Here is a 139,183-nt window from a genome sequence, read left to right as displayed (position 1 = left end):
TATAATCTTCACCGAGAGCTCTGAACCATACATCCGTTTCACATGCTCAAATAACTCAAAATAAATTAAATAAAGAGCTGTGATCATCAGGTTATTCTTTGTGCCAAAGAAAGAATTAGCATCCAGGGACAGCACAGAAGTTAACCACAAGAACAGCACTTTGCTGCAAAGCTCAAAGCACTGCCCTAATTGCATTCCAGATGAAAACAATATCCCTTTGGGGACCAAGCACACGGAGCAGCAGGATGCACCTGGAGCACCTGCTCCTGCAGTGAGTTCAGGAGTTCTCTTGCAGTGATGTACTGCAGAGACTGCACTCCAGCCATTAAAGAGAACCCCAGCTGTGCTCCAGTGGGGCTAACAGGTCTCCCCACCAAATAACTGAGTGTTTCTGTTTCCACACTGTCTGCTGAAAGTGAAACAAGCACATGGAATGGCAGAAATATCCTTTAACTTATGGCACAGCAGGCAGCAAAGTTTTCAACAGGACAGACTCACATTTTGCCTCTTCTATCAAGGCCTCCCTCTTATCATGTCATCACTACTCCCTTTTCAGACATTTTTCTCTTACAATGCTAACAGTCCTCTGTTTCACTTTAGCCTTTATTAGCTTTGGGGTTCTTTTGGATTTAACATTCCTTCTTTGTTCAGCACAGATGTGTGTCCAAAGAACTGCTATCCTTTGCATTTAAAATACACATAGAAGTGTTTTAGGTGGAGATAATCAGTTTCAGCAGTAATAACAGCCACGTCCAAGAGACTGCCCTTTTTTAAGATCCAAGCCCCGGTTTCTGTTTCTGACACAAGATTCTCATGCTGGATAAGCCTGGTTAGTCAAGAAGAGGGGGGAGGAATAATCACTGTTCCCCATCTGGAAATCCTGAGCACCGTCCCATTGTTCTTACAAGCAGACTGACCAAGCAATCACCTTTCCTACCCTGTGGGACATGCAAATCATTTTCTCAGTCAGCTGAGCCAAAATACTCTTGTCAAGACAGGAAAGAGAAAATTAAATTTTTTTTCTAAATGGCATTCTACAGCAAGAAGCCTTTTTCAAACCAAGAGTGATCAAGAGAGAAACAACAAGAGAAAACAACACAGAAAGAGCACAGGTACCTTCCTGATGTCTGTTTTGGCCTGCAGACCCCAGCCCCGTGCCAGCGTGCGGAAGATCTGCACCTCAGGGTACTGGCGCTTGGAGAAGCACTGGTTCTGGCAGCGCTCCCCAGCAGGGCACACCAGGGGGTGGCACTCGTAGAGCAGCATGCGGTTGATGCACTCCGAGTCCAGGCCGCAGGGGTTCTCGTCCGTGGGTTTGCAGTTGCAGCGCGGGATCTCCGACAGGTCTGCAGTGAAGATCTGCACCTTCCCCACCGGCCGGTTCACCTTCAATGCACACGAGGGACATGAGCTCTTGGGAGCTACAGGTTACCCTGACAGGCACTTCTGTACTCCACCCTTGCCTACGAGCTGCAGTGACTGAGTGACAGCGAGGGGCAGAAGGACACAAGTACAGGCACAGCTGTACTTCGGGAAATGTTATTTTGAGAGGCAGAAGGTTGGAGGAAAGAGCTCGGGAGGATGCAGGTTCCCCGCTAGCATCACCTGGTGCAGTGTGTATTCTGTGACCTGGAAAGGTGAGAGGCTGCAGGTGTCCCCCTCCCATCATCACTGAGCCCACATCTAGCTCAGGTGGCCAGCCCAGTGCTCTTGCTGGGCACACAGCATCCCTGTGATCAGCACCAAACCACTTTCTGCATCAAACTGCACCTTTTCCAGTCCGAGTGTCAGGTGCTTTTCCTCAGCTTTCCCTTACTGCCCTGCTTTTTGAATGTCACCTTCGAGCTGGTTTGTGCTCTCAGCTGTCACACCTGTGACAGAAGGCCTACCATGCAGTTACCTCCCTACCCAACTGTCCTGCGGATGTAAATGGAAGCCAAACCAGACAAGGCTGGGGTTGGAAGGCCCAAGGAGCTTAGAGTTAAGCCAAGGAGCTCTCTAAAAACCGCTCCAGGAGGAAGCAGAGTGCAGCACCAGGTGGAGAAGCGACTGGCGTGTCTGTGGCATGAGCTGGGTCCTTGGGGTTTGGTTAAAGGCAGCAAATGCTGAAAAGCAGGCAACAGAGAGTCAGGACTTTGGAGAGAGACACTGAAGAAAAGCTCCTTGTTGCTCTTTCCCTGAGTGAACCATTGTCTCACTTTCCTCTCCCAGAACATGAAAGGAAGGGATTTTAGCAAAACTATTCCAGCCCCCGTATAAGTTACCTAGTCCCACCCACAGAGTTTCTACACTGACAGCCTGTCTAAGGCTGGCCCAGTCCTGATCCCCCTTTGTTTAAACACAAATCCTGCAGAAACCCCTCATTAATCACTTCAACACAATCTCTCCCACCTTCCTCCTAGAACTGTGCCCCACCTCCAGCCTTCCTTGTCACTCTGGTTCTCCTCTGCTGCTTCTCGTTTCTTATCCAGACTCATTAAGAGTGGCAAGACTCACAGGACTGGGTCCATCCACTACTGGTACTGCTCTAGCACTGCACTGTACACCACATATGCCCAGCACACACCTGCCCATTCTCTGAGGCACTGCTGGGAAAAAACCAAAACAGGGCAATGTCTGGACTCATCACAAGCCTGATGTGATGAAGGATCCCAAGTACGTTTTGCAGCAGCCTCATGTGGGCGTTCCTTGGGATGGACTCGAGGTGCTGATCTCCTTAGAAGGAGTGGACACAAACAGCTTCAGCCATTCCATCCCGAAGCCCTGTCCAGTTCACCATCTGCTCCTGCAAACTGCTTTGCTTTCAGAGAGACAAACAGCTTGCACCCAGACCTCAGAAGAGCTGCCATGACTAATGACCACAACCGTCATTATTTATATAAAAGGGTATTTCAAAGGCTCTAAACTGCTTCCAAAGTTCCTTCATGTTGTGGCCAGAGAGGCCTAAAAATAGCTATAATGAGAAACTACTTCCTCCACTGAAGCTGCCAGGCCCATACTGCTGCCACACCATTCAGTTGTGCTCTTTACACCACACAGTAACTCATGCAGGATCTACCTGTCCACCTAAAAATCCTAGCTAGATACAAAAAGTGCCAGAAATCAGTTAAGCTTTCATATTTTGCCACATAAAAAGGGAGGGAGCAGACAGAAGCAGCAAAAGAAGAACATAGTCCCTGAGTCAATGGGTTTCTGGTCAGCTGGGATCCACTTCTCAGATACAGGCACATGCTTGGCCTCAGCTCTCCTCTCAAGTCACCTCCATCCTGTAGCTATAGATGCTCCAATTCTAACTCAATAATAACGATACTATTAAACAGCCCTTAATGGCCCTTTGAATAGCTCCCCAAAACTGAGGAAAAGGGCTGATATTGCAGCCTGTACACGTGCTTGAGTATTTCTGTTCAGCCACCAACTGATACAGAAAGAGATATAAAACAATAGCAGATGATAGAGCATACTGTGGGTTACCACACCCTCCACACAGCCTTGCTGCACTGCACCCCGACCACCTCCTGTCGTGGTTTGTCCCCCCTGCCATCAGCAGCATGGAGCATTTGACCCATACTGAGCACTACCAGCCCTCTCCCCTGAGTTCTCAAGGTACAGAGACACTTCCTTCGGACCACACAATTGACACAGACAGCACAGACATGACCAGATTTGTTCCAGCAAACTAGAGCACCTGTTACTGCAGCCCAGCTTGCTGAGGATGGAGAGAGGATCAAAGGAACCTTCAAGAACAGCCAGACACCCAAACATCAGAAATGTTTCTGTATACCTGTAAATCACCTGCACCAGAGCTCAAGACTTCTCTTCCGCACCTGCCCCCCACCACCTCCCCTCACCTTGATGTGTTTGTAGGGAGGAGGTTTCTTGTCATTCTTTTTGTCTTCCTGAAGTTGTCTCAGTTCTTTCTGTGCTTTCAACTCTTCAAATCTCACAGCAGCTTCCTGAAGAGCTAAGTGAGAGAACAGGCTCTGTTATGAGGAACTCCCTCTGCTCACACAGATCTGGGCAGCCACTGTCCACCCAGTGTTCACAAGGTTCAACAGAGGAAGGTGAGGAAAAGGCCAATGCAGCAGGGAAGTGCAGAAATTACAGTCAAGGGCCTGCTCATGGGTGATGAAGCATCCCATCTGTTGGCTATCTTTGCCTGCCCTCTTGGGCAGAGATGCCAGCAGCTACATCCACAACTCTCAAGTACAATTTTATATCAAGATAATGACTGTATTGCACAGAGGGAAGCTAACACAGCAGCACCTCACTTGAATTTTGAGATGTTATGTCAGAGCTGGACAAGGATTTGAGATCTGCACACCCTTCTCCCTCTCTGGGAGTCAAACAAACACTCTGAGCATGCTGATGATAATAATACATGCTGATGATGATACATAAGCAGCAGCTCATTCTAGACCTTTAATTTCACTTCAGTTATAAGAAGTGCTACATGAATGACACTTTTCCAAAGAGGAAGGAAGAAGGTAAGACCATGTACTTCCCTGGATGAAGACAAGTTACCTTTTTTGTATATGCCATCCACGCCCTTCCCCATCTTGTCTTTGCTGCTGACATCACCTTCCATGTAAGGGAACACACGAGCCTGGTGGGTCCACAGGTAGTCCTTGGAGCCAAAGAACAGCACAGGGAACTCACCGATGTCATGTTTCATTTTCTGGATGTTGACAGGAATTGTCCTAGGATGGCAAATCTCAGCTGGCCACCACCTGCAACACAAGAAGGGGCAGATGAAATCTCTGGCTTCCCCACTTCCAGACATCTCAAAAGTATGCAACTGCATGAAGACATAGCAAAAAGTGTGTGAGGGCTTACCAGCAAGGCTGGTGGGGAGAAAAGAGGCTACTGGAGGAGGAAAGCTCATGTTTTATGAGCAATGTGCATGCAAAAAATGCAGAGGCATGCTGCAATGAACCCTGCAGAGAGGAGCAGCTCCTCACCTCCATCACCATGAGCACTGCATGAAGAAGGAATGGGGACAAGTCTGTTCTATCTTCACCTACCTGTAGCGCCCAACTTTCACCCAGACTACTTCTTTGTAGTGTGGCTTTTTGCCTGCCTTGCAATCATTACAATACCAGCTTCCCTCTGGCATCTCAATGTTTAGACACTCACGGTGAAACGCAGCCGGGCACGACTCGCAGCATAAAAGGCTGCCCCCTGCAAAGAGAAAGAGGAGAAATTTATCAGTGACTGTGCAGAAGCTCTGCACTCCCCATTTTCAGACCTGGAAAAAGGGAACGATGGTCTCCTGCAAGCCCTTTTCAAAGGTATAAAAAGGACCCTTCTAGGAATTCAAAAAAGGTCCCAGCCTGAAGCTGGACTTAAATGTGGAAAGCTAGGGAGGCAGTCTGTTCTCTGCAGTTCCCACTGGGAATGGGAAAAGCTTCTGCCCTCTGTAATGAATTCTGGGCAGGGGCAGAATTCCCCGGGGGCCAGGGGACCTCACCTTCCGAGCAGACAAAGCACCAGCTGACGTTGACGTGCTCGTGGTTGCGGCAGCCCCGGCGCGCGGTGAAGTGGTTGGGGCAGATGATGCTGTTGGAGGCCAGGACCACGGAGCCGGCGGCCAGGCAGAAGTCGTTGGAGTGATACGCGACCGGGCACCGCACGCAGCGCATCAGGCGACCTGGCACCAACAGCCACACAGTCAGCCTCTGCAGGATCACCGCTCCTTCCTGCTAAAACTACTCATACCTAAGCTCAAAATGAGCTCCGGAGAAGGAAGCTGACCTTTAATTTTTATAGGCCACCCATGATATACTCACTTGATTTCTATTAAGTTATTTAATATAACTAAATATATATAAAATTATAAAATCTGTAATACCTATACCATAGATTAAATTGCATTATTTAGAAGTGAAAAATCTCCTGCATGCTGTGCAGAAACAGTTCAAGAGTTCACAGACTGGGACTGCTTCCTATCATACACAAATAATTACTAAATCAGCTCCGACAGTAATTACAGACGGGGTGTTCCAAGTGCTTAGCTGCACATAATGAAATCAATCCATGTAGCTTCTGAAAACACAAGCACTTGCCTCTTGTTTATCAGATTTTACCCTGAAATTCCAGAACTTCCAGGCAATTCTGACTTCCCTACAGGCCTAGTTTATGCGAGGTTTTTGAGAGCCCGTTTTCAGTTCCTCACAGCAGACTATAAACAGGAAGAAGAGGTGGGAGAAGAGGGGTAAACGTGACCATTGAGAAGCAGCAGCCAGTCAACAAATGTTCAGTGGGGAAGTGGCTGGCTGTGGGCTGCGGGCTTTTGGCCTTGGTGTTGTTTTCTACACCAAATACTGATAAATGGGGGCAAAAAAGCCAACTTTGACACAAACTCTGAGGATAAAAATAGAGCCAGTCTTATTGTCACCCATCTTAAGATACCAAGGATTAAAGAAAGGCAGCCTTAGAAGCAAATATACACAGCAATCACAAAAGTTTTAAGTTTGATCATGTGAGATAAAGGTCAAGGTATTGCTGCAAACAGCTCAAACAAATGTTTGCCTAGGAAGCTTAGCCCAAGGGTGTCTCCACTACAAGATGAGAGTTTACATAGAAAAAAATGGATTAGTAGAACAATATCATAGTTTGCCCTGTGCTGCTCTTGATGCTGCTGTGTTGACAGCCCGTGCTGCTAAGCAAGGCACCATCTGCAGCACTGGCACAGTGAGGAGCAGGTGGGAGAAACACAAGCGTGTCTGTACAGCTCCAGAGATTTACTCAAAAACCCACTGAGGCCTGAGGCAAGGCTGGGCGTGCAGGAATCTGAGCCTTGGGACAGCCTGAGAACATTCCAGCTGCCATGGCTGACCATGGGGAGTGCTGCTGAGCCTCACACTCTGACACCACCCCTTCCACTCCCCTGGGAGCAGCTACTCCTCAGCAAACACAGCCAGTGCTGTGGCAAGGACACAAAGGCAACAGTGCAAAGAACTGGTGAACCTGGTGGACATGAAACAAAGGAAAACCAGGTGACTGCACCCCCCAGACCACCCTGGAAGACTCGGGTACCTTTAGAGGCAGAGATGTTTGCTGGGTTAGCAGCATGGCAGGTCATGCAGATGTGCAGGGAGCAGCGGAAGCCCTTGTTCTGCATGACTGTGGGCGGGTATTTCTGTATGCAGGCTTCGTGGTAATACTTCCCACAGAGGGGCAGCAAGCACCGCTTCACATCCTCCCCACAGCTCTTGCACACAAAGCAGGTATGGACCCCTGCAGAAAGAGCAACACACTGGTCACAAAGACGGGCTAAATGAGGGCCTGATGCTGTCACCAGGCTGCCTAATAGCACAGAACAACCTCCCAGCCTGATGCACCCAGCCCAGAGCACAGCTCTCTGCACTAGGCTGGTTTGGCCTGAAGCTGCAGTAGAACTCCACATCAAAATAAATATTATTATAGCTGGGACTTCAGGCCACGGAAAAAGGGAAATAAAAAAAATCATTAACCCTACTTTGAGATTTCCTCCTTTCCAGCCTGAAAAAGACTTCTCCTCCCCACTAGACCCTTTTCCATAGTCCCAGGTAAGAATTCGTCTCTTTCCCAGCAGATCATGGACATTCACTTCTTTGTACATCAAGTCTGAATCAACAGTAAGGCTGGTAAATATTTGAAGTCATTATTAGTGGCTTCAAATCAACAAAGAGTAGGTTTAGATTAAACATTAGGAAAAATTAGGGTGGTGAAGCCCTAGCACAGGTTGCCCAGAGAAACTGTGGATTCCTCATATCTGGATGTGTTCAAGCCCAGGTTGGACAGGGCTTGGATCAACCTGGTCTAGTGGGAGGCGCTCCTGCCCGTGGCAGGGGGGTGGAATTTGATGATCTTTAAGGTCCCTTCTAACCCAAATCACCGTGTGATTCTAATTAGAAAGTCATTATCAGATATCAAACCAATAATCTGAGGACCGAGAGCTACTCAGCAGCCCTGCAGCAGGCACATCACTCCAGTCAAGGCAGCACCAGGTAAGCCCACAGAAGCTGCCCTACCTGTGGAACACTCATTGCAGATGAATTTGCCCTTTGGCATCTCGGAGAGCCCAAGGCACTGCAGGTGGAAAGCACCACAGCACTGCGCCTCACACAGCAACAACTCCCCTGGCTTCTCACAGATCTGTGGGAAAGAAACACAGTATCAGCTTGAGCAATTTTCCTCCCAGCAGCATCCCACACAGCAGCAACCCCCGAGCCAGCCGGAACAGCCGGCAGAGACCCCCCCGGGGAAAAATGCTACATTTTCCTTGAGTCAGTTAATTCAGGTAGTTTGTGTATAACTACTGTTATTTACCAGTCAACTCCCTGATACCCTACATTTGGTAAAATGTATCTTATGCTGGTCACTTCTCCCTAACCTCTGTGAACTTTAAGAGGAAGAAATGCTAGTGCAGGAGAAATGCTTGATACAAGCATTACAAGAACACAAAAAGCTGATTAATTGTACAATAAGCACTTGCAGGCTACCTGGGCTTATTTGGGGCACCAATGTGTCCCAGAACTTACACAAAAATACTTTACAGTGGGATAGTTTCAAAGAGATTTCTTCAGGAACACTACCTGACAGACATTCTCCTTGAGAGCTGCTCCTCCTCCACGCTCCCCCTGTATCTTTTTGGACGAAGGCACTCCATGGTCATTCTCTGACCCCTCCTCATGACCCTCTTTGGGGCTTGCAGCAGTCCCATGAACCGATGTCTCCCCCTTTAAAGAGAAAACTAGAATTAGGACTGTCAGTAGCACTTAGCCTGACTTGGAAACTACAAATTCAGTCACTTAATGGGTTTGGCAGGTATTACCCACCCTGGAGAGAACACCCCATTACCATTCCTCCAAAAGATTTACAAGAGGGGAAAGGAAAGAACTCTTAGTTTACTAGATGATTAAAAATACACAACACAATTATCTTCCTGTGCATAACCCCTCTCTGAGCAAGGAGTGAGCCCTGAATGGAAACAAATCAGGTAGAAAAAGTCAGATGCACCCCAGTATCTACTTGCACTAGAAATACAAATGAAAAACCTCAATCTTCATAGCACCAGTCTCTACACTCATTTCAGCTTGTTCTAATCCATGTAAAATAGAGACACAAAGGTACTCAAGGCCTGTGCTGGTATGAAGTCAGCCAACCCCAAAAGGAGCAGAACAGCAAGGCATCCACACCCCATCCTGACAGAGGTGTGGAGTCCCCCACTGTCCTGTATGAGCATACAACACTGCCTGTAACATCCACTGGTGAAAAACCATCCTGGGGAGAGGATGGCTTTCAAATGATAAAGGCCCAACCACACACTCACAGGCCAAGTCAAGGATCCTGCCACAAGGCTTCCCAGTGTCCATGGGACCTGCTCAGGCAGTTAGGAGACAGAATAGCAGGTATCCTAGAGACATTCGTTTCTAGCACAAAATACAGCTGCCCTGCAGCTACACCCAGCAGCAGTGCCACAGATTTTGTCAGGACAGGCAACTGAGGGCTAGGAAACACCATCCAGCCCACTGAGGAGGTCTAGGGAACACTTCAGTAGCCTCAGCAGCCCCAGCTGTCACTCCAGAGTAGGTACAATTTAAGGACAGTAATACTGGACTAAAATGATGCCTTTAGCCACGTGCTTTGAGCCAGAACATTTTAAGGACTCTGCTACTTTTAAATAAGCCAGCTCACTGCAGGTAGCTGAGTGATCTCAGTGCACAGCTGCCAGCTCCTCCCTGGGTCACTAAGCTGTAGCCATTGTATACCCAGGCACAAATAGTACACCTGAGAGACCTTGTGAGAATTCAAACTGCTGGCAGAAGCAGCAGCCATCACTCCCACAACTCCAGGTGCAAGCCTGTCCGGCTAATAATCACGAGAGGGAGCTTTGCACCACTTTCTGTATGGGAAAGTCTGAGCTGTGGTGCTACTAATGCTTGTAAGATGGATTGAATGTCTTTTGAACACATTCTTAATCTGGGCAAAAAAAGGACAAAGGACATAAAGATCTTCTAAAGTTTAAAGCTGGAAGAACCTGGAGCTAGTATTCTGCTCAGATAATGATGCTTTCTTTGCCTGGAACTATTGGTTTTTTCCCTATTCCCTGAATGTAGCAGTATGACTTTATTTGGGGACACTTTAAAGCCGTGTGCCGTCTGCAGAGCAATGATGCACAGATGCAGTGAGGGTACTGAAGTACACATTACAAAGATGAATGGTATAAACTGACTTTACTAAGAGAAAAAAAAAAGGAAAAAAGCAAAGTCCCAACTACAGACTACTGCCAGTCCAACATACCTTACCGAGTACAGCCTGTTCTAACACTGCTCCCAGAACTGCCCAGGGAAGGGATGTCAGAGCTAGACAGGATGAGCAAGGCCCATCCTTTGTGAACATGGAAAAAAGCATTACCACTCAAGGATCTGCCACTGGTTCCCCTCCTTCCTCTGCCCAGCACAAGCACTGCAACACTCCATACCTCCTGCAGAAAGAAAGGCTCATCCCAGGTCTTCTTCCAGAACTATCCTAACTGCTGTGTCTGGCACAATCCCAAAGCCTGACCTGTTCTTTGGCACAGCCTGACCTTGGCTCACAACCCTGACAACCATTTTAACAGCATTTTCCATCCCATTCTGTCAGTCTCTTACTGCCCTGATGTTGTAAATTTGCACTCCTGGCTCCACAAACACGCAAGGTCAGAGAAAGGTGCTTAGCTCAGCCCAGGCTGACAAGCTTTCCTCTGCCCTCTTTTCCTTGGAAGGCAGCTGGATCCAAGGCTCCACTGGGCTGTATCATCAAACCATGTATTTTTTCTAGCAAAGTGGAGTTCCTTGCCCAGTGTGTGCAGTCACTGAGGGACCAGAAAGGTCTGAATTTCACACAAAAGCACAACTGCATCTCCACAGCATCCCAATACTCACCTAAGCCAGGGGATGAACACCCACCACAGCAGCTAAAGAGACACAACTACATAGAAAGGGAGGTTGGCAAAGATGCCAAAACTGACCTTTTTTTTGGCATAGTTTACACCCTACCTGACTTCTGATACTCAATACAAATGTCTACATCTAGAGGCAGCTAAGGCTGGGTTCCCTCTGCAGTGAGTAGTGAGTACAGGATTCAGAGCCATGCTCTAGATCTTAGCTGCTCTGAGCTGCTTCTCTTTTCACAGAGAATTTGCTGTCTCTTAGTGGGTAGAGCAGACAATGTTAACTGCCCCTGCCCAGAACTGGCAAAGGTATTTGTACAGGCTGATTTAAAACAATAGTCCAGCTGAGCACACTTCAAAAAGAACACTAACACCAGCACAGGAAAGCTTACATGGACCAAGGGTATTACCCCAGTTCATTAACCTTATCACAAATGCCCTTTGCAAAATGCAACAGGATGGCTGGAACTGCTTAAAGTGGTGTGAGGTTTGTGTTCTCCTGTAAACTGTGTTACAACAACAAATATAACAATATCGATCTATAATTGGCTCCTGAAATACATACTGACTATCCTGCCTGCTGCTGAACCTGGGCCACTGGAAGTGAGAGGCGATGGCGAGAGGCCCAGAGGTGTCCTGCCTCTCCCAGGAAGTCTTGCTTCCCCTACACTTGCTGATAACTGGCTCATTCCTAAAAGGCAAAATATGCTTGTCAGAGATATTTGTACACTGACCTGTTAATATGTAGCAGAGGGAATTGCCCCAATTATCCCTTTCTGCTGAATGGCAGAATGCAATCAGAGGCTCTTGTAAGCAGTCACAGACATCCCACCCAGCCCCTCCAACGGGGTTCTTGGCTCATCCTGGTGTTCAAGTGCAAGCAGAAGGGGCTGAAGTCCACTCTAGAGCTTGTGCTTCAAACTGGTTTGTAAAAGGGCAGGAGTCCCACCCCCAGAGATGACCTTTTACAGCAGTTCGATTTTCTGAGCAAGATGCCAGGTAAATCCTGGTACCATGAATTCAGAAGAGCCTCTCTCACAGAGAATTAGCTAAGTAGCAGTTTGAAAACAGAGCCTGAGTTAAGCATCATTATAAAATAGCTGCAAGATCAAGGCAGTACCTTCAGCCTAACCCCAGCTCATGCAGCTGGGACAAATTCTCAAATGACAGGCCAAAAGATGTCTCTGGCTTAGGCTCTGCCAAGTACCCTGGGAAGTAGCAAACAGGTTATAGGGATGAGAGCATGAAGATCCAACAGTACCTCAGAGTGTGGGGTCTCCCCCAGCCCCTCCTCATTCTTCTCCTTCTTGGAATGGACTGCAGCAGAGGTATGGCGCTGCCTCTTCCGCTTTCGCTGTTTCTCCAAGAGCTTTTCAGAAGCTGGGATGCAACAGGAAAACCATTCAAGGAAAATGCATAAGTAATTTCCTTGGTGCAGGTGACACCATCAAGTTCTGCAGCCTGACAGCTTCAGGCTGGGTGCTATATTCTTTGAGGGCCTAAGGGCCGGGGCAATACCATCCTCCAGGCACTCAGCCCTCTGCCCTGCAGCCATCACAGAAACACCAACTCATACTGCTTTAAGCAACTTTTGCTGGGCTGCTGAGCCCAGAGCACCCAGCACTTACACACACACACAGTTCCACAGGGACTGATTGAAATATCATAACAGTCTGCCCTGCTATTCCTGCCTTCACTTACCTTCTCCCAGGTCCTGGAAGTGGGCTGGTGAGTAGAGCTCAGAGCTGTCACTCTCTGAAGGGCCAGTACCCTACAAACACATAGGAGAGAGTCAAGTCACCAGATGAAAGCAGAGGCACACACTCCTCAGCTGTGAAACCTTTTGGAATGACTGCAACACCTAATTTACCATCCAGATAATGAATTCATCAGTCATTAGAGATTTTACAAGAAAATATTTGGTTTGTGCATGTGATAAATCACACATGTAAAAGTCTGTCTGTGGGAAGGGAGGAATGTGGAGTCTGATGTGTCTTGTGCTCATCAGCACCATTCATGCTTCCTATGCTCTCCTAACAAGGCTGCTAATACTCTGTAAGGAGCTGGGAAAAGACATTCTCTTCTGAGTTTACACTTTTACAGACCTTAAGACTGAAATACACTGGCTTCTACATTACTGCAATGGAGATAAATGTACTAAGACTGTGCCTCACAGGAAAAGAAAAAGGAAAGAAGTGTTATTAGTCAACTTTAGGAATAGTGGCAACAAGTTCTGTGCAGGCACATGATCTGAAATAAATACAAGTTGCATTTTTCCAAACCATGTCACTGAATACTGAGTATTCAGTGGAGAAGAGCAGCATTTTCTTTAAAAATCTGAACCAAACAAGGTATCCTTCATGTCATTCACCTTAAGCCTCCATCCTGCTTCAAGCTCTGCACTTATATGCATTCACCTGCTCACTTGGGAAGGTAACAAAGAAAACACTGCTCAGAGGAAATCTGATGGAAAAGGATAAAGCCTTAGTTCAAGTTCAAGCTACATTGTAACATGATAGAAAGCCTCTGTGCAGAACAATTCTGCTTATACCTTACCAGACAGCATCCAGATGACTCCTTTTCCATATAAATAAATTTTAAAAAGGAGATTTTAAACCAAAACTACCCAATCCCCATTACAAGTGAAGAGGTGTGGGGGAGGGTGGATTATTTCATCATAACACAGCAACCAGCACCTTTAGGAAGGGTGGACCTTTGCTCATGGGCTGCAGCCAACAAAAAACCACATCCCATTGCATTGTGTCTTGTTTAGCAGGATCTGCTGTCTGGGCCTGCTTTCTATCCAGATTTCAAAAGAGCTGGAAGGGAAGTACCTTCTTTTGGGGAGTCCATTCTTCCTTCTTTGGCATAAAGGCAGTGTCCAAGTCATTGGATTCCAAGAGCTTTTTAGTGGGCTTCCTTTGACGCTTGCTTTCGAAGTTTCCTGTAATGAAACCCTTCACATCAGATAAACAGGGGTTTTCTTGTCCTCCATCAGATTAAGACCATTAAGTAAATATCAGCCAACAGGTTCAAAATAATCTGCTTCACCCTGTCTTTGAGATCATAAGCTCCTAGGGCAGAGATGCCAATTACCTGCTTCTGTACTACTTCAATAAAAACAGACCTCAGTCTGTCATGACTTCAGGCTCACCTCAATATGTAATATAAAAATCCACCCACAGAAAAGAGGCTGTGAACTCACTGCCAGCAGGTAACACATGCTGGCAGCACAATTCACATCATAATTTCCCAAACACTTTGATCTGCATAAGCCAGTCCTACCACTGACACAGCCCTGCCTACACTCCAACACCCCTCACACCAGCATTCATGCTGCTGTAGTAAACAGGCTAAAGATCACAATCCTGGTTAAAACTACTTGAGAAAAGATACCCCAGCAAAACTATTTCCTACTCAAGCTTCATCCTGGCCCTCAAGTTGCTAGACCTGGGCTCCTTCACTAATTTTGGCAACAGTATAAACTTAGAACCAGGAAATGCTAATGCTGAGTGCAGACACTTTGCAGACACAGCCTGTTACCCATCCCACCCCATTCATCCGCTGGCTTCGACAGTCTCAGCTGTGCCCTTTGACACCTCTGTAGGCACAGCTCATCCATCACACTCCTAACCCTCAAGACAAGCTTTTGGCCATTCTGTGTGCTTCAGCAAAAGGTATGGGGAAATGACTGAAAAGAGCTACACAACCTCTGCAGACTGGATGTTTGCTCCCACTGCTGCAGCCTGCTGCGTTCTCCTGCATCTCCAGTCTTGGGTTTACATCTTCAGTTTTTCCTCCTTTAATCCTCTCCAACTTCCCACTTCCTTGGGACACCCACAAGTCTCCAGAGGCAATCCTTCTTCCCTCACACAGGACGGGCTAACTGACCTCCCACTGACCAAAAATCTGCTGGCTTGGTTTATTTTTTTTTGACTACAAGCCCTTTAGGAACAGCATTCCCTCCAAGCTAGCACAGCCAGAACACCACATCTTTAACTCTGGACACGTCTTTAGATGCTATCAGAGAATAAACATACTGAAAGGAGACTCTGAGACTGACACTGTTGGAAAGGGGAAAAGGCCCCTCAGACCGCACTCCTTCTCCACCGTGCCTTACTGAAGACCAAGACCCTGGCTTGCTGCTCACACAAGTCCCCCAAAATTTTTACAGATGCTTAGAACCAATTAAGTGGGAAGTTCTTCCAGTGGGAATTTTGTGCTATAGCTCCCTGAGCTCTCTAGGAGAGCAAAAGATCACTAAGCAATGAAGCTTAGACTTTGTGCATCACCTTCAGCACAGCAATGTCCATCCAAAGGGGTTTACAGCAACAAGAGACTGTCAAGCTAAAGGAATCTCACTGTTTGGAAGCACAGACAGCAAGGGCTCAGAGAAGGAGTTGTAGTCTCCTTCATATGGAAGAAAGAGGCATTCTGTGCAGAGATCTAAGGAGGGCCACCACAGTCTACGGAAAGCCAACAGTACCAGGTCACTGGACACCCTTGCACCTGCCCTCTCTCCCTTCTCAGCACAGTAGAGTCAGTGAGTGAAGAAGGCAAGAACAAACAGTGGCAACAGCCACTGACCTTTTCATGCTGCCCCAAGAATAATTTTTCACTGAACTTGAGTTACTTTCACTGACAAAGGCAGCATCACACAACCTGCCACTTACCTGATTTCAGGAATCCCTCTTCTGCATCTGGAGAAGCAGAAACTTCAGAAACATCCGAGGAAGACAGAACCACCACCTCTGGAAAATCTGAAGATCCTCCTTGAGCTTGACTAGGGGGATCAGTGGAGTGGGATCCTAGTTCCGAGAAGGAACACTCTGCTTCAAGGACGGGAGGGGACTCTTTGGTTGAAGATGGAGTTGAAACCAAAGAACTTGGCCCCCGCTGGGTATCTCTGTCAGGACTGCATTGTGCAGGAACTCCTCCTTCACATTCAGACCTCGCCACAGAATTCACCTGGCATGGTGAAATATGTTGGTGAAAACATTAATTCTGCATGGCACTGCACACAGCAAGAACACTCAACCACAAAGAACATAAACACACACAGACCAGAACCCAGAAGAAATAACCACGAAAAGCACATTGGCCTTCACCCACCTTTTGTAATTGCTCCTGGCCCTTCTTTGATTTTTTCTTGGGTGCAAACAAGTGATCATATTCTTCTGCATATTCCAGAAGCCGTTTACTCGGCTTTCTGAGGCGCTTCCTCTCTGAATGTGCTAAGAAAAAGGAAAGCAGCTTTAAGACTGTGTTTATGAGATGATCACAACACATCTGTGGAAAATAGCTGTTCCTGCCTTCTCTTCCAGAGGTTCCATGTGATAACTCTCTCTCTGAGACAGCCCAAAGAATTTTTGAGTTTCCTATTTTCCAAAATCCCAACTTAGCGGGGTGGATTTTAAGGACTTCAAGCAGTTCAGGAAAGAAATCAAAACACATCAGACTGAGAGGCTCCTGAAATTTCACCGGACATGTCCTTACAAGCTACATCTAACTTGCCTGCAGTACTTCTACCAGAACCAAAGGTCATTAGCAACTCGTTACTCTTCTGCTGTTTACTCAAACTCTTTTGGTTTTAGTGCAGGAGCACAGGAAAACACTGTTTTCCCATAACACAGTTCAGTCACTAGTTTCACTAGGAACACATAAGCTTAATTCCTTCCCTTTCCCTCCTCCCTGGCATTTTTTTATACACTACAAATTCCCCATCTGCTACTGTGAGCCCATTTATTGCTTTGTTTGTTCCACAATGAGATCAGGGAGCCAGTGACTGCGGCACTTCTTGTCTCTGCACAGTGTGGTGGCATTGCAAGGTAAAAGGTGTTTCCTCACCACAACCCCAACCACCCGTGCCACACCACCTCGACACGCCAACGCAAGGCAAGCTCCAAAAAACTGAACCATAACACTGTAACAGCTCTTCTCAGCAAGCTGCAAAAGCAAGGTGATGCACAGTTATGTCTTTTTCTCACTTCTCAGAACACCTCTGAATATATCTGACTTTTCTCCTTTTTCGCATTCAAAATCATTAAATAATACTGCCCAAAGATTTCCCCTAGTCAGGAAAACACCTGCGGTCTCCTGGAAGTTTAGGAACAAACAATAAATATTCTCTTTGCTTCATTTCATTTGTAGGAGGTGGCTTTTTCTTCTTTAAAACGGAAGCATTTTATAACAAAGCATTTCAATGCAACGCTTCAGAACAGGGATGTTGGACAAGATTGCTACATTTTATTGTGGCTTTGTGGTTAAACAAGCATGAAAATGTCAAACTTGGCCAAAAGAGAAGAAAGAAACAACTTTCTCAAACACAGCTATTTTCAGCCTCTATTAACACTCTGCACAGGTGTCTGAGTGAAACACACATTTCAGCACATAAGCAGTTATGGGATGAATATCCTCTCCAGGCAACTATTTAGAGCCCCAAAGCCGTGCAGCAGAGTACATAGCACTGTGCCAGAAGGGCTGGCTTAACTGCTTTTTGTTCCCAAAATAAATCCCATACAAGAATCCCAAATGCAGATTGACAGTGGCAAATCACAGACCTGATGAAACTATCATTTATAAAATTGGTTTACATCAGCCAATTCCACCAATCTTCACGTCTGCCTTATTTGCTCTAAACCACTGTACAAGGTTTGTGGCAAAATTATGCCCAATGCTGCCATTTAACTATGATGAAGACTTTATGCAGTTAGAGCTTAGTGGAAATGGCACAGTTGTGACTGCAATCTGTTCTGGTCTCTTACAATGAAGCTGCCTGCTGTGGGCAAGGATTGCTCACATCTCAAAGCACTGCATCAGTCCAGTTTCCAGCATCAGTTTCTCTACTTTCTAGGCCTTGCCCAACATAAAGGAATGGTCTCAACACACCACTACAGGTTTACTCAGTCCCACCAGCACTGGGGATGTTACAGCAGCCCTGCCAGTGGCACTGGTGCCTCCCCACAGCACATCTGTACAAATGGGGTGGATGTGCACAGAGCTCACATGCTGCTTAGGGCAGGGGAATTAGTTTACACTGAAGTTGTTCATCTGGCACTTTTGCCAGCAAACCCAGACCCTGACTGCTGCTGCTGCATCCCTGTACACTCCTCATACTGTTGCCACCTCGCCCAGAGCCCACTGCCTTTCTCTACCCCACTACCCCAACTTTACTGCCTCTCAGCACCTCCTCTTCCCTGGCTCGCTCTGCACACCTTCATCTTCACCTTACAGCATCACTGCAGGGATGCTTCAACTGCCAAACCACCCTGAAGCTGTAAGAACCTGCCTGGATCTCAGTGTGAAGAAGAACCCACAGAACGTGCATCCTCTCACCTGCTCTATAGAGACTTCAGTCCTCAAAAGCACTTAGACCCAGCCAGAGTCAGTGAGTGATTAAGCTGGTCATGACTTAAAACCAGAACTTTTACCCCAGGTGTTACACCCTATAGGCTTGTTTTCTGTGCCTGCTACAACTTGCCTTGGGCAGGTCCCACAACCACCAAGCCAGGAGCTGCCTTTGCCACAATTGAAACAGAAGTGCAGGCTGTCTCCAGCAACCACAAAAAGCAAAATACACATATCAAAATCTGCACTGAAAGAACACATAAGTGACAAAATGCACACAGGCTCAAAATTATGATGAGTTGTATTATTTTATGATATCATAATTAGATTAGAGCAATTTATTGTGGTGAAACCTATGCAAAATCCTGATTTTATTAGTTTTATTAAGGTGTGTTTCCCCAGATTCCCTGCAGAAGTCAGAGGATGGTACATGTTGAATATGGTTCTGCTGGCCCTATTCTTCCACTCACCCATTTATTTCTTCCTTTGGCTTTAACCAAATGTCCCCACCTCTGTGGGAGAGGCAGGGCTCTCTTGCCTTTTGGTCCTCAGAAGCCTCCTCCTTCCTAGATCATTTCCCTTCCAATGCTGCTGCCTTACTTCTGTCTGCCATATTCCAGACCCACCTCCAGCTCAGCCTCCCTCTCTTCTGTTCTCTCTTTTACCCATCAGGCAGCCACACCAAAACTGTAAATTAGGAAATCTGTGCAGCTCCACAAGTCACTATGAGCAGCTAATAGAATTCCACATTAAAACCCAAAAAACTCCCAACACATCCTCTTGAGGAAATCCTACAGAACAAACCAAAGACAAACTATGTCAAACAGCACTATGAAAGATAAAAAACAGAGCAGCCACTGAGGGTCAGTTTCCTGGAACTTTCTAGCACTGACCTACCCCACTACAACCAAACTTGTGGCTCTAATGAAGACATTAAGAAGGTGTAAGTTAAAAAAAAAATTGAAGGCTTCTTATTTTACCTTTCACTGCAGAGGAACTAAAGATTTTTAACGTGTGCAAAACTTTCTGACCAATAACTAGAGTACAAACTCATAATTGCTCTGTCTCCTTTGTCCTCCATGCTTACAGAGAACTCAAACCAAGGTCCCACACTTTCTTCTGCTCAGACGTAGATATCTTCACATTGTCAGACAGCCACAAGTTCTGTAACTTATCCTTTAAATGAAAAAGTGTAAAATGTACAAATACTCTGGCGCAAGTCCAGCTCCCTTACCTTGTGCAGAGAATTCAGACTGGGGAGCAAAGTTGCCAAGCTCTGTTTCTGAGTCCATCACACTGGTGTTTGGCTTACCACATACATTCAAACGTTTATCAACTAAGTCTAAACGATTCTCAAAGTCCTGAACTGCCAAGTCTCCCTCAAGCACCTTTGAATGAGGGGAATGCCTACGTCCCAAGCACTCATTTCCCTTCAGTGAAAAGCCACGAGAATTCAGGCCAAAGGCACTCTCCAAGTTTCCTTGTTCCCTAGATCTACTGATGTGCTTATTAGATCTAGCACTGCTTTGGTTAAAACGCTGCCATCGCTTTTTGGGTGCTACGTGATTGGTATCATTAGACTCATCACCAAGAGAGCTCTCACTATTTGCCTCTGAATCCAAGTCTGGACTCTCCCCATTTTCAGCAGAATTGCAGCTCTCTTTATTTCTACCAGCTTCAGGTCTCCTTCCAATACGACCTAAATTGTCATCAGATAAACAGGCAGAGTCTTCATCAGTTGAATGCTCTGTTAAATCAATACACTCTTTCCTCTCAGTATCTTCTGCCTCATTCCCTAGAGGACTGGTAACCGAACTGTGCCCACGGAATGAATGTTCTCCTGAATCTCTGGGTAACCGACTTAGCAACTTACTTGGCCCTCCTGGTTTTAAGTCCTTTCTGTTTGAAACTGTTTTATCTCCAAGCTTTGATGACTGCTTAGATTTTGAACAGTTGCGTTTGGACATGCAATTTGTGCCGTTTGTCCCAGAAACAGCAGCACTCGCAGGCTCCCTTTTACCAGTACCAATCCCTGTCACCTTGGTTGGAGGACCGCGTGAAAATGAGGAGTTGCTTATAGCAGAGTTTGGAGTTACTGTTTCCTGGACACAATCTCCATTTTTTTCTATTTTATATGGGGGACCTACGATAGACAAAGACTTGAGACCACTTGCAGAATTGCTTCCAGAACCATCACCTGTGCTGGTATTTCGAAATGGGACTATATTTTGACCAGTCATTAGTTGCTGCTCTTTTGTCTTACTGTCATGCATATCCTTCAACATCATTAACAAGGTGCTGAATTTGTAATCTGGTTCAATAGGCAATCGACCATGACCAGAAGCAGAGGAGAAAAGCAAAGGTACTGTGGCCTTTGGAGTGCCAGAGTCACTGGCATCATCATTTATGGAGCGATACGACAGTTCCTTCAGCTCCGACAGAACGTGCTTCACCACGGCTGTTTCGATTTCAGCAGAATCCCTGGGTTTCTCATGCATGTTGTTTAATAGTTTCTGACCATCAACTTTTCCACTTCTCTGAAGAGAATCTCTTGAAAGGCCAGAGAAACCTTTGGTATCTGAAGAACAGTGATTGACACCACCCTCCTCTTCTGCAAGAGAAGGCTCCAACCCAGCAACCTTTTCTTTATGTTTACATTTTATACTTCTGCTTCCGGGTAATTTCACGCTTTTCGGTTTCAAGATTGCTTGATTTGTAACAGCAGGCCAGGAGCTGTCCTTGGAAACACTTTGGGGGGTAGTGTGCTTGTTTGCTAGGGAAAGATTGTAATTTCTCACATCTGAAGAGCACTCCAGAGGTGTCAATGACATCTCAGCATCAGACAAACCTACTTCAAGGTCCCCATCCACAAATTCAGCATCAAGTCTGTTGGTTACTGAACCTCCCAGAGCTTTGCGATCTCTGTGCGACTTCTTCCTGGCCCTTCTGCTGCTCTTCTGAGAAAGATACATGGAAAGTTTAATGTTTCCACTTGATGTCATAGCAAAGTCCTTCTCCACTTTATCTGAAGGATCACTAACTTCAAGAGCACTAGAGGCTCTCTCTAAACTTTGGTCCATGGTATCTACATCACTGTTCCCACCATCAGAGAGGGAAGAGGATGAATCTGATTCAGTTTGTTTTTTCTCAACACCAGCATCAGATGCAGAATAGTGTATTTGTAACTTGGAACTGCACAAAATGCCCAGGGAGCTCTTCTCTCTCTCAAAAGATGGGCTGGAAAACAAATCTCCTTGGAGGGTGTTTTTCAGAGCGTCACTTTTACGACTCTCATAGTCTGGTTTTAGAGGTGTCTTTTCAAAACGTCTTTCTCCAAAGGAGGACAGCAAATGGTTTTCCCTGGTACTACTGGATGCTGTCAGGCTGTTGGCAATCCGGCGAAGCTCATGAGACGCGTGTTTCTCTGGTAGGTCCCCAACAATCACGTTTCTAACTACGCTCTCTGGTGTTTTGTCTTTGATTTCTTCCCTCGATGCTTCCCCTCTCGTGCCGCTCTTTTTTACTCTAGTCCTTTTTCTGCTTTCAGAGGTTGTTTTCACCTGTGGCTTGATGTGCAATTTTCCTTTTTCACTGGCCAAGTGCCTGGAGTCAAAAGCCAAGGATTTTAAGCAGCCGTTCAGTTGCGTGTCCCTTTCTGCTCCAGGGCCATTGGTGTAGTATTCCAGCTGCACGTCCTTCTCGCTGTCCGGCTCACTGGAGTTCTGGCTGCACTTCTGATCCTCTGGCCCCCCAAGAAGAATGTCTTCTGCCTGTCCAACACTGACTTCCCATTTAGCCCTAAATCTCTGAGGAACCTTAAAAGTTGGAGACAAAAAAAAAAAACAAAACAAAACAAAATTTGAGTAGGTACTCAAAGAAATAAAAGCAAGGAGCACAAGGCACAGAACACAGAGACATTCCTGCATTTTGCATCTTTAAGACAATTCCCTGGGACCAAGTCTGGCAGACACAGGAAGTACTGCTCCTGGGTAAGCACCCTACATTCCAGCTGAGCTCTGTGCATTCCCAGAACAGTAAAAAGGTGCCTGGCAAGTAAAGGTCTCCTAAGAATCAGATGTCTTGGCATGCCAACACACCCCGAACACAAGAGCCTGTAAAGGGCAATGCATATGGTATGGATCCCTGGCACAGAAATGCAAAGCTACAGCCAGCAAGTCTCACAAGGCAAATGCAGCATTGTTATCCTCAAAGTATCTGAGTAGACCTGTTTGCTGTCCTCATTGTTGATTCTTCCTGCATCCCCTGAATTCAGAGCACGATCTGCCCTCTCCATCAACTCACCTCGGGACTAACATGAGCTTCACACACATCTAAGATGTGCTCTATCAAGTTCACAATGCTCATTCCTGAGAAGTCTCCCAGTTTAACTCTGTATCTGTAGAAAAACCAGAAAGCTCTCTGCATACTTAACAGGAACCTCTGCTAATACTCAAAATCGACAAGAAACTCGTTTCTTATCTGCATGTGTAGTTTCTGGCTGCACAACAGCAAACCAAAAGCTTCACAACTGCTCTTAAAATCAAAACCAATTCCAAGGCAGGAGGAACAACTCACATTGAGGACACTTTTCTTCTAAAGAAAAACCCAAACCAACAAAGTCTCATCTCAGATGCTCAAGAAGTTTCACAAAGCCTGATAGCAATCCAGCCAAATACTCTCTGCTTTGCAATAATTTTGGCTTCCAGGGGTGCAAACCTGGACATTTATGTCAGTAACAAACATCTGATTCCCTCTACTGCAGGCATGCTGGTAATCCATTTACATATAGAATGAGATTTCAGCCATGCAGCACTTCTAGGACCAGAGAAGTTACTTGGGAGCGTGTTACTAGTTGTTGAGAGCACAAGGAGAGAAGTCCTTAAAGAAAATACTGAACATGCCCTTGGAAAAGAAAAACCAAATAAGGCCACTGTCCCCAGGGACTCACATCTGCAAGACCAGATTCAATTGATGGCTCTGCACTAACATAGGTTATTAAGCTTTAGAGTAGGAGAAAAAGAAAAACCAGATACCATTGCCTAGTATAACTATTTGCTCTCTTACAGTAACACAGTAGCTTCTGCAGTTCTTCACTTCAGCTATTCTAACGAGTTAATTTCTGCAGTCACCTTCCTAAAGACATAGACCAGACCCCTGTGTCACATTACATTAACTGGCTACAACTGCTCAGGGCTGTTATGTTTGGAAACGGAGATGGTGCGATGAGCCACAAAACTCATTCCCACAGGCTCACTGACAAAGCATTTTCCAAGTCAAATTGTAAGTCCTAACAGGTTTTTATAAAGAGAATTACTGAAGCAGTGCTAAAAACCCCACTGCTTTATCTCAGCCAGTGATCTAGTGAAGCATGCAACTCCACCTCTGAATCAGATCAGCCAAAGGAGGCTGCCAGAGAGCACAGAAGTTTTTCAGCAGTGCTGCAATCCACAGCAGGAGAGAGCTGTGCTGCTAAACAGATCCCACACCAACAGAGCCCAGATTCCTCTGCCTTCCAGAGCTGTCCAGGGCAATAGAAGCAGCAGGCCACACCCCAGCATAGAAGAGAGCCTGGAAACTCCTGGCAGTTTATAAACTATGCCGCTGTAAGGACACAAAGAATCCCTTCCCTGGCTGACTTGCTGCAGTCTCCCAGAAGCTATCAAAGTACAAATTCAGGCATAAAGGAATATTTTGTACTGTGCAGATTCAAAGAAATAAAAACATATTACACAAAACAGCTCTTTCACCTTGTGTTTGTATCCTTTTTCCTTTTGCTTTCCTCTTTTCCGGAGAACAGGCAGCTCTTCAAACTGATGTCTCCCTTCAAAGAGGACAACAGCTTTCCCAGGAACCCAGGTTTTCTCTGAAGGTTCTCCTAAGGCATCCACATAGTACTCTCGGTATGGTCTCCCACCGGAAACTATTTCAAGAAATTTAAAAGAATTACCCCTTGTATGTAACAGAACAAAGACACAAAAAAGACACAGAAAACAGTAACTATTTGAGAGGTAATTTTCAATTACATTTTGCTTAACAACATTGCCACACAAATGCTAGTTCTGGGGATTTCTACTCACAACTAAGGCAGACCCCTTTGTTTGCTACTGTCTATATTTATATGCTACATTGCTACTCTATTTTTAAATTGTTTGGGCTTTTTTTTTTTTAACAAACAATTGATTAGCATGCCTATGACTGGTCATCTTCCTACAGCAAAGATTGCTTGCAAAAAAAAGAAAGTAAAAATATCTAAATATTTTTTCCTTGAGAGACACAACACACCAGGCAGAACATTTTTTTCTGCTACTCCCTGATTAATGATTAAACAGTCCAGAACACTTGACCGTTGGGAAAACACAACAGTGCTGGGAACACCCAGAACTGACATCCTTCTGGATAGGATCTACTCACACAGGTTGAGCCTCTGCCATCCCAATACATCCCATCCTGTTTGATGCTTTAATACCAAACAAAGTCTTATTTAGGACATAAAACATGAACAGCAGCATTTAAGCAAACACATGCACACACACTAAAAAGATTAGGTGCAACATGACAAAACATTAGTTGCAATGAGGGTCTCCATACTTCAGGCACAAGAGGTGCAAAGAAAGAGACTAAATTCAATCATAGGGGCATATGGAAAGATTCTTTAAAGGTACTTTTTATGCAAGAAAGCTGAACACACAAGATACAAGTAAGAACTGAATCACTACTGTGTGGAAAAGGACAGGTCACAAGCATTGGAACAGAGCAAACAACGCTTGAAAACAAGGGATACAAACTTCTCCCTGCAGTTTGCTGCAATGTATTAACCTTCTTCCAGAAACACCTTCACCCTCTGAACAGGCAGATTACACTTCCAGCCCATTTGGTTTGTGCTACCTCTTCCAGGGTGCCAGCACAGCGTGGCAGCCTGGCCTTAAGTGATGTTGAAATTGAGATTCTAACCAAGACCACTGAGAGGATGATGAACAATGACCAGAACAACATCAAACCAAGTGCAAAGATCACAGGCTGCATCCTCCCCATTCACGGTTCTAGGACTTAAGCCACTCAGCCTATATCCTCCAGCTCCAAAAATCTTCCAAGCCAAGAGCTTGCTGAAAAAAGCTTAACTGCCTTTAACTAAACACCATTCCTCAAATCCCAAGAGAAGAGCTTTCAGCATAAGAGACAAGGTTGAAGCAACCTGCCTTGTTTTGAAGGGCTTGTTCCCTTGGCAACAGGAGAGGCAAGGCAGTAGGACTGTGCTTCCTACAGTGCACACAGAGCCCAGCTCCTCCTGCCCAAAGGGCCAGAGTTCAGATCCACCTGCTTTGCCACCTTGGCATTGGGAAGGGAGAACAAGCAGATTACATACAGCCACAGCTGGAAAATACCATTTTCCCCTGAGCTCCACTGGTCTGAACGCAGATAAAACAATGATGGGAGAGTCCATCATGTGGCTGGAGATGTGGGGGGACAATATATATCAGCATATCTTCTGGAAACATCTTTGACAGGATCTTGAGAGCTGGAAATAGACTATTTACAATAGCACATTCACTATTCTCTAGAATCAGGATAAATGCCTCCCCAAAAGATGAAGGGGGAGGTGAAGAAAGAAGACTTCAGCAACCAGGCTCGGGGATGATGTGAGCGCCACGTAGGAAAAGCTACTTCATGTCTAGAGAAACAGCAGTGGCTCTGAGCTGATGGCCACTCAAAAAGAACTCCACTCATGCACAGCACTTGCTGTGCTTAGGCTGGCAAGGGCCACAAAACCTGGAGACAAATACAGTAGTGAGTGGCAATCTCACCAGTCTAGAGCTCTCAGTGGCAGAGGACACCAGTTCAAGGGGTTTCTAGTTGCCCAGAGAACAAAAATAATCAGAAGAGGAAACCAGGAACAAATAAACCTTTCTGTTTGCGGCAGTCTCCCCATGGCATCTGGTATGATACTAAAAGCAAACAATTCCTCATTTCCCTTTTGTTCTCTCCATCACTCACCTACCTCTGTCTTGATCTTTCAAGACTCTCTTTCTCCCTTCCTGGCTCTCTCCTGTGGTCAAGCACACACAGCTCTGTTATATTTGCCCATGCCCATCTCTCCTCCTCGCACTCATCTCACTCACACTATATCTCACTCACACTAAACATTCACATATGTGGCTCCATCTCTTGGTTTTTCCAGAATTTCCCTACCAACAACCCCTTATTTTTTTGTGCCAAACAAGACCGAAAAATTTCACTTCCATGCAAATGCTCCCGTCACACCCTCAGGCACTTAGCAGCTATGCTGCACTACCCCACACTCCCCTCCTCAGCCTCTCTAGCCTCCCCTTCTCCAAGAACAACTCTCTGTGTCCTCACACACTCCAATCTTCCCAGCTCTGCTTCCTCACCTGTTCCACCTCTCTGATCCATCTCCTTTTTCTCTGCATAACTTTTCTGAGAGGCTGCTCTTTCTTCTGCACTGCCCTAAGCTTAGCCCAGCTATCTGTCCTTCCTAAAGTCTGGGAAGAAAAACCTAAATGTCCAACAGCTATCTGTGCCACTTCATCACCCCCAGCCCCTTCTTCCTGCCACCTCCCTCATTAAGCTACTTTATGGATCCAGGTCTTGTTTTCCACAGCAGAGTCTATTTCTTCACACCTTTCAAAGGCCAGAAATGCTTTTAAAATTAATTTAAAACTGCAGCATCCTGCCATACACAACACCCTCACTTTGTGGTCTGAGTAGATACAGTACCTTTCATTTTTGAGTGACAGTCCAGCACTGGGTCATGACAAATTGTGCATGGCCACCATGGGCGTCTGTTGAACTTGGCCCAAACAAGATCCCCAACTTCATACTTCACTGGAGGTTTCTTCTTGGCTCGGATCTTTGGGGAAAAACCAGAACACAAGAAATCACTAAAGCTCCAGATGCTTTTGAAGAGATTTGCCTCCCCCCCTGTGCGCAGATTACACGGGACAGCAGAGACATTTACATTAAAAAGCAAATCCTGATTTTACTTAGTGGCTCCTACACCTTCAAAGAACACAATGGTTCTCCCCATTCTTCTGCAAGAACAAAACAATAAGAGGATTTGAGAAGGTTTTTGTTATTTTTTTAGTATGCAACGTGACCTCTGGTAAATGACTGTACTCAAACTTCACACATTTCAACAGGTAAATATTTAGAGTCACTACTAGACCCCATTATTTCACCAACATCAGTTTGTTAATTTCAAAGGTTGCAACATATGGAAAAAGTAGCAGTAAGAGACAGTGAAATTTTCCTGACTAAAAGGTGATAAGAACAGCAAGTGTTTATCAACTGGGGGGAAAAAAATAAATAAATAAAAAATGTTGGTATCTACAAGTTAGTAACTTTCCTGCTTTTCACATGTGCGCAGGAAAAAGCTTCACCAGAAAATATTTGAAACCAAAGAAAGGGACAATCACAAAAAAATTTATATACTGATGTTTAGTTTGTATGAGCAGATCTGGTGTTGCTTTGCTCCATAACTACGGAGCAGAAAGGGAGTTTAACAGCAGGCCCCCCTTCTAGGACACAGACACAACACTGACCTTGCCTATCTCCAAAAGCTGCTCACAAGTATCAACCCTGCAGACACAGTCACCCAAATCCACTCAGCTTCTCAGGGCTTTGCAGCAGCCACAAGAACACCGAAATCTTTCAATACACAAACCCTAAAATGTTTAATGCCATTTCTGTGTCACTGCCCAGGAGCTGAGAGCAGGTCCCGCGCTGTCTGCAAAACACGAATCCTCTCTGGCTGCATGTGCTTTACCAGCAGGACCTCTGCCAAGGAGAGGATCCAGGAGCTTTGGTGTTGTGAATATTTGAGCCAAGACGAGATACAATAGGTTTTCACAGGATACAAGGTCCCCGTACCCAGCTGTGGGGTATCCTGCCTGTTTAGCAGCACCCGCCAACATGTCCCAGGTGGGTTCAGCATTTTAAGAGCTCCAAGAAGCACCCCAGGTATTCTTCCTGCCAGTAATGCTCCTCAATGAAGTTGTTACAGCACAAACACACACCTTTCTGCTTCACTTCTCCATCCTGCTAACCACCCTGCTCCAGGCACGTCTCTTGCCATACCCAGTTCAACATCCCAGCAACTAAAACACAACAGACCTCTCTAATAAAAGGTATATTCCGTTTCTCATTGAGTTTTATGAGTCTTCTTCATGTGGTTAAAGAAAACACAAAAGAATAAACCCTGACCCATGAAAAAAAGCACGTAATGATGTTACAGACTACATTACTGAAATTCTTCTCACTCACTCATCAAAAGCCACACAATAACTTATTGCTGAGCAGTTCAGGAACAGAGAATGTGAACAGCACCGGGCAGGGGGCTGCAGCCCCTCTCTTTGCCAGTGCTTTGCTGCACCCTCTGTGTCTCCAGCTGTATCTGTGAGCACAGGACCAGAGGTGCTGCCTCAGCTGTTGCTTTTAAAATGCAGATGCAGTTTAAGATGCAAACCCCTTCTTTTTTTTAGTCTGTTTCCCCCACTTGAGCTTATAAATGTGACTTTGGCCTCAAATTTCTTTTAGATTTCCAGCCTGGGCTTTGAGGGGCACATGTATATCCCAGCCGATTATCTCCGACGCTGTGCATACACATACAACAGATGTGCATCTTACTGACAACTGTAACCTGAGCACAGGCACTGGACAGAGCAGTAAAACCTCACTGGAGGTTTGCCAGAGCCATTCATATTGATCCACCTGAACGACACCCACAGCCCCTGCCCTTAGGCAAGTCTGCATTTAAATCAACTCTTTGTCAACCTCCAACACTCCAGCCGAGTGAAAAGGTGGCTTTCAAGAAACTATTCAGACAATGCCTAAACCTCTTTCTAAGAAGTCAGCAGCTATTCTCATTCCTGCCCAGTTTCCTCTCTCATTTCCCCAGCATTAGCAGTCAGGTGTTGGACTCACCATCACCCACCACAAAGTCCACACCAGCGGGTCACAGAGGCAGATGAGGAAGCCTCGTGACAGGATGCACTGCAACAGGTCACTGTCTTGCATAGTTTTCCTCTCTAGTCTCCCTAAATCCCACCAACCTGCCAGAGATGCCTTAACATTTTTTTCTTCACACGGGGAAAAAATCTACTAGAGACTTTCAAAATGTGTAACACTGAATAGCCAACAGCAGAGGAGCAAAAGCTGCAATTATTGTCCTTTCCAGGTACAGTTAAGTCTCTCCTTTAAACTCTGCAGCATGATAGAAAAATTATATCCCCAAAGCATATATTTCTTATGTCAGAATACAACAAATTTCACTCCTATAAAAATTAGTATTTACTATGCTAAGATTAAACTGCTGATACATCCTGATGACCAAAAATTCAGCCCTGCAGTAACAGTGACTTTTCTGTGAGCTATGAAAGGCAAAGTTTTTTAAAAAAATAAACTTCAGATGTAGTCCCATACATCTGATCACAGCACTGTTCACCTTCAGAGCATGGAAATATTCAAGTATTTAAATAACAAGAAAATTTGTGAGGTAGATTGGGTAAAATCCATGCTGTAACCCAGTGGAGATACACTGAAGAAATTAAACCAGGTAAGAGCCTTGCTTAGTGAGGAGGGAAAGGACAGGGCCTTTTCCATTGATGAGGAACAACAAAGTTTTGTATTGTCTGATGTTCTCCTCAAGAGAGTCAGCACTGTCCACTCTGTTATCAAACGTTTGGCAATCATTTGCTGTTCAGATGAGACAAGCTACAGCCTAAACTCGATGATATGCAGCATTTCAGATCACTCTGTGCTATTTTTGGACGAAACAAGACTGTAGCTTGCAGATGTTTTTGATCAAATCCTCTCTACCAAAGACCCCAAATGATCACTGTGGAAGGGATCACAAGCCAAGATTCAGCAGCAGGATGACACAAAAGCCACCTGCAAAGTCACCTCTTGAATTTGTACTATGCCAACCAAACACACCAGTCTGCAATTCACTAAGTGAAACACCAAACGTTGGTGCTCAGCTTCATGGGAAGGAGGCTTTCTATTTGAAAGCCAAGTATCTCTACCCTCCTGAAATTCTCACCATACAGCAAATAACGAAACATATCAAGCAAAGAAAGCTTAAAATTCCAAGTGATTTTATTTTGCTAAACATACTGTCAGTGCTCAACTGTCTGTCACTAATCTTCCTCCTTTGAAAATAACCACATCATTAAAAAGTGGAAAAAATAACCCTTAATCAGTAAACACTCTTGGCTCTGTCACTGGAAGCTGTTGTTCAATCCATTCATCTTGCTGGACCAAGTGGCACAAAGCAGAAGTCCACAGACACAGACAATGCTGACAGCCACAGCGTGCACCTTTCCTGCAGCACTGGACATCTCTGAATAAAAATCAGAGCAGCACCAGCCTCTCCAGTGCAGCTGGAGACGCAGCTGCAGACACCCCACGTGCCCCAACAGCGTGACCAGCGATGTGACCACCTTGGAAGAGCGACAGCAAGACTGAACTGCACACAGAGGGGCAGAGATATGTCTGCTGTTACAGGCAATTTCAAATTTGCAATTTCATATATCCCCAGAGACATCTGTCCAAGCACTGATCTGCAGCCATTGTAGCCCTGCACGCTCCCAATTCAGACCTGCTTTGGAAAGCCATCGTGGAAATGCTTGGCCAAGAAAGCCCTATTACAGTTTATTCCTGACTTAATGATAAACAATGTTATTCAATGAAGCCAGGGACAGAACATGTTTTGCAGAAAGGCTGGGGCAGCAAAAGAGACTGTGTATAAGGACGATGAAGAAAAGCAAGAAAGAAGCCACTGATCCCCCAAAAATAATGGAGGAAGATCCTGCCAAGCCTGTTTCAGGCACGAACTGAACAGAATCAAATCCAAGGATGAAAATAAAAGGAGGTGGCCACATCCAAAGGGTAATTAACCAACAGAGTGTAAACAATGACACTAATAACCTTTTCCTCTGAGTGTAGAGCAGATACCTGCCCAGGGCCCTGCAGCAGCAGCATGGGATAGGGATATCTCCCGAGCCGATCTCACCACACTGGTAGCTGCAGGTAAGTCACACCCCACACATGAGCTGGCCCAAACATCACTGCCAGGGGCAGAAACAGCAACAACTCTACCCCATAAACTTCCAGTCTCTCTTCAAACTTCTCATTCCCAAGCCAGCAACTCTCGTGCTTCTCCCTGCATGCCATCTATGCCCAGGATAAAGTTGTTCCCAATACCTACTTCTTATTACTTAGAATTGGAAGCTTGCTGAGGATCAGTCCACAGCCTGCCCCCACCACCACCTTTTATGCCTTTAAGTTTGGTGATCGTTATTTTCTTTTAACAGGACGAGATGATAAGAAGCCCATCTAATTCCTATGAGCCACTAATGCCAGACATGGCTGAACTGGCTCAAGATCAACCGCTTTTTTACCAGAAATAAACCCCACCAAAATGAACTTGAGGGAAAGATGACATTAGAAGGGGTCTGGATAGGCTGGGCCTGACAGTCTGCTGGAGAGGGACTTACAACGACACAGAGTGACAGGACAAGGGGAGGGGGAATGGCCATAACCTGTGAGTAGGTTTCGATTAAATGTGAGGAAGAAATTCTTCCACGTGAAGGTAGTGAGGCTCTGGTACAGGTAGCCCAGAGATGCTGTGGCTGCCCCCGGATCCCTGGAAGTGCCCAAGGTCAGGCTAGATGGAGTTCTGAGCAATCTCATCGACCAGAAGGTGTCCCTGCCCATGGCAGGGCATTGGAACTACATTGTCTTTAAGGCCCCTTTGAACCCAAACGATTCTGTGATTCTGTAAAGAAGTTATCCACTAACACAAACAACCCCACAGATGGTGTCACAGGTGCCCCGTGCCTAGGACAGGCCACTCCCAGCTCCTGCCATTTCAGTAGAACAGGTTATTCACCCTCTGCCCTCACAAAGGAGAGGCAGCAACTGGGGCAAGTTTTCCCTATTAAAATAATTCCAGAACAAGCCTGGAAGGGCACTGCTAAAGCTACCCCAAGAATCTTCAGGAGATGGAACTTCTCTTCAGCTACTGCCCAACCTCACTGAGTTAGCAGAGTTTAAGACAAAGTGGAGCAGTTTTAACCTCAGCACTGAGCTGTCCATACAGCTCCTGTCCCAAGGGATCCAGATCCTTTAACTCTGGTCATAGAAACCAAGCAGCAATGGATGCAATTCCCATACAGTGACTGCTGCTGACAGATAGTTAAAAGGTCAACTCCCACCTCTGTACTGCTCTTAATGAAGGGAGAATGGAAAGAAGTCTGAGCGATCCATGGTTCATTACTTCACTCAGCCCCAACTGCTTGTGCACTGAGAAATGAACAGACACAGAGAGAAGGAAAGAGAGGAATTGGGAAATAACCTTTGCTTGGGAACGCTGCATGAAAAGGTAAAAAGGAGGAGACTAAGAACAACAAAAAAGCAAAATTAGTAACTGCTTGTGATGGAAGCCAGAAATATTAATTCTCATTAGCAAAGATTCATGTTTTAAAGAACATTTTCTGAAATCAAAACCAAATTGGTTGAAAAAAAAAAAAAACAAAAAATTGAGAGAGAATAAATTGTATGTGCTTGATAGCTTAAGAAATACTTGAACAAAAGCAGGCAGAGATATCACCAAAGTTTCCTCCATACAAAGTACCATTACCAAGCACAGGAGCTTTAAGCCTTTACAGATTGCAATGCTGACCCTGCACTCCCTGTGACAAAACTTAGAGGAATCAATCCCTGCACAGGGAAAGGAGCAGGCCCAACTGGAGCCCATAGGGGCAAAACCCCCACCCAAACCACGGCACACAATGGCATATCTGAAGAAACCAGAGTAATAATCACACTGGCACTTTATGGCAAGCTTCAAATCAAACAGAGCAGCTGGAAGCCCATGGGCAGCCTGTGCTGCTGGGGACCTGGGGACATGCTCTTCATCCCAACTGCTCCAGTCCTCTTCAGCACTGCAGCAAAAAGCAAACAGGCATCTGACCTACATTAATGTCTGAGAAAGTACAGTACCTCTTATCTGGGATCATTATCATCCAGAAGTGTTAAATACTGACTAATCAAATATTCACTAGCAAAAAATACAGAGACCAAACTTCTGTTACCAACATGCTTACAGGTTATTTGCTGTCTTTGGCCAGTTTTTACTACCGTCTTCCAGGGTGCCGAAGTTTTTCAGGATCCATATGTACATATGAACCACCCTGAAAGGTTAAAATTAAGGGAGCAGATTGAACTACTTTGAGTAATTCCTACATCCTGAAGCATTTCTATCAAGTTCAGGAGTTATTCACATACAGATATTAAATAAAGAATTTATTGATGAGAGAACACAAAGTTTCAGTCTCCAAGATAACTGGGTAACAGCATCCCTGTTTCACTCAGTGGGGAGAGTTTTCCTTAGGGATTGGATGGAAGAGCAGTGAAAGAGAAAGCTTTGGCATTTCAGCACCCTACCAGAAATGCACCTGACAGCAAGGTTTGAGGGAGGCAAGAGGAGGAAGTGGGAGAGAAGGGGTGTGATCTCATCCAGATCCCCAGTGGAGAGAACACAGAAGACTTCAGACCACTTCCAGGAGCCTCAAGCAGAGGACAGACTCTCATACTTGCTTATCTGCACACATTTTAAATGATAAACCACATTCTCTTTAAATCTGGCTCTTTTAATCAGCACTAATTGTTTCAGCAAGTGAGGAACTGCTGGCATTACCAAAACTCTGCAAATTCTCACAAAGAACAATTACCCACAAATATCTTCTTATGTCAGAGAACAAGCAAAAAAACCACAAACTGAAACCAGGTCATCAGATTTGTCTCCTTTTCAGCCTTACTTTTGTGCTCCTCTATGTATTATCAAATTGCTCACAAGCAAGACATTGGATAAACACAGCGCCCATTTTTCAGACATTAAGTTTCTGAATCCATGAAATGAAAAACAGATTCAAACTGTGCAAAATGAAACTTGGCTATTCTAATTTATATATGTATGTTCTATTCATTACAGCTTAAGCTGTAACCAGAATGAAGCAGAACTAGAGAACAACATGTACAGTGCAAAGAGTGAACACTGCACTAAAACCTCAACAGCTAGAAAGTGTGAGTGGGTTGATTTAAATAAAATTAACTGGCTTGTTGCTTGTTTTGGTTTAAGTCCATGGGATTCTTTAAAAGCAACAAACATTTAAGGGGGGGATTACAAATCTCATTTTCTGCAGAAGTTTTCATTTACCTACAAGAATGGAAGGGATAATCCCACTTGGCTAGTCCAAATAAAAAGATGCCTCTTACACAAAACCAAACCTCCTGAAAATGAGGTGGCATTTCAGCACGTAAGTCCCCCTACCCAACAACACCATTTTTCCAAAAGAAACAAAATTTCTAATATAAAATTAAGCTTGAATTTGCACTTAAAACTTTGACTGCTTTTTCTGAATTCCTACTAAAATTGAAATCAGAATTTTTGAACACTAGCAAGGCAATAAATTTATCTTGTGCTTATTTATTTCTTACTTATTTTCTCTTATTTATTTCTTCTTATATCCACACAAAGCCATGACCTGAGGAAGGTTCATACTTCAGACAGCAGGTACTACTAACTTATGCTTTCAAGAGGTTTCCAAATCTTTCTGTGATGAATCCAGCTTCCTAAACATTGTGAACACACTGTGAGAGGACTGCCAACTAGAATCAAGAAGAACCTGACTTGTTTTACTCCTGTTATTTAGAAATTTGCAGGCGGTCACCACATTAGCCAGAACAGTAGGAAGTCTGAACAGGTGCTTGGGGAAAACCAAACAACAAAGTAATATCAGGGCAAGGGGAGGAACTATTAAAAGGGTGATAACCACTCTGCTCCTCACCCTTCTTGTGAGGCAACAGCCGGTTTCTATCTTTCCATCAACAATGGGAGGGAAAAGTCATGAACACACTCCTCCAAAACAAGTGGAACATGGAAGCTTCAAGCAGGGCTGAGGGTGAGAGCCTCCCTGCACGCTCAGCACTGCAGGCACTACAGGAGCAGAAAAAGAAACTGGCAGTTTCCAGTGTGCTGAGATGCTACTATGCAGGAAATTTACTGTTCACTTTTTCCTAAAGAATACCACACCAAAAGGCATTCCATCCTCTGGCTTGGATGGAACACTTGAATTGCTCCACCCAACTCAACACTTCTGGTGTCTCACATGCAAAGTCAATGCCTGAATACATAAAAGGAGTCCCAGTGCATTACTTCTGATGAGTGTCTGAAGGTTAAAACAAATTACTCTGTTATTTTATTGTATAATTATTTTACTGTAAAACTGTTTTTTCCTGAAGAGCCCAGCAGTGGGATGTGCTATCTCCAGCAGCATCCACATCTGTCCCAATTACTGCACGTGACCAACAGAACAAGCTCCCTACTAAGAACTCACTCGAAACTTTTCTTGCCAACCTTCCTACCCCAGTGGCCTACTCCATGAGGAGGAGGATGGGAAAACACAGGGGAAGCCTCCAGGACTAAAGATGTGCTACCCTTTCTCTGTGATTCAGCCACCAACAGGGCTCCCAAAACTGTCCCCTCCCTGATGCCACTCATGTGGTGTCCCTTCCACCTGCAGCCCTGCTCTTCACCCAGAACCCCAGTAGCACCTCAGCCCCACAGAGACAGCAGGGATGCTGCTGGCTGCTGGAAAAGCCATTCATTCACCTGTGGATTGTGCAGCTCCATCACTGCCAAGCCTACAACCAGTCCAGGCAATGAGTTGGGACAACTTAGCACAGCCCTTCTGCTCTGGTTGTGCTAGAGACAGCAGTGAAGGCACCAAACAGCACCAGCCTGTCCTTGAGAGGGAAATAAGTGATACATAAAGTGACTTTTCTCCCAACTTCTTTGCCATTTTTCCAAAGAACTGTGTGAGATAAATCTCAATGATAACCACGAAGAGTAAGCATGTCAATTTTAACAAGTGTTTTACCATCCTTCAGTAGAGGCAAGACACACTGCTGAAACTCCTCTGGGCTTCATCAATGCTTTTGGACACAAAAGAGATGGATGCACACCCAGGCCATCTTTATCTCTGTCACACACAGAGCTACTGTGAGCAACCACACTGGAACCAGATTTCTAATGTAATGAGAACAGAGCACTTCAGCTGGCACCTACTCCAGCACATGGCAGCATCTTCCCCTGTCCTTGGCACTGGGGTCAGGAGCACCCACTCAGATCAGCTAAAGCAATGCCTGTGCTCCTAGCCAGGACTGCAGTGGGGCTCCAAACTTTCCACCTCACACTTTTCCTCAGCATGGCACCACAGCTCTGCAGCCATGACAAACTCCCCCATGTTAACATTCTTCACCAGATGGCTCTGTGCAGACAGAACAAAACATAGGTCATAGTTTTTTGGTACTAAAAGTGGCATTCACCCAAACTGCTGAGTTTTTTAACTCCTAGGACAACCCCCTGCCTGATTTCTTCTTTCTGATGCTTCTATTCCCTTTGTCTTTCTAAATGCCAGAGCAAATAACTGAAAAGCAATAAAAATACTATACATAAACTGTCAGTTACAGGCAAGAAAAGGAGAAGTATATTCCAAGCAACTGCACTGAAAATTGACCATCATCCATAACACAAATTTCTGAGCTACAAATATATTTTTAATACAATCTCAATTATATCTTAGAGAATACTGTTTTTTCTTGGGGCTTAAGTAGCTTGTTGACCAGATTTAGAGTTCACCTCTTGAGTGAGCTACAGATTTGTTAACTTGGGGAAATTTTTTTTTAAACCCATTTAATAATTGTTGTACATCACAGAGTTTAACCCCACTTCTGGGAACAAGAGTGTAACAAGGCATAACACGAAGCTGCTACATTGCAAGAGGCAATGAACAAATCCATGACTTCATGCAGAATATGCTGCTCTGAAGTCAAAGGTAACTGCTATAGCATCAAACTGAGCCACTATCATTGATTTTCATTTTACCAAGGCTTGAGGAGGAGTTCTAACAGTAAAACTTGAATCACTACCCTCAACAACCTAAGAATCATTAAAGAAAAAAGGTTCAAGTTGTGGGAGACACACTCTTCCAAAACAAATCACCAGCACATATAGTCATTTAGCAGAGTCTGAGAAGCAGCATCCAGCCCAAAAAACCACCTGCAAAAGCCAATTTAATTGCTACTATTGCCTGACTTACAACTGCAAACAGTATATTAACCAGGACATTGCTGGAACAACTTTTCTCCTGCTGAAGTTTTAAAAAAAGTTTTAAATTTGGAAAGCAGAAATTACACAGAGGTTTCTGTCACTACATCCAGTAAAACCACTTTCAAAACTGTCCAATCTGCAAGAAAATACCTCTGGTTTTGCTATTTGCAAACAGGCAGGTTCAGCTTCAGAACATGAACCGCAAAGGCATCAGTCATTCAAATTTCACACTGCACACCAGGTATTTTCTAGAGAAACCAAGTCATTTCCTGTAACACATCGTACACAAACAGGTATTTCACACCTAATCAGCAATCAGAAAACAGATACAATAAAACAAGGAGAGGAAGGGCCATCTCAGCCAAATACATGCTATGATAAAACGCTTTCAGGGTCCAACCTGCTGTGCAGGAGAGCTCTGGATCCTACAGACTGTTCAGAACCCTCAGAATGAGCTGCTCTCACACCCTCACACACTGCAGGTTCTGTTATGACAGCTCCTAACATCCTCCCACTCACACCTCCACCATGACCAAGTGGCAATGCAGCATCACCACACCGTGAAAGCATGAAGTCATTAATGACCTTAAAATTTTAATGGTTAAGCAATAACACAGGAGAGGACAGGGCCCTCATGGTGGAAATTCCCATTCTTCTGGACACTCACCATGGCTGAAGTCCTTTATAGGTAAGTTTAGAGCTATTTGAAACAGGAATGCCCTTCAGTACAAGGCCTGGTGGGTGCCATCAGGCTGCACAGCAAGGCAAGATCAAGCTACAGGCTCTTTTCTGTGAAATAATACCATCTTCCAAACAGTGTAAATCCTAGTGGCAAAGGGGGGATGTGTGCCAGATCACAGGCATGGGGACAGTAGCACACAAAGACCCGGTTCTCTCCAGATGCACAGAGCAGATGATGCTTGCAGGAATCACTGAGAGCCGAACAGAATTCATCTCCTCACCAGGAGGATGTCAACTAAGCAAGGAAATTTACATTCCCTGCTAAAACAAACCACCACAAACCACCGCCATATCTACTGTATCTCAGGGATATGTTATCAGTAGTTAGTTACACCTCAGATCAACAGTCTGTAGTAGGAGATTCCTTCAGAAACGTTTACAGGAGTAGTGAGGATCACGTGGCTTTAGTTCCTTCATTTTATTTTTAGCAGAGAGAGAAATGGCACCAGACACATCAGTTAATAGACCAAGCACCAGAGTAACTCTCACACAGGCAACACCAAGACTCTATAATGAAAGTACCCTCCCACAGCTGCAGATTAGAACACAACTCAAGGTCATAATGGATTAATTCCAGAGAGGACTCTGCTGGCCTTCAGTACTTCTAACACAGTGCAAACAGTGTGATTCTGGTAAAGCAAAAACCCTCCTGGAGCCTTACACACATGCCTTACTCATTCCTCACACCCATCCTCTGGAAGCAGCAATTCTTAGGGATAAAACATCTGGCTCTTAATTTCCCAGTGCCTCACTTCCTCACTGTCATTACCCGAACATTACAGTCCTGCATCGTGGGAATGGACAACAAGGAAATGATAATGAAAGCAACGCTGAGCCTCATGCAAGCCTCTGCACATCCTGAAGTCTGAAACCATCAGGGTCTCATGGAGAAAACAGCTTGAGAATGCAAAATGTATACACAGCACAGGAGTGGCCCAGATGTACCTGAATCCAAGAATTCTCTTCTTCCTCAAATGCTCAACTCTGCAAATTGAATGATTCAAACATAGTTCATGTGTACTAACTAAAAACCAACAAGCCAACAAACTGAAGTATTAAGGCACCAAAAGTTACATGAGAAGAGCAAATTTTCCATGACAGTTCTGCAAGAAACAAGTCCACCTTGCTCCTATTCCTCAGCATCTAAATTCAAGCAATATCTAAATTCAAGCAATACCTATGGCACTCAGACCTTCAGTGGCTGTACCCACCCTCCCCAGCACTGGAGTCTGGACTCACATACATAATGCTGCCCAGGGCCTCTGCAACTTGGTAATGCCAGGAGAGCACTACAGACAAACTCACATCAGGATGGCAAAGAACAGAGATATCCAAGAACAACCACCCATTTAAATTAAAATGGCCATAGCCCACCATGTGCACCAAGGCAGCAAGACAGCAGCTGCCAGCAGTCACTGCATCAGCACCTCTGGAGAACAAGACCCAAGAATTGATGCTATCATTTCCTTCTCCACAACACACAATCTGTCAGGAGCTGCTGGAAACTTCAGACAGCCTTAAGGGAAGATTAATGTGGCACTTAAAATAGTTTTAGTTCGGAATATGCACATCTCTCTTTACAACTGAATGGTACCTGAGCCCTGTTTGGGGAAATGTCTGAGAGCAGCGGATGCCAGGGCTATTAACAAATCCCCATGCAAAACAATACCTGCCACCACCCCTCCTGCCCAGAGGCAGTACTTAAGCGCTGGACTTTGCATCTCACTTAAGACTAAACCAAATTCTGGCCCTTCTGCTCCAAGCACTCTTGACATTTCTGCCTTTTCAAGGCAAGTATCTATTCTAACAAGGGGCAGACACAGACATCGGAGATACACACACACACACTTCCCTCTTGGCAAAACAGGAAGTTTGAGCAGCAGTGGCACACTCAGAGCCATGAGCTTCAAAAATAAAAGCTCTGAGACAGTCATGCTGCAAAGTGGAGGAGCCCCATCAACAAGCAGCCTAAAGCTGATACCTGTTAAGAGTAGCCCAACTATGACAAAACAGCTGTGCAGAACTCCCAGGGATTCGTGATGTTTTTTGTGATGGGTTTTTGTTTTAAGTTTAGCAAGTTCTCAAAAAAAAATTTATTCCAGTTACCAAACACAGATGAGACTGGCATTAAATACCTAAATGAATACATGACCTGAAGAGCAAACCTGGATATTTCTAGCTACTATGTCATGTTCAACCATTAAAATATTTAAATTGCCTCAGAGGTAACTTGGCACCTAGCCCTGTCTTTTCCCATTCCACAAGCAGTGGGGCTAAAGTGAAGGACCACTCAGACAACATGCATTTACTTACTGAAGAAAGAATGCAAGACTTAGGGAAAGTAGTATCCCAGGCTGCCTAAAAAATGCTTTTCTTTTTTGCATTTTTTTAGGAATGCAGCTGTGCTTTCAAGTCACCAGAACAACCCAGCAAGGCTAACTACAGCACACAGGTAAGGCAGTTTCACTGAAAACTCAACCCTCGTTGCATATTCAAATAACAGGATCAGTCACTGGGACGGTTCTGTCACTCTACCAGCTGCAGTTCCGTGGAGCACGTTGTAAAGGCAACTGTTGTGAAAGTACCTCTGCAAGCTTCTGTTTACAAAGTGAGACCCTCCCACAACTGCATCACCGAGCACATGTCTGCGAGAGATCCCCGCTTTCCTCTGCAAAACAAAGCTGAAGAGATGCACAAACTTCAGACCCACAGCAGCCTCTCACTACAGAGACCGAGGGATTCTTCCCAAGGAACGCTGAAGAGCATAAACTGTTCCATAAACAAATTAAGCTGCTGTCAGCATCTTCCTGAAATCACCCCTTGCACGGGCACTCTGTGACAAGGGCTGCCCACCTCCCAGAGCACGCAACAGGAACACTGAGTGTTCCCAAAGGAACACAATCCTGCCTCCCAAGCACTGCACGCACCAACACGATCTGTCCGGCATCAGCGGATCTACTGAAATTAGAGAGTGAAATGGTTTCGGTATTAGTCCTATCAAACGAGCTAATCTTCAAACCCTGCAAATCATCAATATTTAAAGTCCAGAGTAACCTCCAGCAGGGAACCTTGAGGTTGAAAAACATATTGAAGAAATATACAAGAAAAACCCAAAACAACCGAAAACTGAAGGAAATATACATATATATGTATATTTCTGCTGCAAATAAAAGGTTAAACTGAGAAACATCTCATACTTGGATTCAAAAGCAAATTACACCAAAAAATTACTAAATGCATCTATCTCCTTTCAAAACTCCTACTACAGTTCCATCAGTTCAGTTTCTTATTAATTACATTATAATTAAAGGAATTGTGAGTGTAGAGTGCAAACAAAAAAGTCCGCCTGAATAAGAGGCAAGGTTTGCTGCCCGTGAGGTCTGTCAGGCCATGACACGGCCTCTCCCCGGCCACCGCCAAGGTCTCACAGCTCGGGAACCTCAGGCCTGGCCAGACAAAGAGCCTCTGACAGCGTTCAGCCGGAGCGGCAGGAGACGGGAACGCTCCCTCCTGCCCTCCTCATCTGCACTGCGCTCAAAAAAAACCCTTCCAACGGGGAAAAACTCCACCGAACTCCGCAGCGAGTCGCTGGGCATAAGGATGAAGCCTCTTATTCCTGACGGGAGAAAAAGCGGCGGGGGGAGCGCAGGCGGCCGCGCCGGGACACAGGTGCGCGGTGAGCGCGGTGACAGCCCGCGCTGGCCCCGGCAGGCTCCCCTCGCTCGGTAAGATGGCTCCCATCCTCCGGGGTGCCGGGGCGAGGGAGGCAGCGCGGCCGGCCCGGCCCGGCCCTGCCGCACCGCAAAATGGCAGCGGCCACGGCCCCCCCGCCCGCGCCCCGACGGTGCTTACGAGTTGCAGGGCGGCCGAGGACTCCGGCTGCTCCCCGGGGCCGCCGTCCGGCACGGACTCGGCCGGCTGCAGGCGGCTGTCGAGGCCCCGCTGCGGAGCTGAGCGGCCGCGGCTCCGCGGGCCGGGCTCTGTCGCCGCCTCCTCCTCCTCGTCGTCGTCGTCCTCCTCCTCTTCCTCGTAGTCGTAGTCGTCGTCGTCGTCGTAGTCGTCGTCGTCGTCCTCCTCCTCCTCCTCCGGAGTCTCGGCGCCCTCCTCCTCCAGCGCCTCCTCTCCACCGTCCCGCAGGAGCAGAGGGAAGGCCCGGGCCCCGCGGGGCACCTCGGCCGCAGGGTCCTGCGCCGCGGGCAGGCGGGGGCCCGGCGAGCCAGGGTCGGGCAGGGCCTCAGCGCCGTCGGCGGCACCGCCGAGGTATTCGGCGTTGATCATGGAAGCCAAGTCCTGCAGCCGGCGCAGCGGGATGTAGCAGGCCGACGGGTCCTGGCCGTAGCCGGGCTTGGCGGCCGCCAGCTGCATGGCGGGCGGCTCGGGGCCGCGGGCCTCGCCGAAGGGGCCGCCCTTGGGCTCGGCGGCCGACAGCGAGGTGCCGAAGGGGACGAGGCAGCTGCGGCGGCTCACTTCGCAGGCCTGCTCCATGCCGGGCGGCGGGCATCCACCTGCGGGCACAGCACAATGGGGTCAGCCCAGCCTGCACCGCAAAATGGCAGCCGCACCCGGGGGCCGCGTTGGGCTCCGCCGGCCCTGCTCCGCCACCGCCGGATTACAGGCCCCAGGCCGCGGCCCGGCCACCCCGGCTCGGCTCGGCACAGCCGGCGCCGGGGTCGCTCGTCCTGCTGAGCGCTGCCGCAGGGCCGCCGCTCACCTGCGGGTGCCGCGGGCGGCTCGGCGCCTGCCCCCGGAGCGGGCGGATGGGGAGACGCGCCGACCCGGCCCGGCCAGGCCCCGCCGCCGCTCCGCCGCCTCCCTCCTCCTCCCTCCCCCGCATGCGCGCGCCCGACGCCGCCGCCGCCATCCCGCGAGGGCGCGCGCCCGCCCCGCGCGCCCCCGCTCTTGGGGTTCGGCGGCCGCGGCCAATCAGCGCGCGCGCGCCCGCGCGGGCCTGGCCCCCCCCTTCCACCCCCCCGCACCAGCACCCCCCCCCCGACGGCCCCCCCCATCTCGGGAGGGGGAGGTGGGGAGGGGGCGCTCAGTGCTGCCCTCCCCCGGCGCGCCCCGGCCTGCCCCGCTCCCCGCATCCCCCCACCCAGTACCGCGGCCTCGGGCCGCCGCCCGCACCTCCATCGCAGGCGGCGGCAGTGGGCACCGGGCAGGATGGGACGGGGCGGCCCCGCAGTGTCCCCCCCGCCGCTCCCTCCCCCCCCCGCCAACGCCGGGCAGGCCGCGGGCCTGCGAACGGCGGCGGAGCGGGCGCCAACAAAATGGAGTCGGCCAGGCCCTGCGCCCCGGCGGGGCACCCGGGCGGCGCCGGCCCCGTGCACCGCCCGGCACCGCTCCCGGCCCCGGTGCCCGCGGGCGGTCAGTGGAGCGAGTGGCGCGGGTCGCCGCCCGCCCCCGCTGGGCTCGGGTTACCCCCTGCCATTGTCCGCCGCGCCCCGCGGGCCGGCCCGGCGCCCCCGCCGCGCTCCCCCGCCGCCCTCCCGCGCACCGGCGGGCCAGGCCGTCGCCCTCCGCGGGGCTGCCGTGCAGAGCCGTGCGAGCCTTGCCGAGCCTCGCCCGCCGGGGAGCGGCGCCGGGTGCCCGCGGCCTGGCTGTCCTCGCCGGGCTCCGCCGCTCCCGGACAGCCGCGCTCCCACCCACCCTCCCGCCGCCGAGCGGCGCGCACCGGCCCCGCGCCCGCCCGTTCCGCCGGGACGGACTGCCACCGCCGCCCCCCGCAACCGGCCCGCGGCGGGCGGCGGCTCCGTCGCTACCTCCGATGCGGGCCGGGGTCTCCGCCGCCAGCCGCACGGGTCCGGGCGCCGCGCCGCGCCGCGCCGCCGCCGCACCGGCACGGCTGGGCAGGCACGGGGCGGGGGGCAGCCGGGGCAGCGCGGGGATGTGGCACCGGGGCGGTGCTGCCCGGGCCGCGCGGGGGGCAGGGCCGGGCTGCCGCCCCCCGGGGTGCCGCCGCGGGGCTCGACGCGGCGCTGCCCGGGCGGACCCGCTCCCCCCGCCCGCCGCTGCCCTTTGTTTCGCCCCCCCCCCTCCGACGTCCCGGCCGTGCGGGAGCCCCCGGCCGTGCTGGCGCCGCGCTCCCCCCGCCGGGCTGGGCCCCGGAGCAGCCGCTCTGCGCACCCAGGCAGGGAGCGCCCGCTGCCCGGGCCTTGCTGCCCCGCAGGCGCAGCTTTTCCCCGCTGAAACGCTGTCCTGGAGCGGCTGCGGGCCGGCACCCCAGCGGGGCACTCAGGATTTGCCTCTTCCCTGCCTGCACACCTTGGCAGCCCCACTGAGGGCACCTGTCTTCCTGGTGCCCCTGCGGTCTTGCCCAAGCACTCCCTCTGCCCTGTCTGTGGCTGGTGATGGAGCAACCATTTCTCCAAGCATCTGCTCTTGAGCAGCCACACCAAGGTCCCCGACCCATTGTCACCTCACAGGTGTGCTGCAGCCACAGACAGACTGCCATGTTCAGTTCATTCCACTCCAGCACACCCACAGAGGGTGGGGTGGTGTGGCAGGAAGCTCGTGACATGTTTGTACCTTCGAGGTCCCAGCCCAGGGCTTAGCTGGTGGCACCTGACCTATTTTAGGCCCTTTCCCTCCATGCTCACATGCCACGGTGACATGTGGGAGCTGGGGCTGCGCTGTGCTCCAGTGTTGAATGAACTTGGCACTGATTTCCAGTATTCACACAGTTCTCCCCATCTTCAGAGAGCTGGGGCATCACCCAGCATGCCTGGATCCCTTGGTTTACACCTGAATGGGGGAAATACATTGTCCATCTCTCAGGGATCGACTGGGAGCCGCAGCCTGGCACACCTGGGAGAGGGCCCAACAACCAAGTTTCCTCCTTTCTCATTGGAGCAACCTGCCACGCACGTTTCTGCCACGTTCCCAAAATAAAGCTAGTGGTTTATTTATACCCCCCCAGGGGCAGGCAGGGCGTGTGCAGAGCAGGAACGGCTGGTGTCTTCCCAGAGCCTAGTGTCTGAGGCCCAGTGAGCGACCTGGGGAGATGTTTAGGGCTGTTCCAAGCAGGGAAACTGTATCCTGGGCACTGACTGTCACCAGCTGCCCTCCTTTTGCAGTGCCCCCTCTTAGGCTCAGCGGGGAGAGCCAGGGCCACCTTCAGGACACGTCCCAGCCTGGTTTCCCCCTGTGAGCCCTTGGTCCGTGGGCATATGGCACAGCACATCCCGATGGGACACTGGTGTGCAGGGGCTGTACTCCTTGGGCAGCGATGCCCGGGCAGCTCTGCACCCCCCGAGGCACGTCCACACGTCCACACCCCGCTGTCCCAGCGGGGCCCCGCAGTGATCCACCTGCAGCCCTGTGGGTACTGGCACAGGGAGGAGCAGGGCAAAGGTGGCGGGATGCCCTCAGACGCACTTCCCATCTGCTGTGTCACCTCTGCCCGTGCCATGGCGAGCGCCCGCAGGAAGGGCCCTTCTCCGGCCCTTCTCTTCCGGCAGAGGAACAGGGAAATGGCATCCCGGCCGCTGCCTCCTGCTCCCGCCCGGATGTGCGGCACGGCGGGCAGCGTGGCCGGCCCTGCCGCATCAGGGCTTTGTCTGCGGGCTGCAGCGAGGAGCGCGGGCGGCTGCGGCCGCCCCACCGCGGGGTTCGCCCTCAGCCCCCCACCCCGCCATCGTGCTCACCCCCAGCCCAGCCCCGCTCCCCGTGCACGCCGGGGCTCTATGGCCGGTGAGGCCGGTAGCCACGGAACCGCCCGGCACTGCGGGCTCCCTCTGCAGGCCCCGGTGCCCGCGCACAGATCGCACGGTGCCCCCACGGGAACCGCCCGGTGCCCCGCGCCCGGCGGGAATGCGCACCCCCGGCTCCCGCCATGGCCGCTCCCCGCCGCCGCGGTGATGCCTAAGGGACCGCAGCCTCGCACCGGGGGCTCCCCCGCGCTCCCCACCGAGGGATATGGCGTCACGGCCAGCAGGCGGGGAGCCCCACACCCCAGCGCGGAGGGAGCTATGGCCCATGCGGGTCCCGCGGGAGCCGTGGGCAGGATGCGCTGGTTGCGAGTCGCCTATGGCCGCGGATGTTCGCCGGGGCGGGGCCTGGGGGGAGCGCGGACCCCGGGGGCAGCATCGGGATCCTGCACAAAGGGCCGGGGGCGGTGGCTGGAAGCCGTGGCCGTGGGGCTGGATCACGGCCGGGAGCGTGGGCGAAAGGGTTAAGAAGTCGCGGCGGGCAGGGGGAGGGCTGGCCCGGCCAAGGGAGAGGAAGGAAGCAGAGGAGGAGAGGAGCGGAGAGCATCCTGCCCGGAGGATTTGCCGGGGGCCCCCTTTCCCCCAGGAAGCGGCTTGCGTGGCTTCAAACCGCAGGGATGGAGCAGCGGGAGCAGGGGCGATGGGTGGGGCACAGCCCGGCTCCGTGCCCGCAGGCGCGGCTGCACCGGCCCGGTGTCCCTGGCACCGGGGCTGGCTGCTCCTGCTGTCGGGGTGACCTCTGCTTCCCAGGTCCCTCACCTCGCAATCCCCCTGCCAGGTGCTTCCATATCCCCCCGAAACCTCGCGGGGGGCAGCCTAGTGACACACAAGAGCGGTGGGTGCGGGCAGGACCGCTGGCGCGAGCTGCAGGGGACAGAAGCCATCACTGCTGAGCAAATCCGCCCGGCGCGGAAGAGCTATCGCTGCACTGTCACCTGGAGGCTGGTCTCTGCGGCAGCCATATGCAGCATGGGGATAATCCCGAGGGGCCGAGGCCCAGGCTGCCCGTCTGGGTGCTGCAGCTGCTCTCGGGGACTGCCCTTTTTCCCCAGCCCTCAGGTTGCCTCTCATCCTCAGCTTAGGGGGCGCGCAGAGCTCTCAGCCCTGAGCAAAGAGGCTGAGCTCACGCTGGGCTTCGATCCATCCATCCAAGGTAGAGCCAGGTTCACCAGGCTCGAGTGCCCATGGGGTGCCCTCCCCACACTGCTCCTGTCACCTTGAAGGATACAAACGGGATGCACATTGGGACACAGCGGAGCTCTGCAGCCCAGTTCCCTGCCCTGCCCCATTCCCAGCCCTATCCATCGGTGTGGGTGATGGAGAGCAGAGCCACACATCCCCATGCCGCAGATTGTTTTTCCCAGTCGCGTTTGTCATCCTTCCAACACAGTCCCGTGCCTGTCCTGCCGCGAAGGCCACTGTCACCAGCCAAACGCGGGGGGTGTGCGGCAGGAAAGCTGCTCACCCCCTCCGTTCTGCCCGCCCCGCGCAGCTGCTCCCGCCGGCCGGGAGATGGGGCTGAGAGTCCGCGGCTTCCCGCAGCACCGGCGGGTCTGGCCGGCGGGCGGGGGGTCCGCAGCATGGGACCACCGCCCTCGCTGGCACCCCCAGCCTGGCCTGTCCGGATGGCGCTGGGGGTCCGCAGTGGCGCTGGAGCCTCGGCTCTGCCGCTGGGGGGAGAGGGGGGTGCGTGAAGGGAGGTGCAGACGTGTGTGTTTATGTCTCTGTGTGTGTGTGTGTGTGCCCGCGTGTGTGGAGAAGGGATGCTGCTGTACATGTGTGTGCGTGGAAGCGTGGGGTGTGTGAAGGTGCACGGGGTTTTTGTAGGGGATGTAGTGTGTGTACTTGGCTGGAAGTGGATGCATGCATGGGGGGGATGTTCCTGGAGGGTGTGCCTGAGGTGAGTGTGCACACATAGAGGTGAGTGTGCAGATGCTTCTCCATGGATATGGGGGCTGGGCACATGCCTACGTCTCTGTGTGTGCCTACACCAGTGTGTGAGGTGTCCGTGGTCGCAGGAGCTGTGGTGGGATCCAATGTTTGGATTCCTCCACAGGAGAGATGGGGCTGTGCCTCAGCCTCTACTCCAATGTGTGGGTGCTCATGGGCCCCTTTTCTCTACCCGCTGGCCCATGGGGGCTCTTCCCTCCCTTCACTGCCTGGGCCCATGGGGCACAGGCATGGGACAATGACAGGCAGGTTGGGGAACAGGGGCTGTGGCAGGCAGGAGCAGCCAGAGGGGCACTGCCAGCTCCTCCTACCAGTGGGGCAGACAGCAGCCTGGTGCCTTTCCGCCCCGCCAGCCTCACCCTCTCCCTCTCCTGCCTGGGGGCAGAGGCTTTCTGCATCTCACAGAAACCAGATTCTCCCCAGAGATAAAATCCTGTCGCCTTTGTTTTGTGGAGAAAAGACAACATCAGCTCCCGGCCAAACAACAGAGTCGTTAAGTGAAGGCATCTCCGGGCAGGGGCTCGGAGCCACATCCCGGAGCTGGAATGAGGAACCAGCGGGTGTCTTGCCCCTGGGGTGCTGTGTCCCCCAGGGCTCAGCATTCCTCCCAGGACCAGAACCAGATCCATCAGCACTCAGCATTTCCCCAAGGATTACAGCAGGTCCCACAGGAATCAGCATCTTCCCCCCACACACCCCCTTCCCCCACCCCAGACCAAAACCACCCTCCCTAGGGCTCAGCATTTCCCCGGAGATCACAGCATCTGCTCCAGGAGTACAGCATCACTCCAGAACCACAGTACTCCCCGCCAGGGACCATGGCATCTCATGAAGGACCAGCAGTGTAGTGGGATGGCTGTGAAGCTTCTCAGCCCCACCAACACCCCACATCCCATAAGGACTCACAGACATATGCCAGAAACATGCAAGGGGAATCTGCAGCCCTAGAGTGGGCATTCTAGGGGGGGCAGCAGGTACATGGCCCCAGAACTTGGGCAGACAGGATGCCCGCGGGCATGGCTGGGCAGGGATCGGTGCCAGGGCCCAGGGACTGGGAGCAGGCAGCAAGGAGGGGTTGCAATGGTGGGGGGTGTGGGAACGCTGCCTCAGGAAACCAGCAGGATTTACTGGGCTACACACTAAATCCCCCTCACAAAAGGGGCCTGTTCGTGCGGACAGGATGCTGGTGGCTCAGCCACACTTGTTTGGCCAGCAGAGCCTGGCGGATTAAGGACAATTGGTTCAGCCCTGACAGAAAATACCAGGAATGTTAAACAATAAAAACTGCCTCCAGTTGTCGTGGGGCTGTGGGACGCCCCGGGCTGCTTCCCTGCCCAGCCACGGCCTCGGCTGCCCTGTGCCTGGCAGAGCTGGCTCGGGCACAGCCCATGTACCCACCGCTGCAGCTTTTGGGGGTTCACTGGGGGATGCAGTGGTGCCTGGGGATGGGCTGAGGGCCATCCCCCAAGCTGAGGCAGGCAGGTGGGCACAGTGCTGGGCACAGCCAGGACCCTGGGAGCATCCCTGGGCTGCACTGGTGTGGGTTGTTGGGCTGTGGGTAGCAGGCACTGCCTGCACCTGCAGCAAGCCTTTAAAATGTGCAGGGAGTGGGGCTTTGGCAGGGGATGGCAGGTCCCTGCTCACAATGTCCCCTTCTGCCCCCCTCCTTCCCTTTGGTATTAAGCATTAGCAAACCCACCTATGCCTCACCCTGTGAAATTGTCTGTGGCCCCGTTTTCCAGGGGAAGGGCAGTGCTGGGTGAGCAAGAACTGCCTGCCCTCTGTGCTGCCCTGAGCACGGAGACCCCAGTCTGGAGTGAGGTGGGGGCAAGCTGGGCACAGCCCCTCTCCGTGTTCAGTCTCAGTCCCGGCCGGGATCTGGGCAGCCCCTGTGGGCAGCTTGGGCAATTTGCCCTTCAGCGTGTGAATGCCCTATTCAGGGCTGTGCAAAATGCATTGGTTCTGGCACATTACTGGACAGCTGGGATCCTTCCCGGGCAGGCAGGCTGCCGGCACAGGCAGGTTTCACACCTGCCAGTGGGCTGTCTGCCTCCACCCGCCCTGGAATGGGGGGCTCCTCCCAACAGAGAGGGGAGCTGGGCTGGAGATGGAGGCTGCAAGCATGCCAGTGGAGTGGGATCCCCCCACTGTGAAAAGGAGGGGACACCAGGATGGCTCTGAAAGCTGTTGGTTTCCCAGCACATACAACTCACAACACCCAGGGCTCTGTCAAGTCCCAAGTTCTGTGTCTCCTGTGACCCCAGACCTGGGCACCAGCAGCAGCCAGGATAGAGGGACATCCTTTCCAGCTGCCCTGGGCCCAGGTCCTGCCCCACAGCACCTGCCAGCCCCCACTACCTTGGGCTGTTTTGGGGCAGGCTGCTCCAGAGAGCCGCTTCCATGTTGGAAGAGGCAGCTTCCAGGCGGGGGGCTGTGAGTGCAGCTGGGAGCTGAAGGAGGAAACCAGATCCTGGGACTAATGGCCGGCAAAGCCTGGCCCTGGATGAAACCCTAGACCCAGGGAGCAGGCTGGCAGGAGGGGGTGAGACAGCTGCAGCCCTCCTTGCCCACACTGCCGTCATTGCTGGGCACCACAGGGCAAGGGGGGGCATAACAGGCATCAGAGAGCAGGGGCTGGAGACCCCCAACTTGTGCTCCCACGGGCTTTGGGGAGACAGAGCCCATAACTCACTTTAATCTGGAGTGCTGGCCTGGGCAGGAGGGTGCGGGGGGTCCCCAGTGCGTGGGGCTGGGCCCCAGAGCACTTTCCCAGCCTGGGAGCCCATGGCAGTCAGGGGATCAGTTTCAGGGCAATGCTGGTAGCGGAGTTCACGGTGCCTTAGTGCAGCAGTGGCTAATGGGGAACAGATGCAAGGGTGCTTTGTGCTGGAGCAGGCCTGGAGGCACAGGAGTGGGGACATCACTTCCTGCACCTGTGGCACTGTCTCTGTGTCCCCCAGGAGTGATTGCAGGCCCTGAACTGACTGGAGCAAGGAGGCAGTGAGGAGGCAAACCCTCACCTGCCCTCCAAGCTTAGGTGAGCCCTTTGTTCTCCAGAGCAGCCCAGAAACTGCACCGGGGTGTATCCCAAAAAAATAATTTATCAGGTTGAAATTTCATGTACATAAATATTCATCTCTGTGGCTATGTACAGATGCAGCAGGAGCCTGGCAGCAGTGGGGCTCCTGCCCAGAGACACTGCCACTGAAGCACTGGCCAAAGCCCATCTCCCTGGTCAATGCCATGGACATCCCAGGCAGTGCCCACATGGAGAGGCTCTGGCTCCTGCTGCCTCACAATGCCAGGCAGATCTCAGCCAGGGCTGATGGCTCAGTGCCCAAAAGGAGCCCGGGGAGAGGGACACCCTGCCCTGGTGCTGTGGCTCAGGACCCTGCCCACCCACTGCTCAGCCTGGACAAAGCAAGCACCTTTGGGAACCTGGACCCCCTCCCTGCAAGGGCAGAGGTGGCTTCATCACCCGTCCCTGCCCTCCCTTAAGTCCTCACACTGGGGTAGGAGAAGAGGTGAGGAGCCAGCGGCAGTGGGTCGTGGGTGAAGACGGAGTCATCAGAGGAGCAGGAGCTGGCAGTGTCCTCGCAGGAGGGCGAGTACTGTTCGAAGGGCATGGAGAGGTCCAGGTACTGCAAGGAGGGATGGTGCCATGACCACCAGTGCTGTCAATGCCCACACTGCCCACCCCTCACCCACCAGACTCCCCTCCTCTCACCTCCTCTGAAACTGCTGCCAGGATCTTGTCCAACCCCTCCACGAGCTGCTTGAAGGTGGGGCGCTGTGAGGGCACGGCATGCCAGCACTCCCTCATCAGCATGTACCTGGGAACAAGGGGGTGTTAGTAGGGTCTCACCATGTCCCCTGCCCACCCACCTGGCTGATACTCACAGCTCGTGGGTGCAGTTGGATGGCCGGTCCATGCGGTGCCCCTCCTTCAGCAGCTTGAACAGCTCCTCCACAGGGATGCCAGGGTATGGGGAGCCCCCCAGCGTGAAGATCTCCCACATCAGGATCCCAAAGGACCACCTAGGATCACACATAGCAAAGAGGAGGGTCAAATACATCCTAGGGCTCTCCTCCAGCTTGGCCCACTGCACCCTGCAGTACTGTGAGAGCAGGGATGGGAGAGGGCGGATCACCCTGGGGAATGTGCCCCTCTGTCCCCACAGAGTATCCCCATTCTGCTATGGGGACCCTCCATTACATGCATAACCCCACAGTGCTGCCTTGTCCCACACCAACAGCATCTCCAGCCCACACCAACAGACCCTCATTCTCCTCAGGACTCACACATCGCTCTGGTGGGTGTAGACACGGTCAAACAGGGCTTCGGGGGCCATCCACTTCACTGGCAGGCGACCCTAGGAGAGCAACCCCCTGCTCAGCTCAGCCCTGATGGGGGTCCCTGTGCCCCTGTCCCAGGAGTCCCACTCACGTTGCTGGTTTTCTTGTAGTAGTCGATGTCGTGAACGTCCCTGGCCAAGCCAAAGTCAGCGATTTTCATCACGCTCTCCGCTGTCACCAGCACGTTGCGGGCAGCCAGGTCACGGTGGATGCACTGCCAGGGGGAGCATCACCCACGGGGGTGTGAGATGGTGACTCCAGCTCCACATGTCCCCTTCAAACACCGAAATCACCGTTTCCCTCTCACACACCCCCCAGCACCTCTGCAGTGGTGGGGCCATCCCATCACTGGGCTGGCTCCAGTGACAGGCACAGCGGGGAAACCACATATACTTCCCCAGGAGGTGGGTCAGGCTTTGAGTCCCATATTTTTGGGGAGGTACTGCCTTGAGCTTTGCTGGATGGGTCTGGGAGGTTCTGGACCGTCTATGGGAATTGGCTGGGCTCCCTTTCCACAGGGACAGTGGGTTCACCAGGGATACACAGCTCCTCTGTCACTGCCATGCCCTCCCCAGCTGTGCCCAGCACAGGTAGTCACGCAGGCCATGCCAGCCATACCCGTTTGGACTCCAGGTACTCCATGCCACGGGCCACCTGGTAGACGCAGGAGACCAGATCCTTGAAAGAGAGCTGCTCCTCAGGCATTGCCATGACATCAAAAGCGTAGTCAGGCGTCGGGGGGCGGCGGGCACGGAGGTACTCACGCAGGTTGCCCTTCGCAGCAAACTCCACAATCACGTACAGCGGCCCTGGGAAGGGCGGCCACTTGCTCAGCCCCTGCCCTGCCTTGTCCCTTCCCAGTTAGCCACTGACCCCAGTAGCCTGCATCCCCAGTCCTGTTCCATGCCCATCCCCTGCCCGAACCCTGCCTGCACAGCCCCCTCACCATCCTGTGTGCAGACTCCCAGGAGGTTGATTATGTTCTTGTGCTTATCCATGAGCTTCATCATCTCCATCTCAGATATGAGGTCAGCCAGGTCCTTGTCAGTGGCATTGTCTAGGGAAGGAGGGCTGTGTCACGAGCCAGCTGGGTGGCACCCCTGACCAGCACTGATGCCACCTCTGCTCCTGGGACACTAGCACAGGAGCCATTACCTTTCAGCATTTTGACAGCCACGGTGACAGCTCTGTCTGGCCGGTCTCTGTCTATGCCGTAAGCCTCTGCCCGCACCACCTGGCCAAAGCAGCCTTCCCCCAGGGGCTTCCCCAGCACCAGCCTGGCAGGGACAAGCAGAGCCATGAGAGATCACAGGGATGGCCTTATGGTGGCAAGAGGCCTCCCCATCCACCACCTGCATGCTGCTGTCCCTGGGGCAGCTGGGGAGAGCAGCGCCTGTCCCTGCTCTGTGCAGAACCGTACTTGTCCCGGGGGAACTCCCACTTGGCGTCAAGGGGCAGGTCCAGCTCCATGACACCAGCCAGCATTGGGGCACAGCTGGAGGAGAGACGGGTGACCCTCATCAGGGATGTGCTGGACTTCCCGGAGGAGCTGGAATCCAGGGAGAACTGTGGAGAGAGACACAGGTCCTCAGCCATCCATCCCATGCTCCAGGGCCCAACAAAGATGCAATAGAAAAGCAGAGGTCCTCACTTGGAGCAATGGGGTGAGGGAGCTGCAAGGGAAAGGGGGAAGGGCAGCCCCAAGGCTGGCAGCAGGGTAAGGTGTGATAGGCACAAGTGACACTCCTGGAGCCCATCGGTCACCAGGGTCCCCCTGCATTACTAGGGCTCAAGTTTGGTATCCACCTGTCGGATGAGCGGGAATTTGGAGAGCTTGTGGACTGCCATAGGCTCCAGGTGCTGCTTGCTCGACTGAGTCTGCATCCGGCACAGCACCACAATAATAATGGCCATGGCCACAGCCAGTGAGCCTGAGGTGTAGATGATGATGTCTGTGTACTTGGTCTCAGGGGCCTCAGCTTCCCGCACCAGCTCCTCTTCTGCAGGGAGTGAATGAATTGGCCTGAGGCATGGCCTCTGCGTGCTGGGGATCCCAGACCCCATACCAGGACCCCACCCCTACCTGGCAGGACAGTGAGCCAGGCAGACTGGTAGGAGAGGCCAATAGAGTTCCCTGCCAGGCAGGTGTACTCGCCAGCATCCTCCATGGACACATTGCGCAGGTACAGCACCTCCACCTCAGAGCTGTTGATATCTGCAGTCTGTCAGAGAGGGTTGGATGGTCAGTATCCCTCTTCCTCAGGGAGCTCTGTGCACCCCTGTCACCACTTTAGCATGGGTACCTGGGACCTTAGTGCTTCCAGCCCTTGTTACCTTGAGCACTTGCACATAGGGGACTCCGTCGGGGCCGTAGTTGCTGCCATTCACTTCAATGTGCTTCAGCCACTGGATGTGTGGCTGGGCATCGCTGTAGACCTTGCAGAAGAACTCCACATCGCTGCCCACCAGGGCTGTGGTGTTGGCAGGCAATCCAGCCTGCAAGATGGGCCTGTGCGGGGACCTCTCTGCGCACAGGGAGCAGAGCAGTGTCACTGACATGGTGGCCCAGAGCACAGGCTCCTTTCTCCCTCCTTCTCCACCCACCAAGGAGCCCTTCCTGAGCCCTAAAAGAGACCAGCACAACCCAAGCCTGTTCTCCATCCCATGTCCCTGGGTTGTGAGGGACATGTGAGCTGCACCAGTGGATAGGCCGCGAACAGAGGCTCCTGCACCTCTTTCCCTGACCCCACCAGGCATGGGGAAGCCCAGATCAGCACCATGCTGAGGAACCCTCACCCAGCACGTCCAGGAGGTAGCTGTAGCGGATGCTGCCAAACCTGTTTTCCACCAGGCAAGTGTAGTTGCCGCGGTCAGAGGGCACCACGCTCTCCATCACCAGGCTCCAGTGCTGGTGCCGGAGCTGCAGAGGGGGAGGTAAGGCAGTGAGGTGAGTTGGGGAAGATGGATCCGGGGAGGGAAGTTGTGGTGGGAGGAGCTGGCCCGTACCCGGATGCCCCCGATGCGGTGCTCCCCTCGGAACTCGCGCCCATTCTTGAACCAGCGGATGCTGGGGCTGGGGCTGCCTGAGGCCGGGCAGCGGAACTTCACCGTGTTCCCCGCAGGGACTGCATACAGCTTCTTGTCCATCCGGTGTGGGTGAGTCCAGTAAGGAGCTGGGGACATGCAGGATGTAGAGTGGGAGGGGCTGTGCAGGTAGCAGGAGGCAGCAGTGCCCCATTCCCCTGGTTCTGCCCCGCCTGCCCTCTCCTGTAGTGCCCCGGTGTGGCACTGACCTCTGTGCACATAGACTGACTCCTCATTTTGGTCTCCGTGGGGACCGTCCCCATCACTATCTTCATCATCATCACCTGACGCCAGGGAGTCTGTAAAGGGAACCGGATTGAGAGGGACATCTCTGCCTGCAGGGCTGGGCGGGCAGTGGCTGCCTTGCTGCCCCGGGGATAGTGGGTGCTGCCGGGGCTCCTACCCACGACAGAGATGGTGAAGTTGCGCAGGACCTCTCCAGTTCCCCGTGCCCGGCACACGTAGAACCCCGAGTCCTCATAGGCGACCTCTGAGATCTCCAGCAGGCCCTGATGGAGATGGATGCGACCCCCCGAGACGAGTGGCCGGGACTCCTTGTACCAGACCACACTGGCACCACTCTGGTTGGCATCACAGTACAGCTTCAATGTGTTGCCTGGGTCCAGTAGGAGATGTTCGTGTTCTGACTCCAGCAAGGGTCTCTCAAATAGCTCTGGAGAGATGTGGTGAGCACCCATCCCAGTGTTCACCCCTCCCTGACAGCAGGACCCCTCCATATGCCCATCTTAGTGGAGAGCACGTGGTGTGACACAGCCCAGAGCCTGGCTCTGCCAGCCCAGAAGCGGGTAAGGGCTGGACTCTGCCCTGAAGCACGGGGACATGGTTTCCCCAAAGCCATGTCCCCGTCCAAGGCCACACATGCCACTATCCTTCCACTACTCCCAGTGGCGCAGGGTGCTCCAGCTTGCTCTGCCTTACTGAAGGAGGGCAATAAACCCCTCCAGATGCACCTTGTAGGACCTCTACATGCCCCAAGCACGGCTGGGACCCCTACAGCCTGGTTGTCCCTGGCAGTGTCCGGGCTGGCAGCAGAGCCCAGCTTGCTGATGGTCAGCAGCAGCATGTGCACGTGGAGGGCAGAAACAACCTGGCCGCCAGCAGAGCAATACCACGGCAGCCCGACTGCCCAGGGGAAGGAGCCTGGAGCACACGAGTGTGTGTCCAGCCCAGGTCATGGCCAGCACAGGAGGGATGTGGGGAAGCTGGTCTCTGGTCCCCGGGGACGCGTCCTTCTCCCGCACCCACCACCGCGAGGCACGGACTGCCCGCACTTCGCCAGGAGTCACACACAGCAGCCACAGCCCACAGCGGTCTCGCAACCCCTCTGTGCCACGCGTGTCCCTGCGAGCCAAGCCCCCGCAGCACAGGGACAGCCTGGCTGGAGCCACCCTGCCCCTGTCAGTGATGGAAACGCTGGTCCCTGCGCCGTGTCCCCAGCTCCCGCCAGCCCTGCCCTGCAGTCAGAGCGGTGGGGCTGTGTGCCCAGGGCAAGTACCCGCATCCCAGCCCGGGGGTCGCCGTCCAGCTGGGATGGAGAAAGTATTCAGACAGCACGAACCCACTCCCGCCGCCCCCCGGCTCCGCTTCGCCCCCCGCAGCCGTACCTGGCTCCATCGCCCTGCCCCGTGCAGCCGCCGCCAGCAGCAGCCCCGCCACGACCTGCAAGAGGGGCCGCATCTTCCAGGCCCCCCCAGCGCGGGGGTCCCACCCTGCGGGACAGGCAGGGTCGGGTGAGCGGATCCGGGCGGGCAGCCCCCTCCTCTCCCGAGGCACAGGGTATAAGCAGTGCGAGGTCCCCAGCTCACCGCGAGGGTGGGTGGGCATGGACGGGAGGCAGGGCACGGGGGTCCCTGAGCAGGAATGGGAGGGGGCACGGAATGGGAAACACCCCGTTTGGGTGCCGGGAATCCGACCTCTCCAGCCCGCGGCAGCCTGGTCAGGGCGCTAGGGGAGGTTAACCGGGGGCGGGGTACCGCGGGGGATCCCAGGGAGGGGGAAAGTGTCCCGGCACGGTGGGGGGGGGGGGGGGGGGGCGCGAATGGTGCCGGGGGCGAGGGTCGCGATCGGCGTGGTTACCGGCGGTGACGGGCTCCCGCGGCGGAGCCGCCTGCGCTGCGCGGGCCGGGGCAAAGTCCGGGGACAGCAGGCTCAGCGCCGCCGAGCCCCACACCGTGGCCCCATGGCGGCAGGGCCGGGGACGGCTCCGGCTGCGGGCTCGGGACGGCTCCGGCTGCGGGCAAGGCTGGAGCACGCTCCGGGCTGGCTCCGGCCCCGCTCTGCCGCCGCCTCGGGGGCGCGGGCACTTTGTAGGGACGCGCTCGGGTTACAGCGGCCCCGCCCGGAGCGCTGGGGAGGCGGGAGGGGGGAGACGAGGACTGGCCCCGCTTCTCCGGCATCTCTGCAAACCGACCGGCCGCCGAGCTGGACGGGGGAAGTGGGGGAGTAGCACTGGCCTTTCCCCCTCAGCAGCGAGAGGCGGCCCCTGGCCCCTTCCATCCCGGCTCCGCCGGTGCAGCCTCGGCTCGCGGATGGGGAACGCAGGGGGCTGCAAAACACCCCGGGCTGCTCCCCTGTGCTGTCCTCCAGGCAGACCCCACGCGTGGGGAGCAGCAGATGGGACAGGGGGCAAGGCCAGCCCCGTTTCCCCCCGATTGCTGGGAGCGGGAGCACTCCAGCCCCAAGCAGGTGTCATGGCCCAGGCTGGGCGCTGAGCGTTGCTGGGTGCCCAGCAGCCCACGGGCTAATTGTGCCATAATGAGTTGTAGCGTTATCGCTGTCAGTGCCATAAAGTGGCTGTGACCCTCATTAGGAGCCCATAACAGAGCGCCATAAAACGCGGCTAAGGTGCGAGTCAGTGTTGGAGTGGCCTAATCCAACCCATAAACACTTTGCCCTCACCTTCCCTATGCTCTTGCCTGTGCTGGAGCAGGCAGACCCCACCATGCCCGGGCCTTGCTGCTTGTTGGCCCATGCAAGACCCCTGGGCACTGGGGGAAGCCTGGCCTCACACACTCTGAGCTGGTGTGATCCCAAGGAACAATGTCCCCTGAGCATCCTGCTGCCATCGAGAGGGGTCAGTGTCCCCCAGTCCATGGCCAGGCTCTGGCCCTAAAGCTGCTCTCCTTTCCTGTTTCGCCATCTGCTTCTCTTTCCAGCAAGATCTTCCAGGACTGTGCTGAGCCCCACACACAGCCTTGCCCATGCCTGGTGTGGATCTTGAGGCCCTAGAGTGAGGTACACTGTCACTCCTCATTTCGTAGGGCCTCACCGTGAGTCCCGGGCACAGCCTTGTCCATGCTGCTCCACTGTGCCAAGCCAAACCATCCAGCATGATACAGTTTCACTGTGAGGTCTGGTTGGTGCTACAATCTCCCACAGCACCATCCACCCTGTGCTGCTCCCCATCTGGAGTACTGATGTCCCCTTGGGGTGCAGAGGTGCACAGAGCAGTCCCGGGGGCCAGCAGCCCCCAGCAGCTGTTCATTCCTGCTGACGCGTGAAGCGGACGAGAACATCAATTTCACGGAGCAGCGGCCGCCCCTGCAGAGTTCACAGCGTGCCGGAAGCACAGAAAAATGTTGGGTTCAGCTCAATTCGAACCAAAACCAAATTAAAACCAGAAAGAAGGGGATGTTCCCAGTACTGGGAACACCAGGGAGAGCTGGGACTCTGGGGAGCCTGTGGGAACTGCAGCCTGGGATGAACACGGAAAGATTCCCTGTATCCCAGGGTTCCTCAATGATGAGTGGAAGAAGGGCAAGCAGACCAGAGTGGGCACATTGCCCAGTGTCACACCGAACATCCCCATTGGGGCAGGACAATGCCAGGCACAGGCCAGGGCTTGGTGGGGCTCTGCTGTAGGCGGCTGGGAACTGGTCACCTCCCTGCCGTGGGGCAGTGCTGGGCTGGGGCTGGGCTGCCTGGCTTGATTTATAACAGCAACTGACGGCAAACAAAAAGCCCTTCACAGCAGCCCAGCCCCACCGCCTGCCACCCGCTGCCGGCAGCACCACAACAGCCTCTGCCACGCCAGCAGCTCTACAAGGGGAGATTGTGCCAGCACAGCACTCTGTGCTGTGGGTGCACCCCTGCCCCAGCACCCTCCTCTGGTGCCTCTGTCTCCCCCAGCTCATGGCCTGCCCCCATCACTGTGGCGCAAGTGATGTGTGACCCGTGGTTACTTAGACACAGCGGGGTGCCCAGAGATGAAGTGTGTTCTCAGAGCTCCAGAGATGGCGCAGAGGGATCCCTCTTGCCCCATGTCCCGTTGGGACAGACGACCCCCTGGCCAGACCCTTGGCCTTGCTTTCGTGTGTGGGGCCCCGCGGCAGTGAGCACGCACAAGGGGCCGGGCGCCAGCATGCTGGGGCTCCATCCTCCCGCCCCTGCCCCTTCCCCCAGGCAGTAAATCATCCCCACTCTCCTCATGAAAGGCCCATGTATGTGCTGCCGGTGCAGGGAGCCTGCCTGGTGCCAACAATATTGCTCTTGGAAGGCAGCCGGAGCTGCGGGAACACAGCCGCCCCTTGTGCCTGGCCCCAGCACTTGCCGCCACTCCCGCTGTGGTGGCACCTGCGGCTAGCCAGAGCCCGCGCAGCACGGTGGCTCCTGTGGGGGCCAGAGCCTGGGGGGCTCTTTCCTCTTGGAAGTTTCTCTTGGCCTCCCCTGAACGGCTCTTGTTTGGGGCACAGAAGCCCCAGCTCACTGTACCCGGTACGTGTATAGGATCTGAGGCTGAGCAGGACTCATTCCCTGGGCTGGGGTGATGTGAACCTTCTGACGCTGAGGGAGTGGGTCAGCCCTGGAGCAAGGGGTGAGCCCCAGCACAAGGGCTTCCAGCTCCATGCAGTCCCATGGGCTACAACATGGTAGCTTCCAGCCCCAACCACAACCTGCTGCCCTCGTATCAGTGGGCACCCGCTGAGGAAGGCAGGGGGCAAGCTGGATGGGCAGACAGCTGCCCTGGACTGGGCACAGTGTTCTGCAGGGGCTGGGTCCTGCCCTGGAGGCAAGCAGCCAGGTTCGGGGCAGTATGTCCCACCAGGCCCTGGTCTTGCCTGCCCATCCTTATCTCCAGCTGGGAGGGACTCATGGAGCAACCCAGCTCGGTTAAGGTTTAACCAGGCAGAACTTGGCAAACATAAACCTGCTGCTCCCTCTGGGGAGCCAAGAATGTGAGGCCCAGTGCAGGGGCTGCAGGACAGGGACACCAGGGGCCCAGGCTTCGTCCAGCCTCCAGCATGGCACAGGAGCATCCCCAGATCCGGGCAGTGATGGCTGGGTGGGGAACATACAAGTTGAGGGTGATATGGCAGGAGGGTGGGCAGTGTCATGCCTTGTCCCACTGCAGCCCTGCCACCTCTTCCTGCCCAGGCTGTGTGGGGGAGTGCTGCGGCTTGCAGTTGGCACAGGGAATGAGGTGCATGAGGCCAGAATGTGTCCTGCTCCCCGTGGGGACATGGCATACACCATGTGCTGGGTTGGGCACCACAGTGCTGATCTATGGGCCAAGAAAGCAAGAGCTTTGCTCACCAGCCCTCTGCCCTGCACAACACTGGGGGTTCAGCCCAGTGAAGTAGCAGCCATGGCAAGGAACTGCAAAGCAAGAACAGGGCCACCCCAATGTTCCCAGCCCCTAATTGTAAGCAGGCACCTGGTCCTGACTCCACATCTGCACTTGATTTACTCAATGGAGCCTGAGGGGCTACGAGGGATGGCAGTGGCTGTGGCCAGGACTGAGCTTCTCCCAGCTGAGGCAGGGACCTTGGGTGTGCTCCTGGAGGAGAGCAACTGGCTCCACAGAGCTGGCTGCGGCCTGGGCAGGGGAGTGTGGTGCTTCTGTGGAGGATGTGGCTGGTGGGTGGCTCTATGCTCTGTACTGTGCCTGCCAGCCCAGAAGGTAATAGAGTTCAGACTGATGAGGCAGCCAGAGTTCTGGCCCAGGGCAGGGAGGAGCAGAGCTGGGCCAACAGCACCAACACCAGGACACACCTAGGGACAAGGGCCATGCTCCATCCTCAGCCTCCCGGCCATGTGGGTGGCTCTGGTCCCACAGTCAGGATTCAGGTCCCCTCTTGTCATGCCTGGGGGTGCCCATGGGTGCTGGTGTCCCTCTGAGAGCAGTCCAGCAGTAGAACGGGCAGCCTCCCAGAGGGGACAGGGAGAAGGTGCCACTACCAGCTTGCTGCCAAACCCTCCTTACACGAGATAGACACTTCCTCTCACACTGCACCCACCTTCACAGGAAGCAATTACACAATGAAAACTACTCTAAGGGAGTGAAGTATTTGCTGTCTAGCAAGTCTCTTCCAGCTGGATCCTTTTCCTGACAGATTCAGTCCCCGTTCTGCTCAACGGGTGTATACAGGAGGGTAGGGCTTTGCTTATCCAGAGGGATAATGAAACCATTGTGGGCTGGCAAAGGATGTGCGTTCTGGGGCCACCAACAACTCCAAGAATAGTGCTGCAACTTGCTCTAGAGGTCTTGGCTGAAGTAACTGTAGCCTCCTGGGCCAGCTGACTCTTCCCGGACATACTGTTGTGGTGGGAACGGTCCGACAACCGGCACTGCTCCTGGCATCCTGCACATTGAAGGGAGCAAGAAAAAGGAAAAAAAATGAGACAATGTCACAAATGCTCTGAAATGTGCCAGCTGCAATCACTGCTCAGCAGGCAAGGCTGTCAGCAGAGCAACAGCCTACTGCAGCCAAGGCAACAACTTGCCAGAAAATCTTCTAAGTGAATCCTTGCTCTCTGTGCCTGTGTGTAAACAGACACCTTTAGCATGGCAGAATTAGCTGCGGCAGAGCTCAAGGACTGCTAAAGAGCTCCCATTACAAAGCAAGCATCCTGCCTCTCTGCAGGCTGCAGAAGCTGGAACAGGACTGCATAGCTGAATCCAGAGCAGCATTCTGAAAGGGAATTGTGTGGCTGCAACAGCTCTGACAACAGCAGTGTCCTTAAAGAGAACATTAATGTGTGTGTTGGGAACATCTCAATGTTATCTCTCTAGAATGGGATACTTCCTATACACTGATCTAGTTGTGTGTGTTCGAGAGCTGGAACTTCCCTGGGATCAAAGATGTCTTCCCATCAAGTACTCCTCAGAGCTGATGGACCAGGAGGCTGTTATTCCATAGACACGCAACAAGAGATTCCAGTTTTCTTCCTGTCCCTTCTGGGAAATTTGGCTAGGAGCCTGCCCTCCCTTCAGGTAGGATTTCCTAATACCTTTCCCTTCTAAGAAGCTCTCTAACCAACCCAGGCTCATTACTGCACCTCTTTTAGTGAAGGCTCTTAAATTAAAGATTGGCAGTCTCCAGAACAAGTATTTTTGGTATTAATCATCTGGCAGCATAATTTTTTTCAATTAATAATATATGCAGGGGATGCCATTATTTAACTTGCCAGCTGTAAGAGTGAGTTCAGGAATACAGTCCAGGTTTCTGGAGTGTGCTGACTATATGCCAAATTTTAAAACAAGCAATCCCAAAGGAGATTAGAATTGCAAGTGGATCTCCACTGAGCAAGTCCTTAATTAAATTAAAATCTCAGTTGTTAAGAGACACTTTGTTTAATAGGTGTCAGGTTCACTGCAAAGGTCTGTGCTGAGCTGAACTATTAGGAACCAAAAGCAACCGAAGGCACTTCCACCGCGGCAGCACGACTGGGCTGTCTGCAGAGGGAGCTCCTGGAGCAGCGTCAGGACACAGAGAGAGAGCCTGCACAGACCCTGCTGTTCTGTTTGGAAGTCAGCTGGAAACACGTGCTCAAAACTGCATTTTAGGTTATATTTAGGCCATCAATTTGAACAGAGAGGCTGGAAACACACTTAGACAAGAACATTACTTACTGATTCTTGTGTTTGAAGCCACTGATGTGAGCTTGGTACTGCTCTATGGAGTTCAGCACTATGTTACATGTGCTGCAGGGGTAGCCCTTCCCAGCTGAAACAGACAGCAATGTTAGCATACACAGCTAGCCAATCCCCGTGCCTGAGCTAGAAACAAGCAAGATACTCAATCACCTGATTTATTAAACCCAAAACAAAGAAAAATAACAGTCAACAATCTGACTAGGCAGGCACACCACAGAATCCCACTACCCCACCGTGTATCAGCCAGTTATTGCAAGGGAATCACTAAGCCAAAAAAAGCTTTCCTGATCAGAACATGGTTTGTTCATCGCTAAAAAACACACACATGTTCCCTACAAACAGTTCATAATATCAGGCATAGTAAAACTTTCAGATTTGGACCCCAAACCCCAAAGGCTATACTGCCTTTGCAACTCCATTTCTCTCCCATATTCCCACTTCTGCTCATCTGGACATCTCAAAACAGAAAATAAGAGATACCGAACGCGAAAGCTTATAATATTTCAATAAAAAAGGCAGTCAGAGGAGATTACACCCACTGTCCAGCTCCACAATGCAGCATTTTGCTAAGCCTCGCTGAGATGCCAACTGAGGATATTAAGCTCTGTCCTCAAGCAGTTTGGTTACAGTCAGTGGATCAGTTAACTGCCAGGAAAAAAAAAAGTTTCCAACAATAGTGGTACTTGACAGGATCACTGGTTTTGTGTAACATGACAACTCCAGCTGGACTGAAAGTTCAGGAGGTCAGAGATACCAAACAAGCAACTACAGCAGCACAGGAGTCTCTAACAGGGAAAAATTTGAAGAGTTCTCCTCAAGACATTAAGCGTTCCTGAATTTTGGGTCACTGAGGAAGGGCTCTGGCTGGGACTCTCACAAGGAAAACATTTCCTTAAGGTGAAAGAGGAGATGGACCCCAGGTGTGCAGAACAGTAAATCAGTGGGAAACTCTGGATGTAGCTGACACTTTGCCACGTGGCTGCTGCACCACTCAGATATTTCAGAATCCAGTAGGACACTGAGCTCTCAAAATGGAGCTGAGTCTGGGCAGTAAAGGCTAGAGGAGCTGATACAGCCTTCATGTCTGCTTCCCTGCACCCTCAATGTCAAGGTTTTTCTCTTGCAAACCCATCCAACAGGCGCATGCACAAAGTTCTCTAAACTACACTCCTCAACTCCAAACCACTTTTTCCCAAAGAACTTTAAGTGGGCAACCATCTCAGTGCTGCATTTGTAAAGAACACATCTTTATCTTCTGCAAGGCAGGTCCCAGCAGAGAGTTTAGGGACAACTGTGTCTGTTGGCACAGACACAGGCAAAAGAGAGTGGGACAAAACATCCCTGACTGCAGCTCATCTCATCTGAGAAGCCCCTGATAATGGCCTAGGCTCTGAAACCTTTCCTGAAGAGCTGAAGTGCCCTGGAGATGTGACTGTACACATTCCCATTCTGCTGGCACTTCTTGGGACACATCAATCACACAGGCAAGGGCACTGCCCACCTACCCAGGCAACGGCACTGCCCACCTACCCAGCCTGCCTGGGCTGGGGCTCCTGCCCCTGTCAGCACCTGAGTCACACTCAAGTGGAACCATTCATCAGACCCCACTAATTAGGTGCAGAGCAGATGGGTAACGTGAGATACTGAGCACCTTTTCCATCTCCCACACGGCCACGCAATGTGGGAGAGAACATTACTTGGCTAATTGAGCCTCATTTGTCATAAGTGCTACCGGTATCTAAAGGTGGCCTGCAAAGAATTAGAATAATTAATCTTCTGCTTGTGTGGGTTTTTACGACACAGAAAGAAGCCCTTGATGAAGATTTTAAGATGATCTGTCTGCTTATTATTTACCTCAAGTATCCAGCAGGTACTAAGACTTCCTGGCCCAACAGAAGGCTGCTGGGAGGAACAAAGGAGTTTTCTGTGAGCGCCTAATGCTTTCACTGGACTCAGAGGGCTTTCATCACGTACAAGTGCTCATAAGCAGCAGATCATAAACCAAAAGAGTTTTAACTGTCTGCCTAAAGTTCCTCCTTAATAGCTCTGGGGTTTTTTTTTCCACATTCCTGCTTGCTCCAGAGAGAGCTGCATTAGTTCATCAGATGGAAGTGCCCACACAGAGGCAGAAAGGCATTCAGGGAGAAATCTTTCTGGCTTTCATGTGCTTTGAAGCAGCAGGTGCAGTTAAACCTATTCCTTCCATCTCTGGCTAGTCACCTCAAAGACAACTTTTAAGCATCAAATGCCACTTTTATCTTTCCATTTTGGATGCAATCACCTAACTAGAAACAGTACTGGCCAAAATCCCTGGATTATCCGCACAGAGAATAAAAAGGACACGTCCCCGATTAAACACCACTGCATAACATAACCCAAAGCTTGTCACGAGTAGCTACAGTCTAAAACATCTGCTGCTGGGGGTTACAACATCAACCAAATCAATCTTAGGGTATATAATCAAGTTGCTCATCAGAAGCAATACTCCCCTGCTCCCTCCACACAGACTCTCTTGTCCAAAGGCCTGTCAAACACATTCTGCTTCTCTCCCACCCTGCTCTTCAGCTGGTTATCAGCCTCCCTGTTGAGAACTCACCCATGAAGGATGATGCTGGTGCGTCAGGGGTTCGCCCATAGTGTGCCATCAGCTTGTGTTTGGTCTCCTGCTTTCTGTGCTTCTTGCCTACATAGTGCTGTTTTGCCATAAGGGGGTTGTTGAAAGTGGCATGGCAGAGGCTACAGAACTTGTCCGGGTCAGTAATGTCCTTGTTCTCTTCATTAGAAGATGCAGTAGAAGTGGGGAGGGTAGCAGGGTGTTTCTGTGGGGGCACCGTTTCTGTAGGGTGAATCCAAACTCCTGGTCAGTCACAGAACTCACAGGTAAAAACTAGTTACTTTATTTCCCCCAAACCCACATTAAGACCAGTAACATGCTATATCTAAACCCCAAACCTATCCAATGTAAAATATCTAAATAAATTAATGGTTTTGCTACCTCTTCCCTTAATGCTGCAGAATTTAAAGACATAACTCAGAGTATGCCAGGAAAACTTTCAGGGTTTAAAAAATCCAACAGATTTGCATATTTCTCCTTAACATAAGCATGACTGTATTCAAGAAACACTGGGTATGAATGAGCTTCCACCTGCTGTTATCATCTCCCAGACAGAACATGGGCACAAGCCCTTGCACAGCAAAGGCATTCTGGAAAGGATTTTGGAAGCAACACGCAGCCACAGGACTTGATCCTGAATTCATAAGGAGTCCTGCCTGAGACACAGCATAAATGGGAATAGGTCTGACACAGTGAATCCACAGAGGGAAGCAGCTCTTCTGTGTGGTGGAGAAACCTGCACCCTCACTCCAAGGTGCCAAACAGCAGAGTGAGTAACCTGCTAGGGATCAGAGAGTTCCTCTCACATCTTCCTGCAGGCTCCTATCATACCCAAAAGCAAGAGCTCCAAGGAACAAGAAGATCCTGGAGGTGGCTTTGCTGTGCACACATTTTAGCAAAGTCATGAAGATATGCTGGGACAGACATTTGCCTGGAAGATCCCAGGAGTCAAGTGTCTGGGTGACTCACAAGCCCCCAGCTTGGAATTAGCACAAGCTGCCATCCTCAGGTGCACTCAACAGCTGTGTTTTCCTTCAGTCCTGACCAGCTGCAGCCCCCTGGCCCATGGCTACCCCTACCTGCTCTGGACAGAGGGTGTCACTCCCCACCCACCAGGTCTTTCTGACTGCTGGCAAAGGGATGGGACACAAAGGCAGTTGTGTGGGGACTGACAAGGTCAGAACAAACACATACTGATGTGTCCCCAGCTGTATTCTCCCACTCCCCAGCAATCTGCAGCTCCTGAGTCTGTGAACTTCAGAAGCCACAGTGTTGTAGCTGGACAGCCCTGGGGAATTTGCCATATCAGAGTTTCACCAGTCACTTCAGTCTCTAACATTTAATGAGCATCATACCATGTGGCAGGCAGTTCTACACCTTAACATCACACACCTGGTCCCTGCACACAAGGATGTGTACAATGGCTGCTGCCAGCTGCATTTCCCCCAAACAAAACAAAAAAACCCCACACAACCTCTTGCCAATGCCAGCCCACTAAGCAGGCTGGGACAGCCAGGTCTCTGGAGGTGCACTGCTGGCTTACTCTATTTCATGGCAAAGAGCACACTCTTACCAGAGCTCACACTTGGGGTTCAACAAGCATCTCAATAGCCTTTCAGGACAATGTGAAAGTGCTGCAGACACTCATACCTTCTGCTTTGGGGGCCTGCTGCTTCATGTTCTTGGCATGAGTCTTGCCCAAGTAGTGAGATGTTGCCACAGCTGGAGAGGAGAAGGTCATGTTGCAGATGGGACAACACTTGTTCCTGTCCTCCCCATTGCTGCCTTCCTGCTTGCTGTCCTGTGCACAGAGAACCACTGAGTTGCAAAGGCTGGGAAGGACCTCTGCAGGTCATCCTGTCCAGCCTCCTGGTTTTGAGGAGAAACTCTATGGTTTGGGGGGGGGTCTAAAAAAAAGATGATCAAAGACATTCGGGTGTTAAGTCAATGAAGTGTGACTAGATAGAACTTCCATAATGCAGCATCACCCTCTCCCTCCCTGGAGAGTGTTCTTGCACCAGATAACTGTTTTTAACCTGTTGGTAAACACCCCAGGCAGAGGGGCAACCCTGGCCTGTTTGGGTTAAGGACAAGCCTAAGCCTGTGGCTGCCAAAATTGGACCACACAGCCTTGTCCCCTGCAAGGTGTGAACTGAGCAGCACAAACATTGCTATCAGCTGGGTCATCTGCAACACAACACCAGCTGAGGAGGGAGCAGCAGGCAGTTCTCAGCCTGACACTATGTGCAAAGGCATCTGCTGTTATCCCCCAGCTCGCTGCAAATGCCAGAGTTAGGGATTACAGCTGAAGCAATCATAAAAGTAGAATCTGTTCCCCAAGGGAGTCACGGGGCAGATGGCTGAATGGAACATGGGACCTTTACTGACCAACAGGCTCCAGCTACCAGCTGAGGGAACCTAAATAAGTAAAATAAAGAATGCTCTGGGAAGAGAATTCCTGCGGATGATGAACCCAATGTACTCTGCATGATATGCAATGAATCTCCTGACAAGCTGTTGCTCCTGTTCTTTCTCTGTCATTTCAAACAAGACTATCAAAAAGAGGAACATGCGTTTGTTTTAACGGGGAGGACAGGCTCAAAGAGGCTGTCTGAGCGGGGAGGGCAGCAGGAACTGGGACATGGCCTGATGAAACACTTGCCACTGAGCTTCTCGGTTCTCACAAAGCCCCTTCTGAGAGCATTTTCCTCGTTCACTCACAAGGCTGTCCAACTCCCTCTAGCCCTGCAGGTCCCACAGAGCTGTATTTAGCCCTGGTGGATCCTGCACTCACAGAACACAAGGATGGATCAGGCTGGAAGGGACCACAGTGGCTCACCTGGTCCAACCACCCTGCTCAAGCAGGGATATCTCAGAGCACTTTGCACAGGATTGTATCCAAACGGTTCCAGAATATCCCCAGTAAGAGGGACGTCACATTTCAGGAATATACCCATCAGCCACTCTTCACAGGACTTACCCTCTAGATCTTAAGACACTGTAGACATATAGACATTGATCAGGTCTCTTCTCACCTGCTTCACTTCCAGCTTCATCTTCTTCCCGTGGGCACCCTCCTCCCCGCCGTGGATAGACAGGTACCGTCTCACCTTGTTGGCGTGTTTCTTGCTCTGGGGAAGCAGTGAAACCCCCGCTCGGTGCCTGGCCGAGCCCGGGGCTGGGCTGGGACAGAGGCGGGGGGCTCCCCCTTCCCTACCTGATAGTGAGCCAGCCGCTGTGACTCGGAGATGAGCAGGGCGCTGCACACCTTGCACTGCGCCTCGGTGAAAATGTGTCCGTTCTCCCGGATCAGCCGCTCCACTGTGGGGTGAGAGGGGTGGGACACAAAACGGGGCGTCAGCGGCCCGGTGGGACCCCGCGAGATGCGGGCCGTCCCTATTCAGGATGCCCGCACCTCGCAGGATCCAACCGGGCTAGAGGGCACCTCGTTGGGCCCGACCACCCGCCCGCTCCCGGTGCCGCCGCCTCACCCGCCTCTTTGCCCACCAGCGGCCCCGCAGCGTCCCCGTTGCTACCGGCCCCGTCCGCCATGGCCGCCGTCACCGCCTCACGCTGTCCTCGCGAGAAGCCGCCCGCGCGCCCCCTCCGCGCCTAGCAACGGCGGGGCGGTCTCCCGCGAGAGCACCGCACCCTCCAAGGGAGGCCGCGGCGGACATGTTGGTTGTGGGCAAAGGTGTATTGCGGCAGCCCCGTGGAGGCTGGTTTTTGTGGGTGTTTACGCGACGCAGCGCATCCTTCTCTTGAGGAAGCGGCGTCCGGGTTGATGTAAAGGCGAGATCACAAGCACCTTAGAACGATGTATCCGGGCCCTCTGTCCGCCAGCCACGGACATGGCGCTGCCCGCTTCAGCACCCCGATGACCACGTGAAACGCAGCGAAGCCGCCGCCGCCATCTTGGGTGAGGGCAATGAGGCCTCCGCCGCCAACTTGAGCGCGGGTGCGGGACCCGCCGACCGGGGCCGGTGCGGGAGACCAGGAGGGGAGGCCGCCGGCAACGGGGCGGCCCGGGCCCGGTGAGTACCTTGTGTCCTGCGGGGTGTGCCACTGCCCCGCGGCTGCTCGCCCCCGGGCGAGCTGCGGGGCTCCCGGGGCTGCGAGGGAAACCCCTTCCCTTGCCCGGGGCCATTCTCCGGCCCCTGCCCCCGGGCTGACCTCGCCCAGGTATGACCTCTGGTCCCCGCCCCTGGCGGTCCGGGACCGGCCCCCAGAGCTGTCCCCTGGGGAAGGGACACCTTCCGTCTCCTTCTAGGGGCACTTCCTCTGTCTTTTGCCTGGAGGAGACCCAGGTGCTGTGTCTGGGGATACCCTGAAACTCCTCCTGGACCGTCCCCTGGGGAGAGGGCCCCGAAAACCGGAGCTCTGCCTTGGCCGCAGCCCCCGAAATCGAGGTGCTTCTGCCTCTCCTGTTCCTCCTGCCAGGCCCGGCTCCCTCCCCTTTTCCTGGGCAGCCTTTGCACGCTCCCTTCCCTTAGGTTTGCCCACCTGTGGCCGATCCCCTTCCCCAGAGCTCACCCCTCTCCCGCCTGGGATCCCCCATGCTTCTCCCCAGCCTGTCGAGTATCCCTGACCCCATCCTTGTAAATTTCCTTGCAGTATCCGAAGGCAGCGGGTTGGGAAAGGGAAAGGACTGTGGGTGGGTTCTGGGGCTAGGGTCGCTTTCCTTCCATGTACAGGGAGAAAAACCTTTTCCTCCCCTGCCCTGGCAGGAGGGAGATGCTGCGGGCTGGACTCGAGGGCGCTGGAGCAGGGAGCATCTCCTGAGAGCTCAGCCGCCTGTGCGGATGCGCCCGGCCGTGCGTGGCCTCTGCAGTGCCCGTGTTCGCTCTGTGCAGAGCCAGCTCTATAAACGGATCAATCCTCTAAACAATTTCTCTCTCCCCGGGGCGCTGCCAGCCCTCGTGTCCTGCTCACGGAGCATCAGCTGGGCCCTGCGTGCGGGGTCGAGCCGAGGGTCTGGGGATGATATTTCCATGGAAGTGTGTGGTGCTGACCTGCCTGAGTGCGGGGAGCGTCGTGCCTCTGCTTCCCGAGGTGGGGGGGAGTTGTTTACAAAGCGACAGCCTGTGTCTCCAACCACTCAGGAACTCATCCGGGGATGAGAGTCATTCATTTTTTTTGGCTTGGTTTTTTCGAGCATTTTTCAAGCTGTCACAGCTTGGCAGGTCTGTAGCTGCAGTGTCAAGATTTAGAATTATTCTGTCGGTAATTGCTTTCTGATTCATCAAAATGATAGATGAGAGGGAAAATGACAAATAATCACAAGTTGGGGATCTTCAAGGATATCCCTAAAAATGTGACTGGAGAAGCGTGGCATGTGCGAGTTCCTTGTCAGGAGGTCACCTTTGCTGTCAGAGCGTTTACAAAGAAATTCTCTTAAATTCAGAGTTGGAAAAAAATCTGGATAACTGCAAAATGAGTCTGCAAACTGGACTGCAGCGGTAATTTTAGATAATTCAGTCTCTGGCCTTTTTTTTTTGCTGGGTCTGAAAGCAGGTATCTTCCCCTCAGGCACTCACAACTATCCTTTCCAAGACTGCTAAAAGCAAAATATGCTCAACTTCGCTTCCTGAAGAGGAGGTCTGTGCTCTGATGCGTGTTGTCTTCCCTCAGCTACACCAGCTTGTCTAATAAAAGCCATTACTGCTCTCCTACTCACAGCTTCAGACTAGCACAGCTACAAGTGATCTCTTACTTGTCTTGTTCCCTTAGTTACATTTTCAGAGACTCTCTTTGCCACAAGTCCCTTCATTTTCAGAAGCGTTGTGGGAGTTGTGTGGTTACATCTCTTACATCTCTTCTTTTCTCTCCTTTAAATGTTGAAGGTAGGTGACTCATCATAACTTCAGCTGATATTTCTCAGTGATCTCTTATTTAGCACAGAGCACCGAGGAGAAGATGCATTGCAGAGTCAGAGGAGCGATGGTGATACCAGTATGGATTTTAAAACAAAAAAAAAAAAAAAAGAGGCAGCACAGCAGTTGTTTGTTGCTGTTGCTCTTGTTGTGGGGGTAAGAAGGTTTATAGGCTGCCTCTCCAAAGCCTCAGTGACCCTCTGTGGGCCCTTCTGTGATCCTCATGGTTTATGAGTGAGTGGTTTTCCAAAGATAAGGGAACATTCTCCACCACCATGGATGCGCTTTGTGGGGGCAGCTCTCAGCAGCTGGGTGTGAGGCTTGGCTCATCTCCCTGAGCAAGGAGGGCAAAGAGACCATTTGGAGCAAAAGATAAAAAATGGAGAACGTGTAGTGAGGATGTTCCAACAGCACTGGAGTTCAGCTTAGCTGGAGCTGAACAGCTTCGTTTTTCAAGAGCCAGTGCTTCACCGAAAGCAGTGCTTGTTTTTATTTTCCCTTCCTTTAATGGCTCCAAACTGACAGAGAGCAGGATTAAATTAGATATTAGGGAGAAATTCTTTCCTGTGAGAGTGGTGAGATACTGGCACAGGTTGCCCAGGGAAGCTGTGGCTTCCCCATCCCTGGAAGCATCTAAAGCCAGGTTGGACAGGGCTTGAAGAAACCTGGGATAGTGGAAGCTGCCCATGGCAGTTTGGAGTGAGTTTGGAATGAGATAATCTTTAAGGTCCCTTTCAACCCAAACCATTCTATGATTCCTCAACAGATAAACACTGAAGGACTGCAGAGGTCCTTGCAGTAACTTTGGTGCCGTGACTGCCCATTTGTGCAACATTCTGCTTTCAGAGGGCTCAGCAAACCTTTGGTGCAAATCATGACTCACCAGGATAATCACCTTTTGTCTCTGGGCGTGTGTGTGCATGTATTTGCAGAAGGAAGGCTGGGGAGGGAGTGTGGTTATTCCTCACCTTGCTGCTCGGACTGTAGATGGAGCAATGCACTGCTGTTCTCGGCGCTGATGGAGATTTTGGCCTCCCTTAGTGTTTCTTTACACAGTGGCTGTTTGCAATTTTGTGGTGTTACAGAGAAGGGTTTGGCTCTATCCTGGGTGATGTAGGGTTTCTGTTGCATCTTCTCTTACTCTTATTTTAGATCGCCGCACACATCTGAGGTATTTCAGTGATCTTGAAGGAAGGCAGAGTGATTCTGTGGAAGGACACTGGTCTGGGAATCGGCCAACTTAACTTGCATTTCCAGCTCTGCTGTTCCCTGATGTGGAACCAGGGGCTTGTTGTTCACCCTCTGTCTGCACATGTTTAATTGAACTTCAGCAGAGCTGGTCATGCTCAGCCTGCTTTGTAAGGCTCTTTTACATCACAGTTCAAGAAGCACTGAATGTTATTGTTGAGCTACCAGGCAAACAGCAAGGATAGGCAGGAAAGGGTGATTTAACTCTGTGCCATCCTGCTGCTCTGCTTTACTGAAATCTCTTCCCAATCCTCGCCTCTGAGCTCTTTTGGATCCAGACAGCTAATGCTTGCTGTGCATCCCTCTCCATCAGTCTATGAGTTGCCAAGGGAAGGGATGCTGAAGTACCAGTTTGCATTGTGTGGGCACCTGCTCTCAATTGTTCCATGCACTCAGGTTTGCACTAATAACACTCAGCAGGTTGCTCGCTGCTCTTTAAGTGCCTTCGTTAATGCGGATGGTTTGGGCATGTCTGGATGGAGTTCTTCCGGAGGCTGCTGCTCATTGAGAAATCCATACTGCCAGATACACCTGTGGTCTTGTTTCCAGCCTGCCTGCTGCCATTGCTTGTGTTTTCCCTGTCTGTAGTGCTGGAGCAGCCATGCGCTGAGCTGTGCAGACGGCAGGACAGCATTCTTGAACGCACAATGCCTTTCCCCCTGGTTTTGTTAAATACAAAAGCTGACAAAGGGCTGTGCTGTGGTGCCTTCTTGGTCTGGTGTGCAAATGTCAGCTTCATCCGTTGCCACAGCCTGGTTTGTTTTGGTCAAGGTTGGGGCTTAGGAGGGGAGGTTGTGTTGGAGGGTGGGAGACCCACTGTGAAGTGATGCTGTGGAGGGGTTTGCTGATGGGCTTTTAGAGGAAAGCCCCATTGCTTTGGAGTAAGGCATTCAGAGTAGCTTTGGTCTGTGTTGCTGTTCCCCTGAAACCCCTTTTTAGCAATCAGCTGTAATAAAGTATTCTTAACTAGATGAGTGGTGACTGGTGCATGTGGCTCCCAGTAACACTAAATCCACCACGCTTTGTAATAAGGTTTCAGTGCCTGGGGTCTTTTGCCTAAAAATAGCAAAAAAAAAAACTGTTAGGGGAAATCTAAATCAGAATGAAACAAATGGCTTTTAATCTTTCCCTCTGTTTCAGAGTGAAGGATGCCGAGGAGGAAGAAGCCTGCAGAGGGCCTGGAGTCTCGAGGTCAGGATGGGGAGGAAGAGGAGGAAGAGAAGAGGAACCCAGCCAACGCCAAGAAGAAGCGCAGTTTTGTGGATGCGTTTATTGTTATATCTGACAGTGATGGAGAGGTCAGTGATGGGTTGGGGTACCCAGAGCCTGGGCTGGGCCCTGCTACTGCAGGACAGTACCAGAGCAGCCCTCGCTGTTGTGCTGGGGTCAGGCTTTGCACAGAGGGTCTTGTGCTGTTCCTTTTCTTACATATGAGATGAATCAAATCCTATTTGACTAGGAAATGAATGGTGTGCTTCATGAGGGTGAGTTATGAGTCTGGGATTTGATAACCAAATCCTCTCAGAACTGAATCTGAAATGTAATTTAAAAGTAACCTTTCCTCAATCCCTTTACAAATCTTTTTTTTCATAATTTTTGTTTGATTGATTTCCAGCTAAACCTTAGCAACATGATTCTGTATTATGTGCAAATAGATAAGAAAATGATTCAGAACTCAGGCTTGTGAGTAGCTCAGAGACAGGCAGTGTCTGGTAAACTGATTCTGAATTACAGGAGCTGAGTTTGTAACCCAGCTCCAAAGGGTGTAAAGGTGAATGTGGTGTGGGAGTGCCTGGCTAAGGCATCAAGGCTCAGATCCCTGATCCCCAGTGTCGGCTTATGCACATCAGCATTACCCTCAAGATTGAAATGTCTGTCTTGGTTACACAGCATGAGCATGGGAACTCCTGCCTGGGGGAAACCCAGAGCCCTCAGAACCTGTGCCTGACTGAGCGAGGCTCACCAGAAGAAATTATTACAATCAGTTTTTTCTGTGTGACTCGTACGGCTTTGCTCCGTCTTGGTGGTGATTTGGGATCCTAAGCTGCTTTTTGTAATTCCACCATTTTCAAAAGCATTTCAGTTCACTCTCAAGCTGTAGATCTTAAATCAGGTCCCTTTTGCTCCCACATCTGCAGTGTGCTGCTCTCCAATAAGGAGATTATCATGTGAGGAGGGGAAAATCACTAGAAATAAACAGTAAGAAGCCGTAGGGCAAACGATATTGGATGTTTTTTCTTCACATTGTCTGAGTTCTTTCCCATTGGGAAATTCCCTGAAAGAAATGGAACATATGGCAGTAATAGTTCAGTGGGGTTAAACCCTTAGCTCTGCAATATGCTAAGTTAACTTCAGATGTCTGCTGCATCACTGGCCTTTATTGTGAAACCTATAAGGAAAAAAGAAATCAGCAGCTATAAGAGCTGCTGCAGTACATAAAAGATCAGGACCTGTTATTGTCTGCAATTATTCATCTCAATGTGCACGTATCTGAAAAAGAGGAAACAAACGTCTCTTAAAACACATCTATAAAAAGGTTAGGCTCCCTCACTGTTCTCTAAGTTTGTCTATAAACAATAAATTCTGATGGCATAATCGGTCATATTACAGAAAAGGATATGCTCAGAGAGGCCGTTAAAGAGCCAATTAGGTTCTGTTTAAGTGACAACAGTTCAGTCAGTTGAATGAGTGGATTTATTCAGTTCAGTCTCTTTCTGTGAGTCATCAGCTTCCAGATCCAGTGCCACAGTCTCTTGTCGTGTTGTTTTCTGCAAAATCAAACGCAAAATGATTTACTTGGGATCTCAAAAAAATAACTGTCTGCCTTCTGTAACTGTCTCAGCTCTTCTGTGTACATCAAGTTGAATTTCAATTTTGGACGTTGTAACTGTTGTTCTTGCACTGGTAAGACCTTGTTGTGTGTTCAAAAAGAGGTGTGGGAAGCTCAGATCAATAGCAATTTTAGAGAACAATATATTCTCAATTAATCTTGCATCTGTTAGGACATGGTTCCTTATGAATCAAAAGCTACAAGGACAATTTGGGCATCATTGATTCGATGGCTTTCTTCCTTGGCAGTCTCTTGGCAGGTATCTATAGAACAAGTCCCTAGTTCTGCTTCCAGACCAGCAGATCTTGTAGCAGCTGCACCTGGAAAGCCTCCAGCTTCTCACTTTTGATGATCTTTGGCAGACTGCCTCTCCCAGGAATTTTTCAGTCATGCTGGATTATCAAGCTCATCCATGTTATTTTGCCAAGTTCCCTTTCTTTGCTCATGTCTATGCTGTGGCATCTGCAGAGCTGCATCAGAAAAAAAGTTTTCTGGACGTGAGGCTTTCTGATTTCTGCTATATATACTCCTGGATTCGGGGAACACTTCTCTTTTTTTGGAAAGGGTCAGACAAAATAAGAACAGTCTCTCTGGCTCTGTGGAAGCCAGGGGAGATGACCTTCTTTGTGCAGACTGTGTCTCTGAAAAGGCAGACATGCCGAATGAGTCGAGTGGTTCCCATCTCCCTTGGCTGTTTAATCCCACAGGGAATTGGTTGGCTGTGCCAGAAGATGGATGTTCATTCACAAATACACAATATTTCAAGTAGTGCCCAACAGTGCTGTCTCTGAGCAGGACAATTCCTGGTCTCCTGAACCTCATGCTTGCATTGGGCTGTTGGTTTGACGCCTGAAGCCATGTCTTCAAGATGATTGTTCCTCAGCACAGGACCTGGCCAAGCATGAACTCTGAACACAGCCCAAAAGTTGTGCTGACCTGTTAGACTGACCTGCAGCCTTTAGTGCAGTTGATCCTCAAATGCTGCTGATCTGGTCTGGGACCTTTTGGAAGGGTCTTTTGCCAAGATAGATCCTTTGGGAGCTTTGAGAGTACCTGCCTGCACTTACAAAATTGGCATCAAGTCTCACAAGCTCTTTCTGCCAGATCCATCATCTCTGCCAGCCCTCAGGGAACATATGACAAGACTCCAGGGTGATGGTGCCATCTATTTCTGCATGGCCTGTCTTCCCTTCAGTGTGGAACATCCCTCTGCCTGAGTGTTCCTGTGTTTGGAGATACTCACAGTCGGGGTAATCAGCAGCGTGTGTTGCTGTTCCAGATCAGATTTTGGCTGTGGGAAGTGTGTTTAGGCATTGGCTAATACCCAGCCACTGCCCTATCTTGTTTCCATCATCTCTGACAGTGGACACTCACCTTAGGACCAGGCATGGCCTGAGGGACATTTTGCTATGGAGAGGATGGCACTGGAAATGTCACAGCCAGGATGGCAATGCCCACCTGTCATAGTTGAATCCCATCCAGCAGCTAAGTACCAGGCAGCTGCTTGCTCACTCCCACCCAATGGCAAGGAAGAGAATTGTGGGGGAAAAAAGTAAATCTTGTGGGTTGAGATAAGAACAGCTTAATAATTGAAACAAGATAAAATATAATAATACTATTAATAATCCTAATGATAATATCAAGAATAATTGTAATGAAAAGAAGGGAGAGAGGAACTGCTTTTCATCAGGAACTGTAGTGATAGGACAAGGAGGAATGGGTTCAAACTGAAAAGGGAGAAATTTAGGTTAGATATATGGAAGAAATTCTTTACTGTGAGGGTTGTGCAGCACTAGAACAAGTTGCCCACAGAGGCTGTGGATGCCTCATCTCAGGCAGTGTTCAAGGCCAGGCAGTGAGCCACCCAGTCTTGTGGGAAGTCCCCAGGACAGGAGGGTTGGAATGAGATAATCTTTAAGATCCCTTCCTACCCAAACCTTTCCATGATTCTATGAGTAAACCCCAAGAGAAACCAGTGCCACAATGCAGTTGCTCACCACCCACTGACCAATGCCCATCCAGTCCCTGAGCAGCAGTCAGTGTCTCCCAGGCAATTCCCCCCTGTTCATACTCTGGGCATGAGGTTCTGTGCTGTGGAATATCCCTTTGCCCAGTTCCCCCAGCTCCTTGTGCACCTGCTCACTGTCAGAGCACAGGAAACTGAAAAGTCCTTGATTTAGAGCAAGCACTGCTTGGCACCAACTAAACCATTGGTGTGCCATCAACATTATTCTTGTACTAAATCCAAAACAGCACTACAGCAGCTACTAGGAATAAAAATAACTTAATCCCAGGGTGCCACCTCACAGCACTGACCATTGAAGTGAAGCAGAGGCACTTGGGAGTATTGCTGCAGTGCCCTGCTGTCTCCATGGGCTCTGCTGCTGCCAAGGGACCCAGTGCCTCCATCTCCCAGAGGGGAATGCAATGTGAGTTGGTTCTGGAGGAGGCTTCATGTCTCTGCTGAGCTCACTTGTTGAAAATCAGATTGATCTGAATCCAGGCTCCTCACAGCCCAGTAAAAGCCCGTTTTCCTAGAGTCCTCTCTCCCTGTGTCAGGAACTGCATATCCTGGCATGAGCCCTGTTGTGCCTTGTTGTTCATCTCCACTTCCAGCAGGTTTGTTCTAATGAGCTGAAAGAGCAAAGCTGAAACAGATTCTGAACTGAAGTCAGAGACTAATAAAGTAGGGTGTGATATTAATTTCAGCAGCAGCCTTGGCAAGAGCCAAACATGGCAATTCCAACATCTAATTGGCTTTTAAAAATAAATTAGTCTGGTTTTCATCTGCATATTTCCTATGCAGGATGTGTGCTGTTTGGCTGTGCCCTATTGTTAGATGGTCCCAACTGCTGTTGAGCAGTAAAATTACCCAGACCTTTTGACTTTGCAGTCTGCACTGTTAGGGGTGGAGACATTCTGCTGTAGCCTTTTCTTCCCTGAGTCAGTAGAAGCTGATTTCTGTGGTTTATCATGTGGATTTGAGGGAGCAGGATGTGGGATGCTGGCTACTGGCTTCCATTTATGGGCTTTTAGAAATGAGTGGAGCTGTATCTGTTTCTGCTGGCAGAGTCAGGTTCTCTTAAGTATGTGCAAAAGCATTTTTAAAATGGGAATTTGATTTCCTGCTGTCTGGTGAAACCAAGCAGGTTACGAAAACAAGGAAGAAGAATAGTGGCTGCCTTCCACTAAATGTGTGGAAGACTTTGGAAACCTGTCTATTTCTTCATCTGTGTACAATGCTGACAGTGAAATTGCTCATAAGAGAGCATCATAAATTAAAGTGCAGAGCCTGACACACAGGAAGAGAATTTGGGCTCCTTCTGGCCGTTATGCCTTGAATTGACAGCAGAGGAGGAGGGGTGTGCTCCTGGCTGGCACTGAGCAGAGGTGTGCAGTCCCTACCTCGCCTCCACTATAATAATTAGTTTCCCTTGGAAGACATGTGTGTTGGAGATGACCTTGTAACTAAGAGTATTGGCTGCAGTTTGGGAATATTTTAATTGATTAAGATTATTTTTGGACTAGTGATCTTATTAGAAAGGCAGTTGGTTGAGAGGCCCCTTGAGTTCCTATTATCCTTGTAGATAGATGAGCATTAAAAGGTTGGGTCAGGAGGAGCAAGCCCTGTTGTCTTCTCTGAATTTTCTTGGCCCCTTCTGTTTCTACCATCCCTGCCTGCATTTATGCAGAGCACTCTGGGGCCTGTGGGGCTCTCTCCCAGCAGAGGTACAAACAGCCATAAATCCTAATTAAAAGGTATGTTTTATTTTCTGGGTTAAAAAAAAAAAATTTAAGAATTCTTGGAATTGAGATGTGTGTATATATTTTGGCCCATCAGGATTAATTGGATTTGCTTCAGCGGTTCACTGTACCGTGGCTGTTCAGTAGAACGCTGCTGAGCAATTTAAACATCTTTCTCGAATGTATGAGGTTCCTACAACACGTGTCCTGCAATAATTTTGCTCCTGCCACTGATGTAAATGTTGAGATTCTTCAGGACCAGCATGGGGAGCAGCACGTACTCGGCTGTGCTGTGCACCCGGGCAGCGTGTCCAGCGCCGGGCACTCTGCTCCCCTCGGAAGGCCTGGAGGTGTTGGAGCCCCACGTTGTCCTGTGGTGTGTGTTGTAAGTGTGTCTCTGTGCACAGAGCAGGCACTCCCAGCCATGGAGAGTTTGGTGTGCTCATAAATCACATCCGTGCCCTGGAAGAGAGCTGCAGATGAGAGTGTCAGGGTTGACCTTCCAGCAAGTGCGGGAGTGATGAGGGGAAGATTGATGCCTAGAGAGAAGAGCTGGGGATTTACAGAGCCTGTTAGGATTAAATTGCCCCTGCTTTAAGCTGGGCTGGGTTTAGCATTGTTAGGCAGGGTTTTGGGGGAGGGCAGGAGAGCTATTGCTGAACCTCCTCCTGCAGATAATCCTAGTGCAATCCTGGTGTGATCCCACCGACTGTTCCCCATCCCCTGAGGTGGGAGCAGCCCACAAGGTCAGCATGGGGCTGTTGCCGCAGACCAAGGCAGGGCAGTTTGGGGTGGGAGATCCCATGGTTTATGGAAAACTGTGGAGAGGGGGACTATGCCAGGGCCCTGGAAGAGAGAGGATTTCACCTCCTGAGCAGGAGCTTGGACTCCATCTCCTAGGAAGAGAGACTCTGGGTGTGAAGCAGCCTTTTGGAGACACAGTGGTAGATCTTGGAAAGGGGGTACCTAAACCAGACTCTGGGGAAGAGAAGGAATCACTCACAGAAAAAACCCTTAGGCACAAGCATGAATGTGTGTGGGCTTGCCAAGCATGATTGCTGCTGTGTTGTGAAGTGATTCTTTAGTCAGTGGAAGTGAGGAATGGTGTCGGTATTAGGGCATGTAAAAGCTGTAATGTATTAAGGTTTCGGGAAACCACCTAATAATATGTCTTGCAAAATCTTCGTTGGATAAATAATTTAATTTGGTCTAGATAGCAAGATTCCTGGATTGAAATCCTGCTAAAAGACTGTCAGTAAGGGCTGCTGATGAACAAAGGAGAGGCTCATCTGAGGGAGATGTAAAGCTGAGGCCAAGAGGATCAATATTAGGTCTGTGTGTCTTTTAACATCCTCATTAATGATCTGTAAGAGGGAGCAAGTGGTGTGTATAGATTAATAAAATCTACAGATAACAGTAAAGCCAGAGATGTCTTCAACAAAACTCAGCACACAGATGCAGTCTGAAGGACTTCACAGGTTCAGAAACATGGGCAAAGGACAAAAGAAATGGATGACACTCAAAAATAATCACTGTATCTGTTTGTGTTAAAGTAGCCCAAGCCATGTGCCCCTCCTTGAACGCTTCTCTTGGCGCAGGAGGTGGAATGAGGCACAAGCATGTGGCCCACGTGTCTCATGGGCAGCAAAACTCAATGTAGCTGCAGAGAGAGCAGTGCAAAGCCCATCCTGGCCAAGCGTGGGTCTCTGCCTGAAACGCTGGGTTTGATTCTAATCCTACCTGATTTAGAGACACAAATTGGAAGGGGTCCAGTGCCAGCCTTGGGTAATGTGTGTGCCCTTGCCTAAGCTGTTAGGACAGCAACTTGCAGAAATTTGTGTCATTTAAGCCTGAGCCCATTTTTGCTGCAATCCTCGTGCTTAAAGCAGCACACATTTAAGTTGTTTGTGGGAGTATTGTTCCATGGAGCCTCGAGACAACAAGTATCTCAAGTATTCAAGTTTCAAAAATGAAATACTTGTGGCAATACTACCCAAAGAAGCTGTGGATGCCCCTCAAGGTGTTCAAGGCCAGGTTGGATGGGACTCTGAGCACCCTGATCTCGTGGAAGGTGTCCTTGCCCATGGCAGAGTTGAAATGAGATGATCCTTAAAGTCTCTTCCAACTCAAACCATTCTTTGATTCTATGAATACAATGAGAGAATAGCATGAGGAAGAAATACAGCTGGCCCTCCTGCCCTTGGGGTGCATTGGTGTGGGTCTCCAAAATGGCTAGGGATTCTAGTTTGGATCACCTGAAATTGCCTGGGCATAGTACTGAAGGCTGCATGGCAGGAAGCAGTCCTGGCTTGCAGGTGTGTGATGCTCAGTTATAAAAAGGTTCTGTTTTTCTCTTTTGAGTGCTTACAAATATCAATGTTTTAGCAAGGCCAAACAAATTCTCTCTAAAATCATGGGTAGCAGGTGCAGTGCATGGTGGTGACTGGCATGAAGTCTATTGTCTCTCCTACTTCTCTGTTTATGTCAGTCTGTAACTCTTTTTGCTCGTTATGCTTATCACACAGCTTTTAATAGTTACAGAATGTGTTTGAATTATGTTTGAAATTCAAATTTCACTCAAATAGACGCTTGTTCTTGAACCAGTGTTTGTGTCTGAGTAGTTGGGGGGAGGGGGCTGGTAGTATTTCTTACATATTGCATGCACTCACCATGTTCTTTCCATTGCAGCAGGAGTCAAAGGAAGAGAGTGGCTTGCAAAAGAAGAGAACAAAGCAGCTGGATCGAACGAAGTTTGCTGCTAAAAGAAAAATTGCACGTACGTCTCGACTGTGGGGCTGGGGAAATTGTCTGGTGCTGAGCAGCTTCTGCTGTTTGTGTTGAAGATTATTTCCCTTGCAGAAAGGCTGTGACATGGCTGGGGATGCAGAAAAGACCCTTCACAGGGCTAAATTTTGCACATCCAAAATAAGTGTGCGAGGGTGTTGGTACCTCACCGGGTTCAAAACTGTCTGAGGCTGATGTGAAAGCGCCATCAGTCACAAACTGCTTTCCTGTCCAGGCCCCTCTGCTCCTGTCTGTCCCTGAAACATCACAATGCTCTGACCCGACAGCTGCCGCTCAGGAAGGATCTGAGTCGCAGCTGACAGTTCTCTGAAATCATCAGCTCACAGTGTGGGGGCAGCCAGAGCACCAGCAGCATTGGGCATCATAAGGAAGGGTGTTAAGAACCAGGGATTTAGTTGATGTAATTTTGCTGTTACATAAAGTGTTGGTGCACCCTTGTCACAGCGCTGTGTGCAGTTCTGGCCTCTGTATAGCAAGGACACAGTGGTACATCCAGAGAAGGGCAGCCCAAGTCATGAAGGGGTAGAACAGCTGCCTGGTGAGGAGAGTCTGGAAAGATTGGGGCTGCTTTGTTAGGAGAGAACGGTGGGATCAGAGTTCCCATCGGGAAGGCAATGCCTCAGCTGAGCACAGAGCTGTTGTTTACCAGCTCCTGGGGCGTATCAGTGGAAATAGCAAAAAATAGATGGGTTTAAAACGGGTGAAGGACACTAATGCTTCACACAGCATGGGGTGAACTCCTGGAAGTTTGTGTCACAGGAGGTTGTGGAGAGGTCAGTATCAACAGCTTTAATAAGGGATTAAATGCATTCATGGACAATAAGTCTGTGAACAGATGCTAAAGGCTGGGATGTTGCTGTTCATATCCTGATGTACAGGCAGATGAGCCTACTGAGCATGGCCAGCATAGCTCTGCTCCCTGTACAGCCCCACATGTTACAGCAGCCAGACCCCAGAGAGGCTCCACTTGTGTTCCTGTGCTCTGCGAGGCAGTGGTCCATCCAGCACATAAAATTCAGGACTTTTTAGAGTGGGAGAGATGCTGCCTCTGCAAAACCCAAAGCAATCACTGAACAAAATGGAGCACGCCAGTGCTCCGCAAGCAGCAGCAGTTGGGCTTGTCAGTCCTCACAGGGCTTGTGTGAATTAAATTGTTTTTAATAGAGGCCTAAGGCCATAGCACAGAACAGCCCAGCTCTTTGTGGGAGCTGCAACCCACTGTGCATGTCTGTGTTGAGCAAGTAAGATAGCAAAGTCAGAGATGGGAAGAGAGTTCTTTTTCTCATTCTTCTTTTTCTCCCAAAGGAGACAGAGCACCAAATTAAAGCTGAAACCCCCCTTGGAGATGCCACTAAAATGTGACCAAGCATATGGTGCTAAGAGCAGGGATCTGCTGAAGTTGGATGTCCTCGTTGCATCATTGAACATGTAGGGTTTCAGGAGCTGGCGCTGTGCAAAAGGTGTTCAGCATGCTCCAGAAAATCCACAGGAGACAGGGCCGGCTCTCCAGATGTTGTGTAACGGAGGAGTTCTGCTGTGTTTCTAGATGTTGAAATTATTTATAATAGTTTTTCTTTTCCTGGAGCAAAAGCTGCCTTTTTTTTTTGTTGCTTAGTGTGCTCCTCTGAATTTGGGGGTGTCTGGCACCACACGGTCGGAGAGCAGGGGCTTATTTAAGCACGTATGATGGTGGGGCTGTTCTCATTTGTGGGAAGCTATAATTAGACTTTTGGTGTTTGCTTTTAGGCAAATTAAGATTTGAAGTAGTAATTATTTTTCCCAGTGTCTTTAAATAAATTCTTTGAATTGCAAGGCAAATTGGTCTTTTGTAAAGATTGGGTGCTTCTGGGTAGAGCAAGTTCTTTCTCCTCAAAACTGGAAAATTTCGGATATTGGCAGGCGCTTGTTATAAAGCGTATCCTCCCTTTTTTGCTTTGTTGTGGTTTTATTCATTTTAACCTAGAGCCATAACTAAAATATATCTGTGACGTTTCATCCTGACAGGATAAATGGAAATACAAAACCTAAAGAAGTCTCTCTTTTTCCAGAGGAAGTCAGTGCTTTAAAGCACATTTGAATATTTTTACTGTAATTGCACTTTGGATATGTAAAAATACTGAGATCCCGCATTTCTGTTATTTTTGAGTAAATCTCTTATTAGTAAGTGTTATAACTACAACTAGTGGGGTTTTGCATCTAATTCACTTTGCAAATGTCAAAATGGAACATAAATCGCTTTGCAAATTGCCGTATTAGCATTTAAAAAGGCTCTGAAATGGTTTAATTTGTTTAGGGCTGCCGTATCTTAAAAACAGTTTCTCTCTGACCCCTCCTTCCCATCTGCGGGTCTCTTGGATGCCCTGGTCCCCAGAGGGGCGCTGGGATTTCCTGCCGCGTTGGGATGGACCTGTGATGAGAGGATTTGGGTGTGTGAGATTCCCAGTGCCAGAGATTCCCCCGGGAATGGGCTCCTGCAAGGCAGGCGAGTGATGAGTGTGAGCTGAGCATCGCTCCAGATGGAGAGGGCTCGTTTCTCCTGGGATCTGTGGAGCCCCCGTCACAAGCTCTGAGCTCTTTCCCCAGCTCTGTTTGCACACAGTGGTCGGGGGCTAACGCAGCACTCTGGGTTTCTAATCATCATAAATTATGACGGCTGCAATCAGCATCAAGTTTAATAAAACACACGGTGCTGAGAAGTGATCAGTCCTGGAGCATGAAATATTGTCAGCTTCACTTAAAGCAGGTCTGCTGGAAGGTATGAGCAGAGCTGCTCTTTGCTCTCCCCACGGTAATGCCAGGTGGATTTAAACTCGAGTTTTCCCCATCTCCAGAGCACCTACTCAACTGGAACGTGCACTAAGTGCATCTTGTTTGTCACTGGTTTCTTTGCCAGAGGCAGCATTTGTCTGGCACATTCCCTGTCCCCAGAGGGGAAATTGCTGTGCCAGGGAGGGAGAAGAAAACAAAATGTACAGCAGTAACTCGCCAAAAAATGTTTCTTTTTATTAAGCTTCATGGATGTTGATAGCCTGAACTGGCAAATGCTCAGGCCCCTGTTGAAGCACGTGGAAAGTCGTGTGTTGCAGGGTGCCGATCATGTGCACCAGTTTTCCTGCACATGTCTGAGTTTACAGGATCTAGCCTGATTGCTGTGATGGTTTGGGCAGGAAAACAAATCAGCACACACTTTCTGAATGCTTGGAAGGTGTTTGGTGTTATGGGAAAAGAAAAGACTGTATGTAGCACTAAGTGCTATGGTCTGGATGACACGGTGGTGATTGGTCAAAGGTTGGACTCAATCTCAGTGGTGTTTTCCAACTAATTGACTCTGTGATATGCTATTTAATGCTGCTGTTCTTGGGGCTGGGAGCTTTCTCCATACACTGGACTGTGCTTTCCATTAAAGAATGTTGTTTTTGTTTTTTTTTTTTTTTTTACCGTGGTCCCTCCTGGCTGTAACATCATTGAGTGACTTTGTCCAAGGACAAAAGATCCCCACCAGCCCTGAAAGCGCTGCAGTCTGCTTTCCCTTCAACCCCTTTCTTAATTTTCAAAGGACTTACCCCCCACCCCACCCCAAACCAACAACCTGAAACTAAGTGCTGTTTTAGTAGGACACATAAAGGAATCTGAAGGTAATCAGTCTAAAAATGCTTCAGATCCTGCTTGGGTGGGGGAGCACGAGGCTGCCATCATTCAGGAGCTGGGGGAAGGGCAGAGCTCTGCTCTGTGGATGCTCCTGCTTGCAGCAGTGCTGTCATGGATGGGCTGTGGTACAGCCAGAGCGTGGCTGCACTGCTGTGTTTGGGAGAGAATGGGATAGAAAATGGGAGCCTGCAACTTGTGGATGCATCTTTATCCAGGGAAACGCCTGTCTCTGGAGCTGGCTGCAGTGAAGGCATGTTTTGTGCTTGGGCAGCCTCCCTGTTCAAATGGCATGTCTTAAAGATGTTGTAGCCTTTGGAGAGCGCGAGCCTTTGGTTCATGCATGAGATGGCGTGTGCAGGATTCTGCCTGGAGGAGGGAGCGGGTTCTGAAGGAAATCTGTCAATTTGTTTCAAGTGAGAAGATGTATTTTTTCAGCTCCTGAGAGTGCTGTTGAGTTGTTTTTCAAGCTGCACTCCATTCTGCAGGCATTGTATATTTTAAGCAGAGTGAAAGTGTTGGATTGAATCTCAGTAAATAAGTGTTTTCCAAAGTAACTAACTGCTTTGTTTCTACGTAGCCAGTCTAGACTTTTAGTTTGATTGGAGCGAGGAATATTTCAGGAATAAATTTTCTGCTGAAATAGCAGTTACAACTGTAGGAAACCTGTTTCCCATGCATGACTGACTTAGTGATGCAGTGGAGTGGTGATGTGAGCAGAAGGGGGTTGTATGCATGTGAAATATCCTCTATAATACCACCAAGCAAGTAACATTATCCTCCACAGAGCTTTCCACCTGAGGCTCGAGGTGAAAAACATGTAGCTCTTTTTCTCTTGGATAGGTCTCCTGTGGCATTGCAGGTATCTATGTCAGAAAACAGTGAGGTGTGCTGCTCAGTTAGTAAAAAAGTCTCTTAAAGATGTCTTGTTTATCCTGCTTTGCTGCTGAGCCTAGCCGATACAAAAATGAGCACACTTCAGAAATCTGTCCTTTTCCTCTCTCCTTGAACATGCATTCTGCAGCTGCAGTGTGTGTTGTTTGATGGCAAATAAAATGTCATGTTGCAGTTAATATACTCGGGGAATGGGAGCTTAGATTGCTGTAGAAACCTGAGGTGAAGTTCCTGACCTGAGTTACCTTTCTCATTTAGTGTTGCCTGCTCCAGTTTTGTTGACACCTTTCCAGGACAGCTGAGGTTTAGATGATTTTCTCTGCATTCCTCCTGGGAAGGTGGGACTCTCACCCATTTCTCCCTACATGCTGGATATTCACTGAGTGTTTACATACACCTGCAGCTGTGACTTGACATTATCCTGTTTCTTTTGCTGTAGAGATGACTGAAGAGGAACAATTTGCACTGGCCCTGAAAATGAGTGAGCAAGAGGCTAGACAAGTGAACTGTCAGGAAGAGGAAGAGGAGGAGCTCTTGAGGAAGGCCATTGCTGAGAGCCTTAGTGTAAGTGCACTTCTGTGAAGAGGCTCACCAGGGTTCTTTAGCAACATTGCTGTCTGTGCTTGCTTTACCATGCTGCAAAAGAAAGTTTTACTGGGGGGCATAGATATTCCCAGCACAAACTGGAATGACAGCAGCTGCAGAGTGGTTGCTTTGTACTGTTCCTAGTGAGAGGAACATGAAGTCTAACCCCAGCTGTCCCTGTTTTGGGGTACTGAGTTCTGATTTGGGATAGGGGGATCTGCAGTCCATGGGATGGCTGCCAGTGTGCTGGGGGAGCCCTTGGTTGTGCTGTGCTGGTAGAGAACACGTCTCTAGGAGAGTGAACCTTTTGTTTTTCAGAGCTGTCAGCCCTCAGAGTCATCGACTGCATCTCCTCATCTGTCAGTAGAAGCACTAGATTCACAGGGCCAAAGCCAGCCTGCTGAGAAAGAAGGCTCTGAGCTCCTGGGAGGCCTGGCGTTCTGCCCTGACACCCCTCCCTCTGACTGCAGCTCCCACTCACAGAGCTCCAGAGCTGATGGGAATGGACAGATGGATGTCGCCCGGAGCCCCTTGGTAGTGTTGAGGAGGTTGAGCCAGGAAATCGTTGAAAGCTCACTAGTATCCAGCATAATCGTGTCTCCGGGGAAGGGCCAGCCTGTGACAAGGTCAAGTGAAAAGTCTTCCTCACCAGCAAAAAGTGATTCGAGTAACATGTTACCCAGCACTCTGGGAGAGGACTTCATGTCTTTGAGTCCCACCTTTGGCAAGGTGGCTTCAGGAGGCTCCTGGCGACTGACACCTCGGAGACTGTTCAACAGCCCCTCCAGCTCTTCTGAAGCAGCAGGCCACGAACCAAAAGAGCAGCTCCTGCCCTGCACTGGCCATTCTGTGGGAGAAGCTGGTGCTGGGAGCTCAGCCACTCCACTCTGGAAGAACAGGACCACAGAACAGTGTGACAGCCCCAGGAGGAGTGGCGGAGGAGCAGGTACCAAACACAGCTCACAGCCTGGGCACACTGCCAAGGTCTGTGTTTCCACAGAGCAAGGAGAGCAGAGCGAGGGGTCTGGCAGTACCCCGGATCTTTGCATGCTGTCTGTGGAGGAGAAGCACAAACAGGAGGAGGCTAGAGACACGGTGCACTATTATTGGGGCATCCCCTTCTGCCCCAAAGGGGTGGACCCCAACCTGTACACCAAAGTCATCTTGTGTCAGCTGGAGGTTTACCAGAAGAGCCTGAAGCAGGCTCAGAGGCAGCTGTTGCATAAGAAGGAGTTTGGTAACCCGGTTGTGCCCAGTCCTTCCTTGAGCCAAAACGAGCTTGGGAAAGGAGAAGAGATAAGCAGAGAGAATGGGGTTGCTGATGGTACAGAAGATGGAGACACAGAGGGACAAGAGTCCGAACACATCACCTGGCTCCACCCTTCAAAGAGGAGGGAAGTGGAGAGTCCAGGGCACAGCATGGAAGAAGAGAAGAATTCCACTTCTGATGATGAACCGACCACCAGCTACTGCCAGGTAAGAGCTTTGCCACTGAGCAGAGGTTGAGCGGCCATGCCCTTCTGTCCATTTTACGGTTCAGTCCCTTCTGCAAAGCAGGCATTGCTATTTAATGCCCCTCTTAAATTTCGGGACTTCCTCCCCCAGCCACACAGGTTATTGAGGAAAGGAGAGAAGCGTGCAGGCTGACACCCAGCTCTCACAAGACAGGGGCCATTGAGCAGCCTGGCAGTCATCATTAATGCTCCAGAGAGCGACACATCCAACTGATCCTTCTCAGAAGGGTGCAACCTGGCAGTGTGCCAAGGTAGAGGACACAGAGGTGATGCTGACCACCACCAATTCTGGTTTATAAACCTGTGGCTGTGTGGGGAGCTCTTGGTTTCTCTTTGCAGACAGAAATGTGGTTTTGTCCTTGCAGCACAGCCTTTCCTGTTTGCTCTTCCATGCTGATATGCATCCATAAGTGCTTCACTCTTGGAAGTGCTCTTCTCCCTCGTGGCTGTGAGAGGCTCTGTGTGGTCACAGGCATCTTCTGCCTGCCCTGGTGATCTGTCACCACGGTGGTGCTCCCTGTCCTTGTCCTGGTGTTGGGCACCTTCTCTCAGGCTCGGTGTGCTAGACACTAGGTGTCAGCCTCCGTCTCTGTCAGGGCTCTCTTGCTGGAGCGGAAGGCAGCTTTCTGTCACTGCTAAGTTTAAACAGATTGCTAGTCAGATGAAGTATTTATTACTGCTGTATTTTAGGTTTGTGTCAGCCTTTTCCAACCCTCATTTTTCATAATGACTTCACTCCCGGATCATTGTATAACTTTATCTTCTCTATGACTGAAGCCTTGGCTCTGTTGTTCCTGTTTTCAAGTGTATTTGATCATTTACCCTGGTGTTAGAAAGATACTTAACTTGTTTTGTGATATTTATATTCTGTCTTGTAATATTGAACACTTAGGAAAAACGTCATGTCTGCATTTTCTGGTTGCAGAAAAAGAGCAGAGCAGCCTGTGCTGAAATGTGACTTTTCATGACAGTGCTTTGGCTCGGGTTTAGCAGATGGAGATTTAAACAAGCCTTAGAGGTGATCTGCAGAGGAAAGGAACTGACTTGTGCCCTTTTTCATTTCCTTAGGATAGATACAAAAGACCTGAGAGGTTCTTAAAGCAACTGCACTTCTTTTTTCTGTAGCTTTTCCTCTGGAAATGAAGGTGTCATTATACTGGAAGATTGGGGTGACTAGAGGTCTGTGGATGTGTACTCTAAAGCCCTTGGGAAGCTACAGCAGCTGGGAAGGGCATGAACTTTTAATCAGTACTGAAAATTGTGTGGTATTTTTAAAAATATTATCTGTTTAATGCTAATACCTAATTAATTCTTGGGGAGAAAAGAGGTTTTAGTAGTGCTGAGTGGTAACTTGCAACCTACTCCTCTTGACCATGGGAGCTGTCTCAGAGCCATAGCTGAGAGATGTAGCCTTTCTGATATTTTCAAGGTGAAAAAATAAGGGAGGGGGAACAGACTTTACAATTTCAACCCTAGCTCAAAATTTGCCAGTCTTCTATTTACACAAGAGAAAATATTTTCTAAATGCCTTTTCATCTGCTTTATCACACCCAGCATGAGAGGCAGCTCCTTTCTCTCGCCTCTCTGTGCAGTCGCTTGCTGAGGCCAGAGCAGGTGATTTACTTGCAAAATCAATATGTTTGATGTTTGCTTGTGCCTTGTCTCCATTTTTTTTTCCCTCTATCAAATACAATTCCACTGGCAGTGACAAAGGAGGGGCCCAGAGCTGTCGTGTCTCCACCTTGCTGCATCTCTTGGAGACCCTTTGCTGCCTGTGCTACCCTGGGTACCCCAGTGCCACCAGGGCTGCTCTGCTGGTGGGGCTGGTGGGAGATCTTAGGCTGTGCTGAGTGTAGAAACCATCCTTGAGGACTCAAAACTCCTTGAAAAAGGACATGGCCTCATGCCATGTGTGAAATGAAGGTGCAAATGATGTGCTTGAGGGAGGCTGCCTGTACTCCTGCCCTGAAACCTTCACCTGGAATGGGCACAGACCTTCCACCCTGGCAGCAGTCAACTGCTGCCACTGCCTCCCACAGCCAGGGGTTGTTTGCACAGAGCAAATCCTGGTTGTCAGGAGATCTCACAGCCTGTGAACCTGCACTAACAAACTTCAGTGCTAATAGAATCAATTTTTTCAGAGCCTTTCAGATAAGGTTAGGGAACTCTTGGTGTTTAAAAGATTCAGAGGGAAAAGATCCAATTCTGGAGATTTAGAGTCTGGTGACCTGAATTAGTGCCATATTTTATAACAGATGTACAAGGAAAAACAGAAACATGGATGAGTGTTCATGACCAGGACAGAGGCGTTGTTAAGAAATGCACAATTTAGGACAAAGACAAATAAAAATAAAAGAGGAGGTGTGGTATTTTATGTTAATTATGAGCTAGGCAGTAAAGAAGTAAAGAAAGCATAGATAAAACGGGATATTTGGGGGTTGGAGTCATGTTAGGGAAATTTGATAGGAAAGACCTTGATTTGGAACTTGCTGGGGAAGTACATCAGGGGTGGAGCTGATCGAAGTTGAAACCTTTGGTGGAAATCAAGCTCACAGCATTTGATAGACTCAGGGAAGGGGGAGGAAAACTCCTTGGGTTTCTTTGAGACCTAGCATGAGAAATTGTAGGCCTGACTGCAAGGACTGCTAATAAACCGTTGTAATTCCACCTGATTAGAGGATGGCAAGTGTAGCGTGTACACTGCAGAAGAAGAAAGGGATCTGGGTAATGACTGGCATGTTAGCCTGACCTCAGCAGTGCATAAGGCTTTTGAACAAATTTTAAAGGAAAGAATAAGTAGAGTCGTAGAGCTAAATGAAAAACGGGATAAAATGCACACAGATTTTCCAGCTGTAGATTGTGCAGGTTAATCTGTTCCCCTCCTTAGGTGGGACAGCTGATTTCCCAGGCAAGACAAATGCAATAGGTGTTATCTCTAGGAAATTTCAGAAAAGTGCTTCTCATGGTTAGGCATCGGCTGTACCAGTTGATCAGGTCATTATGGGTCAGGAAAATAAGTCTTAAAGTGGAGTAGGTGAGGGCTGCTAGTGTACCTGGGGAAGTGCAGTGGACCCTAAAAACCTTGGGTTGTTTCAAGCTCATCACAGGTAGAGGTGGAGAAAAGCTATGGTTGCTGCTTACAGATGCATTGAGGTGGGTGCTGAGAACACACAGAGAGCGTGGAAGATGATGGGCAATGTTGGAAGCAGTGGATGGGCATGGGCTGTCCAGGAACATGTCTAGGCAGCAAGGTAGCAAAAAGTACTGCCAGGCTTTATTGCAGGGAGTACCTTGCCAAAAGCAGGGATGGAGGGAAAAAGCTGACTCGTTCCGGAGGGATACTGAGCCATTTTGATATAAAAATATACAGCAGACTGGCTGCAATGTCATGGACAGAACCCAATGACCCAGCAGGCCCCAGTCAGCTGTGCACATTGTTTTGTATAACACCAGAATTTCCCTTTCCAGCCCTCCCAGGTACTGCCTGCAGAGGATGTGTCTGAAGATGGGGAACCCATGCAAACTGCACAAAGGTGAGTAAGGGTATTCAGAGTGTGGGGCTCACAGGTTCTCTCTCGTGATATGGGCTCTTCCACTCTCCCTGGAGTATTTTGGGGTGCAGACTCCCCACAGCTTGATGGAAAGGCTGGCTGCAGTCCCTGTTGTTAAGTATCCCTGGAAATAGATGGCTTTGGAGCAGCATGGGAGAGGAGGGGCACAGCTGAGGAGAAGGGATCAGTTGCTGTTGTTACTTTAGAAGATGTGCAAGGTGCATTATTGTACAAGTTGAAGGAGTTGCTCCTTGCCCTCTGAAGCTCCTGTGACGTGGTGCAGTAAAGCCATGGGGAGCTGGAGGTGAGTTACAGTGATGCCATCACTTGTCTGTCGGGGAAGGCACACAGGCAGCACGGGGAAGGGTTTACTGGATTGCTGTGTGTATTTTTATGTTCTTGCCTTGCTGCTGAAGAGGAAAGCAGGGAGGAGGAAGCCAGACGGCACTGCCTATCAGCCAAAGATAGAGTGCAGTGCTCCAGAAAAGCCACTTCAGCAGATGACAGGTGTGGGGCAAGTCAACATGATTTTCTTCAGATTTAAGCCTACTCCTCTTTTCCTTTTTTTTTTCCCTCTTCTTCCTGTGAGATGCAATTCCGCATCAAAGGCTATGGAGAAGAAGGACAAATGGGAGAGGATTCAGGGAGCAAGTTACAAGGAAGGCCAGATAATGTCATGTTTTTAATTTGTTGGGTTTTATAATTTAAAACCTGCTTTGGAACAAAACTGCCAACTTTCCTCTGATCTAACAGCATTTGGCCTGAGCAGTTAATATCAATATGCAGAGTATGAAAATCCCTCTTGCTTGCACCTTTCTAACAAGCTTAAAACCTGCCTTGGGGAGCAGGAGGAACCTGCAGCTGCCGCTGCTGCCGAGGCTGATGAGCCTGTGACAGCTGAGCTCTGAGCTTGCGTGGAAGGCAGCGAGGTGTGTGCTCTGCAGCGCTGGCCTCCCGCCTGCTTAGGGCCTGAGAGCCCAGGATGTGGAGGATATGAAAGGAGGGGGACCTCTTTTCTTTGATGTAGCTGGTGGGGTTACTCTGGGACACTCCCCAAGTTACCCAGGAGCTGCTGGCTGCCTGCTTTGGGGTGGGATGCACCTGGATGTGTTGGCCCCTCCTCGAGCAGCTGGAACATCAGGAAGGCAAGAAATGGCTGCAGTCTTTGCAGTTTTGTGCACATTAAGTGTTGCCATCTGGCTCCTGGTAATTTGCCAGCACAGGCCTCTCATGGGTATGGCTCAGGCACCCCAACTGGCTGGCCTCAGCAGCACTTAATGGGAAAACATGGCTCTGAACTGTCTGGAGGGAGTGGAGCAGTTCAGGAAGTGCCAGTCCTGTGAAGAAATTGCTTTGCTGTCTGTGGGCTGCTCTCCCTGCTTGTTCCACACTTTGTACAGAGCATGGAAGATTGGGGTTTTAATAAATGATTATAGGCTTTGTTACCAGGAGATAGTTGGTGTAGCAAGAAATGTGGTTTGACTTCAAATTGATTAGCCCATTTTATAAATGTCATAGCAAGTTGTTTTGTGAGAGTTCTTTTGAAGAGAGCCCTGATGTTAGACACAGAGTAAAACACGCTCAGCCTGGATTCATAACAAATGCTTTGAGATGCTTTATTTAGAGAGAAAAGCCACTTGTGATTTCCTATCAGAATTTTGTTATTTATCATAAATCAGCAGTGGCTGTTCTCTCTTCTCTAAGGCCTGTGGTTGAGCTTAATAAATCTTGTGTTTGTCAGTGCGGGGATTCATGTTTTTAAAGTGTGTTCTTGCATACTTGATCAGACTAATCAGAGAGCCACGCAAGGCGCAGAGTGTGTCAGCATGGGTGCCAGACTTACTCAGCAATGCCTGTCTGTGTCAGAAAGACACTGTGCAGTGAGAATAAAAAAAAAAAGGACTGTGCAGTGAGGTGGTAGAAAAAAAAATAGAAAAGGAGGAATCCGAAGGTCAAAATGAGAGGAGCAGTGCTGGGCGCTGCTCTGAGGAACCACCACACTAATGCTGTAAGGACTTTGCTGCAGGGAAAATGCCTTGTGTCACATCCATGCTGCTTCTGGCAGCACAGGGATAAGGGAGAAAATGAGCAGTGCGAGGAAGGAGAGGATAATGTGGGATAAAACAGGTCTGTCTTTCCTCTGTGAGGATTTCCTTCCCCAGCCAGAAAGAGGCACAGTGCTGGTACCTGCACAGCTCCCACATCTTCTCCCACAGAGTCCCACAATTGTGAGCAGGTATTTTTGCTCCCTTGACAAGAGATAATGACCCTTTCTGCCTTTCTAGAAGAAAAAAATGTTTCCTCTGGGGCTTTTGCTTAGGATGGCATTTTAGACCCATATTTTGCTGTTATCTTGGTCATTTCTAGCTGTCAGATATTGACCACTTGGAAATTATGGCTTCATCTGCTGTTCTGAACTGTGAGAATGGCAGGTGTGGCCCTCACTCCTACTGGGTTGGAGATTCATGATATATTTATGTTTTGAACAGCATCTCCACAATGACCCCACTTGGCAGTAAAAGGAACCCAGATACTGCCACAGAAAACTCTGCTGAAGAAGAGATCTCTGTTTGCCCAGGTAAGAGGCACTTGAGACTGTTATGAATTTTGTACTGAAAGTTACACGCTTAGGAAATTCAGAGAAAAGAGAGTTTTCAAGTTATTTGAACAAAATGAGATTTCTTTCCCATCTCCATTTTTCAAGGTTGGAATTATTCAGGTAATTTAGTTTGATCCCCTAGTTTTGGACCTGTTTCCTCTAAGGCAGTTCTGTGACAGGGATTGCTGGAGACTTGCTGAAGAGACACCTGGATGTGCATTGGGCGTGGAGGAGTCTCTCAAAACAAGGTGTCTCTGCAATGCAATCAAATTTTCAGATTTTTCAGTGTCATGATAATGAGCAAAGCATGACAGCTGAAATAATTTTTGTCTTACATTAATTAAACATGTTTGGGACTAAGGAGTTTTTCTTCCTTAGTCTCTCCTACCATGTATGAGATTTTCTGGTCCGGGGTTTTAAGGGAGAAAAATAATGAAGAGGCTGCTCCTGTTCATGAGCAGCTGTAGCAGGATAGGTCATGGTGGTGCTTGGAGGCATATTTTATTGCTAACAAAGATGTGGAGGTCTAAAGAAGGTGTGACTGTGAGACAGAGCATGGAATGGGAGCTCTGCTTGTCTTGATGTGAGAGCAGCTCTATTCTTGCTTTGTCTCCATCCCAGCAAGTGTCCCACACACTTTCTCTGTGTCTAATCTCACTCCCCATGAAGCTGCACAGCTGCAGTGCCTTTATCCTCACACTACCATGCTGTGACTTTAACCCCTCATCTGGCTGTGTTGTTGCACTTTGTCTGATAACATTTGTGGCAAGTCTAAAGAATGTCTTGAAACTGTGAAAACCCTTAAAAAGCGTTAAGGACTAAGCTACATCAACAAGTGAAGAGATAGTTGGGGGTTGCAAACCTGTGCTGACATAGAGCTGTTTTTCTGCAGAGACACAGCCAAGCCCACTGGAAGCTGTTGAGGAGGAGAGAGAAGAGCTCTGTTCAGACAGCAGAGGTGCACCTATGCAGGTAAAAGAGCTTGAAATTGAAGGGTTCTGTTTCCAATCCTACCTTTTAGACCTTGGTTCAGCTGAGCTGTACTGGCATTTCCCTTTGGGTAGCTGGAAGGTTGGACTTCTGCTGTTTGGATCCTCACAAACAGTTCCCTCTTTGCTTTTCTCTATTGCTTCATATCTCCAGTCCCTTTTGGCTGGGGACTGCATGCAGCTGCTTCTGAAGCCTTTCAGTCCTATAGCTGGAGAGCTGTTATCAATTCCTAGCCCGTTCTTTTATATCCCAGCGCTGCTGAGCTGGAGGATGCCATCAGCGTGGGCGGCAGTGCTGTTGCTTGCCCATGCTCAGGGGTACAAGCTGTGATGCTCAGCAATGCAGAGGGACCCCAGGAGCTCTGAGGAGCCCCAGTAAACCTCAGTCACTTGTGCTATCACCTGCTTTTCCCTGTTACAGTGCTCTGAACTCCAGTTTGCTCTCCACAGACTGTATCCAAGAGGCTAAGAGGAGAGTTTCACCCAGAGATCAGACTGGTATAAAGATGGGCTTGAAGTGTTGAGGGCTGGTGGTGGTTTTCAGGCCAAGCAGAATGTCTTGAGTCTGGCAATATTGAGTTTTGTGCAGTAGTTGTTAATAGCAATAGTAAGTCAGTGGCAGGGCCATCCTCTTACCTCTTGCTGCAGATGTGTGCTGTGTGCAGCCCCTTTCCCCATGTTGTCACACCTGCACAGCAATTGCTTTGCAGCTGTCACTGTACCAACATCTGACTTCAGTTCCTGCTTCTGATAAAACTCCCTTTGTCTATTAATTTAGAGAGCGATATCAAAGGGGTTGCCAAGTACTCCTCTGGTGCAGGGTACATGAATACAGAATCATACAGCTCTTGACAAGAGGATTCATTTGTGGAAAGCTCATTCTGGGAGTTTGCAGCTTGTACAGCACGTCTGCAGTTCCAATGTCTCATTCTCACAGGCCTCTTAATAAACCATCTTCTGCTCTCGTGTGCCTTTCATTCTGCAGGTATCTCCTAGCCCTGCTCAGTCAATTAGGGACTGCAGCAAGGAGAGAGGCAGTCCTGGGCTGCCCACCAAAGCACATTTGTGACCTATTTGGCTGTGGCCAGGACACCTCCCTGTCCCCTTGTGCATTGCAGAGGGTGCCCTGTGTCTCACACCTCTGCCTAGGTGGCACAAGGTAGTGGGGAGCAGGTTCCTAGGGATTGTTTGACATCATTATGGTTGGCAGCAGCTCCCAGACCAGAGCCTGCAGCCCTCCAGGAAAACAGCAGACACAGCTACCATGGCATCAGTGGTTTGCAGGAGCCAAGCAGAGACCACTGGGACTGACTTCTTCCTAGCAGATGCTGAGCCAGGACGCAGGAGTCTTGTTGAGCTCAGCCTCTAGCATTGCTCTTGGCTGGCCGTTGGCTGCAAGTACTATGTCTTGTAGGCAATTTCCTCTGCTAAAAAGCAGAGGCAACTGTCTCTGGCTCTGACAGGGGTGATTGGTTCTGCAGTTGAGGTTTTCCAGACTGTTACAGCAAGGTTTTGTACAAGCAGTCTTTTGTTACAGAATGTTGCATTTCCATTTAAAATTAGTAATTTACCGCTGAATGTAGGCGGGCAGGGTGTTGCAGAATTGGTGATCTCCTAAGATTGCTTTAAAAAAGGCAGCTAGAAGGAGCAGTGCCTGCTGCTTTTCCCATCATATTTTTTATGTGTGTTGTCTGTGTAGCACAGGTTTGATCTGATCATTCATATTTGACACATCTTGTGTTTTATGGCTCTTCAGTGTGATGCCCCACAGTGAGGACTTCACAAGATGTAATGACACTGAGATGTGAGAGAGGTGTACGAGTGTTAATGCTGTAAGTGATGTACTTCAGCAGCCTGTGTTTGGCTGGAGGAACTCTTGTGGCAACTCCTCTGCAGAAATTCAGGGCAGAGAGCCTCCCTGGGAATGAGGGATGTTCTTGGGGCTCACTGTTGTAGCCTTTTAGCTGCTGTTGGGGAGAAATGCGTTTTGAGAGTCAGAATCTCAGTTTGAGTCCCAGTCCTGTAATTTTTGTCATAGCTCCTCTGAGTCAACAAAGCACCCTCTTTCCCTTTAGGACATAAAAATCAGGATCGGATCCTCATTTGGGAAAGGAAGTAATAAAGCGAGTAATACAGCAAAGCGCTCCAGTGGCACGGAGCATCTTGGCTGACCCCAATTACTGCTTCCCTGAAATGATACTGTTGGAGGGAAGCAGACAGCAGTTTTGCTGCACACTGTCCACATGTCACTGCTTAGCTCTAAGAACAGAAACCACTCCCATATTATTTTTCTATAGGTTTCTCTAGATGGTTAATATTTAAATAGCTTTTCTTAATCATTGCGGGGAGGGGAAGGTTTTTTCTGAAATGTGGTAAAATCTTACAGCAAGCCTGACTAGGCAGAGATGCAGTTATGAGTGAGATGGCTGCAGTCTGCTGCATTTGGGAATGTCAGTGGCATAGGGAGCGGGCTGGATCTCTGTGGGTTGGTAGTGGGGCACCTTTGCAGCTATGTGACCAGTGCAAAAAGAGGGTGTCCATAAGTGGTAGTGGCACCCTGAGAACATACACGAGCTGTGACATTCTGCCAAAAAGCCTCTGCTAGTAATTTTGTGTGACACAGATTTTTAATGGTATTCCCTCTCTCCTTGATCGGTGTCCCCTCTCATGACTGTTCCAGTCACCTCCTCTATAAAGGAGGAGCTTCCAGTGATCTCTCCAGGCTTCCTAACACCACAGCAGCCTCCTTTCATCCTGGGGGAAGCTGCATTCCCAGACAATGCTGCCTGTGTAACATGGATCATGTCCAGAAACTGATGAGCACAAGTCAGGTGTTGAACTCTTGCTTTGCCCCATGAATTTTCCATCAGTTTCGCTTCTAAGATTTCCTGATTAATGGAAGCTTTGCCATTTTTCCACTTTAGTGCAGGTGATGTTTGCCTTAAACGGTGTGCATGGCTGTGCAGGGAGCTTCACCATGATTCAGAAGGACATGTTGCCTTTGCAAGAAAAATTAGTTATTAGTGCAGTATAGTTCATTTAGCCAGTGGTGTTATTTCTGAGCACTATGTGATGAAGGAGGAGTAAAACTTATCTAGAAAATCTGAGTCTGTATGAGGGTGAGTAGCTACCAGACAGCATGGAGCTCTGCACCTAAGCAAAGTAAGAGAAACAGCCCTGTCTGGCTAATTTTTCTTCTTCTTCCTTAGGTTGGTGGGGATGAAGATGCTGGCAGGACTGTGTCTGAGCGCAGTCCTGCAGCTGCTGCCCGGGTGTTGTGCCCTCTGTGCGACCACAGCTTCCCAGCTGACGAGATCGAGGTGCACGCCATGTACTGCAACGGCGCGGCGGGACCCGAGCCTGCTGAGGATGCTCCAGGTCTGCCAAGTGCTGCTTCCACGTGTTTGCTCCTCGTGCTCACCCCCCTGCCCTGTTGTTACTTGGCAGGCAGGTGCTGCAGTCTTGTCTCTCTGAGGATATTTGGTGTATGGGGAGGTTTGTTCACTCTGCCTTATTCCATCTCCACGCTGCCCAGGAGAGTGTTATTGGAGGCTCTGGTATTTCCAGCACCTCCTGCACAGAGATATCATTTCTGATTGACTTCACACAATAATTCCTCACATTATCAGCTCCTGAATATTACCCCAGGATCTAGTCCTGGATGCTTTAAGCAGTACTTGTAAGATCTGTCTATTGTGTGCCTTGTTGAGGACCTGCAGAGAATGTGGCAGTGGCAGAAAATGGAAGGCTTGAGCCATGTGGGCAGTCATCCTTCAGGGCTGTTGAGAGGGGGAAATGTTCTGTACTACTGCAAGAATGGCCTGTGCTCTGCATGAAGTCTGACATTTGTATGTGCAAAAATGGCCTGTTTAGGTGGCAGAGACGGCAGAAAAGTTTCCCTCTTGTTTCACTAAAATTGCAAAATTATAACTATCAGTCTGGGGATGTGGATTTTTCTCCTTCATGTGAAGAGTGAGGCATAGAAGCACAGTCAGAATGCCCATATTAATCCTCTTTGTATTCTTTTTCATATCAGTTTTCCATAGCCAACCTTTGTAGAGCTTAAGTGAACAAATACACTGGTTGGTTATCAACATATTCAGTAAGTTATGTTTTAGCTGCTGCTTGAAATGTAAAATCTGTGTTAGCACAATGTCAGGTAATATCAAAGTAGTAGCTTGTAATAAGATTAACTTTTCAGGCTGTGAATATATAATTTTCAGTTACATACTGGCTTGTTAAATGCAGCCTAAATCTATGATGTTTGAGCAATTTGAGCAAATCATAGCTAGTACAAGAACTGTAACTTCTGCATTCCTCTAGCAGGGGAAGCTTCGCCATGTAATCTTAATGCAGACTTGATGTAGTTTTAAAATAAAAGGTTCCTGCTCTACTAAATCTTTGGGGATGTGACATGGGTCCTGTCAAGATAACAGGAGCCAGAGTAAAGGCTGATAGAGGCTGGTGCATTATTTTGGTGGAAGGCTCAAATCACAAAGCTGGTACAGGCAGTGCTTTATTTTGGTGGAAGGTTCTCTCTGCAGGTACAACCCAGCTACTGATGCAAAGCATTTGGCTCAGGCAAATCACAAATTATCACAGTTCCTCTCCCATCCTCGAGACTGATAAAGGTCTCACATGTGTTACAAAATGGAGCAGAATTTCTACTGTGCCTTTTAGCAGGAATGTCTTTGGCCTTGTGGTATTCTGGTCCCTGGTGTGGCTGGACTGTGAGTGTATCCATTGATCCTGGGGAATCCCGACTGTGATCAGCAAAAGGCTTTGAAGTCTTTGGCAGTGCAAGGGAATTTGTTCTTTTCTTTGGTGTTGGCTTTCAGCAGGACAGAGTTCAAGGCTGGCCTCTCCATTCTGCTTCCAGGCTGGTCTCCTTGGGGATGTTTGTAAGGGTAGTTATTTTGGAATTGCTACTCCGCTGTTCTGGCTTGTTCAGAACAATCCCCCTGTAAGGAAACCAGCCTGGAATAAAAGGAATTTTGCTCTGTAATAATGGTTGTAAGCAGAGCAATGGGTCTGGGACAAAATCACAGTAATTTGAGTTTTCTATTGCCAGTTATTCTAGTATTTTCCCTGTAGAGACCAGGCTCTATTAGCCATAACAGTCTAAGACACTGTGTTGTTTGCACCCAGACTCTTTGCAGTACCACGGGCTTCCCAGGCTTGGGCAGAGTCCTGCCTGCCTGTGGGGCTCTGGCTTGTGGGGCCAATTTCCAACAGCTGTTGGAAGGCAACTGTCACCCAGAGGCCTCTCAGCTGCTGGGCTAGTCTGTGGGATTTGGGTTGAATAGGCAGAGATGATGTTCAGCTCTGAGCAGAGGCCAGACAGTAGCCTGGCACAGCTGTGCAGGTACAAAAGGACTCTGTTTCCAGGGCTGTTACCTTGGCATCCACCACTAGCACAACATCCACAGGTAAAGCTAATGCATGGGGAGAAAAAAGATGTGAGAGAATTGTCTTCTGAAGCAAATGCCAGCTCCTGTGTGGGTCCAGAAGCTGTTCTCTACTGCTGCAGCACTGTGTGCTCTTGGCTGGCTGCTGGCTTCCTCAGGAGCACAGCGACAGCCTTCTGTGAGAGGAAGTCAGAGTTCTGCCCTCTAAGCCATGCCCTGATCTGTTAAGAAAAGATGTCTTCAGTTTTCCTTTGGTGCACTGGATCAGGGGTTCTTAGTCTATCTTCAGATTTATTAATTAGACTTACTCCTGATGTCTCTGGAATTGCAGTCCTGCAAACTATAGCTGTCAGTGGTTTTCATTTTAATACTACAAAAGGATGGGTTCTTGCTGATTTTACCTCTCTTCTTCCTTCTTATAATCATGCACCAAAGTCTTCCAGTCTTAGGTCTCAGGAGGCCAGCTCAGTCTGGTTGATATCTAAGGGCAAGTTTTCAAATGAGCAGCTGGGCAAGATGAGCTACAGTTGCTTCCCCTACGTACATGGTCAACCTGGCTGGATGCCCAGACCACCACGTACCTGGGCAGCATGAAAATCTTATCATGAATTTCCACTTTCCTGTGATCTGAGTAAATAAAAAAGAAGAGCCTGATGTTGTGTTAGCCACTGTACCAGGCTGGGGAGGGCTGAGGCCCTGGGTTTCCAGCTCAGTGCCTGGTGTTAATTCCAAGTGAATGAGCGGAACTGTGGAATTTCTGTGCCAGCTCTCTCTTTCTTCATGCACTCAACTGAAGGGGCTCACTGGTGTGAGAGGGCTCTGCTGGAGTCACCACATCCATCTCCCACTGCTGCTGCCAGCGCAGGGATCTGCTGGTCTCAGTCTGGAAGGGAGTCTTGGCTGCAGCTGAGTACAGCAAATACTCTTGGGCTTTGTTACATACTCAATGCCTCTCACCCTCCCTCTATATCCATCCAGCATTCTCAGTTCCCAAGCGAGCCCAGGAAAATGAGGATTTGGTATATCCCTTCCTCCCAAAGGCTCAAATGCAGTCTTGATGCAGCTGTCAGTCTTCAGCAGCAGCACTGGTGCTGTTAAAAAGCTCTTGACATCAGTAGAAGTGGCACTGATACAGCAGAAAGAGTAATGAAATGGGTGCAGAGGCAAACTGAGAAGGGACAAGATGCCATGAGCCAGACAGATAGATCCTGCAGGGAAGTGGCACAGCTGGTGGTGAGCACAGGGAGCTGGTGGATCAGACTGCAGGTGGGCTGAGCAGGAAGGTGAGGAGCTCAATGGCTCTGACCTCACTGCTCCACATGAGGAGCCAGACCTGGCAGCCCCAGGAGGTGCCCGGGCTGAGTGTGCTGATAGCAAGGCCATACTGGGCAGGGTTTGCTGCTCTTCCCCAGGGTGAATGCTGGAGCCAAACAGGCCAAGAATGGCTTGTCAACCAGAAGAATTGCCGAGCGAGGGAAAAGGTTGTTCTAAGGTTATTCTTGAGCCACAGAGTATGTCTGACCCAGCAAAGAGCATTGCATTTGGGAGAGTTACAAGGCTCCTGTCACTCAAGCAGGTCAGCACTGCTCTGTGTTGGGGATTTTGCCTGTGGCAAGTCTTTTCCGAACCCCCTTCTTGGGGGCAACCAGCAGGTTTTGGCAGGGGTTGTGCCTCACCAGCTGGCCCTTTTCTCTCTCCTCTGCTGCTTCTTCCAGCATTGCAGCTGAGGGTCTCCTCCTGGGCAGCTGCAGAGCTAGTCCCAGACATCTCTAATGGGCCTATTATGCCAGATGTGTTCACTGGTTTTGGAAGAAAATAGAAGTGATTAACACCTGAGCTGGTGCACAAGGCTCGTTAAGGAATATTAACGAGCACACGCTGATTTGGAGAGCAGTTCTCACCACGCTGTCAAACACACGTGTTGGTTGGCTTGTTGGGAGGCCTGGGGGGTGGCCATTGTCGCCAGTCATCCTAGTCAGGCTGCCACTTCAAATCTGGGCCAGGCTATGTTAAAGAGAGGCGTTTGCTTTAGTTCCTGTGAGCGATGAGCTGTTGGTATCAGTCATCGCCTAGGAGACAATACCCACATCCCAGGAAGCCTTGAGCTGGTTTCTTCAGCATGGTTGTCTCCCATCAGCCCCAACAGCTCCTGAGCACTTCACAGCACGTTGCTGGTTGTTGTAGCTGCAGGTCAGTGATTGCTGCTGAAGGAAAGGCTGTATTGGATTGTGGAGAGATATTGGGGTTGCCAAACATGCTAGAAATGGGGTTTTGCTAAAACTCAGAAGAATTCTTTGTTCCACACAGAATTTTGTGCTTCGCTTTCTTTATCACAGATGATGTGCTAACAATAACAGGTTTGTTGTGCCTATACCTTGGAGTCAGACTTTGGCCCTCATGAGTATGGGAAGCAGCATCACCAAGCTGTAAACAGCTCCCTGCATTGTCCCCTTAGCCAGCATGCCTGAGAGCGCTTACTGTGACATCTGTTTTGGAGCTGGAGTCTTGAACGTCCCTGGTGAAGCAAGCTAAGCTATCTGAAATGTTCCCTGAGGATCTTTGCTGGTGGTATGTCAACAGGAATACGCTGAGAGGAACTCAACTGAAAGGGACAACACTCCAACGTGCTCCCTGCAGATGCCTGCAGAGCCAGTTGGGAAAGGCTGCTTGGGCTTGCTGGGGGAACAAAAATGGTTGGGCCCGTCATCAGCTGCTCAGCTGGGATCTCACTGGTTACCCACGTTTTGGAGCTTCTGGAGAGCAGCACTGCTCCTGCTAGAGGTCTTCATCCAGGGGACTGCCAGGGCTGTCTGTGGACAATAGCACCACCGTTCACATGGGCAGTGGGAAAGTGATGAGTGGGCTAATTGTTGTAACCTTCCCTTTCCAGTGTGCGCTGTGTCCCTTCCCAGCCAGGCTCTCTATAAAAGGTCTGGTGCCTCTGCACAGCCCTTGCCTCAGCTCTTCGTTCCCCTGAGCCCACAGCTGGCACTGTCCCTCCCTGCAGCAGGCACGGGAGCCTGGCTTGGCAGGGAGCTGGGCTGTGCTGCCAGAGCAGCTGGGTAACGCTGCTCTCAGGCTATCACACTGCTGTCATCAGCTCTGAAATTCCTGTAAACTACAGACTGTCAATCCAGCTGTTTCTGGCAAATTAGGTGTGAAGTGGTCAGCTGGCTCCCCAGCTTGGAAAACGTAAAGTTTCCAGTATCCCCCCAGGAAAAAAGGACGCTTGTCCAGCAACCACTTCTGCAGGAAAGAAAACCCTGCTTGTCCCAATCCACTGTTTCTTCACCTTTACCATCACTTCTGCTGCAGCTTTGAGTGGAAGTGATGGAAACTTGGTGCATTTGAGCATGATGTAGGGATGGTTTGGGGTGGATGGTAGTAACTCTTTTTGTTAATCCTTCCTGTTTTTCCTCCAGTGCTCACCCGGCGTCAGAGAGAGGCAAGAAATAAATCTGCCAGTGGTAAAAGCAGCCCACCGTCCTCAGACATTGACAAGTAAGTAGGTATGCCTGCTCCTCCCAGATTATTTCTGTGCTTCTGTACTAGCTTGGCTATGGATGTCTTTATTCCTGTACAAATGCTGGCCATTGGCCTTATTACAGTGTTTCCCTAAGAAATTGCTTTTCCTCATTGCCTCTTGTTGCAGTGCTGACTATATTTAAACTGAAGCAAGAGGAATTTGCTGTTCTCAGATTGTTTATTTTTGCACTGATTTCCTTTCAGCCCAATCCATGACGGGTCAGGGGCGCATGGCTGCTGGGGGGGAGCTGTTGCTAAAATGGTGCTAACTCAGCCAGTTTCTGATGGGAGGTTTGAGCTTGGTAACCCCGGGAAAAGAAGAGGCCAGGACATGGAGGCTGTCAACATGGCACCTGTAGTGATATTCTTAATTAAATTAGACTTTCAGAATAGCAGTGGCTTTGTTTAATCTCTCTCCATGCAGCCCCTCCTCCTGCCACCCACACAAAGCATCATAAGAGAGGATCTGACAGTAAAATCCCTGCTATGGAAGCAATTTTGCTGTTACAAACAGTGGATGGCAACATCACTAATGGAATTAGGCTAATTATAGAGAGGACAGCTTCTGTTTAGACACATTATCTGGGTAATCAGCACTGACTGGAAAGAAAATATGGGGAAAAGTGCTGCAGAGTTTTGCTCGATGGGGGCTCTCCATATGCATTTTAGAGCCTGGGGTGTTTCACTCAGAGAGTACCACTATCAAACTGAACACAATGTTGCTGGGGCTGGTCCCTGGGGGCTTTGTCTCTTCTTGGAGATAGTCCATTCCTGAATGCAGCTTCTCTCCTGAACAGCCAGTGTCCTCTTCTGCAGGGTTCAGTCCCTGCTGAGAGCTGGTATGGAAGTGAGTGTAGCTGTGTAAATCTATGCCTGACCTTCATCTCCTTTCACCCAGAATAATCTTCTTCCCAAGAATACTCGGTTGTCCTGCGTGAGCCTGAGCATCTTCCACCCAAACGAGGGGGTTTGAGAAACAAGCTGAGCCAACCCCCCAGCAGGAGCATGTGCTCTGCAATTCCTCTCCCTGCATGGCATGATGTAAAATGGAGACAGTGCAGAGAAAGGCTTGATTTACTAGTCAGACAAGTTCATCCAGCCCTGGTAAAATGTCTCTCTGATTTAACACACTTGGTTTGCTTTTCAGGCAGAATTTAACTCCCCTTTGCAAAGCCCTTGCACTTCATTTCTGTAGATTTTGACAGGGTGCTTTATGTCTGGGGAAAAATCAGTGGTGTTTGAGATAGTTAGATGAGCAGATTTGATTACTGTCCCGCTGCTGCAGCAGCAGGATACAGAGGAACAGGCTGGGAGAACTGATAATCACTCAGTCTTTGAGATTGGTGCTGGCCTGACCCCACTGGGCGAGACTGGATTTGGTGACACGTCTTCTCCACGGCATGGCCTGGAGGAGGAGAGTCACTGCTGGTGTCTGGGAGCCCGGTGCAGGGTGAATCCTAATGCAGTGCTCTGTCCTTTGCTGCCTGGCAGGTGTGAGAAGTGCTACCTCTGTAAGTCACTGGTGCCACTGCTGCAGTATCAGAGGCACGTGGACAGCTGCCTTCAGGCTGCTAGGCAAGCTCAGGGAACCAGGAGGCTGCGAAGAGCCAAGGTGAGGGGCGACCCTGCACACCATCCCGTTTGCTTTGCGCTGGGTGTGGGGCTGGGTTGGCAGCAGGAGCTGGTTCCCTGGCTGGCAGGGATGAGCTGACCTGGTGTAGGATTGCCTGTCCCTGTGGGGGCAGAACTCACTGCCCTCCTTCCCACGACGGTCTGCGAGAGCACGGACCGGTCCCAGGGGTGAGTTAATCCAGCAGAGCTGCCAGCAGCCTCTCCAGTGGGCAGGCAGCCAGGGCTGTCCTGCTGCCAGCCAGCACGGCCTCAGTCCTGCAGCCTTCCTCGGCTGAATGTCGATGGAGCGGAGGCCAGCGTCAGCATGACAAACCTATCTGGATATCCACAGGCCCATTCCCACGGGGAAGGCTTTAGAGCCAGAGCAGGGGAAATTGCTCAGTGCTGGGAGCGAGCAGCAGCGTCCCAGGAGAATTGTGGGGGAGTGAGTGTGCTGGAGGTGTGCTGGGTGTGGGGAATGTGCCTTGCTAGAGGAGGTGGGAGGGAGGAGCGTGGGTGGCAGCTGGCTCACAGTCACTCGCCAGGTGTTAGCCCCCACCATGCTTTTTCCTGCTGGTGGCAGTCCCAGGGGAGCACAGAGGGTCCTTCCAGGCCTTCCTGCTGGCTCCTGCAGGCAAAAGCCTCGTGCTGCAGCTTTGCCTGCACTCAGAAATGTGATTCACGGCATGAAGATGCAACATGATGTCTTAGTTTTCTATAATCCCTTAAATCCATCAAAGACCTCAGCCCTTTGGGGATTCAGATGCAAATGATGAGATTTCTGGTTGATGATTTTGGCTGGGATACAGCCAAGCACTGTGTTCAGAGTACTGCAGGGCATGGCTGCCCCTGCATGTGACCAGCTCTGGGGGGGGCTCTTTGATTCTGTCCCTGTGCCCCACAGCTGGCTGGTGTGTGGGTCCTGCAAGCAGGCACAGGGTATGGGGGAAAGTCAGGGGGCTCTTTGGGAAGGCTCAGCAAGACTCTCTTACCTCTGGCCCTGTCTTTTACTGGAGTGGCAGCTCACTGGGGAAGCCTGGGCATTGGCTGGGCCATTGCAAAGCTTCCTAATGGCACAGCTGGACTTGCAGTTTCCTGCAATGGCCCACTTTGGGGTAATTTCAGCTCCAACACCATAGCTGGGATGCCACTGCCTTCCAGAGCAGTTCTGGGGGCAGGGAGCAACCAGCAGAGAGGACTTTGCTGGGCCAGTGAGGCTCAAAGCAGCCAGGCCAAGTGGTCTTCCCCTAGCATGTGTGTCCAGCATGGCTGCATCTTCCCAGGGACAGAGAGAGGGCACAAGATGTGTTCCTTGTCTGGCTGTACCCTGCAGGAAGGCCTTTCCCTCCAGCACCAAGCACCAATACCCTTGGACATGCAGTGCTGGGGGATGTGTTCCAGCTGTGTCAGAGCCCCTGATGCCCCCTTTTATCACAGCCCTGTGCTTGCTGGCTGGGCTTGGGGACAGCATCCTGTACCCTGGCCTCCCTCTTTACCAGGTTCTGCTTGATTAGCTGCTCTCTGCTTCCTCTGCTTGAGTTGGGCTGGGCACAGAGCAGTGCCCTTCCCACGGGTGGCTGGAGGCCCTGGATAAGCAGCAGTCCCTCTGACTGACCCTGAGGGCTGGGGGAACAAGTGCCCTCGAGGCCATCCTGGCTAAGGGCTTCCCTCGTGGCAGTGCTGTGATGGTGGTTCTCCTCTCTTTGGCAGGACACTGGAAGGCAGGGGAGAGGACTCCTCAGGATGCTGGAGCTCTCGGAGAGCAAGTCTGAAGGTGGAAACTTTCTATTCCAGTCTGGCTGGGTCAGGGCTGCTTTTCCCAGCTCTCCCCTTTTGTTCCTGGCTTGGCCTGGGCTGTTCTGGGAGAGTAAATTCCCCTTGGAAGGGTCTGTTCTTTCTGAGCAGAGCAGGGGACTCTGGGCTTAGCTGGCTGTCAGCATTCCCCAGCTGGCTGCACACATTCCTGCCAGTACCCACTGGATGTGTGCCCACTGGACTCACACCAGAGCCCTTGCAGGAATGGGGGTGTACTCTGAACCATTGCACCAAGACATGGCCAGCTTCCTGGGGGATGTGGGAGGCTTCTGCTGCCCCTGTCTGTTCACCAGTGCTTCCCTCCATGGATCCAAGGTCAGGAGGAGAAGAGGGGGGAGACATGCTTTTGGCCGCACCCGTGGCTCACAGGAGGGCTGACATGTGCTTTTTGTCTCCACAGGTGCTGACGCAGGAACTCCCCTCACTGGATTAGGAGACCAGCAGTCGTCTCCCACACTCTCAGCTGTTGATGGGGAGCCGTCGGCAGACAGCCCTATCTCCCTTCAGCAGCTTCCTTTCCGTGGCTCCCCTGCGAAACCCGGCATCTCCTTGGAAGCCATGGATGGTGTGGTGGACTCAGGGCCATGCATGGCTCTCCATGCAGGCAGCCAGCAACGGCCCAAAGGCTGCCGCCGGAGAAGGCACAAATTCTGAGGGTGGCAATGCTGCAGGGACCCCCGGCGGCTCCCTGTGCCCCAGCGAGGGTCTTCTTGGCACTGTACCCCTGCTTCACCTGCAGCCTTTGTCTCCTGCGCCCCTTTTATATGTTTTATACGACCTGTGCTGGGAGCGCTGGGTAGAGAAGTGACTGTGTGTTTTATAGGTGCCTGTGCAGCTTTGCTCTCTCTTACAGAAATGGAAATATATTTATGTATGTTTTTATGAAACTGCAGCACCACGGCAGAGCTGTGCTGGCTTTCTCTGGGGAATGGGAGGGCACTGGAGGGAGGAGAGAAGAAGCAGCAGACGGTGGGTCCCAAATCACACTGCCAAGGGCTTCTCCTGGAGCTGGGGTTGGTGGGGGAGGCTCGGGGCCAGAGGGCTGCAGCAGCACAGCCCTAACATCCCCGGCCGGGAGTGGCAGAGGGCACCTTGGTGCCAGCTGACAGCCGCAGTCAGCGGACGCAAGGACCGGAGGAACCACGGCCGCGGTGTCCCCGTGTCCTTGGTGCTTTCCCTGTCCCCGGGTGGCTCGGCTGTACGTCCGCTCCCCAGGGCAGTGGGGCTTTGCGGCTTCGCACCGGGCCTTGGAGGGATCTGCTTCCCGAGAGCATCTCACGGGGAACGGGGGAGGGCGACCCATACCTAATTAATGGCACGAGCTGGTGCGGAGCTCATTAAACCCCGGGCTTTAAACGGCGCTACCGCCCGGCCGGGAGCGCGGAGCGGCCCCTCACGCGGGTGGGGCCCCGAGCGGCGCCGCCCATTGGCCGCGGCGGGGCCGGCTCGCGGCGGGGCGACCAATGGCGGGCCGGGGCGCGGCTGTTGCCAGGGGGACAGCGGCGGCAACGGCCCCGCTCGCGCCGGCACCGACCGAGGCCCCATAACGGCCCCGCACACCGGCCGCGGCCACCACCGGCCCCGCACACCGCCCCGGCCACCACCGGCCCCTACACCGGCCCCGGCCACCATTGGCCCCTACACCGGCCTCGGCCACCACCGGCCCCGGCCCCACACCGGCTCCAAACACCGGCCCCAAACACCGGCCCCTGCCTTGCCACCATGGGCAGCCGCAGCACCCGGCCCACATCCCAAAATGGCCGGCCCGGCGGGGCGGACAGAGCAGACCAAGGCCTGGGCGCGCAGGAGCAGGACAGCCGGTACGTGGACCGGTCAGCGGCTCCTGGTCTGCCGAGACTGCGGTGGGGCCGGGGAGGGGCCGCCAGGTTCCCCGATGCCTCAGGCTGTTGCAGGGGAGAAACATCAGTCTCTGGCCTCTTGCAGGTCGTGGGGACCCTCTGCTTCCTCAGCCCCTCAGCTCGGCCCTATGACCGTGATGGGGCAGAGCCTCCTCCTCCACGACCGCAGAGGTAGTGTGAAGGTACTGAACAAGGACGAGAATATGGACCCCTCCTTGGGCATGGACATAGACAGCAGGTGGGAGCAGAGCTGGGTACAGGCCCCCCAGCCCCACTGTGTGCCTGGACAAGGGCAGGCATTTGTCCTGTCCTGCAGGCCAGACCTCAGTAGGTGACATGCCACCTCCCTCCATGCAGGTCAACAGGCAGTCTGAACCAGCGCCGTGATAGTTCCCACAGCACACCGGTAAGGCCTATCCCTGCTCCAGTCGTAAGTTCCCTGCCCTTAGTCTCTGCACCTCTGCCCTAATGCACCATCCCCAGATACAACGAGTCCTGCGAGCACTCAGCATCCCTCTGGAGAGGCTGCATGTTATGAAGGGCCACATGATAGAGGACATGTGCAAGGGGCTGAGCCGCCAGACACATGCACAGGCCAAAGTGCGGATGCTTCCCACCTACATCTGCTCCACTCCCAACGGCACTGGTAAGGTAGCCCAGCCTGAGGATGAACTGTTCTGCTACCGGCAGCCCTGCACACCTCACTGGAGTTGACCCTGAGGATGCTGGGGAGGGGTAAACCACTCTTGGATCAGTTATTGGGTCCATAAGCTTCTCTGCCACTCCCCAGCACAGGGTAGTAGCCAGAAGCTTGTTCCCTTGGCCCCTCTGAGAGTTTCAGGCTGTCAGGAGCTTCCCCCATGGGTCAGTGACTGTCCCTGGGACAGGGCAAGGAGCAGATTTTGGGAGATCTGCCACAGGGAAGGCCTCTGCATGACACTGTCTCTGTTTCCCCATAGAGAAGGGCAACTTTCTGGTGGTGGAGCTGTGCCAGACCCAAGTTCGGATCCTGCTAGTGACCCTCTACGGAGATGGAAACCTGAGCCCCCAAATGATGTACAAGATCTATGACCTGCCAGAGGGCATCACGCAGGGCGAGGGGGAAGCGGTATGATGAGGCCATGGCAAAGGGTGGCTGGTTCTGGGCTGGCCAGCATCACAGAGGCTCGGCAGGGCACTGGGCTGGTGTTGGAGCTCGAGGCTGCCTTTTGCAGCCTGGGTACTGAGCAAGGCAAGCAGCCCTTACCCCCATCATGACTTTGCAGCTCTTTGACTTCATTGCACAATGCGTGACCCAGTTCCTGGCCGAGACCACCAGCTCTGACACCAACGACTCTGATCCATACCTCCCCTTGGGCTTTGTGTTCCCCTTCACCTGCCGGCAGACGCAGCTGGACAAGGTGAGGGGGAGAGCCCGTCCCAGGCTGTGACCACAGCACAACAGCAGTGGGGAGAGGAGCCATCCTGGTGCCAGAGGTCAATGGCTCTGCCACATTTTCTCCACAGGCAGAACTCCTGTCCTGGTCCAAGGGCTTCAACTGCAGTGGCGTGGTGGGGAAGGACGTGGTGGAGCTGCTGCAGTCAGCCATCGATAAGCAGGCTAAGCCAGAGAAGGAGGGGGAGGCCAGTGGGGGAGGCGGTTGGCTGCGGAAGAACAGGAAATCCTCTCAATCTGCTTCTAGCCAGTCCCGCCACGTGGAAGTTGTTGCCCTGATGAATGACACTGTGGGCACCATGATGACCTGCAGCATGGAGGGGAGAGCCTGTGAGGTTGCCATGGTTGCAGGTGAGACTTGGGCATGGCGCATGCCATGGCGGTGGTGCTGGGGGGGCCCTGCTCGTGCTCAGCCCCCTCACTCCTGCAGACAAGGGCTCCAACTGTTGCTTCATGGCTGAGGCGTACCTGGTGGAAACAGCAGAGGAGACCAGCGGGCGGATGTGTGTCAACACTGAGTGGGGCTGCTTTGGCGATGATGGCACCCTGAATGACCTCTTCACACCCTTCGATCAATCTGTGGATGAGGAATCTTCCAACCCTGGGGAGAAGAGGTGCTCTTTCTCCCCCAGAAAGGACAGGCTCCCCATCTGTCCCTGAACATGTCAGGCCCCATCAAGAGGAGCACACATTCCCCTGCAATGCTCCTGGTTCCTCGTAAAGGGCCAAGGGGTGCTGCTAGGGAGGTGCAACTGACTCCCATGTGGGCTCAAACTCACATAGGTTTGAGAAGATGGTGGGCACCCTGTACCTGGGGGAGATTGTCAGGCATGTGCTGATTGCCCTGACTGCTGAGAAAGCTATCTTCACTGGAACCGATGCTGCTGTCCTGAAGGAGAAGGGAGTGTTCACAATGCAGCATCTTCTGGAGATTGTCAAGTAAGTGTCTGAGGACCAAAAGCTGCTGTGGGTAGGAGGATGGGGGGTGATCAATGGGTGTTCCTGGCTGCGGGCTGGTGAACCTGCAGGTTGCTGCAAGGCTGTGATCTGCCTTCTAGCAACGAGGATGGCATAACTGAAGTTAAGAGGATTCTGGAGGCGCTGGGGCTACAGCCAAGCGAGCGGGATTGTGGCCGGATGCAGCAGATCTGCCGGGCAGTGGTGGGGCGTGCTGCCACACTCCACGCCACTGGGCTGGCTGCCATCCTCAGCTACATGTGCCAGACCCGGGATTTGGAGTCGCTGATGGTCAACGTGGGGGTGGAAGGAGAACTGTTTACAGGCTACCCCAGGTGATGAGGAACACAGGGCTCCCAGTGGGGGGCTACCCCAGTGGAATGCCTCACACCCAGCCCATGCTATCCTCTTCATCCTGGGCAGGTTTGAGGAGATCCTGCTGAGTGTGTCAAGGCTACTGGCCCCTGAGTGCATGGCCACCATCCTGGCCTCGAGAGATGGCTCTGGGCGGGGGGCAGCCATGGTGACAGCAGTGGCTTTGCGCCTGGCAGCCCAGCGCCGTGCGGTGGATGAGGTGCTGGGCCCGCTGCGGCTCAGCCGCGATGACCTGGTGAAAGTCCAGACACTGATGAGGGAGGAGATGGATCGGGGCCTGGGTAAGGAGACCAATGCCAGTGCCTCTGTCCGCATGCTGCCCACCTACGTTAGTCACACGCCTGATGGCACTGGTAAGGGACAGGGACACTGGCAGTGGGGTGCTGAGGAGGTTGTGGCCCTGCTAATGCACTGTGCTGGCTCTCTGCAGAGAAAGGCGACTTCCTGGCGCTGGACCTGGGGGGGACCAACTTCCGTGTGCTGGTGGTGCGCATAACAGGGGATGGCATTACCATGGCCAGCGAGATCTACGTCATCCCAGTTAACATCACGCAGGGCAGTGGCGAGGAGGTGAGGCTGAGGACCTGTGACCAGTGGCTGGGGCAAGGGCCTGGGAATTGCCTCCTAACTTGCCATGATAGGGCTGGGAGAGGTCCCCCCAGGATTGCCCCAGCCTAGGCCATGCTCACCATGCTCACTATCCACAGCTCTTTGACCACATCATCGACTGCATCATAGACTTCCAGACAAAGCAGAACCTGGTGACACAGACGCTGCCTCTCGGCTTCACCTTCTCTTTCCCCTGCAAGCAAGTGGGCCTGGATAAGGTGAGAGGGTGGCTCCAGCACCAGGATGGTGGGAAGGACCCCATGATATGTGCTGCCTTGTCCCCTGATCTGGCTGCTGTTGCAGGCATTGCTACTGACCTGGACCAAAGGCTTCAGCGCCTCAGGCTGCGTGGGACAGGATGTTGTCCAGCTGCTGCGGGACGCTGCCAAGCGCAAACGGGTAGGGAATGTCTGGTGGCCTGTCCCTGTCCCCAGGGTAGGGGGACCTGCATCCAGGCAGTGTCAGTCCCAGGAGCTGTCTGTGTGCCACTAGACCACGTGTATCCATCTCCTATTTGGCAGCATTTAGGGATGCAGGTGGTGGCTCTGGTCAACGACACGGTGGGAACCATGATGGCCTGTGGTTATGATGACCCCAAATGTGAAATCGGCCTCATTGTGGGTAAGGAGCACCCCTGCACTCAGGAGGTCCCCTGTCTCCTCAGCACCCCTCTACCCCCCATGGCATGGCCACATGCCTCTACCAGACCTGCTATGGGGGTGACACCAGCGTGGGGCCTGCAGGGACAGGGACCAATGCCTGTTACATGGAGGAGATGAAGAACGTGGGCACTGTGGATGGGGACCAGGGCCGCATGTGCATCAACATGGAGTGGGGGGCCTTTGGAGACAACGGCTGCCTAGACCATCTCTTCACCCACTTTGACAAGGTGGTGGATGAAACCACCATCAACCCGGGCAAGCAGAGGTGGGTGAGGGCCCTGGGGCAGAGGGAGTGGGAGCGGGTGGCTGTGCCTAGCTGAGTTGTGCCTTGGATAGGTTTGAGAAGCTCATCAGTGGCATGTACCTGGGCGAGATTGTGCGTCAGATCCTGCTGGTAATGACAGAGAAAGAGCTCTTGTTCCAAGGCAAACCCTCCCCCAAACTCCAGACCAAGGACATCTTCAAGACCAAGTTCCTCTCTACCATTGAGCTGTGAGTGTTGGGCTCCTATGGGTTCCCTGAACCCAGGGTGGGGGTATCAGAACAGCAGGTGAGGAGCCCGGCTACACAATGTGGCACAGACAGGGTGATGGGGACAGTGATGGGGATGGGGACTCTGCTGCTAACAATGGCATTGGTTCGGACAGCAATGGGCTGGCCCTGCGGCAGATACGGACCATCATGAACGAACTGGAGCTCGATGCCAGCTTCGAGGACTGCGTGCTGATGCGGGAGGTGTGTCAGACCGTGTCCCTGCGCGCGGCTCAGCTCTGCGCTGCTGGCTTGGCTGCTGTGGTGGAGAAGATGCGGGAGAACCGGGGCATGGACCAACTGTCTGTCACTGTTGGGGTGGATGGCACCTTGTACAAGCTGCACCCACGGTGAGTGGGGCCAGGGCAGCAGGCACCCATGGGGCATCCTTGCCCTATGAAGCGGTCTGTAGTGGGAGGCATGGTGTGCATAGGGTGGGAGCATCAGTCCTCACCCTCCCCTTCCATCCTGCCTAGCTTTTCCAGCAATCTCCAGGCAACACTGAAGGACCTGGCACCCAACTGTAATGTGACCTTCATGCTATCAGAGGATGGCTCAGGGAAAGGGGCTGCACTCGTGGCAGCTGTGGCCGATCGTGCTGCCAACGTCATGGAATAGTCACCATTCCAATAAAGATCTGTGGTCTGCATCTCCAGCTTCTGGGGGGATCATGAGGGGCGTGGGGCAGCTCATGGCTGGGCACAGGCCCACGTAGCAATATATATCGAATTTATTTACATTCACGTCCGGCAGACCCCCCGCCCGCGGCACCGCTATGTACATAAGGCCAAGTGTAAATACTTGAATGCACTTAATACAGAATTAAAAAAACGGGCTTTACACAACACGGCACGGGGCCTGGGGCTGCCTGGCCCCACACGCAGACACCACGACGGCACCGCACGCACGACGCACACCCCGTGCCCCCCCAGTCCCCCACCATGGGGCTCTGGGACCCCCAGGGCTGGGCTGAGTCCAGCCGCCACAGTGCTGGAGGGGCCTTACTGCCATGGGGCAGGGGCATCCTGCCCTCCCAAGGGGGCCAGGTAGTCCTCCTCGTGCGCTGTGGGGCAGTAGGAGCCTGGTGGGCCAGCCAGGGCCCCCCCTTAGCCCCATGGTGGTGGTCCCCTGGGACCCGCCATGCTCAGCACTCAGCCTCCGAGAAGAGGGCACCGTCCTGCTTGCCGACCTCGGCCACGGCGGCAGCCAGCTGGGAGAGGTTGCCATTGGGGAAGTGCCGTGCTTCCCACAAGTTGAGGATCATGGCTGTGGGGCTGGCCTTCGAGGCGAAGAAGCTGAGATGGCTGGAAGGGGACAGAGAGACCATGTCAGGGCACAGGGATGGCTCTACATCCCATTATCAGCCCCATGCTAGCCTCACCTTGTTCAGCAGCCCTCTCCCGGGATCCCACAGCATTCCAGCATCCATCCATAGGTGCAGGATGAGGCCAGAGCCCCTGCCTCCCTCCAGGATACCACCCTGTCCCCAGCACTGTCCTCAGTCAGCATTACCTGTCAAGGTTGAGCTTTTGTGCCAGTGTCCTCCAGTCAGCTCCCCGTGTGCCAGGCGGGTCCAGGCTGCTGATGATCTTTTGGCGGATGAGGAAGGGGATCTTGAAGGCACTGGGGCCCACCAGAGCTGGGGTGCCCACCTCGTCGGGGACCAGCCAGTCTGAAAACCTTGTGTCCTAGGGGAGAGCACGAACAGGGAGGGAAGGGGATGTGAGGCAGTCCTATGGCCACACCAAGGAGTGGCCCAGTCCTGCTCTCACCTTGGCGATGTTGAAGTTGACAGTGAAGCTCTGCCCATCTCCCTCCACCTGCCAGACCCATATCTTGCAGGCCAGCTCACAGGTGCTGGTGCTCAGGCGCTCCAGGGTGAAGGTGCAATGCAGGAAGGGCTGCAGCCCGCTCCAGATGTGGTAGAAGGGGATCTCCTGCAGTGGGGTGACAGAGCTGGGGGGTGTCAGAGTGGCAGGGACACCTCCCTGCACCTCTATCCCCATCCCCACACACTGGCCAGACTCCTCACCTGGTAGCTGGCGAGGAGCTTGCTCTTCCAGAGGGAGCTGGGCATATCGTGGATGGAGAGGCGCAGGTTGTGGTAACTGTCCTTGAAGTGCAGCACCCGGGGAGCTCCGATCAGCTGCCCTCCCAGCTGCTTCTCCAGCTGGATCACCTCCTGCCAGCACAAGCAGCAGTCAGGCAGGAGATGCCACACACCAGGAGCGCAGCTCTCACTCCAACCAGGATGGGTGGGTCGGGGACCCCGGTACCTTGAGGACGTCCTGGGTGTCACTGAGGCAGTAGACGCGGATGTTGTACTCAAGCGAGGGGCAGGCGGCTGGCGCAAACAGGACCAGCTTGAGGCGCTTGGAGGCCGCCATGCTGAGGGACTCCCCGACCAGGGCAAAGCGCCCCAGCTGCTCTGTGAACACGTAGCAAGCCTGCGCTTCCAGCTGGCAGTAGTACAGCTCTGTGCACGGCTCAGCGCCCAGCTGCAGCACGTCCTACCAGGCAGAGATGCACCTCAGCCGTGGCTGTCCCTCCTCCATTCTTGAAACCCCTTGCCCCTGCTCACCTCCCAGGTGCCCTCGCAGGACTGCTTCTTCAGCCGGATGCTCCAGTTCTCAGCACTGGCTTCCACGCAGTGGCCCATGGCCAGGATGGCAGGGCGGGTGAGGAGGACCCCGGGGGGGCCACAGCTGACAATGGGGCTCAGCAGCGTCTGGCAGCCAGCCAGGGGCAGCCTGGGGCAGCGATGGGGGCAGCTGAGTCAGGACAGAACTCCCTTCAACAGCCCCGTGCCCCAGCGGCCCCAGCACCTACCTCACCTCCTCCTGCTTGTGCAGGGTAAGATAGACCTCATAGATCTTCCCCCGTGGGATGGCATCGGGTGGGATGAGCAGGCTGATCCCTGTGTGGGAATGGGGGTGCAGACAGGGGGTGAGCCCCATGAGGACCCTGCCTGGCCTGGGCAGTGCTCTGGAATCCCTACCCCATTGTACCTGTGTTGGGGATCATAAGCCTCCCCCCCAGGAAGTTGAAGGTGCCATAGGCCATGTTGTTGGTGCCGCGGGGCAGCGAGCGGAAGTAGCTCTGTGTGGAGAGCCGGGCCACGAAGTCAGCACCCTCGGCAGCGGGCGAGCTGTGGTGCAGCGTGTGCCGTCCAGCACCCAGCGGGCTCAGCAGGTGCCCATTGGGCAGCTGGAGCTTGGCAGGGCCATCCTGGCGTGGGCAGAGCGAGCCCTGGTAGGTCATGGTGGTGGTGCTGAGGTCTGGCTGGATGGTGAGCAGGCTGGGGTTGTCTGCAGCACAGAGCAAGCAACTGTGGTGCCGGGGCAAGGAGAAAACAGGGGGTTCCCAGCAGTGGTACACAGACACAGTCAGCTTGAGAGGGCATGGGGCACCCTGCTCCATAGTGAGGACCCCATAGGGCACAGCCACCACCCCATGGGATCTTACGCTATGTGGCACAGAGCACTGACCCCACAGTCAGGGACTCTAAGATGCAAAGTCCCTAGGTCAAGGATCCCATAAGGCAAAGAATCAACTCAAGACCAGGGACCCCACAGGGCACAGACCCCCACCTGTAGGGGATGCCCTGAAGCAGACAGCCCCTGCCCAGAGACTCCCTGGCAGGTATGGCCACCTGCAGGTCAAAGGAACACCCTGTCTCAGTGTGGGTGCACTGTCCCTGCAACACTCACTCACCAGCCTTGCTGGGTTTGATGCTGACGGGCTGGAAGCCGGCAGTGAGGATGGAGGAATCAGCCACATCAGCGTCCAGGCCCCCCTTCTTGCGGCAGTACACCAGCACCCCCACCAGCAGCAGCAGCACCAGGCACACGGCCACGGCCACCAGCCCCACATACAGTGCTACGTCCTCTGCGCCGGGGGCAGCTGTATGGGACAGGGCATCAGAACACATGGTCACCCCCCGGTCCCCTCTCCCACCGACAACCCTGCCATCCCCACCGTGCTCACCGTGGGTGCAGAGTTCAGAGGTGCAGTTACGGGTGTCCAGCTCGGGGCCATGACAATCCCGGCCTCCGTTGCGCGGCGCTGGCTCCGAGCACTCGCGGCTGCGCCAGTGGGTGCATTCGGCCCCACACTCTGACCATTTGCTCCATTCCGACCAGGCACCATCCACTGCAGGCACAGCTTGGGATCAGTGCCCTGCTGCCACCCCCCTTCCCTGCCCCAGGGCTGGCAGAGACGGACACATAGGGAAATCGGAGGACGAGACATCTGGTGGGGACAGGGACTGCAATGGGCGCAGTGGGGAGTGCAGCATCGGCACGACGGGGCGGTGGCGGTGCCCCGAGCAGGGCAGGTACCTGGGCAGAGGGTGGTGCAGGCGGTTTTCTGCACATTTTGGCCCTCACAGAAAGCACCCCCATTGAGGGGTGTGGGGTTGGTGCACGTCCGGCTCCGCTTCTGCCAGCCCCGTCCACAGCTGGTGCTGCAGCCTGACCACTGCGTCCACGTTGACCAGCCGCCGTTCACTGGGTGGAGAGGGAGCCGTCAGCACCCTGCCACTAAGGGGACGCAGGGAGGGACAGGACAGGGAGAGTGACACCAGGGCAGCGTGGTGGGGACTGGCGTGCAGGGACCATACCGTAGACAGTGATGGCAGCAGAGGCGCTGCGGCGACGGGCCACGATGTTTTTAGCCACGCAGGTGTAGTTGGCGGTGTCAGCCAGGCGGGCCTGACGCAGCACCAGGCTGTGCTCTGGCGTCACGTAGACGTTGGCATCCAGTTCTGGGTCCACCAGCTCCTCGTTGCGCAGCCACTCCACCTGTAGGGCACAGGGACGTCACTGGGTGCCTGCCTGGGATCACACACATCATCGCCCTGGATGAGGGGTATCCTCAGCCACATCCTGTCCTGCCCAGCTGCAAGGACCCACCTCAGCCGGGGGGATGCCCTCGGGAGGGCGACATGGCAGCACGATGCCCTGCTCAATGGAGACCTCCCTGGCTGTTGGCTCCTGCTCGAAGTTCTTGCGCAGATCTGGGGAGGCACAGGGGTGAGATGGGGGGCTGGGGCCGGTGCCCCACACTCTGTCCAGACACCTGCAGACACTCACAGGCAATGCGCACAAAAGCCTTCTGGCTCTTGGTGGTGCCAGAGGAGCTCCAGGCCACGCACTGGCACCAGTACTCCTCCAGCCCAAAGATCTTCTCCACTTGCTGACGGGTGACCTCGATGCGCACTTCCATCACTGGCAGCCCTGGGACCGGACAGTGGCACGTCACACTTACACGCCAGGAGCTGTCCCTGATGCCCCAGCCCCAGGCAAGCCCCACCAAGGGTGGCACATGTGGCTCCCCAGGAGTGGGGCTGGCACCGCCGCTCCTGCTGGCGCTCACCAGTGCTGCGGTCGGTGCTGTGCTGCGTAACGTGGTCACCTTGGTGCACCCACTCGCCATTGCACTTGAAGTAGATCTGCGTGGCAGGGGTGGCACGGCAGGCCAGGCTCACTGCCTTGTTCTTCACAATGTAGACATCCTCCGGCTCCAGCTGGAAGTGTGGCAGCAGGTCTGAGGATGCGCCAGATGCCGGGTTGGCCACGGTTGCGCTTTGCTGAGCACCTGTGGAGAGATGGGGCTCGGCCACCTCCACGTGCCCTGGCTGGGACATCACCCACACCGGCACAGCCACGTGCCAGTGGCCCTGTGCCTCCTCACTGTCCCTTCCACCAGCAGTGCGGCAGCCCTGTCCCACCCTGCCATCCATCAGGGAAAGCAGCCACGCAGTGGCTGTGCCCGCTGAACCCTTGCCGATCCCTCATGTCCTCACTTAGCACTAATGAAAAGGAAATGTAGTGTGACCAACAAGGGCCATTGCTCACGCCTGCGGGGCGCCTGCCACCCCCTTCTCCAGCATGCTGTGAGGCACTGACCAAGGGCCACATCCTGCCCTGCTGCACCCCAGAGTGTCACAGGGACGCTGGACAAGGAGTGGTGACATGGCAGGGAAGCACAGCAGTGCATCCTATCCTGTGCCACTGATGCTCACACTTACACGGCACATAGGGGCTGGCTGTCCCCAGGGTGGTGAGGATGGCTCAGTGCTGGACACACATGCCCCCATGGGGACAGCAGTGCTGGGGACACGTGGCACACTTCCACGGTATCCACATCCCCCAACCCAGATAAGGCCAGGTGTCTCTTCTCCCCCCACCCCGCCGGTGCCTGCTGTGGAAAGAGTTAATAAACCAGGGCCCTAAATAAGCATTTGATTAACAAACGATAAAATAGCGATTGTGTCACTGAATGAAGCTGTAATTGCTGCTGCTAATTGGCTGGTTAGGATTTAATAAGCAATTAAATGGGATGGAATGCGCAGTAATTAAGTACCTTCGTTTGGCAACCACCAGCCACTCCCCATGTGCCCGTGGGACCCCACTGCCTGTGCCCACCCCGGCTGGCTCCGCCCGGCACGGCCGCCTGCCTGATGGGAACGCGAGGGACACGGGGGTCCCTTGGGCCGTGCCTGAGTCCCCCAGGGAGGCTCCAGGCCCTGCCGCTCCCCCCAGCTGGCTCAGGCCCCTCGGAGCCGGGGAGTGGGTGCGGACGAGCCCGCCGCGATGCCCGCCGGGACGGGCAAGGTGCGGCAGCTAATTTACGCGGGGAAGATAAACGGCGACCATAACGCGCCGGTTATTACCCCATCAGCACTTTTACAATGTCACTGGCAATTAATTTAATTAAAACTCCTGTCGGGGATATACAGGCATTTCATATTTCACTGGTTTAACGACCCCCCCAGCCGCAGCCTGGGGCCGGCCCGGGGGTCACGGCACGGACAGGCGCTGCGGTCCCCGGCGCGGTGCTGTCCCCGTGCCGGCTGCGGCACAGCCCGCCGCATCACCCGCGGGTCCCGCTGCTGTGCCTGCTGCTCGGGCACCTCGGGTGCCCACACTGCACTACCCGTGCTGGCATGTGGGCTCTGGGTAAATAAACCCAATTTATTTATGAAATGCCATGTTTGCTGTTGCACAGCATCGCGGCTGCCTCCCGCCCGGGCGGCTGTGGCAGACGCGCCGCGTGAACTGTGCTGCGGGACCAGCTTTTTAATCACACGTGAAATGAGTACAGCGATTGCCGAGCTGCGTGTCTATCCATCACGGCTGAGTGGAGGGGCGCAGGGAGCCTGGGACCAGCAGCAAGGCATGGAGGAGGCAGGATGGGTAAGGAGCCCCAGCAGCTGCCCACCCAAGCGGGGTGCTGGGTGCATTGTGGGCAGGGTGGGGGGAGCATGGACAGCAAACAGAGCTGGGGATGTGCAGCAGAGTCAGGGTGCTGCTCAGCCCTGGATGTTTGGCTGCTGCGCCCTGTGCCAGCCACCGGTGAGGCTCTGTGCTGCGGTGTGGGCATGGATGGAGCCATGTGGCACAGCCAGGAGGCTGGAGCCAGCCTGGAGCCCTGTGAGGGAGCAGGGGAGCTATGATCTGGGCGCCCCATGCACCACAGGCACCCCCTTCATGACGCGTACCCTACACACCGTGGGCTCTGCACGCGCTGTGAGCACCCCACGCACCCTGTGACCATCCAATGGACCATGGCCCCCCCACGCATCACAGTTACGCCAAACACCTCGGGGATCTCATGCACTGTGGATGTATGTCACACACTCTGTGGGCACCTCACATCCCCACGCCCTTCTGCCACCTCCATGCCCTGTGGGGCCCCCTCGTCCTGTTGACCCCTCCATGCCACAGCCATTCTTCACAGCGTGGGCATCTCCCACAGCACAGACACGGCCCCAGCACAGGCTCCCAGCACCCCATTGCTGCCCCGCTCTCTGCAGCCCCCTCCATGCACTGCGGACCCCCCGTGTCCTGTGGGTCCCCCCAGAGCGTGGCACCCCCAGCCCGTGGGTGCGGGCGCAGCGTGGGCGCCCCGTGGGCAGCGGCCCCCCACGTGGCGCGTGCCGGCTCCCGCATCCGCCTCGCGCTCACCTGCCGCTGCGTTGTCATGGAAACAGGCGAGATGCTTATGTCACCTTGGCAAAGGGAACCGGGGAACTTCGGCGGGGACGACGGGGAACAAGCGGACGGGGTGGGGGGGCCCTGGGTTCCGCACGCCCCTCGCCCCTCCCTCACCGTGGCACGGCACAGCCTCGGCCGTTCTCCCTGCAGCCAAAGGAGTGACTGGGAGCACAGTTTGCTCCAGCACTGATAAATCTCAGCCTGTAAGGTCGGTGCATTAAGCAGGGCTTTAATATCAATTATCCCCCGGACACGTGGGCTAACGGGTGGTGTCTGATGGAGGGGAAGGGTGGTGGGCTCAGGAACAAGTCTGTGACAGCCAGCTCAGGGTGCAAGGGGATGTGGACACCCCGCTGTGAGCTCTGGGCACCCACCCCTGCCTTTGTCACAGCACTGTGGGACCCCCAGCTCCTCCTGTTCCCCATGTACAAAGCTCCCCCTGTTTCCTGCCACCCCAGGTGGTTACACAGCCTCTCACCATAGCACCTGGGCTCCCCAGCAGCAGAAACGCCAGGTGTACTGGTGTTACTGGTCAAGGAGAGACCGCAGGACACCGCACTGCCCATTTTGGGGGTGTGGGGGGGGGCACTGATAGGCCACCAGGCTCCCATGGGTGCCTCAGTATGGTCCCTCTGGTCGTCAAGGGGCTGACCCTGCCTGGGTGATGGTGCCAAGTCCCTAGCAGTGCCGGGAGCAGCCTGGTGGGTGCCTCCGTGCCTGCCGCGGGGAGACACTGAGAAGGTCAGCGTGCTCTTGGCGAGGAGAAGCTGCGGCAGCGCCAGCCCCGGCACCGGCACGGCCACTGGGAGCCCACGGGGCACAGCTGCCCCTGGGAGGGAGCAGGTGGCCGCCTGCAGTGGGACAGTGGCATGGGTCTGTCTGAACACTGCTGCCCACCACATCAGCCACCCCCGATGGGGCATCCCACACCATCCTCCCTCTGCCCCCCGCATGCTCCCCTGCCTGCTGCTGCCACTCTGGGGACCTCAATGCCAGCACCTGCCTCCACCACTGTGCCCCTCCGTGGACTTCCCCAAATCCCCGTGGGCTTTGCAGCGGGCAGATTTGCTCCCAGCTGGTGCCCCATCCATCGAGTCGTGCCAGGCCTGGCACACCATTAACATGAAAGATTTCCTTGCAGTTTGCTGGCGCTCAGCCTTCACCCCAGCATCAGGTAATTAAAGCCATAATTGCTGTTGATTGCTTCGGCCTTAACGAGGGAAGGGTGGGCATCAGGGGCAGGGTAGAGGGTGCCCAGCTGTTCCCAGGGGAGCCTGCGGGTGCCAACCCTGCAGACAGGGGGTCCCTGTCGCTGGCACTTTGCTCTCTGCAGGGTGCAGAGAAGGGAACTGGCACAACTCACCACAATCAAAAAGCTCGTCTGAGGCTTTGAGCTGGGTACAGTCCTGCTGGGAGAGGCTGGCTCTGAGGCACGATCAGTTGGTGTTGTCTCTGGGAGACCCCCCAGGCGTGGGCCACAGCACTGCCCAGCTGCTCTGACCCTCACCTGGGCCATCAGGACATTGCCAAACACTTCCCTTGCACCCACCCCTCCACCCCACACAGTCCCACAGCAATGCCAGGCGGGTGCCAGTGCCAGCCCCGGCTGGGCAGAGTGCCAGCAGGGTCGGATGCCAATGCTGGGCAGCAGGACCTGGCTCCTGGCCAGCCTGGCGTGTGCTGAGCACTGGGGACGATGTGACTATGGGCACACAATGCCAAGGCTACCTCCATGCTCCAATGGGCACCGCATCCCTGGGGGTGCCCCCTCCCCTACCCTGGACCGTGTCCCCAATTTTCTGGCATGTCCCCACGAGCTGGCCATTGTCTGGGCCCCTCAGGCGTGTGGCCCACGTGTGCCAGTCCTAGGGCCACGGGGGAGGCTGGGTGGAGGTGCCTGTCTCCCGGTGAGTGCCTGGCAGCGTCTGGGCGCTGATGAAGCGGTTGTGAATGAATTAGGCGGGTTTGCATGACAATGGAGATGCCTAATTACGGATTTGAGCTGATACTGCTCTCCCCATTACATGCAATTAGCATGTGCCAGGGCGGGCAGGGCTCCCAGCGCAGCCCAGGGCTGCACGCCCTGGCTGTGCCCGCACATGACCCCCGCTGCACCATGCCCGGGGTCTGGGGACAATGGTGCCAGTGCCACCAAAGACAGCCGGAGGTGGCAGCCCCTCCCCAGGGACCATCTCTGCCTGCTTGAGGGCTACCAGCCCCGGCATCCAGCACTGGGTATTCTTCCCCAGGCACACACAGAGCCTGAGAGGGGACATGTTCCCGACCCACTCTGGGTAGCTGAAGAGCCCCACAGACCCCAGACCCTCTGTGCCAGCAGGACTCGTGCCAAGACCTGCACTGCATGGGGAAGGGGTCCCGTGCTCAGTGCAGGATAAGGGGGTCCCCCAGCCCAGTCGAGCACTGGGATGGTGGAGGACACAAGGCTGCCCCAGTGCAACGTGCAGGATCTGTCTCTGGGGTCTTGATCCTGAGAAGCTGAGTGGGTTTCCTGGCTCTCCTTTAACTGATGGTGGGAAGCAAAAGCTTTGCAAAGCCCTGGCCCCACCGGGAGGAGTGTCAAGGTCACCCTCAGTCCTGCATCCCATCGGAACAGGCAGGGGACAACAGTCCCAGGTGCCAGTGTCCAGCCCCACAGTCTCCCCTCTCACCCACGGGTGTCACTCAGTGGTGATGGCAGCCCTGGCACCTCACAACGCTATGGCAGCAAGGGCTGTCTGAGAGATCTGGGACCTGAGAACCCCATCCTGCCGGAGCCCTGGCAGAGCAGGGTCTGGGGGCCCATGGGGAGCAACCTGCCTGACACCCCTCTGAGAGCAGCACCCAAAGAGCAGGCAGATGGCAGAGCCAAGGGGTACTGGGCAACTCGGACTGACTGGATGAGGACAGGGTCCCAGTGTGCCCAGTCTGGAGCCAGCCCACCTCAGCCTTCCCATGAGCAGACATCCAATCCATAGACCAGCGACTGTGCTGACAGACAGAGCAGTGCTGGCATGGGGCATGCACCCCTGGGCACAGGGAAGGGGGGACAGTGGGACATGCACAGCACTCAATCCCCATGCCAACATACCTTGGGCACCAGCACGGTAACAGGGTGGCCTCGTGTGCTGCTGGCCACCCGGTGGGCCAGGCTGCAAGGTGCCTGCAGTGACTCCGGGGGTGCCCAGCCCCTGGTGGCACCGTCAGCATCCCGGTTCCCTCCCGCAAGCACCTGCCAGGCTCTGCACGCTTTGATGTAGTGCCAGCCCTGCGTGGCACCGAGCCAGAACAAACAGCCCTGGGCAGGCTGCGTCTGCCGCGTGTTCGTGCTGACAGCCGGCACGGCACTGCACGGCAGCTTCCCGGTGCCCGGCGCACTCCAGCCCTGCCCGCCCCCCTGCGCTCCTGCCCACCCCACAGAGGCACCAGTGCCCGGCCAGGCACAGGTTGTAGGGTGCTGTATGATGCAACGACCTGGGGTGCCAGGCTGTGGGGCATCAGGCTGCGGAGTGCAGTGGTTGGGGGCTGTCTGCTGGAGCCCGGTGGTCTCTGGCAGCCCAGGGAAGTCAGCAGCACAACGTGGCTCGTGCACGGTCAGAGCAGAGTCCATGGCTCCGGCCAGAGGAGCTGGAGCAGGAGCTGCTGTGGGGCTGGGGCAGGAAATGTGCTAGGGCCTGGCACTGGCTGCAATGATGCCAAGGGGAAGGGCCCACGGCACAACTGGGCCAGGGGCAGCTCTTGGGAAGGACCCAGCCCCCCTGCCCTTGCCCCCCTGCCGCTGCAGCAGCCGAGCAGGGCAGCCCCCCACCTTGGGAGTTCGCCCCTCACTGCTGCCCGGGGGTGACCCCCAGTCCTCGTGGCTGTTCTCGCCCTTCCCCTGCAGGCTCCAGCGGATAGGCAGCTCACAACCAGGGACCCTGCTCCACCGGCAGGCAGGGGCCCTTTGCCTGCACACCTGGGTTTGCTGTCCCCAGCCTGTGGCTTGATGAGCCTGGTGAGGGGAGCTGTGCCATGCCACACTGTGCCATGCCTTGCCAGCCTGGAGCAGAGGCCCAGCCTGCCCCGCTGGTGCCAAGCAGTGGCTGTGCAGGTGACTGGGCTCAGTTGCGCTGCGGCCGGCTGTGAGCTGCCTGCCAAGCGAGAGATGGGGACCAGCACCACACCACACTGTCCGAGCTGGGGCTGGCACCTCCGGGCTGCTCACACCTCCTGTCACAGGGCTGGCATGAAGTGCTCTGGTGCACCCCTGCCCTTCTGTCCCCCATCTCCATCAATCCTCACAGTTCCCACAGCTGCCGTGGGGACAGCCGTGGTCCATGCCCAGCTGGGGTTGGGTACCCACAGCACCCTCCATATAGAGTCCCCTACACCCAAGAGGTGCCCACCCACCGCGCCGTCTCTGCAGCGTCCCCCTGCAGACGGGGCCATGCTGGGAACGCGGGGTCCCTGGGGATGCCCAGACGGTTGTGGGGAGCACTGGGGTTACAGCCCCTCTGGGCGTCTGCCGTGCCCGCCAACGCACTGAAACCCTGCTAGGGGACATCTCTGCTGTCGGATGGAGGGTCGGGGAGCCGGGACCCTCGGGCTCAGAGGGGGGGTCCCGTTCCCCTCACGGGTGCCCCGCAGAGCTCACGTCCAGCCTCGCGCAGCTCCCCGCCCCCCGCCTGGTCCTTTGTCTGCAGCCGCCACTTCCCGTCTGCCGTGACACCTGCCAGCGGCCGCCAGCCCCGGGCACCCACCGTACTCCCGGCCGCCGACCCCACGGACCGGCCGCCGGAGCGACCAAGCCCCGGGGGTCCACGCGGCCGTTCCCGCTCCTACCGGGTCCTGCCCTGGGGGGCATTGCCGGGGGAAGCCGTGCTCCGGACCGTCCGCGTCTGCAGCACCACCGATACAGTCCCGCATGCTCCCCGCACGACCACCCACGCGCACCCCCGCGGCGTGACAGCACCCTCCGGGCTATCCCGTCACCGCGGTCCCCCGTGTCCCGGCCAAGTGATGGCAGCGGCAGGAACACTGTGCCAGCGGCAGGGATGCTGTGCGTTGGGCAGGGACAACACGCGTGGGGCAGGTGCGCTGCGGACGCCGCTGCCCGGCACTGGCAGGGCCCCGGGGGAACGGAGCCGTGGCGGGGAGCGCCAGCCCCCCCCCAGTGCGGGCAGCGTCCGGGGCAGTGCCGGCGGGACACGCGTGTGCGGCCACGCTTGGGCGAGGGGCGGGGGGCGGCAGTGCCCGCCGTGGGGCGGGGGACACATCCCCGTTCTGGGAGGGCGCGCCACCAGCACTCGAACCTCCCAGAGCCAGCGGGCATCCCGCACGGCGAACGAACGGTCCCCGTCCCCGGGAGAGCACCGGCGTCCCGCAGGACGCCCACCCGCGGCCGCTCCCCGGGTGACCTTGCCCGGCGCCCAGTCCCGGTGCCGGGTCCCCGCCGCGCCGCCGGTCCCCCCTCCCGCCCAGAGCGCGGTGCCCGCGGGAGGCGGCGGTGACTCACCGGCGGCGGCGAGCAGGGCAGCGGCGAGCAGGGCACCGAGCGGCCCCGGCGCGGCGGCGGCAGCGGCGGCGGCGGCGGCGGGGGGGGCCCGGCGGCGGGGCGGCCGCGCACCCATGGCGCGCCCCGCGGAGCGCTGCGGGGCGAGGGAGCAGGGCGGGCCGCGCTCCGCGCCGCCCTCAGCGGGCCATGGCGCCCCCGCCACCGCCACCGGCCCCGCCGCGGCTGCCGCCCGCCGCCGCGCCGCTCCGCTCCGCCCGGGCGCCGCCAATGCGGGGCGGGAGCGCGGACCCGCCCGCGGAAGGGACGGCGCAACAGCTGGGCGCGCCCCCGCCGCCGCCCCCCGCCCGCAACGCCGGCACCGCTCCCCCCGCTGGCACTGCATCCCCCGCCTCTGCACACACCCGAGCCGGCACGGGAGGTCCGCACCGTCCCCGAGCGGAGAGCAGCGCGGCTCCCCCGGCACGCTTTCCCCCCGGGCACGGCGCATCCCCCCGGCACGGCGTCACTCCCTTCTCCGGGACGCCCGCGGGCTCTGCACCTCCCGGGACAGCTCACACCTGCTACACGCTTCATCTCCCCTCCACACCCCACTCTACCCCAAGCCCCTGATGCACCACCAGGTGATGCCCCAGCCTGGCATCCCACGGGAAATGTCACAGAAGAAGCACCACGATCTTTGCGGCACAGTGGGTCACCTGTGGGACCCCACCTTTCTGCCACACAGGGCAGTCTGGCCTCAAGGTGCCCCATGCTCTGCCACGCTGGCCTCTCCCAGGGGATGCAGCCGCAGGATGTGGCCCCTTCCCTCTCTGTCCCCTCCCTGCACCCTGCCGAGGTGCCCACAAGCCGTGTTGTCATCACCAGCGGGCAGTTGCACGGTGGGCAAGGGGCACAGGTCAAAGGGGGCTGAGGCTGTACTGGGGTGCCCGGGGTGCTCTCCATACCCTGTGGCAGCCAAAGCCTGTGGCAGCTGTGCCAAGCATTCCCCAGCAGCAGGGGCCAGGCAGTGGCTCCCAGTGTCGTGCAGCAATAATTTCATTAGCGGCATCAGGAACAATTAACTACTCTGATGCCTTCAAGAGCTGAAGCGTGTGTGATGCCAGCGCAGCTCTCCCGGGTGGCACCGGCTGTGTTGTGGCCTCCCTCCGCCCCAGCACAATGCTGGCAGTGCCAGGCAGAGTCGAGCCCACTGCCAGCACCGCTCCAGGACGAGGCCAGAGCCATCTCCCATCACCACACACCTCCCAGGACCTCCTGTGCCAATGCAGTCCTGGACCCGCCATGCACACAGGTAGGGCAGCGATTGTGGGGCGACACCCGTGGGTGCCCATTTTCATCCACCATGCTGCCCCAGGCAGATCCACAAGCCCCTGGACATCTGCCTGGACACTGGTGGGGGCCAGTGGCAGAGGAGACCCCCTGCACCCTGTAAGCAGAGCTGTGGTGCAGCAATAACAGCCCTCCTTCAGGCTGGCTCGTTATTACTGATGGCATTTGCATGGAAACAGGATGTTTTTACTCCTTGCGGCTCCATCTGCTCCTGCTGAAGTCACCGCTCTGCACATGAGCTCCAGGGGGCTGCCATGGGAACGGGGGCGAGCTCCCCCGCAGCGCCGGGACCCCCAGCTCGGGCCCCCACGGTGGCCAAACCCCCAGGCAAGCAGCAGGGGAGGGCGAGGTGGGGGTACCCAGTGCAGATGGCACCTGAGGTGGGCACCCAGCACAGTGCTGCCCTGAGCAGCACAGTGGGGAGGGGGCTGGGGGTCCCACGTGCGTTGCCAGCCCCATCTACTCCTTGCACCTCTCTCCCGGGATTGCTTCCAGCTCCTGCTCCTGGCACCGTGCCGGCAGTGCCAGCAACAACACTCCCACCCCCTGGGCACCCACTGCATCCTCCCTGTCCCGGTGCCCAGTTGGGAGTGCTGGTGGTGCCCAGTACAGCCTCAGCTTCTCTCAGTTCCCTTGGTGCCACGGAAGGGCCATGCCAAGGCTGTGTGGTGGTGTCACTCTGCATGTCCCTCCTGTGCTGCGGGCCAGCGTGGCTGGGTCATCAGTGGAGAAATGGCAGGGTGCACTGACGAATGAATAAACTCTAATTAATACAGATTGAGGAGATCACTTTTAATTCTGCTTGCTTTCCCTCTTGCTGAAGAGAAACGGAGGGGATGGATGAGCCAGATCCTGCTCTGCAGCTGCCAGAGCCCTGAGTCCTGCTGCCAAGGGTCAATGTCTGCCAGGCTCATGCCCATGGGGGTATCTGGGACCCCTGCCCACCTGCCAGGGTGGTGTGAGGGGCTGCAGTACATGGGGAGCCAGGGGAATCAGAGTCTTTGAGGAGGAGATTGCAGTGCCTGGCTGGCCCAGTGCTTTCAACCCCACATGCTCAGCATCTGGGTGTCCTGCAAGCCCCAGGGGGATGCCAGAAACACCGGTCCCACTGGGTGCTGTAAATGGATTATTACTCAGAGTAATTAAGGTGGAATTAAAAATTAATTCTCCTCTCCAGTGTTCCACGGTCATGGCTCAGCCACGTGCTACAGCCATTGTGTCAGGGCTTTCTTCTGAAAAAGACTGGATTAAGGTGGAGGTGGGGGGAGGGCATCACCTGGTGAGCAGCGGTACACCCAGGGTCTGTGGGCTGCAGCTGCCAGCTCCCTAGGGATGTCACCTCCCTGGCACTGCTCACGTCTCACCACATGCCCCAGGTGCCACTTTTGTCTGGGCCAGCAGCTCCCACCACCACGGAGCCTGGCAAGCCCCTGCTTGTGCCGTGCCCGACCTCCTGCCCAGCCCTGGCAGCCACGGGCAAGGCCAGCCCTGAGATTTTCTAAACTCCCATCAAATATTTAAGTAGATATTTGAGCTCATGTATAATGGATCGCCCGTGCGCTGCCTCCCTCTCCATTTGTGGTATTTAAGGAAGGCGAATATTAAACACCATTGTATTAGCAAAACCGCGCCTGCTTAATTGAGTTACAAACAGGGAAGGTGCTGGCGGGTAAACAATGCATAATGCAGGGACCCAGGGCAGGATGTGGCTGCCCTGGCACCAGGCAGGACTCTGCAGGGCATGGGACAAGAGGGTGCTCCAGCAGGGTGGGCACTGGTGCTGATGGCGTCAGTGGCAGAGCCAAAGGTGTGAGGAACACGTGTGCTGTGTAACAGAGAGGTGACTGCATGGCACAGCACAGCAGGGCATGGCACAGCTTGGCTTGGGATAATGTGGCACAGTGTGGGACATCCCAGGTGTCATCCTGCACAGGGACACTCAGAAATGGAGCCAGTGAGAACAACCCCAGCCACACAAGGAGCAGAAAGATTATGAAAATGAAAAGTAAATAAATATGGATGTTGAGGACCTAATTCTGATAAGAGGATTTTCAAAATTAGCCATTTGCAAGAGTAGATTAACGACGCACAGTGCCAGGGGTGGGAAGGGCTCCTTTAGGACGTGCAGCAAAGCCCATTGGGCACAGCCTGTTCCTTGTAGCCCTGAGCACCCAAAGAGTCACTCCCCACTTTTTAAGGAGATGGATTTGCTGCTGCTGTGGGGGAAAACGAGGTGGCCGGGAGCACAGCGTGGTGCCACTCTGCAAACACGAGTTCTGCAGACACAGTACCAGGGTGCCAGGACCTCACCACAGAGAACAGACATCTGGCAGCCCTGGGATGCAGATGCTGGCACCCAGGATGACCCACCCCAAGCACTGCAGTGGGTGCTCCTGGATAGAGCTGGTGATGATGCCCCCCTGGGACCACTGTGGGTGCTGGAGCAGGGGCACCTCTGTATGCTCTGAGCAGGGAGGGGCAGGAGGCTGCTGGGGCTTGGAGAGGCTTTTTGCATCCTCTGGCTGGGATTTTCTATCCAGGCAGCCAAGCAGAAATCTCATTACAGACTGGCACAAAGGCAGTCCCCATCCCTGTCCCCACACCAGGCTGGGGGCAGGCAGGGTGGGCACAGCTGTGAGCAGTGTGAGGTTGTTCTGGGCATGGGCAGCTAGCGGGCTGCAAGTGGCCATTTGTTGTCCCCAGCCATCCTTTGTAGCACTCACCCTGCCCTGGGCCAGTCAGTCCCATGCCCAGTCTAACACAGAGCCCCCACTGTGGGGTACAGGTGGGTCTGAAGTGGGTGCTGGCCCCTTGACATGAGTGGGGCAAAGCCCCTGTGCTGGCAGGCAGGGTCAGGCAGGGCTCGGTGCAGGCAGGGCAGGGTGCAGGCAGCCAAAGCACCCCGTGCCCAGCACTCCCGCAGCAGCAGCAGCAGCAGCAACAGCAGCCAATTAATTAGCAGGGCGGTGGGAGAGCAGCCGGCGGAGCTGTGCGGGATCGATGGGCACATCGACCGCCCGGGAAACTCCAGCCCTCCCCGCCAGAGCTGTGGAGCTGGGGCATGCAAGGAGCCTGGCAGCCCCCGGCCCCGTGAAAGGGGGTGGCTGTGGGTGCAGCATCAGCAGCCCCTTGTGAGGGCGCACCGGGGTGCACAGGGCCAGGAGGGAAAGGACAGGCACTGCCACGTGTCCTGTGTCCCGGCAGCCTCAGGGCTGCCACCTGCTCCCCTGTGAACCGGGAGAGTGGCTGGTCCCCGTGCCACGCTGGGAGGAGGTGGGGGCTCTAATGTTTGGATGTGTCTGTGTTGAGGGAGGTGCAGGGTGGTCCCTCGGAGCTGGTGGCATCCACTGAGGGAGCTGAGGGAGGGGGGTGAGGGCAGGGCAGTACCAGAGTCTCGGGGACAGTATGGGCACGGTGGGTCGTGGAGTTGAAGGCTCTGTGGGCACGTGCCAGCCATCTGGGGGGCACCCAGGTCATGATACGGGACCAGCAGAACACACCCCAAAGGCGTGGTGGCACTGTCTGCGCAGCCCGGTGCTGCAGTCATTCCTGCAGGTTTGTGGCCACACAGCTCCTGTCCCTGTCCCCATCCCTGTCCCCATCCCACCCGCCCACTCCCCCCGCCTGCCTCTGCCAAGCGAGAAGTGCCAGCCCGTCCCTGCGGGGAAGGAGAGTGCTCAGCCGTGTTGCAGAGCCTGGTATCCACCCAGATGAGAAGTGACAGCAAAGGACCCTTCTCAGGTACAGGCTCCCTGAGGCGCAGGGCAGGAGATTCTGTCCCCGTCTTTGCCTCTTCTGCTGCTGGCACTGGGGACGGCCCTGCAGGCATTTAACCACTTCCCCACCGTGCAGCTGCAGCTGGAGGGCAGCAGCAGCCCAGCGCCAGCAGCGCCACGCTTGCCTGTCCCAAGCTGCAAGAAACAGGATGGAGCAGGCAGAGCCCGAGTGGGGGAGCAAGAACCAGAGGTGCAGCCCCTCTGCTGTGCCCCACTGTGTCCTGCCAGCCCTGTCCATGCCCGGCGGGTCCACGGGCCCCTCGCCTCCCGCATCTCCCGCACCGGCTGCTGTCTCTGCCGGGAGGTTGTCATGGGAACAGTGTGCTGTAGGTACCCCTCACCCTGGGTACCCCTCCTTGCATGCCACGGTGATTCTGAATGGAGGGTCGGCACAGCCTGTGCCCTTCCAGGGCCCGGCAGGGAGGGCACGGGGAGCTCCAGTCCAGGAATGCATGGGGGTGCTGGTGGCAGCCAGGGACGGAGGTCCCCTGCGTACCCACACCTCTCCTGCAAGGCCCAGAGTGTCCCTGGCCCCTGGCTGGGCGATGGGGCAGGCAGGTGGGCTCAGGCACTGTGGGAACAGCGTGGCACAGCCTCAGCACCAGCAGCCATGCTGCCTGCCCACTCCCACGGTGAGCCAGCGCTGCCTGTTCTTCCCCAGCCCACGCACCCTGCACGGAGCCAGCAGCTCCTTCCCCAGTTTTCTGGGGGATTTTAACCCTGCAGCACTCACTGGTTGCAAGAATGGGTGCCTGCACCAGGTCTGTCCTTGCTGCCAGAGCTGGTGGCTCAGGGAGAAGCTGGACTGGCAGTGCCTGGTCATGGCTGCATGCCAGCTGCTGGCAAGGTGACCCAGCATGGGGACCCAGCACCACTGACCCACAACCCCTGCATGGAAAGGGGGACACAGGACCCCATGCTTGCAGCAGCACAGTCCATCCCCATTCCTGCTGTGCCCCCTGGCAACCCCAGCCTCATATCCCCCACCCCTCTTGTGCCATGTGGGGCCCTTGACCTGCACCTCCCATCCCCACTAGACCCCACAGCACTCCTGGCCCCCCCACCCCTGTCCTTGCAGGCCCCTCTGTCTGCCCTGCCTCCCACCCCCACCTCCAGCCCTGCCGCATGTCTGCTGCCATCTGCCTCTCCCTTTTGATTAGTATTAATTTTTAATTATTATTATTGACAGGGCTGCCAGCTCGGCTGCCAGCTGGGACAGCTGCCCAGCATGAGATAGGCCAGGGGCAGCCCTGGCACTGCTGTACTCCCTGTGTGGCTCCTGGCAACTGCTGTGCCCATCCAGGGGGTGACTTTGTGCCCCCCTGCACCCTCTGGCCCTCAGACAGGGACTTTGGGGTGCAAAAGTTGAGGATGAAGGTCACTGTGTCCCCAAAGGGCAGGCTCTGGGTGGGCACTGCCAGCCCCCCAGCCTGGCTGGACTGCAGGGCTGATGGGAACCCATAAAGCCGTGGAGATAAATGGCTCCTATTATTTTTCCAATCAAAAGAAATCCCACTGTGGCTACATGAGAATGGTGATGAACCACGGCACTGCAGCAGCCTCTGCACCCCCTCCTGCCCCAGCTAACCTTGGCCTTGTGACGTGATGGGGCAAGGGCACGCCATGAGCAAAACGCCCTTGCTGGGGTACAGGGACAAGGACAGCCTGGCTGCAGGGTACCCTAGAGCCAGACGGGGGACAGTGACAGGGCCATGTGACACAGAGCAGTAGGTTGAAGGTACAGAGGGACACACAACCCCTACCTCTCACACACTTGACGCTGTCACTGTGGGGAGGTGCATTCATGGTGCGTTTCAGGGGGTCTCAGCAGCCCCTCCTCCAGTTTCAGCTTTTCCAGCCCCATGAACGGTCCTGCCTGTCTCTCATTCTGGGCAGGGGTCGGCTGGGGTAGCGCTGTGACCCCACTTCAGGCACGGACCCAAACGTGGGCAGGGCAGGGCAGACAGGGACCCCACCGCAGGCAGGGCAGGCTGCCATCCCTGCTGCGCCGGAGCCGCCAAGGCCGGGCGAGCGGCACCATCGCGTGGCGAGGTACCGGCGGTACAGGCAGCCAGGCAGCACACGGGCTCCGGCACGCCGTGCCCGTGCGGGACCAGGGGGAAGGCAGGCAGAGCCACCCCCTGATCCCCGCTGGCAGCACCCCCGGTTTGGGGTGCTACCTCCCATACTGCGTCCCCTCATCCCAGTCCTGCCGCCTGCAGCACTCCGAGTTTGAGGTGTTACCCCCCATACTGCATCCCCTCATCCCAGTCCTGCTGCCTGCAGGTCTCCCCAACCCGGTGTCCCTGCCGGGGAGGGCAGTGCGGTGCTCTTGCCCTTGCACTTGCACAGAGAAATGACCCAAAGCCATCATGATGCAAGGACACAGGGACGTGGCCTGACATACTGCCTGCCAGGGATGAGCTCCTGTCTTCAGTCTCTAGTATCATCATCTGCCTGGAACAGGAGCAATATCGGGCGGTGGAGGGCCCTGCACTGCCCTCGGGGAGCTGCAAGGCTGATGTTCCTGGAGGAAGGCAGCTGAGTCCCAGGGACACAGCTCTCTGCAGCCATGGCAGCTGCAGGGTAGTGCAGGGCTCACTCAGCAAGCTCAACCCCACAGGCTGCACTGCAGGCCGGCGAGACCTTGGGTGACACAGCCACAGCAGCTGCCTGTCAAGCTGTGAGCAGACAGGTCACAGCCAGCTCGAAGAGCAGCGGTCAATATTTCATCCTTCTGCAGGACAGGTCTCTGCAGAGCCTGTCTGCAGGCAGGGCAGCACTGAGTCATCCCAGCAGGGGACAAGCAGCCCTGGCTCTGGGCTGATGAGGTGGCATGGTTAGGCTGGACATGGGGCCCTGGACAAGATGCAGCCCTGGGCTGAGATGGAGCTTGGGTGCTGCTGGAGAGAATGGAGGATATCCTGGATGAGAGCTGCCGTGAGGGCAGAACTGCAGCTGCCACTGTCAGGGGGTGAGCAGACAGCTCCACCTCTGGAATCTCACTAGGCAGGGAAGCACAGATACAACAATCAAACACACAAATAAAAGATTAAAGGACAGAGTGGGGGCTGGAAGTGAGTATGGGAGGCCAGGAGCACCAGAAGGGACAGCAGAAGACATGAGCCATAGAAAGGAGGAGCCAGCAAAGTCCCAGGGCTCAAAAGATTGAGGTTGTGAACCTGCAGGTCTGGCAACAACAAACCTTGGGAAGAAAATGAGCTTGATTGCACCTATGCTGCAAGTGTCTGTAGGAGGGGATGCATGCAGCACAGGAACCATGCTGTGCTGCAGCCCAACACCCACTCTGCAGGGACACTGTCAGCCCCCAGCTGGGAAACTGATCTTCCTGAGAAGGCAGACCTATGTCCCACACATGTGCAGGGACTTAGGAGGAAAGTGGACCAGCTCCCCAAGCTGGGCTGACCCAGATAAGCTGGGCCTCACTAGTCCCTCCCATGCCCAGGTTTTCAGGGCAGTGAGCTGTGCCCATGCCTTGGCCAGGGGAGGACAGAACAGCATCCTTCTGGGAGCTATCCAGGGCCCCCCAAAACACAGAAAACACCCCTATAGCCTTGGGGAGAGGGGCACTGGTCACAGGCTCAAGGGGAGGTGAGGGGACATGTGCAGTGTCCCAAGCCCACCACAATGCCAGCTCTGTGCTCCTGGCCCCACTCACCCAGAACATGCCAGGATTTGGCATATCCCCATCTCCCTCCCAGGAAATGTCCCCAACAAATAGGGGCCAGCCCAGATTGCCAAGAGCCCTGGAGACACAGACCATGCTCAGATGCAGAAATTTATTGTGAGACAGAACACGGGGACTTCGTAGGCAGCTCTCCACAGTTACACCACAAACTTGGTCTTGGCAAGGGAGCCACTCTTGGTGGCTGTATCTGCATGAGCTTGGTACCCAATGGCCACCTTCTGTGACAGGCCCAGGTGCTCCTTGTAGACCCGCCTGGAGGAGAGAAGGGCATGCATGAACAGGGCAGCACCTCTTCTCCCATTGTGCCTATTCCCCTAAACAGGGGGAGCCCTTATTCCCCTGCGCAGCCTCCCCCAAAGCTGCATTACCCAATGTGGGTGACACCTTCCTGGTTCTCTGCTTCCCGGGTCCAGATGGCAATCTTGTCCCCCTTGGTGCGGATGTTGATGACAGCCCCGCACACTTCATCACTGTACTCATCAAACATCTCCCCAATGAGGCACAGCAGCTGTTGGGAGGAGAAGGGGAGCCTGGGTCAGTCACCACTGGGGCTCAGCCCTGGGGCAGGGGGAACAGCCCAGGCAGGACCCTCAAGTGGGGCAGCACTCACTGTGTCCAGCCAGAAGCGGTCCAGCTCGGTGTGCCGCTGCTGCTTGGCCAGGGTGATGAGCCAGCGCCCACCACGCTTGTTCTGGCTGTCCTCCCACATGGGCTCAATGCCATCCTGGGGGTGGGCAAGGGGACAGTCAGGGGCACCAAGTACTGGCCAGAGCCGGCCTGGGGAGCTGTGAACATCCAGCCAGGCTTCCCCTCCCACTTTATGGCCAGGGCATGCTGTCAGCCTTACCAGCAGCCAGTGTGCCCCCATAATGCTGGGTGCTGGGGGGATTCTGAGGATGGGGTGCCATACCTTGAAGAGGGAGTAGTCACAACCAGCTGCGAGCTTGCTGGCGAGCTGGATGTGAGTGTACAACCTGTGTTAGATGGAGACACAGAAGCAGGTGAGAATAGGTGCCTCAGGCTCAGACCCCCCCCCCCACCAGAACAGCTCCAGAAGGGACACAGTGGGTGTGCCCACCCAATGCACACTCACGCCCAGAAGTCCTCCACAGTGCTGAACTTGGTGACGAGGCGCAGGTTTGCCTGCCACATCTTGCTCTTGTCATTCTTGAAAAACCAGAGTGCCCATCTGGGGACGGAGGGGAAATGGGGCGTTCAACCATGCCAGAGTCCCCCTCCAGCCCCCACACACACCTCCCAGTGCTGGGAGAGGCTGTGCATGGCCAGGCCTCCCATACCTGTTCTGCAGGGGGTGCTTGCCCTGGATCTCTGCCGGGAGCAGCTCTTGCTGCCGAGCCCTCTGCCGGCGTCGCTCCTGTTGCCTCTGCAGAGGAAGGTGGGACAGCCCCAATGAGCCCCCTGAGCTCCCCAGCTACTTCCCACACTGGGCACCCCGAGGGCTGGCAGGGGTCTCTGTGTTCTACAGCCTCCCCAGCCCACAGGGCGAGCACCCACCTGCTCCCCTGTAGCCATCCTGACCAGCAGAAGCTCTCTGGGGCAGCCTCCGTCTCTTAAGTACCCACAGGCAGGTGGGATGAGGAGCTATCCCAGCTGCAGCTGGTGGGGTGGGTGGGTGGTACCCTGGGGAGATGGAGGCAGTCCTGCCCCTCCTGGGAATCAGAGAGATGGGGGATCCCTCTCTAGGGCAGGGAGGTGGGGGATGAGGGCAGGGGCTCAGAGTGGGATGGGATCAGGATGAGGGAATAGAATTGTGTAAGTTGGGCACCATGTGTGGGAACCATAGTGTGGTATGGGCAGGGCAGGATGGTACCCAGAGAGGGTGGGATAGCATCGGGTTGGAAGGTAGGGATAGGATGGGATGGGGAGGATGGAGTCAGGACAGGATGTGATGGCGAGGGGATGGGTTCAGAACTGGATGTGGTGGGATGGGAATGGGGTGGGATGAGGTGGGGAGAGGACATGACGAGGAGGGGATGGGAATGGCATAGAGACAG

General features: G+C 53.0%; 7 protein-coding genes across 13 annotated transcripts in view; 2 read left to right on the top strand and 5 right to left on the bottom strand.

Moving 5' to 3' along the window:
• The window catches only part of NSD1 (nuclear receptor binding SET domain protein 1), a 59,609-nt gene extending 16,584 nt beyond the window's left edge, over window positions 1-43,025 (bottom strand). For 2 of the 4 annotated variants that reach the window (XM_084216143.1, XM_084216144.1), the window contains exons 1-17: window positions 42,045-43,006; window positions 26,996-27,128; window positions 24,010-24,182; window positions 19,497-22,077; window positions 16,028-16,149; window positions 15,589-15,883; window positions 13,750-13,859; window positions 12,617-12,686; window positions 12,177-12,295; window positions 8,577-8,720; window positions 8,013-8,136; window positions 7,036-7,236; window positions 5,468-5,647; window positions 5,022-5,178; window positions 4,522-4,727; window positions 3,849-3,961; window positions 1,117-1,386 (exon numbers count right to left, since the gene is read on the bottom strand). In XM_084216143.1, coding sequence (XP_084072269.1) covers window positions 1,117-1,386; window positions 3,849-3,961; window positions 4,522-4,727; window positions 5,022-5,178; window positions 5,468-5,647; window positions 7,036-7,236; window positions 8,013-8,136; window positions 8,577-8,720; window positions 12,177-12,295; window positions 12,617-12,686; window positions 13,750-13,859; window positions 15,589-15,883; window positions 16,028-16,149; window positions 19,497-22,077; window positions 24,010-24,182; window positions 26,996-27,128; window positions 42,045-42,677 — 5,631 coding nt within the window. In that variant the 5' untranslated portion in view covers window positions 42,678-43,006. Of the gene's footprint in view, window positions 1-1,116; window positions 1,387-3,848; window positions 3,962-4,521; window positions 4,728-5,021; window positions 5,179-5,467; window positions 5,648-7,035; window positions 7,237-8,012; window positions 8,137-8,576; window positions 8,721-12,176; window positions 12,296-12,616; window positions 12,687-13,749; window positions 13,860-15,588; window positions 15,884-16,027; window positions 16,150-19,496; window positions 22,078-24,009; window positions 24,183-26,995; window positions 27,129-42,044 lie in introns of all 4 variants that reach the window. The other 2 variants (XM_084216142.1, XM_084216145.1) reach the window with 2 other exon arrangements.
• Window positions 43,026-51,342: 8,317 nt separating this feature from the next.
• On the bottom strand, window positions 51,343-57,133 carry FGFR4 (fibroblast growth factor receptor 4; the record flags this gene model as incomplete). Its single annotated transcript, XM_084215646.1, has 17 exons — window positions 51,343-51,489; window positions 51,576-51,681; window positions 51,749-51,886; window positions 52,151-52,221; window positions 52,296-52,418; window positions 52,823-53,013; window positions 53,151-53,261; window positions 53,360-53,481; window positions 53,625-53,770; window positions 54,011-54,204; window positions 54,288-54,426; window positions 54,539-54,729; window positions 55,001-55,124; window positions 55,211-55,377; window positions 55,498-55,587; window positions 55,692-55,961; window positions 56,914-57,133. The coding sequence occupies 17 exons, from the start codon at window positions 57,131-57,133 to the stop codon at window positions 51,343-51,345; spliced, it is 2,550 nt and encodes an 849-aa protein (XP_084071772.1).
• Window positions 57,134-61,654: 4,521 nt separating this feature from the next.
• Window positions 61,655-69,368, bottom strand: ZNF346 (zinc finger protein 346). The gene is made up of 7 exons (XM_084216013.1): window positions 69,291-69,368; window positions 69,017-69,120; window positions 68,835-68,930; window positions 67,450-67,600; window positions 65,782-66,021; window positions 63,162-63,255; window positions 61,655-61,890 (listed from the first exon to the last, which is right to left on the bottom strand). The coding sequence occupies exons 1-7, from the start codon at window positions 69,349-69,351 to the stop codon at window positions 61,785-61,787; spliced, it is 852 nt and encodes a 283-aa protein (XP_084072139.1). The 5' UTR covers window positions 69,352-69,368; the 3' UTR covers window positions 61,655-61,784.
• A 342-nt stretch (window positions 69,369-69,710) lies between these two features.
• UIMC1 (ubiquitin interaction motif containing 1) lies at window positions 69,711-109,265 on the top strand. Of its 4 annotated transcripts, none has more exons than XM_084215835.1 (13): window positions 69,711-69,833; window positions 74,061-74,218; window positions 82,186-82,270; window positions 87,278-87,402; window positions 87,742-88,899; window positions 92,406-92,470; window positions 94,978-95,066; window positions 95,980-96,059; window positions 99,286-99,454; window positions 104,907-104,985; window positions 106,501-106,621; window positions 108,331-108,394; window positions 108,836-109,265. In XM_084215835.1, the coding sequence occupies exons 2-13, from the start codon at window positions 74,069-74,071 to the stop codon at window positions 109,087-109,089; spliced, it is 2,439 nt and encodes an 812-aa protein (XP_084071961.1). In that variant the 5' UTR covers window positions 69,711-69,833; window positions 74,061-74,068; the 3' UTR covers window positions 109,090-109,265. The 4 variants fall into 4 exon arrangements, with proteins under 4 accessions (XP_084071961.1, XP_084071960.1, XP_084071962.1 ...); XM_084215834.1 differs by having other exon boundaries at window positions 82,183-82,270; XM_084215836.1 differs by lacking the exon at window positions 106,501-106,621 and having other exon boundaries at window positions 82,183-82,270; window positions 108,836-108,978.
• An 892-nt stretch (window positions 109,266-110,157) lies between these two features.
• On the top strand, window positions 110,158-115,481 carry HK3 (hexokinase 3; the record flags this gene model as incomplete). The annotated part of the gene is made up of 19 exons (XM_084215771.1): window positions 110,158-110,255; window positions 110,380-110,532; window positions 110,664-110,700; window positions 110,778-110,940; window positions 111,254-111,402; window positions 111,560-111,694; window positions 111,801-112,080; window positions 112,160-112,343; window positions 112,513-112,668; window positions 112,788-113,021; window positions 113,110-113,414; window positions 113,492-113,631; window positions 113,769-113,888; window positions 113,974-114,069; window positions 114,192-114,291; window positions 114,414-114,597; window positions 114,669-114,824; window positions 114,980-115,213; window positions 115,340-115,481. The coding sequence occupies 19 exons, from the start codon at window positions 110,158-110,160 to the stop codon at window positions 115,479-115,481; spliced, it is 3,066 nt and encodes a 1,021-aa protein (XP_084071897.1).
• Window positions 115,482-116,007: 526 nt separating this feature from the next.
• UNC5A (unc-5 netrin receptor A) lies at window positions 116,008-128,469 on the bottom strand (the record flags this gene model as incomplete). The annotated part of the gene is made up of 16 exons (XM_084215825.1): window positions 116,008-116,167; window positions 116,376-116,551; window positions 116,636-116,800; window positions 116,896-117,045; window positions 117,140-117,373; window positions 117,445-117,613; window positions 117,693-117,780; window positions 117,872-118,171; window positions 118,578-118,766; window positions 118,851-119,015; window positions 119,204-119,371; window positions 119,485-119,665; window positions 119,777-119,880; window positions 119,957-120,100; window positions 120,240-120,461; window positions 128,355-128,469. The coding sequence occupies 16 exons, from the start codon at window positions 128,467-128,469 to the stop codon at window positions 116,008-116,010; spliced, it is 2,730 nt and encodes a 909-aa protein (XP_084071951.1).
• Window positions 128,470-137,305: 8,836 nt separating this feature from the next.
• EIF4E1B (eukaryotic translation initiation factor 4E family member 1B) lies at window positions 137,306-138,701 on the bottom strand (the record flags this gene model as incomplete). Its single annotated transcript, XM_084215691.1, has 7 exons — window positions 137,306-137,420; window positions 137,537-137,676; window positions 137,779-137,892; window positions 138,079-138,142; window positions 138,262-138,357; window positions 138,467-138,552; window positions 138,684-138,701. The coding sequence occupies 7 exons, from the start codon at window positions 138,699-138,701 to the stop codon at window positions 137,306-137,308; spliced, it is 633 nt and encodes a 210-aa protein (XP_084071817.1).
• Between the last annotated feature and the right edge of the window lie 482 nt (window positions 138,702-139,183).

This window comes from Fringilla coelebs (assembly GCF_963513975.1).
Source record: "Fringilla coelebs genome assembly, chromosome: 15".
Taxonomy (NCBI): Eukaryota; Metazoa; Chordata; class Aves; order Passeriformes; family Fringillidae; genus Fringilla; species Fringilla coelebs.
This window is presented reverse-complemented; position numbering and strand designations above follow the sequence as displayed.

What these genes read in the sequence shown, in the direction of transcription:
- ZNF346 (XM_084216013.1), bottom strand. Translation starts at nt 69,351, where the DNA reads ATGGCGGACGGGGCCGGTAGCAACGGGGACGCTGCGGGGCCGCTGGTG. An exon ending in GCTGGTGGGCAAAGAGGCGG is followed by an intron (nt 69,121 to 69,290) that starts GTGAGGCGGCGG and finishes CTCACCCCACAG; the next exon opens with TGGAGCGGCTGATCCGGGAG. An exon ending in TGAAGCTGGAAGTGAAGCAG is followed by an intron (nt 67,601 to 68,834) that starts GTGAGAAGAGAC and finishes CTCTGTGCACAG; the next exon opens with GACAGCAAGCAGGAAGGCAG.
- UIMC1 (XM_084215834.1), top strand. Translation starts at nt 74,069, where the DNA reads ATGCCGAGGAGGAAGAAGCCTGCAGAGGGCCTGGAGTCTCGAGGTCAG. An exon ending in CGACCACCAGCTACTGCCAG is followed by an intron (nt 88,900 to 92,405) that starts GTAAGAGCTTTG and finishes TTCCCTTTCCAG; the next exon opens with CCCTCCCAGGTACTGCCTGC. An exon ending in AGAGATCTCTGTTTGCCCAG is followed by an intron (nt 95,067 to 95,979) that starts GTAAGAGGCACT and finishes GTTTTTCTGCAG; the next exon opens with AGACACAGCCAAGCCCACTG.